Source organism: Molossus molossus, unplaced genomic scaffold (genome assembly GCF_014108415.1).
Source record: "Molossus molossus isolate mMolMol1 unplaced genomic scaffold, mMolMol1.p scaffold_m16_p_3, whole genome shotgun sequence".
Lineage (NCBI taxonomy): Eukaryota > Metazoa > Chordata > Mammalia > Chiroptera > Molossidae > Molossus > Molossus molossus.
The window spans coordinates 25,787,463-25,931,641 of record NW_023425366.1 but is presented as its reverse complement, the minus strand read 5'-3'; the positions used below and the strand labels follow the sequence as shown (position 1 = coordinate 25,931,641).

The window sequence follows — 144,179 nt, the reverse complement described above, 5'->3', positions numbered from 1 at the left end:
AATAACAGTCTGGCCAGAGTACGGGCATAGAAATAAGGATGCTCCAGAGACACGGGGGCCTTCAGCAGCATCTGCTTCACCTACCATTTCGTCTTTCTTAACCCTGCATTTCCTCTAAATATGTCTTTTGTCTTTATTGAAGTCCCTAATCCCTTGACTCATTCATTTTCTGCTAAATGATCAGGCTCCTGGGAACCACAATTCCTTCCATATGGAGCCTGGGTCCCATGGCCAATTTGAACTTCATTCTCTCAAGCCTCTCAACTTCATTGTCTCCTTGTTGTTGGTTGTTTATTTCTCTCTTTTCTTTTTCTTTGTAAACCACAATTTGGTATTTCCTAACTAAGTTCAGACTTTGATAGCTAGAAAGAATTGCCCACCCAGGCAAACTGGTGCCACTACAAATTAATGGAAGTCTGTCTTCCCAGTTCATTATATTTTTTCACTTGTTCTAGGTCAGTTCTCTCTTTAATAACTCACAGCTGCTTAACTATCCCCCTCGTTCCTCAAGGCACCTTCTCAGTTTGTATCCCTTTTATTCTCAGTCGATGACTCAAGACAAAGGTTTTGGCAGCATTGTTTACATTCGCTGTCTCCATTTTTTCCCCCCATTCACTCCTCAACCTGCCCCAGTGTGACTTCTGGTTTTATTACCTCTTGAAAACAGGTTTTTCTTCATGTCAACTGAATGGGCATTTCTACTCTCATCTTCTTAGCAACATTCTTGAATATTTCCTCTTTCTGGAACTTCCTCATCTCTCATTTTCTGTGCCACGAAACTATCTTAGTTTTTCTCTTTCTTATATTTCTGGCCATTTTCTCTTTCTATGCATAGTCTCACCATCTTCTATCCATCCACTGAATGTTTGAGCTCCTCAAGGGTCTATCTTAAGCCTTGTCTTTTTCTCTATATTCTTTTCATAAACAACCTTACTCTAGTGATGCCTGCTCTTTGCATATACAGTTTAGACTTCTCCTTCGAGATCCAGGCTCATGTGTCCAGCATTCTACTTGATACTTACCCTTGACTGTCTCAAAGACATATTAAAATTGATATATGTAGAAGAAAACTCATGAGCCTTCCCCAAACCCAGCCCACTTCCAGTGTACTTCATTTTAGCAATCCACCCAAATGGGTGTACTGGAAATCTAGGAGTCAACCTCAATATTCTCTTCACCTTATTGTATTGAATTTCACTTCATAAATATCTTTTGAGATCATCTCTCTCAATTTTCACTCCCATCACCACCTTTTTTGAGCTATAGTAATTTCTTCCCAGGATTATAGAAATGGGTCTATCTTGTCTTCTCCTGGATCCTCTAATCCCTTCTCTGGGCTGCAGCTAAATTTAATTTTATGAAATACAAATGTTGTCATATGACCTCTACCCTCAGTCCTTCTTGGAATTCTTCAATGGCTTCCTAGTGCTTTGAGGATTAAAATCAGCCCTCCTGCCATGTCCTGCAAGGCTACCTGCTGATCCTACTGATGTCTCCAGCTTTATCTCTCATCATGCTCTACCTCACACTTTCTGCTTCATCCACACTGACTATTTTTCATCCTGGCTCAGGTTTTTGCACATGCTGACTGTTCTCCTGTCTCTTCTCCAGGTGATTTTAACCTGTAGCTTGGAGTCATGTCTCTTCATCATGTGTCATGTCCTACTTGAGTTACCTCAACAAGGAAGGCTTCAGTGACACCTTAGTAGATCAATTTCCCTCACTAAAAACTCTTATTGTACCATGTAAATATTATAGCATCTATCACAGTTGTAATTTTATATTTATTTATATGATTTTTTTTATTAATGCCTGCCACCCCACTGGATTTTAAGCTTCAAGAGGACAAGGATAATACCTATTGTAGTGCCAGGGTACTTGGTAGGTGCTCAGAAAATAGTTATTGAAAGAATGACAATTAATGAATGACTACTTTCTAATTTCCAAGAGACTATAGAGTTTTTAAATGTGAAAGCCCTCATTTTCCAACCTACATCTCAATGAACTTGGAGTCTCAGCAAGGTCTCTGTTCTAGATGACCCCCTCAACTGTGCTCTTAATCAACACCCTTCTCGACCTGGGTCCAGTCATTCTGTCTCTTTGTGGTTCAGTTGCTCCCTTTTGCCTTATTCCTATCTTGCATATATTAATATTTTCAAGTCCCATTAGAAAAAAATACCCTCCTTGACCCTGTATTTTGTCTATTTTTCTTTACAAAGTCCCCCAGATAATACGCCACACTAGCAATCTCTACTTCTCATTTTCATGTGCTGTCATCTTCTGTCATAAATTTGAAATGAAACTCAAATCTTTCTCTTCAACTTCAGACCCAAATTACCAACTGGGGACTTGATATATTTATCTGCATGTCTCAAGGGCTCTTCTGCTTGAACCTATATCAACCCTTTCAAGCTTGCTCTTCCCCTACTCCTTTAGCGCTGGTCAAAAGTACTATCCTCACCCTGGCCAGTCTGGCTCAGTGGTTAGAGTGTTGGCCCACAGACCAAAGAGTCAAGGGTTTGATTCTGCTCAAAGGCACGTACCTCCGTTGCAGTTCACTCCCCAGCCCTTGCCAGGGTCATGGGGGAGGCAACCAATCGATGGGTCTCTCTCACATCAATGTTTCTCTCTCTCTCTCTCTCTCCCCCTCACTCTCTATCTAAAGACAAATGGAAAAATGTCCTCAGGTGAGGATTAAAAAAAAAAAGGTACTATCCTTCACTCACTTAACAAAGTTAGGGTTCTGATAGTTATCTTAGACTTCTTCAACTTACTCGTGATCCCAATTAGTCAATATGTGTTACCTAATGTGTTTTTCAGCATTTCTGGAATCTCTGCATGAATTAATATTGATTCTTGTTTTTAGTGCTCAGATTATGATGAGAGGCTCCAAGTGGCTTCCCAGGTTAGCTGACCCATAGATACAGTGATCTTTCTGAAGCATACATCTGATTATATATAACCCATTCCTCTAGTTTTAAGACCACCCCCCTCCCCTTTACACACAGGCACTATACACTCTCAATGCATTGGCATAACGTACAAAGTCCTCACATGATTGTATCTTCAGCTTCGCCTCCAGCTGTTTTTCCCATTATTCCCTCTGCTCTAGATTTCCCCCAGTCCTTGCTAATCTTGTAATGCCTGGATGTTGCACTATTTTATGAATCTGTGCTTTTTCACATACTTCTCCCTACAACACCATGCCCAGACTTTTGGAAAAACTCATATTCCTGCCTCGAGGATCCGGCCAATGACTACGTGTTTTGTACAGCTTTCCCTGACCTTCTCAGAGAGAGCTGAGCACTCTATCTGCTGTGCCTCCAATGCGCCATGTGCTCATTCTGCTAGAACATGCGTTGGCAGAGCTGCTGCATAGGGTTGCTCAGATTGTACACTGTACAACTTTAGGGTCCTTGTTCACAAATTGGTGCACAATGAACACAGTCATACATCATAGCTCTGCTTTCGAGCTGTTTTTCCATTCCTTGTTCTTAAGGATTACAGGGAATAAAGAAGAAGGGATTAAAAAAAAGATTAAGAATGTAGTGTGTGGAATATAAATGCTCTGGATTGCTATGTTAACTCCAGAGGAATGAGGGACAGGACATGGGTGCATGCTGAGTCAGGAAGCTTATGCATGTAATGCAGGAGCTTAAGAGAGAAGTTTTGTTGTGCTTTGATGTACCATGCTTAAGTGGCAAATTGTGCAAGAGGTATGACAAAAAGGGCCTGGCTTGGGGTATCAGTGTTCATGCACAACACCAAAATAGGAAGAGCTGGAAGAACACAGAAAGACTATTTTAAAAAACTGAAACACAATTGGCTGCCGAAAGAGAAGTGGGGATTCTCCGTATCTTCGTGGAGTTGTCATGGAGTTGATGACTGGTGTTAATAGTAAGGATCTCTCAAATAAATCTCCCCCTTAGGTTTTGAGTATCCCTCCATGCACAGACTGGGGCAAGCACTGAGGAAGCTTGGGTGGCTCATTTGTTGATTCTTTTGCCCTTCCTTTCCCTCAGTAGATTGCGAACTTCATTAGGCCAGGCATTGAATATTTTTATTTTAAATTAGCAGTAACTTAGGTCATACCTGGAGCATAATGAGTACCTCTCATACCCATTCCAGCCAGAGGGAGAAAAGAAAAGGAAGGCTTATGGATTTCAACAATGACAGTAGTAATATTAATAGATAACAGGAATATAGTGTTTACTATGTGCCCAGCACTTTTCTAAGTGCTTTATATATATTAACTCATTTTATCCTTGTATTTAGCTATTACAATAACTTTCATTTCACAGATGAGGAGATGGAAGCTAAGAGATGTAAAGTAACCTGGCCAAGGCCACACAGCTGATAAGCAGTAGAGGGTCTTCTCTACCCCACCTATTGTGAGGCTGAGGACTTCAGATGAGGCTTCTGTGCAGTTTCATGCCTTGGGCCCCTCCAAATCTCAGTGCTTTTGTGTTATTTTCTCTTTCATCTTTTACCCTTGGAAACCCCTATTTGTGAATAGAGACAATCATCTCCGGGCTCTCGTGCACATTCTCTTTTCCCTGAGTAGTCCTGGTGGGGGCGTCAGTGGGCAGGGAGGCTGAAACTTTGGTTCTAGAGAGACATTCCACTCAGGTCTCCTGGGTTGCCTATCTTTGCCCTCAGGTTGGGAGAATTTAGGGAGATTTCCTCCCATTTTGCCCACTCATCTTTTTGATTTTGACACTGCTCCTGGGGATATGAGGTTTCTCTGGGTAACACTTTTCAATGATTTTTTTTTTTTTTATCCTCACCCGAGGATATTTTTCCATTTTTTGTACAGATATAGTGGGAGGGAGAGAGAGGAAGGGAGAGAGAGAGAGAGAAACATCGACGTGAAGGGACACATCGAGTGGCTGCCACCCGCACGACCAACCAGGGCCGGGGACAAACTGCAACCGAAGTACGTGCCCTTAGCGGGAACCGAACCCGGGTCTCTCCGGACCGCAGGCCGACGCTCTAACCGCTGAGCCAAACTGGCCAGGGCATACTTTTCAATGATTTAGTATGGGTTTTCCCTCCTCATTTGTGTAAGGAGAGTTGATACAATTTATTTTTCTCTAAATTTATTTTTCTTCATCGGCTTTTGTAAATTGGGCAATTTTATAATTTGGGTCCATTTTGTCATCTGACTCCAGAAGTCAAATAATTGTATTTGTTCCAGAAATATTCATAATTCAATTTTCCTTTTTACTTAGCTAAATTTCTTTAACCTGTAAAAAGACCAGAAATGCAGACTTATGAGACCTGTGAGTCTGAAGTTTTCTGGTGAAAGGCAAAAAAAGAATTCACACCTGGCTTGCATTTGACGAGGATTCCATATGCTTCGTTATGTTCTCGGGATTCCCAACAGGCTTTTAAACATATATAAGTTAGCATTTTTGTGTAGATAATATTAATAAATAAGAGCTTTGCCTTTTTATTCTTGCTCTAAGGGAGAAAGCAGGCATTGTGTGTAATAAGCACTGTATCAACATCCATGGCCAGATTCCAATTCATTCCTTGATTTAGATCTTAAAGACCATTTCGTTTTAAAAATTCCTTCCCACTCCCTGCCACCCCCAGCCCCCAGGTGCTTTCTAATTATGTAGTCGGTTGGCCTACGAGTCTGCCAGTGCTTGCCGGGGCTGTTCCCTTAGAGGATTTGTCCTCTTGAAGGCATTCAGGGGTCTTCGATTTCCTTTCTCCTAAAAATAGAACGGCGTGTGCTTATAGTAATCTAGCCTACACTTAATATGTTAAGGGGAAAAAGTCCATAGATTTGTGCCCTTAATTCTCTCTAAATTACATTTGGTTTGGTTTTTTAATGGCGCCGAAATAATGCATGGTAGTAAAACTTCAGTTTCAAAATTGGGATTTGGTACATGTCCAGTGGTGGAAATAGAAACCCCTTTTTAAAATTAAAAAAAAAAAAAAAAAAAAGAATGGAATAAAAGCATTTTTCTAGGATTAAGTCAAGCCTATTTGGAAGTAAGACTACGGGTTAGGTAAAATATAAGGTATTTCAGTCGATTGCTTCTATAAATCACTTGTATTTGTAAGGTCATGTGTCCTAATTTGTAGTTTGGAAAATATGGTCCCTGTGTTTGTTTTCTAGGACAGCCAGAACAAATGACCACAGGCTGGGTGACCTGAACTACAGAAATTGATTTTCTCCCAGTTCTGGAGGCTAGAACTCCAAGATCAAGGTGTTGACAGGTTTGGTTTCTTCAGAAGTCTCTCTCCTTGGCTTGTGGATGGATGGCCACCTTTTCACTGCATCTTTACCTGGTCTTTCCTCTGTGTGTGCACATGTCTGTGTCTTAATTTCCTTTTTTATAAGGACACCATCAGATTGGATTAGAACCTAACCACACAACATTATTTTACCTTAACTACTTCTTTAAAGACCCTATGTCTAAAATGGCCATGTTTTGAGGCACTTGCGGTTAGGACTTCAACATATGAGTTGGGGACATGGCACAATTCAGCCCATAACAGTCCCTATAGGACTGGTCATCTGGCCCCTGGTAGGTACTTGGGACCTGAATTTCTTCAGGATACTCATTACTACACTGAAGAATGATGGTGACTTCAAGGGGTTGACACATTAGATACCACCCAACAACACAGAATGTTTTACTCCCACCAAAAGTATAATATAAATATAATGATTTATTATATAATAAATAGAAAGACCCAGAGAGCCTTTAAATAAAAAAAAAAAATAGCTTATGCTCGCAATTGCAGAATCTTAGACCACCCACTATGATAAATGACATCTCAGTACTTATCAATTAAAGTTTATAAAGTGATGCACTGATCTTTTATCACCTATTACTTAAGCAGGCATTTTGCTCTGCTAGGAGAAAACGAATACCTCATCCTTCTGTCCTGGAAGAATTTGTGGTTTAGGATCTCAAATACTCCAGATACAATGGAGTCACATATTTGAGTAAACCACCTGGGCTACCCTCCATGCCCTTCTTAGATCTAGGTCAGATCTGCTCAAACCTCTTGTCCACCAGACAATAGGAAGTTCAATGCTGTTGCCAGAACTCCTGGACATTCCTTGTCACATTACCTCTGATTTCAGCTTCCAGCTCCTGCTGACTTTTTGTTCTCCACTCGATATCTTACAGCTGTTCCTCTATCTCTTCCTTGGCATCAACTCAAACATAGGACAAAATCCTTCCATTTTTTAAAAATTTGCTCCTTCCATTAAAATACAGCATGCACGATGCAGCTGTATGCAGTAGATTTCCACTGGCAATTCGATGACAAGGAAGGTTACACTGCAGAGCCATAGAGCGTTCACTTTAAAATGGAATTCTAGCTCTGGCCGGTTTGGTTCAGTGGTTAGAGTTTCGGCCTGAAGCCCAGAGAAACCCAGATTTGATTCCCGCTAGGGGCATGTGCCTCGGTTGCAGTTTGTCCCTGGCCCTGGTTGGTTGTGTGGGTGGCAGCCACTTGATGTGTCCCTTTCATGTGGATGTTTCTCTGTTTCTCTCTCTCTCTCCCCCCCTCCCTCCCTCCCTCTGTCTCCCCCCACTCTATCTGAATAAAAAATGGAAAAATGTCTTCGGGTGAGGATTAATAAATAAATAAATAAATAATAAAATAAAATAAAATAGGATTCTAGATCCTTAGTCTTCCAAGTCTAATTCCATTCCTCCACTCTTGCTGAGTTCTCTTCCGTTCTCTTTCTTCTTCTTCTCCTTTCCTGCCTCATTTTTCTGTTCTTCCCTACCTCACTCATTCCATCCATCTAATTCTCTTTCATGAAATAAGCAAAGCAGTTGAGCTGTGTTTCTGTAGTTTGCTTTAAAATTACACCCTCAGAGCCTCTCATTCTACCCTGACTGGCATTCAGTGTTCTCTCAGAGAGAGAGAGAGAAGCATGGATGTGAGGGAGAAACATCAATGGCAGACCAGGGATTGAGCCTACAACCTAGGTATGTACCCAGACTGGGAACCAAACCCAAGATCCTTTGGTGTATGGACAGTGCTCCAACCAACTGAGCCACCTGGCCAGGGCAATCATGAGTTTTCTTAATGGGATACTCATGAAAACAGATTGAATGTTAGCATTTAAGCAGTAGAGATTTGTACACATTCTGTGAAATTTTAGGAAAAGATGTAACTAGCCTTCGTCTACAAGTGTTTGAATCTTGTTACAGGAGGAGGTGACTCTTTAACTGGAGAAAGGTCTCAGGGGATGAAAGAAAGGAGGAAACTCCCCCTTCCGCCACCTCATTCTATTTGGAGGGAGTAGCCTAATGGTGAGGTGGATACTCTGCTGCTGAGCAAAGGTGCTAGAAGTTGAAGGCTGGCATATACTGTGAAGAGAGAGAGGCTGGGTCCACATTTCTAATAGCTTGTGGTAGGTCTGAAGGTTAAAGCTTTGATCAGGGTTTTTATTTGTTTCACCTAAGAATTGGCTTCTTCCCTAGTTTAAACCCCCCATTCTTATCTTCTTCTTCTTTTTTTTTGATCCTCACCTGGGGCCAGGGATCAAACCTGCAACCCAGATATGTGCCCTAGATTGGGAATTGAACCTGTGACCCTTTGGTCTGAGGGCTGATGCTCTGTTAGTAACCGCTGAGCCAAACCAGCCAGGGCTTAACCCCCCTCCATTCTTAAATGACAGTACCTCCAGTCACTCAGAGGACAGTAAGATGACATGAGAGAAATTTCTTTGGGTTCTTTACTTGTCTATCAAGAGGTCACACTTTCTTATAATATGACAAATCTCAGAAGCTTTCTTGGGTTATTGGTATTAAAGTATAAAATTTTATTTAAAAAAAACAAAAGCAAAATCATGACTCCCCTGAAAACGAACAACTGTTAAAGATATTTTTAACACAACAATTAAATGAGGGAACTAATAAGATATTACAACGGGTTCAAAGGAAAATTCAAACAACACACACATGTAGGCAGCCAGGAATGGCAAAATGAATCTTAGATGATAAACTCAAAACTGGTCACTGTCCACAGGCAATATTATCAGTTGTATCACACTGAACAAAACTCACTTGCAGTTCTGTGGACCAAAATCAGTTGCCTTATTTTCAGTTTCCTACAACTTACAGAGCTGTAAAATATCTCAAAGACAATGAAAAGGGCAAGCCCTTATAGAATTATATAACCTCAAAGGGTAGCTACATTGGATTATTTCTGTCTATCCATTCAAAGTCTTTCACAGTATGTACTCAGTGTGGTACACAAGCTGACGATGTGGGTTCACACTGGTGAAGTGTGAGGTGGGGTTTTCTGACTTGGCTCCACCTTGGGGTAGTTTTCTTAAAATTTTCTACCACAAAGTGATATATGTAAAATGATACCTTACCTGGGAGAGGGTCCATGCCAGTCTCTCCTCTCAAATCTCCTTCTGGGGAGCTTTCCCCAATCTATATTTTTGGTATTTTGGGTCCTTTACCTTGATGGTGATTTTTACTTAGGATTGTAGATATTTCTTCCCCAGACTGTACCAATCCAGCCAGTGACGTTCTCTGTCGTTACTTCAGGCAGGTCACAAAGGCAAATTTAGACCAACTATATGTTCTAGAAGAGTAACATAAATGACCTTTGATTTCATAATACTTAGACACACACTGACCCATCCATATCCACGGTCAGTTTCTCCATAGCAACACACAACTGGAGATAGAGTCTTTACAAAATGAGTAGAAAGCCCTCCAAATGAGCTGAGGATTCTCCTGCTGCTGCTTTTACACTAGCAGCCAAAAATGACAATGTAAGCTGTTCGAATTAAATGCTGCAATCCCTACATGGGGTGTGTGCACTCAGAAGATGCAGAAGGTAATCCAGTTGGGAGTGGGAAAATACATCATTATTAACATTTAATTTTTAAATTTACATGTAGTAAAATGGATTCTTTGTTGGTGTTCAGTTCTCTGGATTTTAATACATATATAAGTTTGTGTAACCATCACTATGATCAGGACACAGGCCAGTCTCATCACCCCAAAATATGAGGCAAGTAATTATGTCATCTTTTTAAATGAATTTTCATATTATGCACAATATATTAACATAGGAATACATGTTGATGATTTTGGAATAAGTAATCATATTTTAGAGGCGTGTGCTCAAAATTATTTTTTTACTAACAGAGGCATATGAACACAAGTGTTTGGAGACAACCTCTACAGACAGTAGCAATGAAAATTGTTAATTAGAAAAAATGACATAAGATGATTAAAAAAAAAAAGATAACTGAGCTGAACTGAATGGGCAGAGATTCTGGAGGTGGACCAAACAGGAAATCAATGTCACTACTCGAGCAATGAGTGCTGCAAGCGTAGGTTAGTGGCAGAGGGAAGGCTGGGTCGAGGCTGCTCTGACGTGGAGCGGGGAGGTGCTGGAGTGGGTGTGGGCAGGAAGGGGAGGGGGAACTGGGGCTGAATGTTGGGTTTGCTGCAGAGAGGCACTGTTGATGGTGATACCACCGCTGGAGAACTTGACTACAGAGGTGAAGCTGGTTTATAGTATTCAGATAATGAGTCCATGTTGGTTCTATCAAATTGAAGAGAAACTGATTGAAATGACATGGATAATGTGGAATGGGGAAGCTCTTGGCTGCACAGTGGGATCACCTTTTAAATTTATATAATTAATCTTTACAGCCAGTTGGAGCCAGTTAGAACATACATGGGCCCATTTCCTGTCATGCAATGGGGACTCACCTCATACTTGAGGAATTCAAAATGCTTTAAAAGGGACTCTTTTATTATTTTTTATTAATTTATTTCTTAATATTTATTTTTAAGATTGAGATATAATTGGTTTACAACATTGTATTGTTTTAGGTGTACAACATGACTTGATATAGGTACATAGTGCAAAATGATCACCACAGTAAGTTTAGTTAACATCCGTCACCATGTAATTGCAAATTTTTTTCTTATGATGAGAACTTTTAAGATATACTCTTTTAACAACTTTCAAATGTATAATAATTAGCTGTAGTCCATTGCATTTCCAGGACTTACTTCTTTTATAACTGGAAGTTTGTATCTTTCAACCACCTTTACTAAAAGGAACACTCCTTAACCCTCCTGGAAAGTTGTCATTCAGACTTCCTGGCAATTAAATCTCAGGGGTGTTCTCAACCAGAAAGCTAGTTGGCATCTGGCCGTTGAGAACCACCAGCAGTGCCCTGGCCAGAGTGGCTCAGCTGGTTGGGTGTTGTCCCCGGCACTGAAACGTTGCCAATTCGATTCCTGGTCAGGGCAGCCAATAGACAACCAATTGATATTAAACTCTCATGTTGATGTTTCTTTCTCTCTCCCTATCCCTTCCTCTCTCTCTCTAAAAATCATTAAAAATGTTAAAAGAAAAGAAAAAGAACCACCAGGAGCAGGCAGCACCTTTACTGTCTCAACTCTTTTGCTGCCAAAGGTCCAGCAGGAATGGAGCAGGGAGCTGGAGGGAAGGTGATAAAGGTGAGGCTGTGGGCGAGCAGGGTCTGTTTATTGGAGCAGGTACCTGTTGATACTTACAGCCAGATCTGAAGATATAATAGACAAAAAAAGGAAATCCAAAAGGGCCTTTTGTTTATTAAAATAAACCCAAAGAAAAGCTACAGACCATACATTGAGAACTTTAGACAAGGTTGTAACTATGAGCTGATAGCATCTCAGAAAGTTTGCTCTGCTGGCTGTTTTGAGTAGTGGTCTCACAAGTTTCAGGGGAGGCTTGTACCCCAGAAAGTATGCAAGAAAGTATTAGAAGAAAATTGGAGGCAGATGTGGCCTTTAATCTGAAAAGAAAAAGACACTAAACTTTACTGATATTTAATATGCTACTTCAGAGTAGGACATGTGTATAATTTATAAATAAACGCCTGCACAGAAATATTTTACTGATGGGGGCACAATTATAGTATTTTGCTTTGACTTTAAAATAAACACCAGGCCCTTTCAGATTTCCTTTTTTGTCCATGGTGGGGTGGGGGTGGGGGGAAGATGAGGCCGTTGGAAAGAGAGAGAGAGGCGGATGGCAATGGTATTTAGCATTTGGTGATTGATGGCTTGGGAGTGAAGCTTTGATCAAACTCTTGCCCCTCAGTGGATAATGTATTGCCTTTCTAGTACTTTCACAGAACGGCCATCATTTCTCCGTGGCATCAAAATCTAACTGGTCACTTATCAGTCATTTGCCTCTCACTATTTTGAAGCTGTATTCCTAGCAAGTTAGCAGATCCTAAATAAATGTGCAATGGGAATAGTACATTCAATGTTTTAATAACTGTAGTTCAAAACTGGAAGAGATGCATATTTTTGAATAAGAGAGTGTTCCATATAATGGTAGATGCGCTAAGCCTTTGCTTCAAGAATGAAATAAGACCCACCATGATATGCTGTGGAATTCGGGTTGTTAAGACAGGTTTTATGATTCTTTATTATAGGTTGGAAGTTACTAGGGTCAGTCATTTGTTGGTACCTGCTATTTGAAATTTATATGACAATTAGGGACACTATTAAATATTCACGTTTTACAAACTAGAAGAGTCCAAATGAATCTTAAGGCTTATTTTTTTCCTTATAAAAATAGGAGTCAAAATTGGCCATAAAAGTTATTTTCAAAGCATTTCCTTTCGGATACCTAAGGAATGCTGACTATTCAACAAACATTAGTTGCATAAAGAAGATTTTTGGTCCCATGATCTGGCTGAAGCTTTGCTCGAACAGCTGCTTATCTCATGAATGGAATTTCCTGTTAATATTCTTGCAGGCTAATTGTTCATCAAAAGTATAACAAACGTCAACAAATATCCCAAATGTGTTACATCCTAATATTTAAGAGAGAGCATAAATAGCTGAGATGTTTAACTTGGTTGTGCTTAAAAGGCCACAGTGCAGCCTTTAGCTTTTGCCACAAAGTACTCTTGACAGGATTAATGCTATTCAGAGAAACCATTTAGTTTGAATGCCCTTTACTTTTAATTCACAACAGCATATGGTTTAAGATAAGACAAGCTAAGAGAAGAAATACAATTGTAACTTCAAACATCATTATTATGAAGCACTTCATGTTAATGGATGTCATATAGTTTTCATCCCACCTACATATGGAAATAAATTTTCTTAGAAAAAATATGCTTCAAATGGACTTAAATTTCTTGGCAGCAACCACAAAGATAGCAACTTTTAAGTGTAAGTTACTTAGGGTGCAAGGCTCAGTAGTAGGAAGTAAACTTACCTGGGCACCAGGGTTCAGCTCAGAAGTGGACATTTTGTGTTTTTTTTTTTGTGTGTGTGTTTTTTTAAAGAGGCAAGAAGGACAATAACTTTTCAAAGGCATTTTCAGTTGTTGTTTCCCCTCCCCCTTTCTTTCTTTCTTTCTTTCTTTCTTTCTTTCTTTCTTTCTTTCTTTCTTTCTTTCTTTCTTTTTTTTGGTACATGCCCCTAGCGGGAACTGAACCCAGGACTCTCAGTCCACAAACCACTGAGCAAAACTGGCCAGGGCTTTTTCCGCCCCTTTTAATAAAATTAGCATTTTGCACCTCAGTGCAAATTGAGGCGGTTTTAGGAAGGTGCTGGAGGAGGAAGTTTGGCACACCATGCTGACCTTCTTCCTGCTGTGAACCATGTCCCGTTTTCTCTGCCTGAGCCCCAACAACCTTGGAGTGCCTAACAGCTGGAAATGAACTACAGGTCCTTCCCATGCTCTTCCAGCTGCTATCTATCTTTACTCCTCCTTCAGACGTGGCTGAGAATGGAGGCATGCTTCTAGTAACCAGAGAGATCTCCCGTCTCATCTTGTTGGCATCCTCTCCTGGGGCGGAGGGTTGTACCTTTGCAGGCACTGGGAGCCACTTTCGGGTTACAAGGAGGTAAGTTCAATTACTCCCAGCTCTGTTATCTTGGCTGTGTCTGCACATCTGTAGCTGTTAACTCTCTCGCCCGGACACTGGTGTTTAACTCCAAGAACCTCCACATCCAGCACCCACACATCACTACTACCTTCCTTGCACCCTCAGAAGAAGCCTTGGTGAGTGACTGATCACATAGAGTGGTATTATCTACAGGTTACTGTCTGTTTATACACAGTGTTTTTATAGTTCTGTATAGCTCAAGTTCCTGGATTAATAGCAAGTTCTTGTAAGAATGCCATATAATGATGTATATTCATGAATTTAACAAACATCTACTGAGCATCCCCTCCCGTGTGCTCTGCTGGAAGTGGGGCATACAGAGATGAGTAAGACTTTTTCTGCCCTGAGGCACGTACTTGAAATAAGATGACATAAGAAAGGTGTTGGCAACCCTGGCCAGTCTGGCTCAGCAGTTAGAGTGTTGGCCCGTGGTCCAGCGAGGCCTGGGTTTGGTTCCTGCTGAAGGCATGTGCCTTGGTTGCAGTTTGTCCGCGGCCCCAGTTGGGGTTGTGTGGGTGGCAACCACTGGATGGGTCTCTCTCACATTGATGTTTCTCTCTCTCTCTCTCCCTCCTATTAAAAAAAAAAAAAAGAAAGAAAAGAAAGATGTTGGCAAACCACCCAAGAGCCATATCTGTTGTTTGTGGTCCTGCTGATGAAGAATATGAAGAATTATCAAAATGAAAGAGTATGCAATACAGGTGTGTATGACTTACAAAGTCTAAAATCATTACTATCTGGCCTTTTACAGCAAAAGTTTGCTGACACTTGACACAAGGATTGTAATCCAAGGTAGAACATTTAAAATTCTATCAGGAATGGTCAAAAGGTGATTGGAGTCGAGAGGAAGGAAGTGCTATTCTTGATTAATGGGATCAGAAGGACTAAGGTGGAGGAAATGAGTCCTAAAGTAAAGGTGGTATTTCAGTGAAAGGACATGGGAGAGAAGCCCTTGTAGGGGAAAGAAAGAAGAGAGAGAACAACAACACAGTCATTACCTGTTCCCCGTAGCTGCTCTCTGGAATCTATCCCAGGGGAGCTTTTAAAATAAACTGGGGCCTAGATGCCAAAATCCTTAATAAAATACTAGCAAATCAGATCCAGCAATACATCAAAATTTTTTTTCATCATGACCAAGTGGGATTCAACGCAGGATACAAGGCTGGTACAATATTTGCAAATCAATAAATGTGATACACCACATAAATAAAATGAAAGATAAAAACCACATGATCATATCAATAGATGCTGAAAAAGCATTTGATAAAATCCAGCACTCATTTCTGATAAAAAATGCTCAGCAATGTGGGAATAGAGGGCTCATATCTCGACATAATAAAGGTCATATATGAAAGACCTATAGCCAACATCATACTCAATGGGCAAAAACTTCAAGCATTTCCCTTAAGAACAGGAACAAGACAAGGATGCCCACTTTTGCCACTCTTATTTAACATAGTACTGGAAGTCTTAGCCACAGCAATCAGATATGAAAAAATAAATAAAAGGGATCCAAATTGGAAAGGAGGAAGTGAAACTGTCATTATTTGCAGATGACATGATATTATACATAGAAAACCCTAAAGACTCCATCAAAAATCTACTAGACTTAATAAATGAATTTGGCAAAGTAGCAGGATACAAAATTAACATCAAGAAATCAATGGTATTCTTATACACCAATGATAAACTCACAGAAAGAGAAACTAAAAAAAACAATCTTATTTACCATCACAGCAAAAAAATTAAGATACCTAGGAATAAACTTAACCAAAGAAGTAAAGGACCTCTTCACAAAAAACTACAGGACGTTGAAAAAAGAAATAGAGGAAGACATAAAAAAGTGGAAGCACATATCTTGTCCATGGATTGGAAGAATTTACATCATTAAAATGTCCATATTACTCAAAGCAATCTATAAATTCAATGCAATCCCCATCAAAATACCAATGACATATTTCACAGAACTTGAAGAAATACTTCAAAAGTCAATATGGAACTAAAAAAGACCTCAAATAGCCACAGCAATCTTGAAAAAGAAGGACAAAGTAGGTGGGATCACAATACCAGATATCAGGTTATACTACAAAGCGACTGTAATCAAAACAACCTGGTACTGGCACAAGAACAGGCATATAGACCAGTGGAACAGAACAGAGAACACAGAAATGGACCCAAGACACTATGCTCAATTAATATTTGACAAAGGTAGCAAGAGCATACAATGGAGTAAAGACAGCCTCTTTAATAAATGGTGTTGGGAAAATTGGACAGCTACATGCAAAAAAATGAAACTAGACCATCAACTTATACCATACACAAGAATAAACTCAAAATGGATAAAAGACTTAAATGCGACTCGTGAATCCATAAAATCCTAGAAGAAAATGTAGGCAACAAAATTTCAGACATCATATGCAGCAGAATTTTCACTGATACGTCACCTAAGGCAACAGAAACAAAGGAAAAAATGAACACATGGGACTACATCAAACTAAAAAGCTTCTGCACAGCAAAAGAAACAACCATCAAAGTGGAAAGGCAACCCATTGTATGGGAGAGCATAATTGCCAGTGATACATCAGATAAGGGGTTAATTTCCAAAATATATAGAGTACTCATACAACTCAACAAAAGGAAGACAAAGAACCCCATTAAAAATGGGCAGAGGAACGAAATAGACACCTTTCCAAACAGGACATACAAATGGCTAGGAGACATATGAAGAAATGCTCAAAATCACTAATCATCAGAGAGATGCAAATTAAAACAACAATAAGGTATCACCTCACACCTGTCAGAATGGCCGCCATCAACAAATTATCAAACAAGTGTTGGCGAGGGTGTGGAGAAAAGGGGATTCTAGTACACTGCTGCTGGGAATGCAGACTGGTGCAGCCACTATGGAAAACAATATGCTGTTACCTCAAAAAATTAAAAATTGAATTGCCATTTGACACAGTGATCCCACTTCTAGGAATATACCCAAAGAAGCCTGAAACACCAATCAGAAAGAATATATGTACCCTCATGTTCATAGTAGCACTATTTACAATAGCTAAGATCTGAAAACAGCCCAAATGTCTATCAGCAGACAAATGGATAAAAAAGTAATGGTACATATACAGAATGGAGTACTATGCAGGTGTAAGAAAGAAAGATCTCTTATTCTTTGAAATGACATAGAGGGACCTGGAGAGTATTATCCTAAGTGAAACAAGCCAAGCAGAGAAAGACAAATATCACATGATCTCACTTATTTGTGGAATATAATGAACATAAAGTCTGAGCAGGGTAGACCCAGAGATGTGGAAGTAGGGTACAGACTGACAACTCTCAGAAGAGGGAGGAGAGGGGAGGGAAGAGATAAACCACAGAACTTATATGCATGTAAGCATAACCAATAAACATGGACAACAAAGCTGGGGACAGGGTGGGGGGGGATGGGGAGGAGGGTGTCAATGGGGAAAAAAGGAGAAACATCTGTAACAAAAATAAATTAAAAAAATACACACACACACACACACACACACACACACACACACACACACCGGGGCCAGACTGTCAAATTGGGAACAAATACACCTGACTGTATATAATGTTGGAAGCATACCCACCCAGAGAAATAAGTATTTCAAGTGGTGTTTTTGTTGTTATTGTCCATCATCACCCAAGGATATTTTTTTCATTGATTTTTTTTTAGAGAGAGTGGAAGGGAGGGAGGGGGTGGGGGAGAGAGAGAAATATTGATCAGTTGCCCCTCACATGTGCCCCAACCAGGGCCACAGATTGAAGCTTTAACCCAGGTATGTGCCCTTGACCAGGAATCGAACCTGTGGCCCATCGGTTTGCAGGCCAACACTCTGACCATGGAGCCTCATCGGCCAGGGCCCACGTGAGTTTTGAACCCAGTACTCTGCCTGGACATCCCTCACGAGTAATTTTGTAAGGATAAAGAGGATTGCAAAGAAATTGTAAACGTCCTTCAGCAGCTTCATTCATAGTAGTAATACTGGCACAGTGATTTTGACACTATCTTATTTGTATGATGAGATAACAAAAATTAATAAATATGTTTATTTTATTAGGATTCAAGTTATAGTGGAAAGGAAAGAGATATACATTAAAAGGTCAAGGGAAAGATATAAATTAAAAAGTCAAAGAAGTTAAGAAGGCTAAATTGTAATTGGAAATATTGATATGAGTTCATGATTTCTATGCACATATATATCTTAGTTCTTGATTTGAAGTATGTGTCTGTGTGTATTTCCACTGGAAGAACCTAAAAGTGATAATACCTCAGTAACCAGGAGATGCCTAATGCCTAGACTTAGTTTCTAAATATCAGTTGAAGGAATCTGTCCTCTTGGAGAATGGCTTAGTCTAGGCCTAGTTCAGGGAAGGTCAAGGTGAGAATGGGAATCTTATTTTGTCAGACAGAAAAGAAGTGTCAAAAGCTAATGAAGTCACATCAAAGTTCATAGGATCTATTTGACAGCATTCTCATTAGGCAAATTTAGGACACTTTGAGAATTAAAAAGATAAATGTTATTGATTATAAGATATGGCATAAATAAAAACTTAGAAGTCTATAAATATTTTTAAAAGGGCGCCCTGGCCGGTTTGGCTCAGCGGTTAGAGCGTCGGCCTGCGGTACAGAGAGACCCGGGTTCGGTTCCCGCTAAGGGCGCGTACCTCGGTTGCAGTTTGTCCCCAGCCCTGGTTGGTCGTGTGGGTGGCAACCACTCGATGTGTCCCTTCACGTCGATGTTTCTCTCTCTCTCGCTCTTCCTCTTTCTCCCTCCCGCTCTGTAAAAAAAAAAAAAAAAATTTTTTTTAAAAGGGCAAGAAAACAGAAGAAGAAAAAAGAAAACCTTGCTTGCCCACCCTGAGGTCGCTACTATGAAAACTCTTTAATCTGAAAATTGGTAATTAAGCAAGAAGAATTAGCATTTACTCGGTCTTAATAATAAGAGCTATAATTCATCTCAAGTTGATAAGAAAATGTTCTTTTTCCATGGGAGATTGCCAGTTTAAAACTATGAAGGATGACAGAATTTTATTTCATTTTTTAAATCCTCACCTGAGGATATTTTTCCATTTATCTTCAGATAGAGTGGGAGGGAGGGAGGAAGGAAGACAGAGAGAGAGAAACAACGATGTGAGAGACACACATCAATTGGCTGCCTCCCATACTACCCTGACCAGGGCCAGGACCAAATTGCAACCAAGGTATGTCTCTTTGGTCCATGGGTGGACATTCTAACTGCTGATTCAAACCGGCCTGGAGAGATGATAGAATTTTAAAAATGATCAATTAACTCTCATGCAGTGAAAGTGAGAATGTATGATGGTAGAAGCACTGTGAAAAAAAAGATTTTAGCTTTTTTTTTTTTACATATTCTCACTAAACAACCAGAAATCACCTTAAGTATTTTACCCAAGTAAAATGGAAGCTTATGTTAACATGAAAAATTCAATGAGAATGTTTTCATCATCATTACCCCAAATTGTGAATAACCTAAATGTCCCTCAACTTGGGAGTGAATAAGCAAATTAACACTCTCCTACAAAGAACTTCTATTCAGCAACAGAAAGGAAAGAACTACTGATACATCAACACATGGATGGACCTCAAACACATTTTGCTAATTGAAAGAAGCCAGATTCAAAAGGTTACCCAAGATCTGGCCAGTTTGGCTCAGCGGTTGGAGTGTCAGTCTGCAGACCAGAGAGTCCTGGGTTTGGTTCCCGCTAGGGGCACGTACGCCCCCAAAATAAATAAAATAAAATAAAATTTTTTTAAAAAGGTTACCCAATGTATGATTTCATGTATGTGACATTCTGGAAAAGGCAAATAAATCTAAAGGGACAATAAAAAGATTTGGAGGGCTATTGGGGAGAGGGAGTGGAACAGTTCTGTTTCTCAGTGGTTCTAATGGTTGCACAAATGTACACATACATTTGCCCTGGCCAGTTTGGCTCAGCAGTTAGAGCGTCGGCCTGCGGTCCGGAGAGACCCGGGTTCGGTTCCTGCTAAGGGCGCGTACTTTGGTTGCAGTTTGTCCCCGGCCCTGGTTGGTTGTGCGGGTGGCAGCCACTCGATGTGTCCCTTCACGTCGATGTTTCTCTCTCTCTCTCTCCCTCCCACTCTATCTGTACAAAAAATGGAAAAATATCCTCGGGTGAGGATAAAAAAAAAAAAAAAGAAAAAAAAAATGTACACATACATTTGTCAAGAACTGCTAAACTGCACACAAAAAAAGAGAGAACTTTTACTGTATGTGAATTATGCCTTAATAAAAAGTAAAAAAAAATAATCACTATTTTTGTAACTCCCAATCAAAGAATTCTTTCAGGCAAAGGTTATTAATGGATGCTAAAACTACTGGGTAGAATGTTGTTGGTGCCAGATACCACCTCACAAGTTCCTTGCTAGTTGCAAATAGAAAAATGTATTTTAGATTTCTGGTCAAGATGGCAGCGTAGGTAAACACGGTATCAGGTCCTCCCACAATGACATCAAAGTTACTACTAAACTACAGAACAACCATCATTCAAAACCACCTGAAATCAAGCTGAATGGAAGTCCTACAACTACGGAATTAAAGCAGCAGCCACATCCAGACTGGTAGGAGGGGCAGAGGCACGGCCACACCCACATGTGGCGGATAAAAATCAGGAGGGACTCCTCGGCTGGGAAGGTCCTTCCTGAGGACTGAGGGGTCCCCATACCACACCAGGTTCCCAGCTCAGGGTTCCAGTGCCAGGAAGAGAAGTCCCCATAACTGCTGGCTGGAAAACCAGCGGGAACTGAGACTCAGGGAGGCTGAGGCAGCTGGAGCCCCAGGCAGCTCCTCGTAAAGGGCCCGCACATAGACTTACTCGGACTCACACCCTCCAGGCTCCAGCATGGGGGAGGAAGCTTGAAAGCCACCAGAGACATACAGGGGAAGAACTGAATTGTTTGGCATTGGAGTGAGGGCTGGAGAGGCAGCTTTCTCCTGGACAGATGTGCTATCAGAGGCCTTTGTTCCTTCGGTGAGCCCTTCCCTGGGGTGGCAGACAGCCACCATATCTGGGACTCCAGCAACCTGGCCCACACTGTTTGCCCTGCCCTGGTGATTCCCTGAGGCCCACCCAAGCTGTTGCCAGTTACTTTACCATAGGATTGGTCTGTCTTGGATCCTGCTTCAGGTTTTCTTAAATTCTTTCTAACAAGCAGCATCTGGTCTCAGCTAGCGCCATACCTCTCATTAAGAAATACATAGAAAAAAACCCACACGGAGGCAGTCAAAATGAGGAGACAAAGAAACAGGTCCCAAATGAAAGAACAGAACAAAACTCCAGGAAAAGAACTAAGTAAAATGGAGATAAGCAATCTAACAGATGCAGAGTTTAAAACACTGCTTATAAGGATGCTCAGTGAACTTAGTGAGAACCTCAGTGAACTTAGTGAGGGCCTCAAGAGCATAAAAAGGACCAATCGGAAATGAAGGAGGCACTAACTGAAATAAAGAATAATTTATACAGACTCATTAGTAGAGTAGGTAAAACCAAAAAGCAAACCATCGATTTGGAATATAAAGAAGCAAAAAACACCCAATCAGAACAGCAAAAAAGAAAAATAAATCAAAAAAATTGAGGATAGGGTAAGGAGCCTCTGGGACAACTTCAAGCGTGCCAACATTCGCATCTTGGGGGTGCCAGAAGGAGAAGAGAGAGAACAAGAAATCCAAAACCTATTTGAAACAATAATGGCAGAAAACTTCCCTAACTTGGTGAAGAAAACAGACATACAAGTCCAGGAAGCACAGAGAGGCCCAAACAAGATGAACCCCAAGAGGCCCACACCAAGACACATCATCATCAAAATGCAAGAGGTTCTAGACAAAGAATCTTAAAAGCAGCAAAAGAAAAGCAGTTTGTTACCTACAAGGAAGTTCCCATAAGACTGTCAGCTGATTTCTTAGAAGAAGCTTTGCAGGCCAGAAGGGAGTGGCAAGAAATATTCAGAGTGATGAAAAGCAAGAACCTACAACCAAGATTACTCTATCCTGCAAAGCTGTCATTTAGACTCGATGACCATATAAAGAGTTTCCCAGACAAGGAAAAGCTAAAGGAGTTCATCACCACCAAACCGTTATTATATGAAATGCTGAAGGGTCTTCTTGAAGAAAAATATAAAAATTATGAACAAACAAAATGGCAATGAATAAGTATCTATCGACAATTGAATCTACAAACAAAATGATCAAGCAGAACAGAAACATTCTCATAGATACAGAGAACATTTGTTGGTTGCCAGAGGGGAGGGGGATTGGGGGAATGGGTGAAAAAGGTGAAGGGATTAAGAAGTACAAATTGGTGCTAGACTGACAAACCTCAAAGGGAAGGGGTGTTTGGAGGTGGGAAGAAATAAACCAAAGAACTTATATGCATAACCAATGGACACAGACAACAGTGTGGGGAAAGGCAGGAGGGGGGGCGGGTCTGGGAAGGAGAGGGTCAATGGGGGAAAAATGAGGAACATCTGTAATAAATTCAACAATAAAGATAAGTTAAAAAAAAGTAAGTATAATTTAGCAAATGAATGAATATACAAATAAATAGGAGAACAATAAACTAAAAAATCTTTACAATAAAATGTAATTAATATATGAAATTTGATTGGATGTGTATTTTTTAAAAATGAGCAGAAAAGGAGATTTTTGAGAAGATTGGGGAAATTTCAATATGGACTGGATAGTAGAGAATTACTGTGATTTTCTAAGGCAAGACATGGTATTGTGTTTATGTAAGACAATGCCCTTATTTTTAGATACTTCTATGGTTAAGTAGTTGGAGGTCAAATGTAATATCTGCAAATTATTTTCCAATAGCTCAGTCCTATATATCTATGGCTATCTATCTGTTTATCTGTCATATTGCAAAATATAATTGTGATGGGTCCACACATTTCCAGATATTATTCTCTCAACTCTTCTTGATGTTTAACATTTATACCAAAAAGATGCAGAAAAATTAATATCAGATCCTACTCTAAACTAAATAAATCAGAATGTCTTGGGGAAAGGATCTAAACTACAGCATTTTTAAAAAGCTCTCCAGTATCTCTGGTCAGGTAGCCTCATTGGTTAGAGTGTTGTCCTGATACACCAAGGCTGCAGGTTCAGTCCCCAGTCTGAACACATACAGGGATCAAACAATGAATGCATAGGTAAGTGGAACAACAAATCAATCTCTCTCTCTCTTTTAAGGAAAAAAAATAAAAATAAAAGCTCTCCAGATGATTAAAACAAAACATAAAATGACCACTTTACTGGGCTTCTGGAGTCTGTTGCTCAGGAATTCAGAGTGAAAAGAGAAGATGACTTATTTCTATTCAACAATGTCTGGGGCTTCAGCCGGAGTGTCCTGGGGTCATCTAAATGAATCCTCACACACAGGCCTGGTGACTGAGCTTCGCCGTTGGCTGGAATCTTAGCTACATGTCAGTCAGCACACCTCCATGTGGGCTCTCCATTTGGTCTCTCTGCGTAACCTCCAGGTATTTTTTTATTTTTATTTTTTATCCTCACCCGAGGACATTTTTCCATTTTTTGTTCGGATAGAGCGGGAGGGAGAGAGAGAGAGAGAGAAACATCAATGTGAAGGGACACATCGAGTGGCTGCCACCTGCAAGACCAATCAGGGCCGGGGACAAACTGCAACCGAGGTACGTGCCCTTAGCGGGAACCGAACCCGGGTCTCTCTGTACCGCAGGCCGACGCTCCAACCGCTGAGCCAAACCGGCCAGGGCAACCTCCAGGTATTTTTAATGTAAAGTCAGCATTTACACAAACTTGAACAATCACAAGATTTATTGTAAGCATTTATTGAAATCCAGATTCCCCGAACCTTTCCTGGGACTGGGATAGGGACTACTAATATTTCTAGTTAAAAGGTACCCAAGTGTGTCTAATGGAAGGGGGTTTGGAAAGCACTGACCTAGGGCATCCGCCTGTTCTTTTAAGACCTCAGATCTGTTTAGACACCAAGTACCAGACTCCACAGATGAGGGAAAATGTCAGATTCTATTGTCTTATTTCTGAAACTTTTTCCAAGTTTCTCCCTTTGATTTCCAGATTATCTCGCTGTCTCCAGCTGTGTCTTTCTCTTGGCTATGATTATGGTTCTCCCATGGCTACGTGGCTTTTGTTGTTTTAGTTGAACCAATTGTCTCATATGACTAAGCTGTTGGAACTTCCTTCAAGACATGATTATGTGGGTCTAGAAATTGGATAAATTTGAGATACACTGAGACAGAGAAAAACGAGGCTGGGTCATACCAGCTCTTAGATCCCAGGCTGAGGAGTTTGGCCTAAATTATATGCAACAGTATTCCACAGAGGTTCTTGATCATGAGTACAAAAGGATCAGGGATGTATATTAGGAACATAAGCCAGGGGCAGTGAGAATTTTGAGACAAGGAGAACATGTTAGGGTGAGAAGAAAAGTTATGGGGCATTTATCAAGATGATGGCTGTCTCCATGTTAAGGAGAAAATGGGACACGTTTTCAAAACCCTTATAGAACATTAACATATTCTTTGGCATCACTGTTGGTTTATAACATGGAATAAGCATTTTACCTTTTTTTTTTTTTTTTTTTGCAGTCATCTTCAGATAGAGCTGGAGGGAGAGAGGAGGGAAGAGAGAGAGAGAGAAACATCGACATGAGAGAGACACATCAACTGGTCGCCACCCACACAACTCTAACCAGGGCCAGGGACAAACTGCAACTGAGGTACGTGCCCTTAGTGGGAACCGAACCCAGGTCTTTCTGGTCCTCAGGCTGACGCCCTAAGTGCTAAGCCAAACTAGCCAGGGCAAGCATTTTACCTTTTATGAAAGATGCTACTGCTGACTTGTAAACTACACTTTGAATTGGTTCTAGTCATAATGTATTTGAGATCAGAAGAAGTCATGCTCTCCTACTAGTCTGTACCCCTCTTGATGAAGAGAACTGAAGCTGAGTAAGCTCTGGAATTGTGGACCTTTATCGAGCTAACTGAGCCACTACAATCATCTAAAACCATGGAAGACCTTCTAGAACCAAATCAGAACCAGAGAAAGGGAGTCTCTTCTGAGGAGGTGCCCACTGGTATCTTTTAAGTGTTTACTCATATATTGGGGTTTCTCATGTGTTTGTTTTTGCTAAAATGCTGCCTAAACTTAATGGAGGTATACTTCCTGCTAGTTATTTAGGAATAAGGAGTTACTTCTAGATGAATCTAGAATAGGTCATCAAACTATAGCCCACAGCTGAATAGGGTCCAATGCCTGTTTTTGTAAACAAAGTTTTGCTGGGTCATAGTTGCACTCGTTCTTACATACCTGTGTGGCTGCTTTCAAACTACAATGGCAACATTGAGCAGCTGCAACAGAGTCTGTATGACCTGCAAAGCCTGAAGTATTTACTTACTATCTTGTCCTGTAGAGAGAAAGTTCACTGACCCCTGATGCAGGAGAATGACTTTCTCATCAGCTGGTAATGCGGTCCTGCCCATTCAGGATGTTGGCGGGAAGACCATGAGAAGAATGAAAACGTCTTCATCCATTTCCTTTTAAGTCAGGATAGTCTAGCTGGGAGGAACAAATTCGAATTCCCTTTTCTGTGTATGTTCTTTGAAGCTTTATTTGAGGGGACTCTCACTACATTTATATTTGGCAGAGCTATAGTCAGGTTTCATCTGTGGTTTGTGGTGTAGCAATTAAACTCCTGGGCTCTGGAGCCAGACTGCCCGCATTCACATCCCAATGACACCACCTATTCCCTCCACAGCCTTGAACAAGGCATTTGACTGCTCCATGCTTCCATCTTAACTATAATAATAAAACCTGCTGTCAAAGGTTGTTGGGAGAAATGATTGAGTTTATGCATGGGGTGACTAGGACAGTAGCAGACTACATACAACACTCTGTAAACATTAGCTCTTATTAGTATTGATCTGATATAGTCATCTACAGGCAACGTTTCTCTTGCCAATGATGGCTTGTGTTCGAGCAAGAATCTGTTGTCCATTTCAGGGCTCTCTGAAATTTTTTTTCTAAGTGGTCCTCAAAGTGTAGCCCCTGGACCAGCAGATTCAGCATTACATGGGAACTTATTAGAAATGTAAATTCTTAGGTCCCATCTCAGGTTTACTGAATCGAAGAATTTGAGGATGGGGACTAGTCAATGATGTGTTGGTGAAGATTTAACAACTGACTCTCTAGAGTTTGCTGATTCCCTAGGTTTAAATCTCCCACTATGACTGATACCAAGCTACCTATGTGCTATTCTTGAATGTGGAGTTGTGAAGAGATGCACACGGTCAGCTCCCCCAGCTGAAAGGTGGACCCTGCTAAGCACATTGCTGGCTCAGAGATTTGGGTTTTAACTGGCTTCCTGGATGATTCTGATGCTCACTGGAATTTGAGAACCATTGCTCACTGATCTCCAAAGAGCTTTGTCATCCAGAGTTCTGGGGAGAAAGTATGGCAAAGTGCCTGGCTTTGGCAGTAAAATCCCCGGGCATGAATCCCACTCTGCCATTTCCTGACCTTAGGCAAACGCCTGACATATAGTTCAGCATAAATGCACACTAGTCATTATTATGACTCCAGCTGCATTCCTGCCACAGTCAACTGACACCTTCTCAAACTGGGAGGAGCTTGGAGGACTTTTACTGTTCCCCAAGCCCCCTGGGTAAGCCAGTGATGATCCTGGTTCAGGGTTTTGCAGGTAGATTGGTAGGACTTTCAAGAGGGCTATGTTATGTTATGTTATGTTATGTTATGTTATGTTATGTTATGTTATGTTATGTTATGTTATGCCACATGATTATTTATATGAAGTGGAAATTTTTTTTTTTATTATCCCATTTTACATGACAATCATAACAACAGCGAACTCCAGTGTGGTGGTTTGCAGAGCCTTGTTGTAACATCAGTTTGGGAACCAGGATGTCAGCAGGCTGGAGGTTCATTTTTGTCCTTTATTAACTGAAGCTACTCAGATGGGGGTCTAAAAATATGCTTCCTGATAATTCCAGTTTCCAGCACAGTCAAATACCTGGTGTCCTGTGTGTAAAAGAACCTAGGGGCAGAGAAGCCAGCATGGTCAACTTGAAGTCTGACGAGACTGCCTTAACTTCTGTGAGTCTCCCCGACTACCACGTTCACACCCACTGTTCTGACCTCACCAGCGTCTATGATGGTCCTTCTCTCTTGCTCGTTACCAACCCACCGGCCACCTCCAGTTCTTCCTTGGGGAACAGAGCGCACTTTTGTTCAGGCACCTGAAGGGAATGTGCTCAGGGAAGGTGAGTCCCTTGTGCGTGAACTCAAGCTGCAGTAAGGTCCAACAGAACTTTCTGTGAGGATGGAACCGGTCTATGTCTGCACCAACTGTTATGAAGACCACAACTCCATGTGGCTACTGAGCACTTGAAATGTGGCTTGTGTGACTGAGTGACTGAATTTCTCATTTTAATTAAACTTTTTCATTTATTTACTTTTTATCCTTAACTGAGGATATGTTTACTGATTTCAGAGAGAGAGAGATGGAAGTGAGAGAGAAACATCAATCAGTTACCTCCCCTATGCACCTCGACTGGGGATTGAATCCACAACCTAGGTATATGCCGTGCCCAGGAAGCGAACCTGAAACCTTTTGGTGTATGGGACGATGCTCCAACCAACTGAGCCAGCTGGCCAGGGCGAATTTTAAACTTGAAATCACTTTACGTGGCTAGTGGCTACCGTGTTACTAGCACACAGACTCTAGCGTCTAAACCATGAGAATCCTAGTGCTCTTTGCGGAGTATCGCCGGACACCACCTGTGGCTCCATTCTGACCTACGGGCTCCAGTGTGAAGGGAGAGGGGCACCTGGGATGACTTTTCTCCTGGAAAAGGAGAGAGATGCACAAGGGGTTTATGTCAGTCTCATCCTCTGCCCTGACCCCCTCGCGCACTTTCTTTCCTGCCTTGCACGTGCAGTGTGAAACCTGGTGCCTTGGGAACTCTCGTGACAACGAGAGGATGCTATTAATAAATAAAGATAAGAACTGACACTTATGTAGTGCTTATTACATGCTCGGCCCTGGTTATGCAGTCCACATATACTCACTAAGTCAATGTTCATAAGAACCTGCTGCTGTTTGGCAGAGGAGAGAACCGAGACTCAGAGAAGTTAAGTAATGCCACTGCCCCACCGCCGAGAAGCACCAAAGCTGGGACTTGAAGCCAGGGAAACTAATGACAGAGGCTGGGCCCCCGTCACTGCACCATACTGTCTTTCTAGAACCAAGAGAATTGAAGAGGCCTGGAACTACCTATCTCTAGACTTCTTACGTGAAATGAACACACATCCTTATATTGAAGGCCACTTTAGGTTGAGATTCCTGTGACTTGCGGCCTCAAACATCTGACCTGCTGTGATATCTCTGAGTGGATCTCTTTCATCTGGAGCGTGTACTGTGCTAGTCCACTGGGTCACTCCTTCATCAAGAGCTGATTCACAGCACGCGTGGATTAGAAAACCACCCCGTCATCAGAGGGAGAACGACCGAAAGCCTGGTAGTGCTGATGTTGTCATACTTAGAGATACCACGGGGGAGGCCACCTGTGCTCGGCCTGTAGCTTACAGCAAAGCCCAGCCTTCCAGCATCTGCCCGTTGTCTCTGATTCTGATGAAGTGTGTCCAGAGGTATTACGGAATGAGCAGCTCAAAGAGATAGGGAGACTTGGAGAGCATCTGTGAAAGACTGCAGAGCACATTCTTAGTTTATTCATTGCACTGTCATCATGTAGTCAACGTCTGGGTTTCCACAGTCTCCCGAGTTCTTGTTTTGTGACTAAGAGTTCAGGCTGACTTGAAGTTGTATTTGACTGATAAGTGGGGTGTTTGTCTTTCCAGACCTATGAATATTTGATGATACATGAATGTTCAATCCCTTCAGTGAGAAGTAAACATGGACTTAAGGGGATAATACTGAAAACTTCCAGTCCATGAAAGCACACAACACACTGAGCTGCGACAACTCGGGCTCCTACTTGTGGGTGTTGCAGGAAATCCCCTTCCGTCCAGACCGGCCTCCGTCCCTCCTTGCTGCTGGGTGGCCCTTTCTCTCCGTCCCCAGCCTTCTTCACTGCACTTCCCCTGCCCAACCCTGGTATTTCTTTGATATTTCTTTTTTACCATGTCCTAAGGTTAAGTAGAGCAAGGGCTGCAATGGCAGAATGAATGGGGTGATCCGAGAGGGGGCCATCCCTCGCCACACTCTTCATTTATTCCTTCACTCATTCAGCAAAGAATTACTGAGCACCAGCTACTGAAAGCACTAGAGACACAACGGAGGAAAAACTGCTCCTGGGAGGACAAAGAACCTGCCATCGCATTCTGTGAGTGTTTTGTTTCTTTATTTTTTTCTCGGTATTTGATGTACCAAAGACCCAATACTATCTATATGTCAAACTTGTGAGAGAAATAGGTGAGGTATCATGCTCCCATTCCACATGGGAGAACATGAAGACTAAAGTCAAGTAAGGAGGTCATAGGATGTGGGTAAGTAGCAGACCCCAGCCCCGAACCCACACATTCTGACTCACTTATTTTTCCCTAAGATACCTCACTCGTGGCCTGGCCTGGGCAGGGCCAACCACCGCAGGTGTTCACACGGCTCAGAAGCAGACCCTTGAAAGTTCTTTCACCACGAGCCCCTGGTTGTAGGGAGGGGAGGGGCCCCTGGCAGCCGCCTGCATGGCCCCGCTGGCTAGTCTTTGAAGTCAAAGATCTTGAGATCAAAGGAAATATTTTGTTGAACTCAGTCATTTGTCCTTGATCTGCTAGAAACCTTAATTTAATTAGCAATATGAACTCTGTGAAGACTGCACGTTCCCAGCTTGGTTTAGTGTATACCATTTCTTTTATTTCGAAGTGACTTGGAACAACTAAGAAACAAAATATGTAAACTATTTCACTTAAGACAGGGACTATGCAATACTTTTATTGCATGAGTATTTTCCAGTAGTACTGACCCAGATTTGTATAATTTTTGTCCTCCAGTGACTAATAAGTCAGAGAGGGAAATATTTTGGACTGAATTATCTAGTTGTGTTCCAGAAGGGCAGACTTCCCAGATTCCTTCGTGTTTGGAATCACAGCGTTTCAGAAAGGAGTGTTCTAGCATGAGCATGTAGGAACCTAGTCCTTACCTGGGACATAGGTATTCTCCCTGGTTTAGAGAAGAAACGCGGTGACGTTCCCACGGCTGCGCAGCTGAGCCGTGTGGAGCTGCGTTCTGACGGGCAGACGCTGAGCCCTCCCGCGTGCTCCTGGTTTACCACAGACTGGGAGCCGCCTTCAGCCCTTCAGAAATCAGCTGGCCCACCTCCTCCTCTTACCTCAGGGCTGAAGAAATGAGGTCCCTACACTCTAGGTACTTGTCCATTCCTGATGGGGTGCAGACAAAACTTGGGCCACTAACTCTCCCAAGGGTGGCCTTGTCCCTTGTATTTGTGCAGATGGTCAAGAGCAAGAGAAGGTGTCCCAGGGGGATGCAGGTCACCTCTGGGTCCTTGTGGAAACTTCTGTTCTAGGATGTTTGATTGATGGCGAGGGGCTTTCCAGGGTGCTCATGCTCCAAGAGACTGGGTCTACTTATTTTCATTTGTGTATGGTGTGTGTGTGTGTGTGTGTGTGTGTGTGTGTGTGTGAGAGAGAGAGAGAGAGAGAGAGAGAGAGAGAGAGAGAAAGCTATGATCCCCCTCCTCCATGGGACTGCATTTATTTTAGACGTTACTGCTTTGAGCATTTTGTTCCAGGGAGAAACCCACATGGAAGGGGAAACGCCTCAGCCAAGATTTCAGGCCCTGATCTATTTCATGCCAAACCTCTTGTTTGCGGTGATGTACCTGGTCAGTACTTTGGGGCAGTCCTTTAGTTCACCACATCCCACAACAGGAGGTTTCAGACAACTCTGGTAATAAATAACATGGCCAGATCGTGAGCTAGAATTGGTACCTGCTGCTCATATTTTTTCCTCTCACTTTCACCTGCGGACAGAGAACAGAAGATCTTGGGGAGTGACTGGGATGGCTACTATTGATGACGTAAATTCTCTTTTTCTCAATAAGGCTATGCTCTCTAAAAACATATAAACAAACAAACAACCACAAAAACCCTGAAAAAGAAGAAAGGGATGAAGAAAGGAAACCACAAGCTACGTTTGAGAAACTCCCAACAGACAGGCCGTCTCCTCCTGACTAGAGGGGCCAGTCCTTCTGGAACAGTTGCCATTGATGTCCCGTGGATTATTTTTCTTTAAAGTCTGAAACGTGCCTGGTCCCCACCCCCAATCCTGCCACCCCCAGTGTTTCTTTAGCTGGGAAATTTCTTAAGCTTCTTACTGGAATTGGCTGCATGTGGTTAAAATCCCCAGCAAGTAAAATGTGAGCTTGGCATAAAGAATCAGTTTTGTTTTAGAGTCATATTCAGAATAATAAGTTCTAATGAAATAAACTCCTTTTGAAGGAGGCTCCTAATTCTTATCACCTGAAATCAAATTGAGATTTGGAATCTAGGAAGAATTTGCAAAAAAGATACTATGCAATTAATATTGAGAATTATTTCAATCTGGGTTCCAATGTAGGAGGAAGTGTGGAGGGCTGGGGAGCGGGCTCCAAGTTTTGTGCAACATTTTAACGTGTATTTCTTTCTTTCTTTTTTTTTTTTTTTAAAGGAACATTGTCTATTGAACACAGTGGCCAAAATGAGTTGGTGATCGTTGACGCTGGGTGTGTATGTTGAAACTTTCCACAATAAAACAAGGACAAGGAAACTGAAGCCCAGACAAATGGTCATGGCTCTGGAATCGGGCTGCTCTCTGCTCGCAAGGGCTGTTGGGCTAAACGGAAGCAGGAATGACATTTAGTTCAAACTCATTTTCCAGGGAGACTTTTTGGGGGGTGGGGGTGGGGAGGGTTTCCTGGAACCTTAAAACCACACTCAAAAACTGTTTCAACACGCTCTGGGCTGGTAGGGGTCAGAGACGACAAGAGTACAAGACAGTAGAGGGAGCTTCTGACATACAGTTAGTTAGTGGCTGGTTGAGATAGTTTCCGAATAGAAATCTGACTGAAAGATTAGAAAAATAGGCTGAAACTGGTGACCTGAGATCAGCCACACGTCTGCCACGTATTTCAAGTTTACCTGGGGGCCGAAATACGGGGCTTCAGTGTTAGGCTCTTAATCACGTATAATCACTTGAGCCTTGCTCTGTTGGGTAACTCCCTGCCCTCCCCTTCCAGGCAAGCAGAAGGGACATACTTAGAGCAAACGGTTTTCTGTTCAGACTTCTCAGTGCAGAAAGGAATGTCTATTAGGCGGATTACTTACCTTCCCGCTGTCACGTCGGGGTCAGCGTCCTGGCCCCGCTAATGCGCCTGTGAGGACTGGCAGCTTTCAGCCGTCAGCAGGGTGAAGCTGAACCCCACATCCTTCGCCACATCGGTGGCCCCAGAGTCCCCTTCCACCTGGGTGGCAACCCACTGACCACAGGCCCCAGTGTCCTGAAGGCTCAGAGGACAGGACACAAGCCGACACTTGCGGGGCTCCTGGAGGCTGGCGAGTCCCCTCCTGCCTGGCATTCTGTCATCTCCAGGGATCACTCGAGTGCTGGCCCCTCTGGTAATGTTTCCTTCTGTACCCATGCACCTGCTGCTCCGTGGGTCTCTTCTGCCCCCGTGGCCACCCTTTCAACTGGGCTGTCTGGGGTCCTTGTTCCATGGTGGGCAATCCCCCTGTGTCCTCAGTCTTTGAAGGTTCTAACGCTACTGGCTCTCTCCAGAGGATCCTAGTTTTCTACTTTTCCATTCATCAACAGGGTTGGGGATTCAGCATTCTACCCCTGTTTCATGTTTGCTTGCAAACTATTGCTCTTCTTTCTTTTGGAAAACATCCCCTCTCTGTTGAGTTTTTGACCTTTTGTGATTCCTCTCCCCATCCCTTCCTCCTTGCTGTCCCCCGTGGAATCTGCTGGTGGCTGCTTCCTCCCACCTCTCCAATGCAATTAAGACGTGAGTGTATGTGTACAAACATGTGTGTGTGTGTGTGTGTGTGTGCACATATACAGTGTCAAGACCCTGGCTACGATATCTGATGGCCTAGATTCTGATTTCTGCTTTGTACTTACTAGTTTGTGTGACATTGACCAAGTTGCTGAATGTTTTTAGTGTTGTTAGCTCTTCTATAAAATGTGAATAATAGTACTTCCTACAGTGGAGGGCTGTTGTAAAGGTGTTACGAGAAGACTCATATAAAGTGATTGGCACACTTGTGGCACAACTCAGTAGTTGTTAACTATATCATGTTTGGCCTGTGTGCTTTCCTTCCCAACTCCCACCATCATTTGGGGAAACTTCACAACCTGGTCCCCACCAGAGATCCTTGCCTTCTTTAACTCGAGACTTGTGTCTCCCCTACATGCCTGTCCTACTTTCTAATGATGACTTCCTGTCTCCATGCCCTAACCCCACCTTCCTCCCTGCACTGCCTCTTTCTTCTTCGCCATCATACTTTGGTCTTTTTGTCGCACTAGCCTGGGACCCCTCAACCTTGGTCAGATGGCTTATTTTCACTGACATCTACAAAGGCTGTGATATGTTTTTCTATGATTCTATTTTCATTATTCTTGCATTATAAGGATCAATGTGAGGCTGAACAACCCCTATTGCCCACCACAGGCCGGATCACATGTGCAGAATCCCATCATCGCTCTCTCAGCTGGACACGGGGGCTTAGGCCAGTTACGGATTTGATCCCAGGGGCAAATGGCTTGGCATGGGGGTGACATGACACTTCTCATGTGGCAGTGATTCAGAACTGTGCCACCAGGAGACCACAGGCGGTCTCTGTCATCTGAAGTTGGTGTGTATGCTCTGATGAGGAAGGGGACACGCCCCGTGAGCTGTGGGACAAACTCAGCTGTTTCCATGATTTTCCTTGGAAATCACTTTTCTTGTTGGTACTTTTAGAAATTCCAGTCTGTCTCAATCTTGCTGAGTCACAGCAGGAACAGAGATTTCGTCTTGCATGAGCCAGACCTTTAAGATGACACCGCTCTTTGGAGGCGAGGTGGTGACTGTGGGGGGAATCAGCCCGGGGGCTCTCTGAGGCAGTATGATGGACAGGATGGCACCGAGAGTCAGCAAACTCATGATCGTCCTGTCCCAGGACGTTTGGAGCCAGCAAAGGTGGGGAGAAGGTTTAGCTCAGCTTGTGCCTGATCGTTCCTATCACCCCCAAAGGTGGAGCGACTCTCAGAATGGAATGGGCAGGAAGGGAGGAAAAATTCTTGTGGAGGTTGGGAAATGAGAGCATGGCAATGTGTTTGTATCATTTCCTTTGAAGTTTTATAAATTCCCAAAGTATCAGAGACATTTCTATCCAAAATGTAGAAAGGGTACTCAATTGGCAACTCTTGATTGACCATAGTTTTGGAGGATTTGTTCACTCTTCTGTTATAGGTAGATAATTAAGGATAAAATATAATTGCGTGGTGTTTAAAAGGCACATTATATGAGAAATGGGGAGATTTATCTCCCAATTCTGGTCATCTATTGAAAGGCTGTATGACTTGGGCAATATGATTAACTTGGCTCTGTATTTCCTGAGGTTTAAAATAGCTTCTCTATTAAAAACAAAAACAAAAGCAAAATTTTTCCTTTAGCATGTCATGAAGAATAGGGAACATTTATGTTTAATACTTTGAGCAACTCAAGGGAGCAAAGTGCTTTAAAACTGCTAATTAGAATGTAAAACTTTGGGGTATTTGAGGAGACTTGGAAAAATGACCACATTTCTAGAAATCACTAAGAACTGTGCATTTAAAGACAAATAAAAATAATATTTTATATTTTGACCATTGAAATATTGGTATTGGGTAGATAGAGAAAAAGGCAGAGAATGGAAAAAACTCTTTGAAACCTCACGCTTAGTCAGCTAAGTATTTCTTCATCGCCATTCCCAGAATTGCTATTCTGAATTTGGTCATAATAATGAGTTTCCTGGAGATGCAGTAACAAACTACCACAAACTGGGTGGCTTAAAACAATAGAAATTGGTTTTCTCACCATTTTAGATGCTGGAATTCTGAAACCCAAGTGTGAGCAGGGCTGGTTTCTCCAAGGGAGCATCCAGACCCCTTTTCTTCCCAGCTGCTGTTGGCTGTCGACAATCCCTGATGCTCCTTGGCTTGTAGGTGCATGACCCCAAATTCTGCCTGTGTGGTCACACTGCATTCTCTGCATCTTGGTGTCAAGACTTCCTCTTCTTATAAGGACAACAGTTATATTGGATTAGGGCCTACCCTGATGACCTCATCTTGATTACATCTGGGAAGACCTTTCCAAATAAGGTCACATTCACATATAAGGAGGTTAGAACTTCAATATACTTTGTGGGGGATGTAATTCAACCCACAACACTGACCAACTTAAAAAAATGCTGTACTTTGCTGTGGAGACCCAGGCTCTGGCAACTTCTCTGTGTGGGCGAGGCTGCTTGGTGAATGTCTCCCAGGGCAGGCAGGGGTGATAGGGACCTGAACTGCGCTGTGTGCTCAGCTTCTTCCCTGGGTCCCACCATGCCCCCTCCTACCTCTGTCGTTCTTCAGCTCTCAGCCCAAGAAGTGTAGTTTTCGTGCAACAAATGCTTGCTTTTAAGAAACAAAGTTACTTTAATGCAAAAGTCAAATTAAAAAAAATGAATCAGAACATGTGTTTCTAGCTGCGCGCCCTGTACTCCATTCTTCCTCCTCTGCATTTGGGCACAATGAAGGCCTCCTGTCGACCTTCTGTGGCACAGGGCCCCTGGCTGCCTGGAGATTAGGCCTCACTAAGCCAGAGTCAGCTGGTGATATCAGATGCATTATGAAATTCAAGGCCCTTCCCTCCTAAATCTTATTTGAAAGCTTCTGTGAGTCACCTAAGTTTTCTTGTCTATGACTACCAGCAGGGTTTGGGAGGAGGGTGAGAAAAAGTAAGGTGGGAGGGATGACATTTTCAGCAGTGTGACATTTACAAGACCCGGGTGTTATCTCTGGCCTGACTTGTTTGGTTCACAATCTCAAGTGGATTCAGATTTCCTGAACACATGTATATTGACCTTAGTATAAGGCCAATTCTGGTTGCCAAGAGTCAGCTACTTTTTAGCTTCTGTTGCCAGAAAATGGATTTTTTTCCCTTCAGCAAAAAGTGAAAATAGTGGCCTCTCATTTTGTGAAAACAATTCACTTGCGACAATATAAATGAAATGACCAGTTTACCCATGTTTGAGTCAAGGTTGTGCTTTGACTGCAATGCCCCCTGGTGGATATTTTGATGCTATGCAAAGTTTTTGTATTGCACCAGTTTTCAGACATCTAAGAAAGTATTTTAACAAGCTCATTGTTTTCTAAAGTGGGTCCATATTTTGCTTCCTGTTTTTCTCCCAGCTAAAGTTCACTTCAACACATGACCACATCGTGTGTGTGTGTATACATAACTGATTGTTCACATGAACTTTTCCACACATGCTCTCTTCCTCATTTTAGGGAAGAGGGGAGAGAAGGCTGATGTACTAAAGTGGGCACAGAAGAAAGTGACCCTAGGGCCTGTGGAACTGTGGTTGGTAACATGCTACATGTATCTAGAACACTAAAATGCTGAACACACGACTATAGTGAAGCTTTAAAACGAAGATTGTTGTGATTTAAAGCATTGTAAAGCCAGATAGGGATATGAACTCGGTCAGCGAGAATGTGACATCTATTTGGTGCCAGAGGGCTTGTGACAAGTGGGTGGGGAGGGAACAGCAGGTCCCCAGATAAAGGCCACTTTCTTACTGCTTTGCATAAGGATGTCCTGCCTGTGACTTTATCCCCAACCTATTCACGTGAGACCAGGCCCTCTGGCTGCCCTGCCTGCTCTCTCTCCTTCTGGTCCATACTGGGGTGGAGGTGAAGGTCCTGGCCTCACTTCTTTGTTCTGTAGCTTCCAGGAGACTGCAGGGCGGTCAAGTCCAGGGATTCCTGTAAAGATTGTCTTGTCCAGAGGGAGAGACACACAGATGGGGTGAGGGGGCTTAAGGCTTCTCTAAAGTAATTATAAAGCAGTTTTTGTGACTCCCAGATTTTTAGATCTTACAAACAAGCCAAAAGAAAAATAAGTTTTTAATGGGGAATTAAACATTAATAATGAAAGCAAATTTCCACGTAATGGCATTGAAAATATAGTCATTAATAATAATTAACCCTGGCCGGTTTTGCTCAGCAGTTAGAGCATCAGCCCGCAGACCATTGAGTCGTGGGTTCGATTCTGGTTAAGGGCACATACCTCGGTTGCGGTTCATCCCCAACCCTGGTTGGGTCGTGCGGGAGGCAGCCAGTCGATGTGGCTCTATCACGTTGATGTTTCTCTCTGTCTCTCCTTCCCTCCCACTCTATCTGATGATAAATAGAAAAATATCCTCAGGGTAAGGAATAAAAAATAAATAAATAAAAAATAAAACAACTACCATCACTTATCACCCTCAGTTCATAAAAGAAAAAACAATTTAATACAAAAGATAATTAAAACACATTTCTTCCCAGGAAAGATGTGTCTTGTGTCCACATAGACAAACTCACACAGAGGGAGACCCCAGTTGTCCTTTCTTTTCGTTTCTCCATGGACCAGGGACACGTTTGTGCTGCGTGGCACCTGTGACTGACTCGGGGCCGTGTGAGAACTCTGCCATTCCCTGCACGACTTGGAGATCACCTCCTCTGTGTTATTCCTTCGAAATTAGGACAGCCCCCACCCACCGTGGCGTCAGGAGAGGTGAACTCCGAGAGAGGGTCTGCCTTCCAGGGTTACGGAAATGTTGCCCACTGGCCTCTTTTTGCTCTGGAGGGCACGGGAGAATGTCAGACCTCAGAGACACTTGGGGACACACAGAACCTGAGAAATGGGAGCATCTGGCGAGTCCTCCAGTTAGTGCAGACCTGTGTGCGAATCATGGCTGGCAGACGGGCCAGTGCTCCTGTCCTGGGCCTCGGAGGATGGGTTCCCGAGCATCCTGGGACACTGTGTTCCAAGGCTCGGGCATGCTCACTCTCAAAAAGGACGTTCACAGAACTGTAGAGCCAGAATGGGCCTAAAATCCCAGAGCTGAATTTCCCATAATACCAAGCCACTAATTCACCTGAAGGAGGCAAAGGACAATCAGAGATTCACTAACATTGTCTTTGAAGAGTGTGGCTCACAGCCCAACACTGTGCCCCGGAACACAGAAGCACCTCTCAGATGGGGGTGGCTGGCTGGGGGCCTCAGACTCAGATCTCACACCTTCCTCCAACCTCTGAGCTGCTCCCCTCACCTACCAGTAACCCCGTGAGCTGAAGAAAAGCCGACACCAGAGTGCTTTGTTGAAAGCCTTCACCTGTTGGACTGGGATCTATTATTTTATCTTGTGAGCTTTCTCTTAGCAATCTCAAACTTTCCATCCTTTCTTTAAAGGCCTTATTTTACACATATTTGTGTGATTTCTTTTCACATGTACTTTCCTTTTCACAAGTGTTGTTCCAAATGGGCCACATTATCCCAATGTCCAATCGATACTGACATTTACCCAATTAATGCAGTTCCCTATTCTGTGCATTTTGAGATTCTGTACATTGCATACTCTTCCTCATATTTTTCTTTGCTATGTGTCTTTCAATTTGTCTTGTTTTGTCTTCCTGATCTTTGAATTAGCTGTACATTTCAACTCAGCAAAACTCAGTTAGTTGGTTTTTGAGGGTGGCTCTGTAGTGAGTGGAATGATGGCCCCCACAAAAGCCACGTCCACACCCTACTCCCCAGAACAGGTGAAGGTAAATGTTCTCTTATTTGGAAAACAGGGACTTTGGAGATATATGAAGTCACAGGTGTTGAGACGCGGAGCTTGTCCTGGATTATCCCAGGACGCTAACTCCAATGACAGATGCCCTTATAAAAGACACACATGGGCGAGACACACAGAGAAGGCGATGTGACGATGGAGGCAGAGACTGGAGGGATGTGGCCACAGGCCCGGAAATGCGACAGCCACCCGGGGTTGGAACAGGCGGGAGGAATTCTCCCCTAGAGCGTCCAGCGAGAAGGCCCTGCCAATACCTTGGTTCTGAACTTCCAGCCTCCAAAACTGAGAGAGAATAACTTGGTTGTTTCAAGTTACCAATTTGTGGTCATTTGTTAAGGTAGCCACAGAAAAACGAATATAGTCTCCAATATCCTAAGATCATATCTGAAACATTTCCACACCGGGCTATTCAGTCATTATTCCCACATTTGATAGTATTTGTCAACATCTTACTGTGCCTTTTAGGTCACTGATCTCAGTCATTTTGTGTTTTTCAATCGCAATTTATTTGTCAATCTGTGGTCTGTGTCTAGAATCAAAGAGTTCTGTTTATCTACTAATCAACTGAAAATAAATGGGCTTTTTTCTAAATCACAAATTTGGGAGCAAAGGGCTGTAAAACGTGTGGAACTGAATGGGTTGGCATCTCAAAAGGAAATATGGACCGTGTGACAGTGTTTCTGAGCAGTCACACTAGTGACACCATCAGAGTAGTTAGCGTGCGGTTTGGAGCTAGACTCTCGGGTTGGAACCTAGCTTTACCAATTAATTGTGGGCAAGTTATTTATCTTCCCTGGGCCTCAATTCCCTCCTCTGTGAAATGGGTCTAATAATTATACTGACTCATAAGCTATGTAGGTGGGGATTAAGGAACTAAGGTGTGTCAAGTTCTTAGAACAGCACCAGGAGCACGTTAAGTGCTACAGAAGTGTTAACTATTGTTTATATGTTTACACCTTAAACATACAATTAGTGTGAAAGTACTTTAAAAATAGGGAGGGACTAAATAAGGAGGTTGTAATAATTTAATAAGAGCATCAAGAAAGTGCTCCTGGGTACATAACCCTGTGCGACCCTGACATAGGCTTGCAGGCAGAATTACATATACCCGCGTAGGGGTGAACAAGGAACAGTATACTCACAGAGCTACCACTGATCATTCTGCTTCATGCCATTGGCAGCCGTACGTAGCAGACAATGTAATGACAAGCGCCCCGTTACATCAGCCGCTCCGTCACTTTCTGGACCCTTTGTAGTAGTTCTTAAATTTATACCATCATTTCTATTCACAGGCTAATAGATTAATCTCATCTAGCTCATTATTGCTTCATGCCTGCACTGTTGTAAATACTCATGGAGTCCAACCCCTTGGACGAATGACGTCTTTTCCCTCCAGCAGAATTCTGAGCAGTGTTCTGTAGTTCCCAAACCTTACGAAACTCCCGTCTTCTGCAGCAGTGGCCTCGAAGCTCTTTTGATCCTACACCATTAAAGGAAAACAAATTAACATGTTATAGAAGAAAGACCCAAATGCTGCTAGACTAAACATATGCACATGATTAAATACACGACTATGGAAACAATGTAAAAGAAGAGTTTGAGCTGAAAGAGAAATTACTGTTAGATGTCTTGTTAGTCCTGCTGCTCAGTCCTGTCGTTAGCTGCTGCCTAACGGCTTGTTTTGCACCCAGGGAGCCTTCGCAAACCCCTGGGAAAATGCATCTTCCTGGTCACTTCAAACTGTGTCCAGCTTATTGTCAGTGGTGATTTGATTACTGTTGCTTTGACCTCAGGCAAAGTTATAGCCTCCTCTAGGATTTTCATTTCTATTCCTGATTCCATTTGTATGTTTCCTTTCTGGAAGGTTCTAGAATCTTTTCTTTATCTTTGGGGTTCTGATATTTTGACATAATGTGACCTTGTCATTTGTTGTGCTAGGCATTTAGTGTGCCTTGTGATCCTCAGTTCCGGACAAAATGTTCTAACAGCTCTTGGATACTCTTCCTTTCTGCTCTCTTTCTGGAATTCCAGAAACAGTGGTTCTCTTGTTTCAGATCTCAGTCTCCCCCCTCCCCTTGACATTTTTGTTTTACTTTCTAGGATTTATTCCATAGTATATTCTAACCCTCTATTGAAATTTGTATCTTGCTATTTTTAATTCCCAAGTTATCTCTCTTTCATGTTTACCTTCTTTTTCTTATTTTATGAATAAATTCTCTAATAGCTCCGAGAACGCGTACGTGTACACACACACACACACACACACACACACACCCCACCACCGGTCCTGTACCACCTGTTTCCTCTGGAGTCCTTCCTACCAGTCTCCTTTAATTTGTGTTGCAAGTTTTCTTAGATACCTGAGGATCCATGGTTGCCCTTTCATAATTAAGACTTAAATACTTGAAACCAGTTCACGAGCTCTCTGTGTGTGGGCAGAGCTCTGTGTGTGGACAAGTGGGCTTCACAGCAAGTGCCCAACTAAAATTTTGGCTAGGGAACCAACTGGCCTCTTCCTTAGGGACCCATTTCTCCAGAGAAGCCTCCAATCTCTTGTTGGGGGGTATCTTCCCAGCTAAGGCCTTCTGGCATCAGGTCCTCGGAAATGGAATGGGTGGTCTACCGTCATTAAGCGGACTTTCAGTTAATTCTCTTATTTTCGCGCCTGTGCCTCACCCTCTCCGTGCTCCTCAGTAACAAGTAGACTGGCGCCCCCTGGAATCAGTTTCTCTAAGGCACCTTTCCAGCCAAGGGTGGGGCCGAGAGCATGGCCTCTAGTGAGGGGCTGGGAGGAAATCTGGGGAAACACTGATTCTGCATAGAAACCTTCCACCAACCCTGTGCACTGCCCCCTGCCTCGGATATCTCCTACCTCTAAGTCCTGGACCTCTGAAGGTTCTGCAGGGCAAATTGGCTTTCAAACCCTCCTGGGAAAGAATTACAGTTTAGAACCATTTTCTTTTTCATTAAAAGGACCAAGCAAAGAAGTATTGTTGCGAATTATCTGATAGGGTGGAATTTCTGATGCTTGATCTGGGTTGAAAGAAGCAGCAGGCACTGCAGGTCAGAGTCTACATCACCGAGGAAGTTGGCTAGTAACTGGCAAATATTCACAACTGTATTAAGAACACTGAGTTGTCATCAGTTGGAAAGGAAATTTGTATTCTTTGGGACATTGGGACGCATTCTTGCAGAAACAGCAGGGGAAGTAAAAAGAATTCTATTTTGGTACCAAAGAGGCTTGGTACTCTGCCTGAGGACGGGAGGGGAGTGTGCACTTTCTTTCCTTTGATGCCCGTAACTCGCTATCATAAGTAGGAAATTATTTAATGGAATTCGATATTAGAATCTCTTAGGTTAAGTCATTTATTTTTATTGGTTGTATTTAACAGTTAAGGAAATGTGAGCCTTTTGAATAACAGAGGCATCAGGGAAATCAGTACTAATTGTTCAATAAATATTCTTGAATATGTGTGTCCCAATGATGGCACTTAATCATCCATCCTTTTCAGAGCTTTCCACGTAGAAGATATCTTAGCCTCTTTATTGAACTCTAAATCTCATTTTAAACCTTGTAATGCAAATTAGATAAAGCCTAAATGTGTTTTTTCATGAATATGGCAGATAAAATGAATGATTGAATAATGATCAAGGACATTAATAACTTGACACTTTTTATTGCTTAATATATACCACCCATAGGGCTATGTATTTTATAGATATTAATCCACTTATTTTTACAACTACCACATAAGATATTGTGTCAGTCAACCTCGACTAAGTAAGTTATGCTGCAATAAAAAATAGCCCTGGATCTCAGAGACTAATCACAACACTTTTTTCTCACCCACATGACATGTCTGTCACGGACAGCACAACCAAGGACCCAGAAGGTGGACAGCACCTGGGTGGAAACTGGTAGTCTCAGGCGAAGGGATAGAAGACATAGTGAACCATGAGGTGGTTCTTAAAACATCTGTTCAGAAGGGATGCACATCACTTCTCCCTTCGATTCAATGGGCAAAGCAAGTCCCATGGTAGCTCCTGTCCTTATTGAGCCAGGGAGGTTTTTATCTTATTTCATGGAAGGTCATCTCAAATTATGCAGCCAGCCTGGTATCAGTGGTTGGGGGAGTATGATCCTCTAACAGGGAGGGCAGTAAATATTTTGAATAATACAATCTACCATAAACAAAGCAAAACCAGCATAACAAAACGAAAACACAGTGTCAAGGGCTTAAGCATGCAAGATGTTAGAATAAAATGTTGAATGACACTTTTTTTTTATCTTCACCCAAGGACATTTTTTCATTTTTTGTTCAGATAGAATGGGAGCAAGAGAGAGGAAGAGAGAGAGAGAGAAACATCAATGTGAAAGGGACATATCGAGTGGTTGCCACTTGCATGACCCAACCAGGGCTGGGGACAAACTGCAACCGAGGTACATGGTTTTAGCAGGAACTGAACCTGGGTCTCTCTGGACTGTAGGTCGACGTTCTAACCACTGAGCCAAACTGGCCAAGGCAAATGCCACTTTTTTTTTTAAGAGAAAGAATTAATGTTCACCTGCATGCTAATATCTAGGTTGTAGTTGAAAAATAAAAGAAAACATTAAGATATTATCTTATGAGGAATAACACTGGGAGATTCCCTTATAAAAGGGCCCTTCTAATTTTGTTTATACGAATGAAATTCAGGGTCAGGTGGTCTCAAAGAGGATCCTGTTTCACTTTGGGGATTCTCTAGTGTTTTATATTTATCATGTGGCTCTGAAACTCTCCAAATGTGAGAAATAGCTTAGAGGCAGTAAGTGTGATTGTTTCAAGGGGAGATAATTTTAAGAGAAAATAATTTCATATCATTAGAAGCACATCTTAAACTTATGGGTACCTATGTAATCTTTGCATTTTATTTTCTAACTCGTGGTTGTGTAAAGTCTTGACTGTCACAAGATAAGTACATACGCATCCCAATGCTTTAATTAATTTATGTTCTAGTTTATTAGACTCTTCATTAAAAAGTCACTTCTCTGGATTAGCATTTATTGCTCTACAGAAATTAGCCAACCAGGTGACACTATTAATTTGAGCGAGCCTGCCACCTAGTGGTTATTTGGAAAATAAGACTTGGCAAAACTAGTTGCTCTGCAGTACCTTTTTTTTTTTCAATAAATCTTTTTTGAGCCCCTAATGTGTACCAAACACCGTTCTAGCTTACACCAGTGAATAAAATGGACATGAATCCCCCAACCTCCTGGAGCTTGTTTTATAGAATAAGGATTTGTGTATATAAGTTAAAGTTTGGAAATGTGGTCCACATTTATAACCCATTAACCTAATATCCCACCTACATGCATGCCCATCTTCCCTGTATGTTACACATGAGGGAAATATCCATGCTCTATGAAGGTCAGCTCCTCTCTTCTAGCCTGTGGATCAAAACACTGTTTCAAGGGCTCAAGGACTTTGCATCTGTAATGATACCCCCTCTTTTAAAAAAATGTTTTTATTGATTTTTATAGAGAGAGAGGAAAGGAGCGATAGAAACATCCATTGGCTGCCTCCTGCATGCCCCCTACTGGGGGTCAAGCCCGAAGTCCTGACCAGCAACCAAACCAGTGACCTCCTGGTGCACAGGATGACACTCAATCCACTTAATCCACACCAGCTGGGCTGATCCCCTCTTTCTCCTACATTCTCAAAGGCTCCCTCTCCCTTGCCCATCCCCTTCAACATAAATGCTTGCTCCAACGGCTTTTATTTAAAAAAATTCCTTAATCCCAAATTCTTTCTAGCTAATGCTGCATTTCTTTGTTTCCATCACAATAAAACTTCTCAAAATTTTGTTTTTATCCCTTGTGCTCGCAAGAACCTCATCTACCTTATTGATTGCTGAATCCCTAGCACTCAGAAATTAGTTTCTGGCATTTAGCAGATGGTAGATGGATTTGTTTAGTGTGTATATAAATTCATATTGCAATAATGGTGACACCCACCCCACCCTGGTCTGGTATTTGGAAAATAAAGGTAGAAAGGGTATTACATTGATGAGACTCATGCTTAGCATTTGGGAAGATTCTTTAACCTATGGATTCCCAATTTGTAAAAGGAGGATTGGACCACACTGAAGATGACAATTACATATCACGTAGGCTATCTTGGGGTGAGATCTAATTGGCAGTGGTATTTTGGGTATAATATTATGAAGAATTTTTTGGCCACAAAGAAATGCTGTGATTAAATGATGTTGATTGATTAGTGATGTCCACCCTAGACGCAGGAAGTGGTGTTGGCTGTGCATTCCTGGGTCACGTGGTTTCCTCTGCTCTAAATGTCAGTGATGTAAAAAGGCAGAGTCTCAAAATATTGTTTCACTTGCATTTTAGATTTGAACTAGACTTACTCTCTGAACAGTCCTCAACATTTAATAATCGAGTAAGAATTAAACTCAGATTCAAAATTTTAAACGACAGTCTCCAGGAATGAGTCTAAGATAAGTGGTAACGGATCTGCATCTACGTATTTACCCAGAGTTCATCTGGTATCTTGTATCATGAAGTAAAAGTATTTTATTGTATACTATTTAAAACTGTTCCTTACAGCCCTGGCTGGTTTGGCTCAGCGGTTAGAGCATCAGCCTATGGTCCGGAGAGACCTGGGTTCAGTTCCCGCAAAGGGCACATACCTCAGTTGCAGTTTGTCCCCAGCCCTGGTTGGGTCATGTGGGAGGCAGCCACTTGATGTGTCCCTTTCATGTTGATGTTTCTCTCTCTCTCTCCCTTCCACTCTGTCTGAACAAAAAATGAAAAAATGTCCTCAGGTGGGGATAAAAAAAATAAAAATTAAAACTGTTCGTTTCAGAAAAATATCCTGCACCATATCTGGTATTTATTATACTTAATATTTTATTTTCCTCTAATGTGTGTTATTGTTCCTTCTCTTCTGGTTGGCTGACTTCGCTTGCTTCCCCCCCCCCCCCATTTGCTTCTCCACAGGGAGATAATTCCAGACCAGACTGACACATATTTCAAGTAAGATTTCAGTTATGGGGATAACAAGTGTGAAATTATGAGTTTAAAATAAAATAAACCTCAGAAGAAATCATGCACTTCATTTGAAGGAAATTGGGATTAAATGTGAATTTTCATCATGTTTTATGTCAGACAGTCATAAATGTTTTGAATGAATAAAAAAATCTGAATGAATTTGAATATTTGAAAGAAGGTGTAGAGTTTATCTTAGTTAAAAAAAAAGATAGCAATTGGTGATGTTAGCAGGAGGAAATTGTTAATGATCTAGACCAGCTGTGGGCAGAGGGCAGCTCCCTGTCAAAGCTGACCTGTTTTTATAAATAAAACTTTATTGGAACACAGCCACATCTGTTGGTTTTCACATCGTTTATGTCTGTTTTCTTCAGATAATGGCAGAGTTCCCGAGTGCCCAGCAGAAATCACATGGCTTGCAAAACCTAAACTAGTCATTATTGGGCCCTTTCTAAGTTATAAGCTTCTCATTAGATTGTATGTTTCTGAAGGCAGACGCTCTATGCTTAACCTTAGTTTATAATTTCTTTTTTAATAAAGGATCACTACCTTTGAGATGATCGGGTAATAACTTTAAGAAATAGAGTATGAAAATAGATGTGTGCAGCGGGTGGTATTTTTAAACTTTCTACCTATTGTTACATGTGTCCTTTAAGCCATCCCTATTTTTCCTCAACTTTTGGAGAAAGGTCTGTGTCCTCTGCTTCTCTCCCTGACCTGGGTTCTTCCGTGTGCCGCCAACCTGGATCGTTGAAGGGAGCTGTGCATTGCAGGGCATCAGCCCCCCCCCCCCCATGTTCCCCAGGAGTCCCTCATGCTCCTTTGCGTCCACCCAGTGGCTGATGGCTGCACAACTGCCCTGCAAACCTTCCTGGCTCAGGTGCCTCCACCACCCTCAGTGCTTCCAGCCTCCGGGCCTTCCCGTTGGCAACCTGCAGCCCTTGAGCGGATTTTTAGCAGCGGCCAACAAGGTGTGGGGTGTCCGTTGCCAGACTCCCATGGCACCCTTTTAGGCAGAAATGAGGGGGGAACTCTTTATTTGGGCCAAAACACAACTTAAGTTTAAAAGAGGAAAACCTTAAGATACAATTACTTCTATTTTTCTGACAACACAATATTCGAGAGGTCAACTTTTGCACTGCAGGGTTTGTTTAAGGTTCACACCAAAATGCCTGGCATTCAGTAAGAGAAGCCAAAGGAGAGGATGAAGAACTCCGTGACGACCGTCCCTCAGTCCCAGAGGAGTCTGGAGTCCCCTGGCTGAAAACCTCTGCTTGAGACTCCCGGGGAAAGGCAGCAGCAGAGCCTGGGAGAGGGGTTGATGTATACTGTGGATACAACTTGCTCACCTGATGGACATTCTGCCCCACCCAAGGAGAGGCTTCTTCTTCCCTGCACCCTCCGCCCATGGAAAAGCGTTCACACGCTCCCACACAAAGTTGCCTGTCTGGACCACATTGTCTTCACCTTTTCATAGCAATGCTTTAGCAGAACTATAATAGGATGGTTTCTGCAGTTTGCAGGTTGATAAAAATAAATGGCCTCATGCGAAAATTTCTGTATCTGCAGTAAAAAGTTGTCCTTTATGAAATTTGGTATCCTTTACATAAAGGAACATAGCAACACATTCCTCTTCAAGTTGATTGCTGCGAAGATTTGCCCCTCCCAATCCACTGAAAATGTTTGCTTTTATTAAGGAAATTAATAGCCTATAATATTTTAATCTTTTCTTTTGGTTGCCATGAAGCTTAGAGCTACATTCTTTGTTTTATTTTATTTTATTTTATTTTATTATAGCTGTCTGTGCCCTCCCATAATCCCTGATAGAGTGCTTAACTCTTATTTGATCTCTTCCTTAGTGGTCCTACTGGAGGTGCTATATAATCAGGTTCTTTAGGACACATTTTCTGAAGGTGTTTTATGAATTGACTAAGGGCTTTAAATACATTTTCTTATAGAAACCGAAGAACAACCCAGTGAGGTTGGAATTTTCCCATTTTCCAGATAAAAAGAGACTACAGCTAAAAAACAGGGAGGACTGTGTTCAAAATAAAAAAGCTAGAAAGTGGAGGCAAAGTTAAGATTTGAAGCCATGACTAGCTATAAAACCGAGCCTGTCAACTCAACCACTGAGATGTACCCTCTCCCCTAATCATGTTCCAGGAGATGTCAGCCAATGGCAAAGAGAACTGGTCTGTAAGAATGGAATCAGTTTCCCCAGACGAAACCCAAACAATGAAGCAACATTGGAAAAACAAAGTCAATTCTTATTGGTAATTAAATATATGCAACTTAAAACCATTTGCACCTAAAAATAATCTGTAACATGTACTGGTGTTGGGGCTGGGGAAATGAATTCTCTTAAATTGTTCTGGTTACACAGAATTTTAAAATCTCAGTGGAGGACAAAACCCATAAGAATCAGCATAGTGATGATTGATGGATCCCATTGCTAGAAACTGAAAGAGAGGAAATATTTTAAAAGATGGGAACTATGTGTTTAAAGCTGTCACAGCAGCATGATTAGAAGTAAAAAAAAAAAAAAAAACCCCAGAAAGGAAGATAATTGGCCTTTAATAGAAGGTAAAATGCCTAAGTGATTTTGCTTCAACAATGCTGTCTATTAGATCATTCAGATAGACGAAAAAAGACAGAAAGTCATAAAAGCCAGAGTTATATAGAAAGCAGAACTTTGTGTTGATTACAGGTGCATCAATGCAAAAAATAAGTAAGAATATGGAGAGCACAGTAGTTGCTAACTATGGGCTCAAATCTACTTGCTCCTGCCATCACCTCAAAAGTTGGGGCTGTGAGGGGGGACCTTTTGCATTCGAAGTGGATGAGAGTGGGACACCCCAGAGACCTGGGCCGGCAGAAAAATGCAAGAAACAGAAGTGCAGAGTTCAAATACAGAGTGCAGGGAAAGCTGATGAGAAGGCAGCCTCTAAGTAGTGGTTTCTCAGCCCAGCACAGGTCTCCCAAACAATGCACAGAATTATATAGTGTTCCCCAAGTAGTGAATGTTCATTGCAAAAACACTCATTCAACACGGAACTGTATAGCATGGTTTTGGAAAACTGAGCAACCCTCACCCCACCTCTGAACGACACCATTTCTCAGCAAGAACAACGTGGTAACAGTTTGGGCAAAAGTCCTGCAAAGATTTCTCCATGTATTGATTTAGAGCATAATGGGACAAACACCTCCCATTCAGCAACTTGCTTTAGGCACCTAAGACATTATTTTTGACATCTTTCCTTGTGTTTGATTTTGATCAAGTAAAATATTCTAATTACCATGAAAATATTTTTTTGTTTGCTTGTTCCAAGTCTTTCAGGAACAGTGACAAGAACCATGATTTTCTAGTTGTGTCAAATACTATGGCCTATCATTGTGACCGGCCACCTCATTCTCATAGATGGCATTGGGTTCCCCTGGGAACTACTGACACAATTGCTGTTTTTCTTTTTTTTTTTTTTTTTCAGATATCCTCAAATGTTTATATCAGCTTTTTCCTTAATACACTTTAAGGCTGGCTCTCTCATTTCTTACTAACTTACTTTTTTGGTTTGGAGAGAAGTCCTTCTTTCTGACATCGAGTTGAGCTTATCTGAGAGGTTCCTGGGCCTGGGATGCACCTGGGTTGTGGCATCTGCGAGTCTTTGGGAGTCTATCCACAGGGCAGAGTCAAGCAGATGTTGGAATTTGGACAGCATTTGCACCTGGGGAAGTTGGGAAAACGGCACCCCTAATTGATTCACAGCAAAAGTGTACCTCCTCGGCACTCTGTTTGGCAACCTGCTTGTGCACTTACCAGTTTATTTTGGGCACCATTCCCTGCATTGGAGTTGAATTGAAAACATTTCAATACCAGTAGGGGCTGGTCTGAGAGGAGAATCAGGTGGTAACAAGGAATGGGGCCAGACTGCGCTATCTAGTACTGGAACCTCTACAATCTCATTGATTCAGCAGCACAGCCACGTGAATAATTGTTCTACAACATTCTTTAGGCCACTGTAAAGTAACCTGTTCTTTGAAGACTTTAATGGGTGATTACAGGGGAAGGGCAGCCAATGAATGAAGGACTGGTTTCCTGACACGGAGGTCCCTCTGCCCTATCCCCTGCCCTGTGTCTGTAGAAACAGGTAGGCACCGCCAGGAAAGAACTCTTGCTGGTTAGTGAGGCAAACACCCTTCCATCACTGGTTTTGTGTATTTTCTCAATAGAAAATGCTGGAGAGTAAGAAAAGTACTTTGGGACAGAAAGCCCCGGAGGAAAAGTGCAGTCGATGGTAGGGAGAATGGAGTTGGGAATGAGGACCGTTCAGGTGGAGTGAAAGATTTTTATCCACCTTTCATCTGGCGCAAAAATGTTCCCAGTGTTCGTGCCAAGGCCGGGTTGCTCCTTGCATTTCAAGCTCAATGCTTCGTAGTAAACACATTTGCTCACGTTTCCCCGCTATCCCTTTACAGGACATAAAGAGGAATGTGAAAACAGGGAACCGAAGTTAATCTGTTTTCTTCCGGTTGCTCAGTGTGTAGTAACAGAGTGGAATTCGGAATCCCTGATGTTAATCTTTGGCTTTGCTCTCGAAGAGACTGCCTGGTTTTGTGTTCCCATCGAGGAAGGTGGCAGTGAAGGGCTCAGGGTGCCTGCCAGGGCCCTGCCCAGAGAACTCTGCTCCATTTTGGTACCCACAAACCTGCTGCCTGCCAAAGACACCCTGACCCACAACAGGAGGCGGTTCCCCTTGCAGCACTTAATAAAATCAGGTGCTTTCCCACATCATGCGTTTTAAAACTAGGGTTTCTCAAACTCATTTTGACATTCTGGGCTGGATAACTGTCGTGGGCTGTTCTGTATGCATTGTGCGATGTTCAGCAGCAACCTTGATCCTTACTCATCAGATGCCAGCGATCTTTTGCCCCTTTGCCCTGCCCCCCCAGATGCTTCCAGGTATTGCCAATGTCCTCTGGGGTGCAAAAGAACCCCTGCTTGGGAACCGCCTAGTGAAACCTAGCAAGTCCTTTCTCTTAGCTATGTGGTGGTGAGGTTGTAATAATGGGGGTGGGAGAAGGGAGAAAGATGAAATAAAGATTATACAGATTTCAATATTTTTCTGTGATTAAAAATCATAAATATATTTAGGGGAAAGAGATGTACATTTTCATATGTAATGCTGGCTGTCTGGCTTTGAGCTTGCAGTTTGTAGGTGGGATCTTGTGAACACATTAGAGCAATTCAGTCCTCCAGTCAACACTTAGCAGTAGAGCTAAATTTATCACATTCGCTCCATGGGTCTCTGAGGGTTCAGGGTAATTCAGTGGCTTTAAATAGGAGCTAGCCAAACGAAGTCAAGCAAAGGTGGCTGTGGCAACATTGGGGTGACAATGCTGTCACCATGTTTTTGCTTCATTCATACTGGTCCACATCTTTTATTTGAGACTTTAATCCTCTCTTTACCATTTAGGAGGAAAGGATGGTGAACTGAGGAGGACACCAGGCTCAGTGGGTGATATGGGGGGTATGAAAGGGGAGTTGTGGGTGAGTTTTGGAGGTGAGATGAGCTCTAAATAGTTATCATGGTCTCTCAATGGACACAACAGATAACTATTTGAAAAGGTGAACATACACCAAAGTTTTTGTAAACTGACTGGTAATTTAGGTGATGAAGAGTCCATTATATTGCAAGCAATTCCAAGGCAAATACTTTAGCGAAAATCAGTAGTCACTGAATAATGTATCCTTTTGATAAATATTTTTATAATGCAGGTTATGATTCACTGAAGCAAATTAAGTAAGTAATTGAAAATGACAATGAAATTCATTTTACAACCCAGAAAGTCCAGCTTTGTTTATTAAAAATATATTTATTTCATTTGGAGAGTAAACCAGTTTTTATTTTCAGGATGTAATGTTGAAAGGTAATTAAATTTGTTATAAATTGCACCTTCAAGATATGCTCCCAAGTCCATTAGTCCATAATCTAAACAGCTAGTGACATCCACAGTAGTTAATGTTAACAATTTTCTAGGCTCCAGAGCTCTAATGCTTAGTCATTAATTCCTTAAGTGTGCGTTTCAAAAGATGTTAGATGAACAACTAAAAATATTATGAAATTAGCCTTTATATAACAAGGTACTGAAATGTAACACTTTGACTACCATTTGATACATATTTATAAATTCTGAAAAACCTGCCAGTCTTTTTCTTTACTTTTTTTTTCTTTATTGATTTTAGAGATAGAGGAAGGGAGAGGGAGAGAGAGAGAAACATCAATGACAGAGAACATTGATTGGCTGCCTCCTGCATGCCCCCACTGCGGATTGGGGCCACAACCTGGGCATGTGCTCTGACTGGGAATCGAACCAGTGACCTCCTGGTGCATGGGATGATGCTCTACCACTGAGCCACACCAACCCAGTAAAAACCTTCCATTCTTTAGGTTAATAGCACCGCCAGCAAGTTTCATCATTATCCCTTTAAAGAAGAATGCCTTAAAAAATCTTTTAGCCCTGGTTGGCTAAAAGAGCATTGGAGCATTGGCCTGCGGACCAGAGAGTCCTGGGTTCGGTTCCTGCTAGGGGCAAGTACAAAAAAAAAAAAAAAAAAAATCTTTTAAGAGAACAACTAAATCTGATGGAAGACAAAACTGAGGAGACCCACAGTCTCAATGGTGTAAGCCTTTGCTTCTCATTTCTGGGAACCCATGATTTGTATTGCAACCACACTTTTGAAAGGTTTGTTTTCTCCATCAGGAAAATTTAGCCGGAAGCACTGAATGTACCAAACATTAATTTTTATGTTGTCTTTTTTTCTTTGAAAAATTGGAAAAAGAGGAAATAGAACATAACATCCAGGGGCTTACCATACAAACAGAATAAGACCATATACTTACTAATTTTAAGATGATTTACATGCCTGGAAGATAACAGGGCTAAAAATTGAATACTAAACGAAATAACTAACTACTCTGAGACCCTAAAAAATACACTCAATAAATGTCTTCAGTATAAAATTGCAAATGCTCATCTAATTTGACAGGATAAAAACTTAGAGAATTGTTCAAAATGGTTTACAATTTTATAGCCCAGTATTTTTTGACTTGGGTGATTTTTGCCTCCCAGGGGACATTTGGCAATGTCAGGAGACATTTTTGGTTGTCACAACTTGTGGAATGTATGTGGTAGTGGTGGCGATGGTGGTGGTGGTGGTGTGTGTGTGCTACTGTTAACTAGTGGATAGAAGCCAGCAATGGTGCTAAACATCCTACAGGGCATGGGACAGCCCCCACCAATAGAAAATTATCAGCGCAAAGAATGAGGTTGAGAAACCCTGCATCTAGCCTCAGAGATGGTGTGCTGGAATGAGGGACACATATTGAACTTATTAAATTATTGAATAAATATTTATATTCAAATAAGTAAAACGGTTTGGAGGCAACCCTAGTTGCAATTTGCTTTCCTGTTCTTGTACCATATTGATTTGCTATTCATTTAAATGGCAAAAAAAAAAGCCCTGGCTTGTGTGGCTCAGTCGGTGTATCTGCCTGCCTGCACCGAGAAGTTCTGCATCATGCTTCTCTCTTTCTCTCCTCCTCTCTCTAAAACCAATAAAAACAGATTTTTAAAAAAAATAGCAGAGAGAGAGAGAGAGAGAGAGAGAGAGAGGAGAGAAAAGCAAACCAACAAAATCCCTATTTTTTTCTTACCACCCTTTGGTTAAAATGTGAACATTTCTAGCTTGTATACCCTTGTCTAATTTAGTGCGACCACATGTGAACTGTAAAATACCTGTTCAGTTGGGTACACAAGTATTTCCACCCCACTTTATTTAAATGTAATTAAGTTTGGATAAGTTTTCTCCTGTTAAAAAATAGACTTACCTTTCCCCAGTTGAATTTGAATGCACTTGCCTTTGGCGTCTGTTCTCCTAAATATAGTTACATTTTTGTCGTCCCGATTTTGGAGGACAACCCTGTCCCTGAATCTAAGGGTCAGGGTTGTCCTCCTGGGACAGGAGGGCAGATCCATCCTGGAGGAAAACCTGCAACTCAATCGTTTTCTTTGCTGAATATAGGCGAGCAAGAAAGCAATCTAAACACAGCCAGAGGGCGCCAAAATGCCGCAAATAGAAGTTCCGAGGTTCACACGGGTTTTGCAGGAAGGTAAAATTGGCTTTTGTCTAAAGAAAGGGCTACCGTTGTAAGCGAAGTCCTGTTATGGTATCTTTTACATTTGCCTCTTGTCAGTGGATAAGCAAGGTGAGCATATCTCCCCACCCTGTTATTTTTATGTCCCAGTGTTCAACAAGGTGACAGTTCCCAAGACTCCCCCACTACACACACACAGCAGTTGGCCCGTTTTGACTCTTGCGCCTCTGTGCTGGTTGCCTCGGCTAACCCAGTCTTCCTGAGTGCTGGTTGCCTCCATTAAAACACACACACACACACACACACACACACACACACACACACACCCCCAATCCCAAGGGTTCCTTTCCTTTTCTTTTTCTCTGAAGTCCCGAGAGCATCCTCGCAGGGCTGTGCCGCCCACCCTGCCAGCTGGACCTTAAGCCGTGGCGCTTGTCCGAAGCCGCAGCCGTCGGGGCTCAACAGAACGCGCGCGGGAGCCGCCCACCCAGCGCGCCTTGTCCGCGGGGCGCCTCGCAGTAGTGCCAGCTACTGAGGGCTCCCCATCCACCCTGCGGACATCCGTCTTTAATGGCTGTGGGGAAGCCACCAAGTCACCCCCCAACCTCACTGCCTGCCGGGGTATAAGAATCTCAGCCAGATGTCGCGAGCTGACGGGATTGGGGTCCTGATTAGGGTAGCAGGTGGCAGGGGGCATCATTCATCACCTCGAGGCAGCTCCTTAAGTCTGAGCGAGAGCCGGAGCACTTCTAGTCAACCGTTCCGAGAGAGAGAGAGAGAGAGAGAGAGAGAGAGAGAGAGAGAGAGACCGAGACCTACCCATGGACAGCCACGCGCAGCGGGGGAGTGGAGGAACCCGGGCGGGAGGGTGCGGGGGGGGGTTGGCCCAGAATGGAGGGTGGTGGGAAATGGAAAACCCACGTAGAGGGCAGATCAAGAGAAGCAAGAGGGGTACAGGGATAGAAGGGGGGAAGGGGACCACCGGGATAAAGAAGGGAAGTGTGGGGACTAGGGTGAAGGGGAGAGGACTTCGGGAGCGTGCAGAGATGGAGGGGAGTTGAGGCGAGGTGGGCGGGGCACCGAGATGGAGGGGAAAGGGGGAGGGAGGCGGGCGGGGTAGCAGGAGAGAGAGGCTGGGCGGGCGGACGCGGCGGGGGAGGGCGCTAGGCAGGAAGGGGAGGGGGAGCGCGAGCGCAAGAAATGCAGAGGCTGCAGCAGCGGCGGCAGTAGCGGCAGCGGCGACGGCGGCGGCGGCAGCGCTCCAACTCGCTCCTCGCTCGGGACTCCGCCGTCGAGCGGTAGAGAGAACCTCCGCCAGCGGCCAGACACCCGGCCGGACGACGCCAGCGACCCGGGCCCCTCGGCGGCACCGCGTTCACACAGGGGCGGCGCAGACACCCAGAGCCGGTAAGGAGGCGCGTCCCTGTGGCCCCGTCGCCACCTCTAGCGCCGTCAACCCCGGGACCTCCGTTTCTCTACTGCACCGCACCCGGCTCCCCAAGTCCTTCGTCTTCAGCGGTAGCTGGGGTGGATGAGTGGTGGTGGTGCAGGGCGGGATTGGACGACGCCGGGCGTGGGGCCCCTCCACAAAGGCTCCGTCGCAGTTCAGAGATCTAGGGTGGAGGTGGTCCCCCGAGGTGAGAGGCTTCAGCCAGACGCCTGGTAGAAAGGATTGGGGGGAGGGGGCTGGCGAGTCTGATAAACGGATTTAGATCGGGGGTGGGTAGCGGGAGAGAAGCTGCTAGTTGAAAAAATTGCCGAATGCGAAACCCTTTAAGCTCACTGAGTCCCAAAGAGCGGGTTTTGCGGGGTTGAAGGGAGCATATCTGTCATCGGAACCTTCCACTGCCAGGAAGAAAGCGCTTGGTGCGAGGGGCGCAGCAGTAAAAGATGGAGGGTGGAGGTGGGGTGGGGCGGGAGTAAGGGGATGGAGAATATGGGGAATCTGATCTGATCAGAGAAAGGAGGTGGCTTTGGGATTTAGCAAATGGGTTTTCTTGATCAGTGGGACTCCTGAATCTTTGCTTGGTGTGGCCGAGGAATGCGAGGTCCACACGACAACGAGCCTTCAGAAGCACATTCAAGAAGATCAAAGCCCCAGACTCGGACGCGCCTTAATTTCTTTTCCACTAACCTGTGGGCCACCTCTTAGCATTTAATTTTTTGGAATCTTCGGTTCAGAGAATGCGCCGGGCGCCTTCCTTCGCAACCCGGGCCGGGAGGGTGTGAGCTTGAACCTGACCGTGCGCGGCCCCTAACGGCCCAGCCCCTCTGTGAACGAAGGTTTGGGATTTAGCAGGTTTTGCCCAAAACACTAACTCAGAAACCCAACGCCCAGTTCCTGTTCCTCCCTCTACCTACGAAAAATATAAATTGCAGAATATCTAGATCGAATCGCACACACAATGTGCGGCTACAAACCGCATTCTTTTCATGAATATTCATCGAACGCTTGGCTGGGCTCCTTATCTGCTTACCCAGAGATATTTCCGTCCTGAGACGAACTCCGTGCACAGCCCTTGCTTGTGTAATTTTCACCCTGCTGAAATTAGCACAGCGCACGTGGGTGCATTTTTAGTACCTTGAACAGGGCTGACACACCTCGCTCTCCCGCGAGGCCAGTAGCACATATGCGGCGGTTTAAAATCAAACACCAGCAGCGACATGGTCATCCTACCAAAGGGGTGTGGACCAACACCCTGTCACCCCCGTCTCCCGGGATTACAGCCTGGGGTAACAGATCCCCAGTGCTGCGGGCAAAATGAATGAATCGGGACTGTAATTACCTATTCCTTTGTCTTGGCCTCGCGCATGCGCGGGAGAGCAGGGTGTGGAGGGCCCCGGCAGCCGCGTCAGATCTCTCTCTCCATCACCCACCCACCCACTCCCTTACGAGGTGAAGGAACAAAGGCGGTTGCCCTAAATGTTGCGTGAACCCCCTGGGTGAAATGACAGTCTCCCTCCCTCCCCTTCCCGCTCCCCCTCCCCCGTGTGTATGTTTCTTGTTTATTAGGCTATCTCTCATCTTTTGCTTTCTTCGTGATTTCAGTTGACCAAAAATAAGATTAACTTTTATAATGAGAGCAAATTGTGGATTTAAAAAAACCCAACACTGTTATTTTCCTTTCTAGTACTGTCCATTGTTCTTTATCCTGTACATTGCACTGCAGTGAAGGTGACTTTCTTACTTTGCATCAATTAACTGACGAATTTTTTTTGCTGTTGGCCATTTGATCAAGGGACATTGGTCTCATTACTTGGGAAAAATTGAGACATCTCGGCTTTTATAGGAACAAGATGGCCTACAAAACCCAAAGCAGAGAAAATGGTTACCTTGTCAGGATCCTAACCCTTTCATTTTTCTTTTGCTTCCTACCTCATTGTTTCTTTAGGAATCCCAAAAGGCAAACCCCATGGAGATGGAAATCCACTAATGGGGGAGGAAGAAGGCAGTGGGCTGCTGGGGTGTATGTGATTAATTTCATTGCCCCTTCCTTCCTTCCTTCCTTCCTTCCTTCCTTCCTTCCTTCCTTCCTTCCTTCCTTCCTTCCTTCCTTCTCTCCTTCCTTCTCTCTCTCTCTCTCTCTCTCTCTCTCTCTCTCTCTCTCTCTCTCTCTCCAATATTTAACAGAAGCCATAATACATATACCTTTGGCTGCTTTTCTTTCCAATAATGTATTATCCAGGTTATGGCTTTTTAAATTTCTTCCTGGGTTACTTTGTTTTACCATCCAAAAGGAGACATTGTGTATATAAAATAAAGCTAAATATATTTTTGCAGTGGTACATATACTTATATGAATTTTATGCTTAAGTATTCTCAGTACACCCTGGTAGGACAACATGTGGCAGGAAAATGGAGATCACCTCTTTTGTTCCTTCGAATAAAACTTGAACTGTATATAAAAGGCTACTTTACTTGGCAGGATAGGTAGGCTAGCTGCCTGGTTATCTGCTCTATTCCTTAGTACTGAATAGTTTATTATAATTTAGGTGGCTATGTGTACTTTTTCTCTTTTTTTTCTTGTAGATTGTTTTTGAGGGAGAGGTGAATTGGAATATAGACCAAATTCAATAGCAAATACATACCAGTATACCACAAATTGAATGTCTTAGGTTTTTGAGTAAAATAATTTGTAAATAGAATTTTTAATAAAGATCAGTTGCCTTACTCTTTGAGCTAGCTCAATTTTTGCCAAGGCTCAGCAGGTGGAGAAAGGGAGCTAATTGGGCCTTTTGACAAAAATGCACCAACAGTTAACTATGTGGACAGTGACATTTTTGTCCTTACCTGGTGCTCATGCTTTCATTATGGCCTGTGGAAGAGAACTCTTTCTCCACCCAGATCACTCTAATTAAAATATCCAGTGGAAGAGCTCAGCTCAGGGCTTTAGCTCTCTGTTCTTGGAGGTGTCATTACTTGTGTGTATATGTGTGTGTGTTAATTCACATTAAGAACAATTTTAAACCATTTTCATCCCATGGTCAAAATAAGTAGAGTATGAAAAACTTACATTTGGGTGAGATTTGATCACTGTAATACAGATGTCTTTTTCATTGTAATTTTATAAAAAACTGCAAAACCCCCGAACCATTTTTAAAGCGATTAAGGTCATATGTATGTGTGTGTGTGTGTGTGTGTGTGTGTGTGTATACATATATATACACACATATATGTATATATGTACATATATATGTGTAAATCTTATTAATGATATGAAATTAAACTAGTTGATATAGAATATTATTTTATATTGCTTCATGTGTGTCTTTGGAAAATATTTTCTTTCTAAATATGTATGTAAAAGGAAGCGAGTCTGGTGAGTCTACTAAGAAGCTCATTTCCAATTTCTACCAGTGTATCCCTAAAACAAATGGGTTTCATTGAACATCTTAAATTAAGATGTTCATTTAGAGTCTTAAAAACTGGCCTGTGTGGCTCAGTGGATTGAGCATCATTCCATGGACTGAGAGGTCCAGGTTCCACTCCTGGTCAGGGTACATGCCCTGGTTGCAGACTTGATCCCCAGTAGGGGGCGTGCAGGAGGCAGCCGACCAATGTTTCTCTCTCACATCGATGTTTCTCTCTCTCCCTTCCTCTCTCTAAAAAAAAAAATCAATAAAGACATATTTTTAAAAAACTCACTTTAAGCCCAACTGAACTTTAAAAGCTGTAATAAACAATGCCTTTTAAATAAAATATTTACAAAATTGTTTTGTCTTATTTTTGTGATCTCTTATAAATTTTTGTTCTGAAAATGTCTAAAAAGACCTGTCAATTATTATTTGTTAAAAGCATTTGGTATCTGATTTGTTGAAAGATGTGCTTTGTTTTGTGTAGGCTTTTGTGTAGTTTTACCTACTCATTGTTACACCTTCTTTATCATAAGATCAACTTCTTAATGATCATCTTAGCTGGTAAACTGGAAATCAGGTAAAAACCTTGTTTATATAGACAAGGGGAAATGATGTGGGATCTATTTGATCAAGTTTTCTCAACTTACTGAATCTTTTTCATTTATTCTGTCTCTTAAGATAACCCAATGCAATATGAACTTTACTCTTTGGCTTAATCATGGTAGATAATATCAAGCAATGACTTTGAAGTTGTGAGTAGTCAGAATTTTTTAAAAGAGTACATTCTTAATGTATTTTTGGTGGGTTTTTTTTTTGGTTTTTTTTTTTTTTTTTTGAGGTTTCCTAGGGCATAGTGGAAAGCAAGTGGATTAAAAAACTCTCTAGGTACTGGCTGGGCCACTTTGGACAAATTACTTCAAACCTCTCTGGATTTTACTTTCTTCAGTTGTAAAACTGAGATAATAATTCCTATTTTCAGGCTATACTAAGGACCTCACATATATGTAAAAAGTACGTAAGTACAACAGCTGGCTCATAGGGGCCCCTCGACCTCTCAGTCTGCATTTGAACATGTTCAGTGTGATTGACATCACTAACTAATTTCTGTATTTTGAGCTGTGCTTTTGTTTTATGCTGACTAATCAAGACCTGAGGGCTCTGGGTGTATTCAGTCAGAAATGGATATCTCCTTCTGAAAATGGTAATATATCATAATCCCAAACTTCTGTCCTCATGGATGTACATATATGAACTTCTGAGACACTGCATGGGAGTGTGGCCAAAAGTGAACTGAATGAACCCAGGATGACCACTCCTCTTGAGTTCCCAATGGCTACTTATGTAACTCAAGAGATGGCATTTGAGTTCTTTTGAGAAAATGCACGGGTAGTCTTAAAACCACAGAAGTTTCCAGCCTACCAAAGGGAAGTTTCTGTTAAATGCCATTCCCTCCACAGCTATAAGACAGACATCTAGGTAAGTGTCACATGAGAAAATTTGTCCAGCGAACCTTATCAAGAGTGAAAGATAACCACAGAGCCAGATTCTTACCAGGATACAGTGAAGTTGTAACCTTGAGAAGAAACAAGTCCAAGAAGCACTGTGATGAAATAGCGTTCTCTTTCCCTCTGGAGGTCAGAAATGGGATAGAGTGGGATGCCCAGAGTCTTGTAGTGTCTTTTCCTTCTGCACCCTAAGGACTTAAATAATAATAAAAAATAATAATAAGGCTTTCCAAAGGCATTATTTTATTTTATTTTTTTAACAAACACAGAGAAAGAAGAGATTTCTTGACTCGTCAAGGCCATCAGTGAGGGGAGGTTGTGGTTGAGCAGGCTCCGAAGTCTAGGAATACATTCCAGAAAGCTTTAGAGACTGAGAAATAGAAACCATCTGCTAGCACCACAGGGGTACAGGCATAGGGAAACATTTCAAGATACCATGGGAAAATGGTGTTTGGGTGGGGAAGGCAAAGCATTTACACAGTATTTCCACCTTATCACTTAAATGTTTTTGGAACTTAGTTGAATTGATTTTGTCGTGGTTATTCGTTTTAGGTGAGGGAGGAAGGGCTGGATTCACTGGTTTGTTTTTTGGACTTCTCTCTGAAATGTATTTTTCAGCTATTGTTTGTACATTGTGAAGGGAGTATGATACTTAGAAAGCATGGTTTGGAGGTCCAGGTGTGGTGGAGTTGGACTCTGGAGCCAGATTCACTGGGTTAAGAATCTTGTCTCAGTACAGTTCAGATTGACAAACCTCAGAGTACGGGGGGCGGGAGGGATGGATGAGAGGAAGCAAAGAACTTATATGCATGTATGCATAACCAGTGGACATGGACATCAGTGCTGGGGGTGGGGTTGGGGAGGAGAGTGTCTAGGGGGAAAAAAGGAGAAACATCTGTAGCAAAAATAAATTCATAAAAATTGGGGGGAGAAAAAAAAATCTTGTCTCAGCCATTTTCTGTTTTGGCCAATTGCTTAGCTTCTCTGTGCTTCAGTTCCCGTCTGTAAAATGGGGGTTACAATACAGAGTGATAAGGCTTAAGTGAAATCCTCAAACACTTAGGATAGTGCCTCACACATATTCAATGCACCTTAATTTAGCACACTCCCCATAAAGCCGGGAGAAGCCCAGCTTTCTTTACTTTGTCCTCCACGTCTGTCGCTATTCATATGCTTGTTTCAGAGGTCTTATCGCCAGACAGGCCATGATGGTGCCTTGAAGAGGCTAGTTGGTAGGACATTAAAGTCTGTCTTTCAGAATAAGCCTGGCCACATATTCGAGTCCTATGATACCTTGAATATGTGGCCAGGATGCTTGTCCCAGTTTCAAAAGTCTAAAAAGTGAGTAGGTTAATGCAACCCTAGCCCCCACACTGAATTGGCATTAAAATGAAGGAAAAAAAAGTGAAAGGTCTTGGACTTAAGAGAGCTTCAGAGAAAGGCTCACTGTATGCTGTGAGGGACAGACTTAATTCAATCAAATTCCTGAAAGGATTTGGCTTTGTTGTGTCAAGGTGCATTAATTGGCATTTGAAAGGAGTGGCTTAGTCATTAGCGCTCAGACTGATATAAACCTATTTATATATTTAAAAGCCTGGGACACATGGTATATATACCCTTCCACTTTCCCACAGCCCCACCACCCCCATTCCAGGAGTAAAACTAAAGCTTGTATTATGCAGGAATGTAAAGGTGTTGTCACCTGTTCACAAAAACCTTTGGAAGTCAGTATCTGCATGGAGACTTTGGTCCCTGTGGCCTCTTAAAAACAACAAAAAAAGGTTTCTTTGGAATTTCAGATATTTGGGATTGGTCCATCCTCCTCCAATCAGTTCCAACCTTTTAATTCAGGGATCTGCCCCAGTAGTTTGTTTTTGGCCTTCTGGACACTGGCTTTTGCTGTTGAGCCAAGGTAAAGTCATTCTTTTTAATAGTTTCCTTAAGCGTGTTTTGAATCTATGGATTTGGGACGGAAATTATATTTTGCTTTAATTATCTGTCAGGTGTTCACAGTAGAAAAGTTTTGGATACGGTGGTTGTATCTTTTAAAAAACTTCTTCCATCAAAGGATTTTTTGTTGTTTTTTTTTAATTTGGGGAAGGGATGAAATTGGACATTTGTTGGCCATCATATGCTCTCACTGATTTTTATCCCTTCACATTGTAAGATGCATTTTACCTGTGAATAAAAACTAGAGGGTGTCAAGGTAAGAAATTTTTAATTCTGCAGAGAGTTTATATGAGTTTATTTGAGCCAAACTGACAACGATTGCTGTGAAGCAAAGTCTCAATGGATTGAGAAAATGCTCCAGAGAATGGTAGTTTTGCACCTTATTTTGTACCTTGCAGTCAAAGTAGGAGGTGTAAGGGGTGGTTACATGCAATCCATTGGTGATCGATCAGGTGGGAGAAAGCAAAGCTGGGAAATCTCTGGGACTAGATAAAAAGTAAAATGAATAGACACGTACTTCTTTTATGTTTTGGGGTATAGGATAGTTAGCAGTTCACAATTAACACGATGACAATAACAATGAAGGGTTTTGTGGTCTCTGGTGCAGTGAGGGGTCTGGAAAAAAGGAAATTACCCTGACATTCCAAAGGTATGTTATCCTAGATGCAAAAAGACAGTATACAGGCTCAGGTAAGGTCAAGATTGACTTTTATACCAGCCTAGGACAAGACTACCTGCCATGACTCACTTTTAGTTAGAAAGTTTTAAATTCAGACCATCCCATGTGGTTACTTTAGACCTCTGAGTTTGTAAGGCTGCCATGTGGGACTACCCTGAGTTTGTCAGGGTTAGTATGTGGCCCTTTTAAAATTAAATAATGTACATAGGATTCTAGAGCTAATAGTGGTAGACTTCAAATCTATGTCTAATGGTTCAGTTCCTCTCCACAATGCTACACTGTATTTCCATAGTCTTGGCCATTTTACCGTATATAATATGAACAATCTTCTAATGTACTGACATCTTCAAGATTATTTAGAAAGAGTCCTGTTAAGTTCTTCAATGAATAATTATGTATTATAGAAAAGAAGTTGTGTTGAATAAATGTTCAATCAGTAAATATATTAAGTGACCTATAGATTAGAAGTGCTTCTTGTCATAGTGAACATGGGCTAATATCCGTAAGTCATGACCTTTCCAAGTATGATGATGATGCTCTTAACAAGGACTGTGGATGAATGTGGGGCATTTGGGTGCTCCCTTCACCTTTTTCATTACACTTCACAGGTAGAGGTAATCACTCAGATATCTTACCTGCAATTCTAACTTGGAGGTACTAATCAGATACTGGTCAACCCTCTTCCAGCTATGTAGTAGAGTTGCCTGATTAGAAATAAACCAAATCCTAAGTTTGTTAACTGGTTTTCATTCTGCCTTCATGTGTGCAGTACTCATTTGGTTTAAATACTATCCTAACTACAACATAAGTCCTTTGTAAATACTCATGTCATCGTATGAAAAGGTTTGAAAGCTCATGACTAAACCACTTATTTTGGGACTTAAAAGGATCTTAGAAAAGTTAGTGGCTTACTCAAGGTCCTGTGAGCTGATGGAAACTCAGGTTGTTTCCCAAAAAAGCCTCATTCCTGCTACACCCCCCTCCCCCCGCCTTCTGCCCTTCTGTCTAACGAAGTCAAACGCCCACTGTCTGCAACTTAAAAAAGTATTCCTACCACTTTTTTGAAAATCCCAATCTGAGTTTATGTGTCTGTCCCTGCTGCCCTCTCTCCCGTCTCCTACAGAAAGAACTTCTGCTTTTTGATACATGACCTGCACCTTGTCTCCAGCTCCTACCTGCTACTGCTTTGTCTTTGCGCCATCTTTCCCCTTAACCTATAGATTAGAAGTGCCTCTTTTTGCTTCTTACATTATAGGCACATGACTTCTTTCATATGCCAAAGAATGTGTCATGTATTAAAATAACTTTGCTCATAAAACTAAATTTTAGTGGCATATCTTTTATTTTCCTCCTAAATTTAACAATGGTACAAGGTTGGGGAGGTGTGGATGGAGCGTACGTGTTTACAAGGAAGCTAGTTGGTTTTAGACTAATTTAGGGGCTACAGAGCAAGTGGAATCATCAAGCATTGAGCTCTGCAAATGCTTCGGGAACTCTTGGGAAACCCAGCATGCTGTGTGGTGGGACACGGTGGGTGGACTTGAGCTTTTATGCTGATTATTAGTGTTATCTGGCTTTTTGGTTTGAGAGCTGCATAATACACGAGGTTTAATATTTTTTTCTTTAGAATTACCAGTTATAGTATTTGGGCTGATTTAGAGGATTTAAAGGGCTCTAAGTTTCTGAAGTAGTTGTTAGAACACGGAACTGAGAGTTCATGTTCTTAAAATATTTTGCAAAGCTTAATATTTAGATGCTTGAAACTGGTTTTAGCAATGTTAACTGTTTGCATTTGTATTTGGTGAAACTGCTGGTTTTAGAAAAGACACAATTTTAAGTATGTTTTTATTGATTTTTATTTGTAGAGAGAGAGGAAGGGAGAGAGAAACATTGATGTGAGAGAGAAACATCTATCTGCTGCCTCCTGCACGCCCCTTACTGGGGATTGAACCCGAAACCAGGTCACGTGCCCTGACTGGGACTCAAACCGGGACCTCTCAGTCCTTGGGACAATGCTCAATGCACTGGACCATACTGGTCAGGCTAGATAATACAAACTTTAATTTTACATTTTTAAATGATCATTAGACTTTTCAATAAGTGGAGAATAAGCTTTAATGAATTTATGTTTTCTCCAGGGCAACCAGCAAAAAGTGACTTCACAGTTTTAATGATGTTTTAAATCATTACAGTTTTGCAGGTTCAGAAAAGGATATATTACTAAAATAAGCCTGAATTAAAATCTCTTTTTTAAGTCTCTGAAGAAGTAGATGTTAGAGAATAGTTTTTCCTGGTTGTGCTTTCTACATTACAAATTTCCTGAACTGCTTGGCAAAGTGATTTTGAAAAAACCCACATCATTTACCCGCTGACAGCCATTCAAAACACCATTACCACCCAGGTTAATGTAATAGCCAAGTTAAATAGTAACAAGATCTAATTGTGGAAATAGTATATTAAAAGGGAAAATAATAGCAACCATTTAGTAACTGTGAGAACACTCCTGTTTCTTCAGGATATGTAGAAGAAGTTCTCCCTAGAATTGTTGGGTCTTTGCAGAACACTGTCTTAAGCTTCTCTGAACTTGTCTTGGAAATGTAGGGGCTGTAGGAATATTTGCTGTCTTTGACCTTTACAAATGTTCTCAGCTGTTTCAATAGAGGATAAAGAGCTCCTATATTTGCCTTTGGCATATTTAAGATGATTGTGGAAAAGGAAAGTCTAGAGAAACCAGTGATTTACAGGTGAGGGAGATTTAAGGCGATTTTTCTCCCTTTACCCTGCATTTCATCAAGAAGGTAGGGTGAGGTTATGTGACCACTGGGATATTTACTAAATACATTGTTATGGTTAAACAAAGTGTTCTGGAATCCTCTGTGAATGACTCATTTTCCTAAGGAAAAAAGAAATTCTCAGTTAACAATTGGTGGTGACAAATAGTTTCTGGGTCTTCTTGTGATAACCCGACCTTGGTGGATACCACGCTGTTGGCAGGAGGTGCATTGTGGCGAGAGTATTTCCTCGTTAGCCCTGGTGATCTTTTGTTGAAACAAGCTTTGAGTTCTCAAGGCTCACCCAACTGGACTTTAGAAACCGGGTTCCAGAAATTTCAGTGTTTGGCTTTCAGACAAATAGCAACAAGTGTTTGTCCCAATGTTCTCGAAAAGGGTGTTCAGACAAGATTGATAATGGCTTCCCAGGTATGTGTTTCTTCACGTGACTTGCATCTGGATATTCCTCTTCTCTCGAATCCGGCCCAGTGGTTGATTAATGAAAAGTCTCCTTGAAGGTTTCATTGGTATAAGAGACCAAAATTAATAGCTCACTTTATTCACTTCTGCCCTTTCTATTCAAACTGGTTTTGTTTCCACCATCCAGAGAACTTAGCTTTGATTTCAGCTGTCCTCAAGTTTCCTGGGTGGGTGGTTGTCTTAGGAGACAGCATCTGGCCACAATGCAGAGAGAAGTAATTACACAATGGAGTTATAACATGCCATTTCACTGAGGTAAGAGTCGTCGTTTTAAATGCAATACACTCACCATAGGAAAAGCATTGCGGTAATATTTCCAAGATATTATTTAATGTACTACTAACTCTGAATGTAGAGAATGTAATAGAAAAGTGAATTTAACAAAATAAATGAATTTTCAGCAGTTTTCACATTGCTCCCTTACATCCAAATAACCATGTTAATTAGCCCTCCCTCCTTAAAAAATACCACTTTTTTGCACTTTAAATTTTAATGCTGTCAATAGGAGTATTTCTTTCTTTCTTTCTTTCTTTCTTTCTTTCTTTCTTTCTTTCTTTCTTTCTTTCTTTCTTTCTTTCTTTCTTTCTTTTTTTTTTTTTTAACGTATCCTTGCTTCCAGCAAATATTAGACTGTTTTAGGGGAGCAGTGGTGGTCAGAGGGAGCAGTTGACAAATCAGGACAAAGGCACTCATGCTAACCCCTTTCACTTGCCTGCTTTCGACCAAGAGATACGACTTGCGGGTCTCATTCTTGTATTGATCCCCATTGTCTAGACAGACTACCAAAGGAGGATCCTTTGTCATTTTTGTAGTGAAAGCCAAGAATTTCAGACAAAAGGCAGAGAAGTCCGGGATGATGTCATACTGTTAGAAATGTTAGCGCTGTTGCTCAGGGGAGTGAACAACACTCAAGCCAGTTTTGAGATGAACATGATTCCTGTTAGAAGAGGGTGTGAACAGGGGGAGATATATTTAAAAACACACAACACCCAAAGTCTTCGGGTATTTGACAGTTGTTTCGTTAGCAGCACGCAGCCTGGCAAACCAGCAGGCCTTGACACGTTGGCAATTGTTTGCATAGTTTACCTGGTAGAGAAACTATCTAACTGCTAGAACCAATGCTTTGGAGCACTAATGTGCACCGTGGTCAGTGTGAGGTTTAATTGGCTGGGACACATTTCCATTTAAATTGGATTCTGATAACACATTTAACTACTTCCCTACTTAATTAAACAGTTCCGTCTAGAGAGAGGGAGGGGCAGCTGTGAGCAGCAGAATTTCTTATTAGATACGGGGTTTTCAAAAACCTCCTGGAAAGGAGGAAATGGTCGTGCTTGCGGGAAGTTCGGCACGGTGATTCTGCTACCCTGTGTGTGGATGGAGAGGGGAACACCATTCCTTTCTGTTTCCAGGAGTGTCTGTATTCCCCTTGTGGGAGCAGAGTTTCTGTTAAATACGATACAGGAAGCAAAACTCCATTGTTCTAGATCAGCAGCCAATGTTACCACTAGTTTCTGAGCCCCAGGGCTCCCTCTGGCCCCCTCCTAGTGTTCCCAGGGGTGGAAAAAAGCCCCCAGAGGAGGAAGCGGGTGGATAGGAGGGGTGGGGATACATATGCAGTAACAGGTGGTGGGAGACTGGCGCTCTGCTCCCCTTAGTCTGTCCGTGCTGCCATAGCAAAGGCCACAGCCTGGGTGGCCTCCACGACAGAAATGGATTTTCTCACAGTCATGGAGGCGAGAGGGCCAACATCAAGGTGTTGACTAGTGTGGTTTCTTCCCGGTTCTCTGTCCTTGGCTTGCAGATGGCCGGTTCTCTGTCCTTGGCTTGCAGATGGCCGACTGCTCGCTCTGTTCTCACCTTGCATCTGTGTGCGTGCCTCCCGGGGTCCAGGACACCATGGCTGTTGGCTGAAAGGTTCCCCCAATGGCCTCATTTTAACTGAATCATGCCTTTCAAGCCCACACCTCCAAATACAGCACATACTGAGGTACTGGAGTTTAGGGCTTCGACCAATGAATTTGGGGGTGATACCATCATCACAACTTATGTTTTCTACCAAGGAAGGTGTTTTACAGTGAAGAACAATTTTAAGCTTCTGTGCAAAGTGCTGGTTCACGTGGTCCTGTCCTCAAGGAGGGAGTGGGGACAATCAGCAACACCTGAACCCCAGTTTAATGCTCACAAATCCAGGTGGGGCAAGCACGCGTGTTCTCTTCTGACACATTCAATGCAGAGGTTAATTTTGCAAAGATTCACATTGCTAGGAAAGCTAGAGCCCGGCGTGGGATTCAAAGCCATGCTCTGTGGCTCCATTTTCCCCAGGGGTGGCAGAGGATATGTGCAGGTGCCACTTCCTGTTGTACTCATGATGGACGTGGGGACGTGGAAGAGGCCTCAGGATCTTCTCAGCACCGTGCTTTAGGCAGCCGCCGCGTCAGCAGGCTTTGACATTCAGTGAAAGCTATTTTTCTTTCTAGCACTATACTGTGTATTATCATGCTATTTATTTTTACTCTGCCTGAAAGCTTTTCCATTAGGTTTTTTATATACCCAAATTTTACAAGAGAGTGCATAAAGGAAGAGAAAAGGATTTACTTAGTGCATCTAGTGTAATGAACTAGCTAGCCTCGAGTAAATTGGAGTTATTCTGAGAAAGCCCCTTTATCTTTTAATTTTTTAAAATTTATCTTTATCGCCCTGGCCGGTTTGGCTCAGCGATTAGAGTGTCGGCCTGTGGTCCAGAGAGACCCGGGTTCGGTTCCCGCTAAGGGCATGTACTTGGTTGCAGTTTGTCCCTGGCCCTGGTTGGGTCGTGCGGGTGGCAGCCACTACATACGCCCCTTTCATGTCGATGTTTCTTTCCCTCTCTCTCTTCCTCTTTCTCACTCCTGCTGTAGCTGATCAAAAAGTGGAAAAATATCCTCGGGTGAAGATAAAAAAATAAATTAATTAATAAAAAAAAATTGAAATTTATATTTATTGTTGAAAGCAGTACAGATGCCCCTCCTTTCCCCCCTCATTGACACCCCCCTCCCCGCTAGCTCAGACAGCCCACTTTAGAATCCCCCACCAATAATGCCATGGGAAAGGGCCCTCCTTATTCTAGATGGAAGAATTGACCAGCTATGTAGGCCTGTTTAAAATCCTGTTCTGGCATCCATGCTTATTGGTAGGGATTTGCCATGCAGAACGTTATTAGGGGAAAATAACTGAAGACATTAGAAGATTGAGGCTTTAACAAAAGCACATGTGGGAAGATTGGGTGGCGTTCTGCTAGGTTTCTACATAGTGGGACACTAAGTACTAGGAAGGAAGGTGTGTCAGGAATCACATGGAGTTTTTGATAACAAAAACGTCAAGGCTAATGAATTTTGGGGCCTTTCCAGACAATAAAACACGTAGTGATACTTACAGCATTCTCAAGAAATGTGGATGTGGGTATGTCCACACTTAATGCTTTTGAGAGGCTCTTTATAAAAAATAAATTTATAACTTTTCAGGGTGCCCTTTCAAGTGATACAACTATTGCTTTCTGTTTCAAATTTCAGGTCTTGTCACATTAACTATGGCAAAAAAATATTACCTCATTAATCCACCATCTAATTGAATATAACAATTCAACTTTACTATACCAGATAAACCACTGGCCCTAAATAATTGAAAGTTGGTACTGCTCAATATCTTTCATAAAAATTTTCACTAGTAAATTATTTTCTGCATGAAATATGTGATGCGAGTTACTGTAGAATATTTTATTTTAACACTTTAATTTACGCAGCCTTTGTTTTCAAGCTAATGTCCTAGTCTTCTTTCAAAGCTCACTGTCTCCGTCAATAGCACCTTCTTCCATTCATTCCAGAAAGCAGGGCTCTTCCTGGTAACAAAGCTCCATCAACTCTACCCTGTAATTGTCTTGCACATATGTCCATTTCCTTTGCTGGGGAGGAAAATTTTTCTTCTACCTTTCAAGGTTCTTCTGGCTCATCCAATAATCAAGTGGAGACTAATTAAAATTAAAGTTTAATAACAGGTATATCACCTTCAGTGAAAGACAAAAGATGATGTTGAGGGGAGAGAGTCAGTTATGGGAGGTTATCAGGAAAACACCAGTAACAAGGGCAAAATTGTTACTCAGATTTAAGTCTATGCTTCTCCATTGATAACAGTTTCTAGGGATTTAGATACCTTGCTGATACAGTGAGGAAAACACACTCACAAATGGAGATTTCCACAATTGTAAAGGTCTATTTACAAAGGATAACTTCTATTTGATTTTTACATCTTCTCCCATGTCTGCTGTTTCTTAAAATTAACCATCCTAAAATAACCTATCTCGAAGAGGCACATTTTGGGGTGATGACCTGTGTGCTCCCCTTTACCCATAACTCTAAGCCATAAATCTAGTCAAAGCCTCTCTCTCTGTCTTTGATTACTGCCCAATAATCTTCTAAATCTAGGCCTGAGATTCCTGTACCTCGGACTATATCATGATTTTCTGTTACCTTTAGAGAAAATGTTAAAATCCTTCAGTGATCTGCAAGGTCTTGCATGTTCACCTCGTTTCCCTCTTCCACCCCCTTCATGCTCACTCTCACCCACCCTCTGTTCTCCAGCCACTCCGCTTACCTTTCAGTTCTCCCAATGCTCCCTGTTCTCTCCTGCTGTCTCTTCTGCCTGGAATATCCTTTTTTAAAATCCTCACCCGAGGACATTTTTGCATTTATCTTCAGATACAGCAGGAAGGAGAGAGGGAGGAAGAGAGAGAGAGAGAGAGAGAGAGAGAGAAATACGATGTGAGAGAGACACATGGACTGATTGCCACCCACATGACCCCAACCGGGGCCAGGGACAAACTGCAACTGAGGTACGTGCCCTTAGTGGGAACCGAACCCGGGTGTCTCTGGTCCATGGGCTGACACTCTAACTGCTGAGTCAAACCAGCCAGGGCAGCCTGGAATATTCTTTTTCCCACTGTCCAAATATTCCTCAGCCTGAATGCCACTTTCTCAGAGATGCCTTCCCTAACTGTCTCCACACCTCTTGTAGCACTTGCCATTTTTTTGCCCCAGCATTTATCAAAACTGATGTGATTATTTAATGTCTCTAGATAAAAAGACCCAGAAGGCAGGGTTGTTGACCCATAACTGCTCCATAACAGTTCTGAAACATACCAAGCACTTCACATTTGTTCAGTGTCAAAGGTGCCTACAGTACTTTATATTCACGGAGGGCACATGTCTTTTGAAAGTCACCTCTGGCAGTTGAGATGACTTCCATTTATGGACGGTAAATTTCACCTCATCAGTTGTGCTTACTATGAAGATGGATATCTGATGAACTCCAATTAGTGTAATTATTCTGTTTCCAGGCAGTAACCTTAGTAGTAATTGTTCTAAATCCCTGAGACATTATGAGTAATTAGTACTAATGGCTCATGCATCCAAGCTTCCTCCCAAGGTAGTCTCAAAGGGGGAATGGAATTGTATATTATTTGTGGGAAACAAATAGTACTCCATTGTGGAATCTCTCTGGAAGTAAACCACAAGGAGTGAAAGCTGGGCTCCTTGTCCGCATCCCGTCTTCCAAGTCATTGAACGTCAAGAGCCTGCTCCAAACCAATGCATTTTTGTAACAGCCTTTGTGAAGCCTTGTGACGTCGGGAGTATTTGGCCTCCATATGAGCACGTGGTTTAAAATCTTAAATTACACGTTAGTCAGTTGTAAACCTAACCAGATAAATAGGAATCTAGTCCTGGTTCTGCGCTGTGACCACTTGCTCTACATTGGAGTTCCTTCAGGCCAGGACCTTGCTTCATTCATCTGTGGATGTCTGTTTCCAGCACAGAACCCGTGCTCCAGTTTGGGGCTGAAGGTACAGAGTGACATGTTTTACAGTGGCCCCTGATATCGTGCTATACAAATAAGGCATGTGTCAGAGTGTTGTCCTTGCTTTATTTTTATATCCAGGAACCAAGTTGTCATGAACCTTTTGCAAACATCACAGTGTTTTTGGGGGGTAGGGGTGGGAGGAACACAAGGCAACATTTGTGATTTACTACCCCCCAGTTCTTATGTTTTCATGGACTTTTAAAAAATATATGTTTTTATTGATTTTTTTTAGAGAGAGAGAAAGGGAGGGAGAGAGAGAAACATCAATGTAAGAAAGAATCGATCAGCTGCCTCCTGTGTGCTCCCACCTGGGGATTGAGTCTGCAACCCAGGCATGTGCCCTGACTGGAAATCAAACCAGGACCTCTCAGTCCATGGGACGGCGCTCAATCCACCGAGCCACTCCGGCTGGGCTTCATGTACTTCTTGATAGTCAGTATGCACTTTTCCTTGTCTCACCCCTTACTATTGTTGGTCTTCACAGGCCAGTGTCTAGTTTTCTAAAGTAAATTCTTATTGATGGGATTCTTATTAAATTAAAAAAATGTAGTTTTTATAATAATATGAAATTGATTTCTAAAGTGACCTGCAGTTAAATAATAATGCAGGGTTCCAGTCAGCAAGTCTAAGCTGGCAATACAGTTGACTCATTCAAAAACGTTTCTAGATGTTGATACTTTATTTGTAAAATTTTTATTTTAGTAGGCTGTTTTACATATATATATATTTTTTTATCCTCACCCAAGGACATTTTTCCATTTTTTGTACAGATAGAGTGGGAGGGAGAGAGAGGAAGAGAGAGAGAGAGAAACATCGATGTATCGAGTGGCTGCCACCCGCACGACCAACCAGGGCCGGGGACAAACTGCAACCGAGGTACATGCCCTTAGTGGGAACCAAACCCGGGTCTCTCCAGACCGCAGGCCGATGCTCTAACCGCTGAGCCAAACCGGCCAGGGCTGTTTTACATATTAAGACTAGTTATAGTTGAGGTGATTGCAGGGTCTTTATCGTCTACATCTGTGAGCTGTGTTGGGGTACAAGACATTCTCATGCCATTTGTAACAAAAAAACTTGCTACTTTTATTGTTAAATCAATACTTGGTCCTAAAATGGTGTCATTTTAAATAAACTCAGTTTAGCCCTGGCTGGTTTTGCTCAGTGGTTAGAGAGTTGGCCTGCAGACCAAAGGGTCTTAGGTCTGATTCCCAGACAAAGGCATGTACCTGGGTTGCAGGTTCCATTTCCGTCCCCACTTGGGGTTATGTGGGAGGCAACCAGTTGATGTATCTCTCTCACATTGATGTTTCTCTCTCTCCCTCCCCTCTTCCACTCTGTCTAAAAATCAATAGAAAAATATTCCTTGGTGAGGATTAACTAACTACATGAGTGAATAAATAAATAAATGAACTCATTTTATAAAACAGCCTGTGGCATTGTTTGCAGCTTTGACATTGCATCTCCTTCTTCCCCTGATGTCCATCCCCCAGCATACAGGATGGCCCTTCCATAGGGATCTAAAGGAGCTGGCCATCAGGACAGGTGAGGGGCATCTACTCCACAGGGTCAAGTCAGTTTGATTTCAGGTGAGTGGTAGCATAGAAAGGGCTGTAATAGCTCTTTGCAGTTAATTACTTTATGTAGTACTATTTAGCCTCCCTAACTTGCCTTACAGACTGCTGATCTCCACATGCCAAACTTCATATTTTGTTTTGAAGCCTTGGCTCAGGTTGTAGATTGTGTCCTTGGAATATGTAATTAGCTGGAATGACATGGTATTGATGGTTGAGCAGCAATTTATGACACAAATGAATAACTGGATGACTGATACACTTTTTGATGTGTATTTCCAAGAAGTTTACTGGAGGATATTTTCCTTTATTATTATTTTTAAACCCTCTGATGTGACTTGTTAGGGTGAAGTTATCATTTTGGTTTCGAAATTGGAGAATAGAATCAGAAAAGTTGCTGTGGCAGCATTAAGGAAGATAATTGGTGTAGATATTTAGATTCCAGCATTATTTCTCCTCTACAAATTCATTATTGAGTTGGATGCTCATGATGTATACTTTCATTTGAACTCATAAGTAAAAATTATTTATTGAAGTTATATATAAAAATTATTTTATGTAGTTAAAAGCCACAAGTCTTGCTTTTGTGATGAATTCACTATGTAAAGCTCAGTGACTTTTTAAGCATATTTCTAAGACTAAACTTTTAAAAGCAGTTCAAATGAGCAAACAATGTGGGGTTTTTCTACCCTGTTAAATGCAATGTAGGGAAATATAAACTTCTTTAAAATATTGCACAATTTATGTTTGTTTATTGAACGAGCTGGGAGAGGGATACCAAGACCTGTTTCCTTCCTTTTAAGGAGCTTATAGTCAGTGAAGGCAAACAAGTACACTAGTAATTACCGCGAGACAAGTATGAGTCTGTAGATAACATGGGATAGAAGTATTAACAGCAAATAGTCATTATATTAACTACTTGGATTAGTCATTACCTCTGTCCTTTCTCTATTCTGCCGTCAGATACAACTCTTTGACTTGACTAAGCCATGTGAGATATTCCAAGTTCAATCTGCTATTTTTAAAGAGTTTTATGTACCTGTCACTTTTGAGAATATGGAATTTAGGATTGATTTTATTTAATTCAAAGATCTTAATCACGAGATAGAAATTTGCATATCATAAATTTTATCAAAAACAAAGTACTTTTTGGGTTTATGCATTGAAGGAAAAGCCTTCCAAGAAGAGTTAGTTCTTAAAACACAGTAAGACTTTGCTTCGGATCTTGAGCAGCATTCTTGTAGCACCTGAGGGACTCCTGGGGCAACTGGTCGCAGCCGCTGCTCCCTCCTGCCAGTCCTCATGAGTTCATTCGGGCTGACTCCGCCTGAAGACCAGGGAAGGACTGCTGTTTCTCTTATCTTCAGGATGCCACGAACAGCTCACCGTGGTTTGCGGGATCCTTCAAATCTTTATTTTAAGGAAATTATTCCTTGATCTAAGGAATAAACCATGCTTGTCCTAAGTTCCAGAGAGATGTCTAGGAACACAAGTTGAGGGTACGTGGAAATGACTCTGAAATTGCATGGGATATTTAACAAAGGAGGGTATCTCTATACAAAGAAAACATTTACTCTTGATAAACCCTGCTTTGGAAAATGTTAATTCTAGAGTTTTTTTGTGGATTGGGTAAGTTTGCAGTGCTAAAGTTGATAGATCATTTTTCTATTACTCTTTTGTCATAGGAATTATATTTTCCTACATATCTAGTCCTTTCTGCCATTAAATTGTGGTTTCTCTTGACTCCTGAATTGCAGATAGCTTCCAGAGATAGCTGGGACTCTTGAAAACACACACACACACACACACACACACACACACACACACACTTTGGAGTCTCAACAAACTTGAGGCAAGGTTGGTAACCAATCTCTTATCCTTCCTCTACCCTTCTCTTTCTAGTCTGATTTGTACTATCTGTCATGTTTAATGTCTGGTTGACAATTGATTACTTCTCAACCCCACAGGGAAATGCTTTGGACATAGGAACCCTGTCTGCTTGACTGTTGGCTAGAACTTTAGGCAGGAAGTGGCTCGGAGTAATTGTTCACTGTGAATCAAAGATTAATCTTAGAGATTATTCTACCTTGGTGGAGAAAATCAGAAATGATTTTTTTTTATTGCAATGTAGTTAAACCAGTATATATATTTGTGAGGATCTTGAGCAAACCATTCAGAAACAAGTTTCCTGCTTGATCAATGGGAATTACAGTGTTTGCTCTCTGTTGATGTTCTCTCCTAAATAGTTAAATGGCTACTGGATATATCTGGAGGGTGTGTCCTCAGACTTTAGTTTTCATTCGTTTCTTATTAAAACAGAAATATTTTTATAATAGGAATTAAAGATTTCTATCAAGTTCACATAGACCCTAATATCTAGAAGTTGAGTAGTTCAAATGTGATGAGTAATGCACACTTTTAATTAGATCCATATCTTAAGAAAAAATTCTCAATAGGCAGTCCTGATGTAGAAATACAGCACAACTCTGTGTATCAATGGAGCTGCTTGTGCTTCTGTGTAATTCCCCTGAAATTTTCAAAAGCTGGAATTTTTTCTGTACATATTGAAAGCTTGCTAATGGAATCTTCCAGCCCAGGCTTTGGTAAACAACCAGGAATTCTTCATGGAGGTGTTGTAAGGAGTACGGATGTCAGGAAGGCTGTCTCACGGGGACACCAGGAACTCTCCTTGAGCTCATCTGGAATGCTTTTGGGATTAAAACACAGACTAAACGTCTGTTCTTAACATTAGTGACTTGGATGGTTTTCATTTTGAAGAAGGATGATTGCCTCAGACTGTGGTAGAATGGACTTGCAGGGGTTATAGGTGTGGAAGTCTGGAAATGAGGGGTGTAAATGAGGATTCTGTCACCCGGCCCTTATGAGGTATTCCCTAATGTTGCTTTCTAAAGTCAGACTATGTATAGTGTCACCAAAGTAGTACAAAGTAGTGTGTATGGAGGTGGCTTCATTATGTAAATGCTTATTTGGAGGATTCTTGTCTTTTCCTGTCCTCAGTCACATTCTCTTTGGATGAGTATAAGCAGTTTGACACTTCCACTGACTCTTTGGTTTGTGACTTGAAATATTTTTGAGTTATACCCATCCTATTGCCCAGGTGCCTTTCTGTTTCTTCTCTATCTAAATTGCTCTCTTTTTCAGAACCGCGCTGGACTTGTTCCTTACAGTCATTCCAGGTTCACCTGGATCTCCCCATCATCTTAGCCTTCTTTTCCAGGAAAGGTGGTCACTATTTTCAACCCACTCAATTTTCATAGCTGGCTAGCTGAGTTTTTATTGAAACCAAAATAAAACTTCAAAGAAACTGAAGAGGCTTGAGCCTCCCTGCTCTCCCTTTCAACTAACACCTACCGATGTTTATCTTGGAAATAATTTGATGTTTATTTGATGAAACATGTAGTTAAGTATTAATGGAGACTCATGTCAAGCCTTAGAACCATGTGCAGAAACCCTTAATCGTCTGTTGAGCATTTGAAACTCTATGGTCATGGTTTCTATAGAACCCATGGAAGCTTGGAGTAAAAATGCTTGCCTGGCCCCCAAATAGTCTCAACAGAATGCACTGAAGTATAGCCACAACCATTCCATGCATCTGAACTTGACCCATCTTCTCTTCTTCATCTGCTGCCCCTATTCTTCCTGCGTCACACAGTCTTCAGTTTGTCATCCTACTGTCCAGCACCATGAACTGTTTATAATTGCTGATCAATATCTGAAGCATGGGATGCTATGACTATTTCAACACCACTCATCATGGATAGTATTTAAATACTGATATGGCAATGACTTTTCAAAGAATATGTGGAAATTTCTTTTTGAGTGTAAACTATGAATCATTTGCTTTCTATTCAAATGTAATTATCCTTAGTACGCTTTTAAGTATCATTCCACCTAAATGAGGACTGCCCAGCACTCCTGTAAGTGCCTAGAAAAGGAGTATTGATTTAGATGTTTGCTCCTTTTAGCCCTGTAAGAAACCACTTTAGCTGGCTCATTCAATACAGTGTATAAATGAGTTGGGGAGTAAAGCTACACAGCTCCTTATCCCGCCCCGAATAATCAATTAAACTTGACCGAATGATACACACTACCTTCAACTCTTTCTGAAAGAAGGTGTGAGATAGAAGAAAAGTCTCCTCATTCACTTTTTTTTTCTTTGTAAACCATTTTTGAAGTCACCAAACTCAGGGTCCAAGTAAAATAGGTTAAAGTCAGTACAGTAGTTATGCCCCCCCCCCCCATTCTCAGAGGATATGTTCCAAGATGCCCAGTGAATACTTCAGAGAGTACCAAACCCTGTATGTACTGTTTCATCCTATACAGATATACCTCTTCATGTTAAGGAGGTGCTTTGTGACTTCTCTTTGGCATAGCCAAAGTGCCAGCATCTCTACTCTGTGCTTTGGGGCTATCAGTAAGTAAAATAAGGGTTACTTGAACACAAGCACTGCAATACTCAGAGGTTGATCTCATAACCTGGAGGACTACTAAGTGACTAATGGGGGGGGGGGGGACAATGGTCAAAGGGATGCTTCATGTCTTGGCTGGGACTGAGCTGGACAGTGAGAGATTTAATTCTGCTACTCAGAATGGTGTACAGTTATGAATTGTTTATTTCTGAAAATGTTTACTTAATAGTATGGGATCATATGATTGACTGTGAGTATGTGAAACTGTGGATAAGTGGGGGGGGGACCACTGTACATACAACAGAAGGCTGTATATTTGATGATAACTGACCCTGCATTACCCAGGATCTGGGCCTTAGTGTCCCGCAGGATGTGTTGAGAGAGAGCCCAGGTTATCGACCTTAGTTGCAGCTTCAGTGGTCTTCTTTCCAGGGCCTTGCAGAGTCAGGCTGATCCTAGTTGGTACCTACTTAGGAATTCAGATGTGTGGCATATTTGCATCTGATAATGTCCTCTAATGATTGAAAACACAAACTGCAAGTAGTGAATCAAAACTCTTCTAGTCTGGATTTCTCCCAAATCTGTGAATTTGTATTTATTCACAATCCTCTTTACTGGAAACCACTGTGGTGGTAGTTGGTCTTTGGAAATGCCACCCCAGTGGCAGTGGTGTGGTGGTGTTTGCTTTTGCTTTTTCAGTCTGTCCTTCTGTAGTTGGAACTGTTAAGAGACATGTATTTTCAAAGATTCTATGAAATAAAAAGCCTGGATTGTTGTGATTTTGATTCTAAGTTGATAACATAAAACCATCATTACAGGGAAGGCAAAACTATGCAAAGATTTATTTTTAAAATGACATTTCACAGCATTTTGTAATCTCTTTTAATTATAAATTGCAAAAAACCCCACTTTTCAGTTTACCAAACACAGGCTTACCGTGTGCTAAGCAGGCAGTGTTCCTAAGCTTTACAAAGATTAGCGTGTTGAGGTACAGCAACCTGATGAGGTACTGCTCTTACCCCATTGTGCAAATGAGGAAGCGTTGGCTCAGAGAAATAAGCAACAGGTCACGTAACCAGTGTGACTCAGCCCTTCTTGGTCCACATGCCATGCTCTTAACTTGTTTGAATTGTTCCCAGTCAATAAAAAAAAACTTCATTTATCGCTTCCAATGTAGGTAATTTTCATCCCTTTCTTTAAATAAGGGCCATGTAGCTGCAGTTGTTGGAAATTAATGAGATTCTGAAGCTTACATCAGTGCGCATAGGGTCACTATTCCTGTGAGCCATTGAGAGCCCCCGAGATTCCCCAGGGTTCCAGATGCCTTCTTCTCTGGTCCCTTTGACTGCACTGGGTGGGTGTCAGGCTTGTGGGTCAGTTCACCAAAACAAAACAAAGGCTCCAGACCCACTGACCGACCAGGAGCTGATGATTTGGGGACAGGCAAGGCCGCAGAACTACTAGTTCATGGACACAGCGTGCAAACTTGGGGTTTTCTGAGACTCAAACTTAAGCTTCGTAAAAATATTAAATCATGGGACTTTTGACTGCGTTATTGAATCACACTGTGATTCCCCCACAAAATTTGAGGTGCACTGCATTTGAATGAAGAAATCATCTCTCTCACTCACTCCCACTCTGCTTCCTTGAGTGACCACAGGACGGACATGGCAGGAGGGCTCTATGGTCCCACACTGCCCCCTAGGAGTGAGAAGGCCATCTCTGATGTACCGCTAACAGTTTTTGAACTTACTATCAACCACAGTGTGTTTGTAGTTTCTTTTTTTTTCTTTTAAATTTTATTGATTACTCAGTTAATAGAAAAGCAAGAAGAGGGAGACACTTCAGTGTACATCCATATCTACAATGTATGGGGGTGAAATGACTCTGTGACGTTATCTCTATCTTTTGTTTAAAGAACATTTTCTTTTCTTTCTTTCTTTCTTTTAAAAATGTTTTTTTTTTTTTTTTTTTTAATTTATTTTTTTATCCTCACCCGAGGACATTTTTCCATTTTTTGTTCAGGTAGAGAGGGAGGGAGAGAGAGGAACAGAGAGAGAGAGAAACATCGACGTGAAAGGAACACATCGAGTGGCTGCCACCCGCTCAACCGACCATGGCCGGGGACAAACTGCAACCGAGGTACGCGCCCTTAGCAGGAACCGAACCCGGGCCTCTCAGGACCGCAGACCGACGCTCTAACCGCTGAGCCAAACCGGCCAGGGCTTAAAAATGTTTTTATTGATTTTTATAGAAAGAAAGGAAGGGAGAGAGATAGAAACATTGATGTGAGAGAGAAACATTGATCCGTTGCCTCCTGCACATCCCCTACTGGGGATCAAGCCCACAACCCAGAAATGTGCCCTGAGAATCTAGACGGGACCTCTCAGTCCATGGGATGATGCTCAGTCCACTGAGCCACACAGGCCGGGCTCTTTCTCTTTTTTAATAGACCTTTTAAAAGTAGTTTGGGTATATTGCAAAACTGAGCAGAAGACAGATTTCCCATACATCCTCTGCCCCCACACATGCTCTGCTTTCCAAACCATCAACATCCCCGCCAGAGGGGGACATTTGTTGCAATCCATGAACCTACATTGTCGCATCATAATCACTCCAAGTTCATAGTTTACATTAGGATTCACTCTTGGTGTTGTACATTCTATGGGTTGGGACAAATTTATAAAGACATGTTCACAATTATAGTGTGATAACTTTGCCTCGAACATTCATAAATACTCAAGTCAGGACTTCTCATTTATTTTAAGGGAGGTTAAGGGATTGTAAGTGTATTTCTGGTGTCTATGACTATCAATAAGATGTTTAAGATTCTTTAAACAGCAAAAAAATGATTAACATTATTTATAATAGTACATATTTGCTCAGCCTGTTAATATCCTGTGGACTAGAACTTTAGGAAAAAACAACTCAGTTAAAAAAAAATGGCAAGCATTTTTTTTCCTTCTAAAAGAAATATTCCTGGAGGGGGAGCATATCTTTAAATACGTGAAGCCACGCTTATAAAATGATGTTTTTATAAAACTTCCCATCCCCATACATGTGTGCCTCTCTTAATATTGGAGTATGAGAGAGTGGGTCAAATGTGTGAAGGGAGAGAGAACATTCTCGAACACCTGTAGCATTCTGCCTCTGTCCTTCCACAAGATAGGTGGTAAAGAACATGGCTCCTGACTTCGAGTGTACAGCTAAGTTATGTTATGGTGATGTTTCCATTGGGTTTAGAAAAATATAACTGTTACCGTGTGTTCATTCAGCTGTGGAAGAGACCAGTCGAATACCAGACTTCCCAATAGATGTGTGTGCCGTATACTTTCAGGCTTTTGAAACTGATCCGAAGCTGTAATTCTTAACAAGAATGCCGCTTCAAACAGTACCAGTGGTTGGGACTCCACTTTGATGTGGCCTATATAAAGTTCCTGGGCAAGCACTAAGCCTGCCTTTGATGGACTAACCCCTCCGTCAGACTTAAGAAATTGGATCTCCTGTAGTATAAGACAGTGGCAGGAATGAAGTGTATGAGTTTGGCACTTCAGATGTCAGATTTCACTTAAAAGAGTTGCTGGGCTTTGTACTATGGGAATCGGGGGATAAATGTATTGCAGAGGATTTGGAAAACATATAGCACTTTGTGGCCTCTTTGGCGGTGCCCCACTGTTTTCTGGAAAAGGGGCATTAGTGAGCAGAGAAATCTCTGCATCTGGGCCACCGTGAAGCTGTTGCAGGCATTGCTGGTCAGTAGCCCCAGGGTCATGAGACTTCCTCTGACTTGCTCTGGGTTGCTTATGATGATTTCAGTTCAAACACTCAAATAGGCCAGATGTGGGATAGTGACCAGAGGGCTTCACACTAGTCAATATTCTAGCAAATGTATTTCATATGGTTGCTTGTAGTCATTTTCTCAGAATGCTCCCACCTCTCTGGCACACACTTACATTTAGCCACTGTTTATAAACTGTTGCAGTGTAAGGACCAAGTTCACGTTCAGTGTCTGTTACCTGGAGAAAGTGACCAATAAGTGTCTGTGTCAGAGCAGCCTCTGCTCTCACCTGAATCTACTGATTTGATGTGAAAACAGTTGTGTCATACTTTAAGCTAAAAGCTTTTTTTTTTCATCATAAATTGTTGCTGTGTATGCTGGATAAGGATTTTTCAACTGAAAATTATTTTTGAATGTTGGTGCTTATGTGGCTTTAATGTTGTAGTTGACTCGGTTGCATACATTTAAATGGGAGGTCACTTCAGCAGAACCAATAAAAAGAATATCTGCTTCAGCTGTAGTTGGCATTACTCTGGGGTATGGTGGCATTTGGTAATCATCACCATAAGGATGATTCGATGTTTATTCTACAATTGAACATTCTCATTGCATAAACTTGAGGATTAATAAAACCAAGTTCAGCTGCTGACCAAGTTCAAACACAGAAGTGTTCTTTCAGACTCGGAAGAGGGAGGCAATGTGTCCACATTCGGGTGTGACTAGTTTCCAGCCCATAGTTTAGCTTGGGTCCTAAACCAGGCACGTTTCTGGGTGCTGGGTGATTCTTAACACTGAAATCCCAAAGATAATTTGCTTAACTATAAATCTATAGGTGTTGAGTTGTAGAAGCTCGTTGGCCTAACTACTACCGTAGACACTTGTCTTGGTCCATTCATGCTGTTACAACAAAATACCGTAAAGTAGGTGACTTCAACAGTAAGTATTAATTTCACTGAGCTTTGGAGGCAGGGAAGACCTGGATCCAGACCCAGTAGCTTGGGAGTCTCGTGAGGCCTCTGTTTCTTGTTTTAGGAGGACTGAGGATTGCTGTACTCTCAGTGGTGGCAAGAAGGGCAGGGAGCTCTTTGGGGCCTGTTTTATTTGAGCACTAATCCCATTCATCAAGGCTCTGCCCTCCTGACCTAACACTTTGCAAAGGCCCTGTCTCCAAATACCATCACATTGGGGGATTGGGTTTCAACATATAAATTTGGGGGGTGGGGTACAAACATTCAGTCAATAGCACCACTTAAACACTTGTTAATTAAAATCCAGAGGTTTTCTTTCTGTGTTTTGGAGGCACTGTTTTGTTTCAGGTTTATCCCAAATGGTTAGACTTTCCAGGGTCCTTGTGAGTTCAGGCACCCTTGCCCCAGGCTGGTCAGGCCTGTGTCAGGGATCGTTCCTGTTGCTGACCTTGCATCCCTTCACCTCTGCATGGGTGGGTGAGACCTGGGTGGAGTCTTTGCCAAACCTTGTTTTTAATACAGAAAAAACTTTGATCCAGGGTGAGAAGCCACTTGCTCCTCTTATGCTTACCTGGAGCACCCAGTCCCAGTTGTCTCCTAGTCGGGACTTTCCAGGGGGAACTCCTGCCGAGCCAAAGTCTAGAGGATGTGATTATCTGACTCAGAGTTTGAAAATCCAAAGTCAGTTGCTACTTCCATAGACCTTTCATCTTCCATCAATGTGGAGGCGGTTCCCATCATGCATTTTCCTACTTAAAATCACTTGCCACACATAACCTCTTTGCCTTTGTTCAAACTTTTAAAATTTCAGGTTAGACTCTATTGTGTTCTCTATGAATGGCTCCTTTTACATACACTAACATTTTTGTATCTTTGCTTGCTCTGCGCTTCCTACCTCACTAATTTTTCTTCATCCCACAGCTTGATCAAAGTATTTTTTCTTAACCATCTTAAGGCTTCTCATTCAAATGTGTTTTTAGGGTCCCTTTTTGTTTTTAATTGCTAAGACTCTTGCTTAGAGCTGTTTTGTCCACCTCTACTAAAATAACCTCTTTTAATTCGACTATATTCTACTTGACTATAAAAAGTCACTTGGTTCTTTCTAAAAATTTTGCACTTTATAGAAAGTGTGTTATTTGATTAACTTGTCTATTCTTCTGTGAAATTAGCTGCATTGACTTTATAGTAAGCATTAAAAAATCAACTTAATTCCTTGTTGCTATTTATTTTTTACAGCATCAGTAATATTTTACGTGGAAAATTCATTGAGCAGGTTTGGTATTTTTGAGGAGCATCATACCCTGAACACTAATAATTGAGAAATGTACGTTTGAGAGATGGTCATGGGGCTGGGGAAGTCATAAGAATAGCTTAGTGCCAAATGTGTTGAGATATTTTAACCTGAATTTTTGGTGCTTAAGGAGTGGTTTTGAGAAATTTACTCTCGCCCTGACCAGTTTCGCTCAGCGGTTAGAGCATTGGCCCGCGGACCAGAGAGGACCAGGTTCGGTTCCTGCTAAGGGCACGTACCTCGGTTGCAGTTTGTTCCCGGCCCCATTTGGGGTTGTGTGGGTGGCAACCAGTTGATGTCTCTCTCTCTTTCCCCCTCTCTCCCTCCTGCTCTATCTGAAGATAAATGCAAAAATGAAAAAGTCCTTGGGTGAGAAATTTGCTCTCTGTTAGAATTAGATGTTGCAGCAGGAGTAGAACAGAAAGTTCAATAAATGGCTTAAATTAGAGAGACGCTTAATTCTCTTTTACATAAAATTCCAGAAATGGGCTCCAGGGCTGATGTGGCAGTTCAGTGGTGTTATCAACACACTAGGCTCCCATCTTTCAGCCCTTCCGTTCTCAGTATTGACTTATGTTTTTCTGACTCAAAATGGCTGCTGGAGCTCCAGGCCATCTTTCTGCAGAAGCACATATTTGCCAGCCCCGAGCTATGGAATTTTGAACAGATTTTAAGTGGAAGAAGGACATAAGCAATTGGATGAGAGAGTGGTGGTGGTGGCGGCGGTCATGCAGGCTGCTCTACAAAGACCCCCATATTTCTGCCTAGGCGATGGGGTGGGTGGTGGTTGTGGTCTCTTGGATGGGAACACAGGAACAGGAATAGGTTTAGGAAGGTCAGAAAGATAGCAATGAGCACACTTGGGAAAATCTTGAATTTGAAATATTCAAGGGATGTCCATGTTGGTCAGTGGTATCACACAGAAGTCTGGAACTTAGGAAATGACTGTCAGTATTTCCTAAGCTGTAGACATTAGACAAAGGAATGTTCGGCATCCCCAGAGACTATTAAAACTGTGCAAGTGAGTGTGTCTCCCAAGAAAAGCAAATGACTGAATTGAAGTGGACCTAACGGTGATACCCCGTGAACCTTTGAAGGAAGCAAGTCATGGACAGAAGAATGAGCTCAGGTTGGGCTTGAAAATGAGAGAGACAGGTCTGGGGATTGTTTAAGGGAAACAGCAGCTGTTTTCTTTAGCTCCCTTTCACCAGTGGACTGTTGTTGATATTATGGAAGTGTCACAAAGATAAGCATTTTAACGTCACAGAAGATCAGGCACCATAGAATCTGAAAGGTGCCACAAGCCCACACCCTTGGCTCAAGAGGAGCATTGAAGTCTTTAGCATCTTACTCAATTGTTATACATTCTTTCTCATGGAAAGTTATTATTGTCCCCCTCCCCCCCCCTTTTTTTTGTGAAAAACAAAACAACAACAACAAAAAAACAGGCTCAGAGGTTAGGCAACTCATTCTTTTCTGTGCAGCAGAAAGGGATGAAACCCTGGCTTAGAACCCAAGCAACTTTTTATTTTGGTTCTGGTCTGGATTTTGTGCTATGGCATCATGTCTCCCGAACAGGTTAGAGTTTTGATGTGGTAAGTGCTGTGTTGAGACTATAATCTAAGTCTCTGTGCTCTCAGGCAGTCAGAATGCACAGAATAAGTAAGAATTAAAACAAACAAACAAGCAAGAAACTGTCTGGTTCCCAATCTTTTTTCTTTTTTGGTACGTGCCCCTAGTGGGAACTGAACCCTGAACTTTCTGGTCCGCAGGACAACCCTCCAACTGCTGAGCCAAACCAGCCAGGGCTGGTTCCCAATCTTAAAACGTTTCCATGTGATATTCTTTGTTACTGATAATATTATTGCAGACCAAAAAGAGCCTGATTAACCTTTGCAGAATCATTTAGATTTTAATCACAATCTTGTCTGACAGTAGGAACTGAGGGAGTCATGGTTAAGTATGTTCATTTAAGATTCTAGACGGGGTCAACAAACATTTTCTTGAAAGACCAGCTAGAAACTCTGTTAGGCTTTGCCAGCCAGACAATTTCTGTCATAACTACTCAACTCTGCAGCGAGAAAGCAGCTGCATTATGTAAATGAAGGGCCTGGCTGTGTTCCAGTTAAACTTCATTTTCAAAAACTGGTGGCCCAGTTTGCTGACCCCCTGCTCCAGAAGAAAGCTAAATTCTAGAATTTCTGCTTTTAATACTGCAAGAAAAGCATCTGACAAAATTGTGAAAATAGTCTATTTTTCTTTTTCATTTCCAGAACTAAAAACATAGCTAAGTTTGTTTTTTAACATTGACTTATTTGCATAATAATTTTTTATAAGTGTAATGACACTTTTGGGAGAACTGTTGCAAAGTATGAAATTTGATTCCCCATTTCTATTTTGTTTTCTCCTGTGTAGTCTGGATGGGGTTATCAAGGTTCTCCCAGATGTCTCAGAATAACCATACCTGTCAAATCAACCCTAGATCATAGAGAGCCTTGATTTCCAAACTGAGCTGTGGGTTTGCTTTGATCACCATGAATGTGCACCCTGACATCTGTGGGGTTTACAGCCTGGAATCTGTGGCTGAGAGAAAGCTTGGATGCTTGCATTGTTAGAGAAGTTTAATGCAGTTTACTCACCAACGATAAGACCTAGCACATTCAGGAGGCTTTATGGAGCATAAAAACCCTTCAACATTAGTGACTGTCTGGTGTTTATTATTTGTGTTATGTAGATACATATAGCAATCTTAGAAAAGCATGCTAGGTGTAATCTACATGTTGCTAGTTTCTTGATATGTTCAAATTACAAACCTGCATTTGTACCATAGTTGGGTTTTTGGTAATATGAACTATACTGGATTTTGGGGGGAAATACCTTTTTTCTCATAAAAGAACAAACTAGGAGGACTTGAGCATCTTGTGTGCAAGTAAGTGCTGATGATGACAAATGAGCACAATTAATTCGTAGAAGAATCACAAGCAGGTTCTGTCTTCTTTTTAGCAGTTAGTTCTCATTTGTGTGGAAAAAAGAATTTTTCCTAAATGAATAGTAATTCCTTCTTTGTGTTCATTCAGAAGCGCCTTTCCCTCCCGGGAGGCTGCAGGCCTTGCGGTAACACAGGATGCACCTTTAGCACGCGGACCTCTCACTGCCGTTGAGGAGTGTTTATGTGTTTGACCTTTAGCTCCCCTCATGACTTACAGGAAATAAAATACTTCTGCTCATGCAAAAGGTCTTTTGAAGTTAGAGTGACTGGGGAACTGAGAAGACTTGGCTGGGTTTGGGGAATTCTATGTGTCTATTATAATCACCTTCGACAGTCAAGTTTCACCAATTCCCAAATAAAAAGAGACAGTTTTGCCTGATTAAGAGGATGGTTCCGATTTTAGGATGGTCTACTTTCAAAGCTACGTTATAGACGGAATAAGACTATGCACAAGGAGAGCGAGGCCAGTTTGATACAACGTTCAGTTTGCCGTGAGTCTTCAGGATGTAATGGCAATTTGGGGTAACTAGATTTATTTCTCAGATTTTGATTCTATGTGGTTTGCAGATCCCATGTTCACAAACTGTGAACAGTGTGATTTAGAACAAAGAATGTTTACCATACACCATGCTTGGTAGTGCTCCCAAAGACATTTTAGGCTTAAATGAAAAGATTCAATATAAAAATGGAAAGAATAAATCTTAAGGCACTGTCTATGTAGGATGTCCTCATTTTGTTAGATAACACCGTGACACCAAAGGAAGTAACATGTTTGGCACTGATCTTTATCTTAAAACATGCTTCCTCTTTTATAGGTGGTCTTTGGTAATTTCAGTTTACACTCTGCTTCTTTTTAACCTTTCAGCTGACTGAGGTATAGCTTTGATTTTTTTTTTTCATGTTGCATGATTTGTTCTAACTAGCCAGATACCCACCTATTGATTTGAACATATTGTTGCAAACACGTAAATAGTTTGAGACATGCAAATTTTTCTGTATTGGTATTTATTATATTAGTGTTATAGACACATGGAATTTTTGAGATGAAATAACCCAATTCCTTTCTTTTATAAAACAACCTTGTAGGTCCAGAGATGTGAGGAACAAGTGTATAGTCATAAGAGCTAGCGGATGCTGTTCTTAAAAAGATGCTCCTTCCCTTGGGTTCAGCTTAATCTGTAGTAGGACTCATGGTAATGACACAGTAAAATAATTTACCCACTTGATACTATAATAAGTTTACTAGGATTTTCCCCATTAAAAGAGATTCGTGAGTCATTTAGTATTGTCTTCCACGCTTTCATTCTATTCTCTCCTTACATCTGAGAGTCACGGAATCCTGTGGTACCTTTGCCAGTCTGAGGCTGCTGTGTGTTTTGAAATCTCTTGCCCCACACTGATGCCTAGTGTCAACCGGGAAATGTTGTAATTTGTACCAGGGTAGGAAGTTGTGGGAGTGCAAGGTTGGTGGCGGGAAGGAGGCTGGAACCCTCAGAATTTCTACTGAAGCTGAATGTTGCAGCTTAGATAAGTCAGATAAACTGTCGCACTGAATACATCTTTCACTTGTACCTTCTGTATTACATGGGCGATGTCCTTGCCTTCTCTGTTCTCACTGAGACAGTGCACCTCTCATCAGATGTATCTGTCACAACTCCACGATTACGTAAGACTCACGCTGTCACTGACGTGTTCCATTTAGCAATGTCCTACAGATCAGAGCACGTTTGCAGACTGAACTGTGGGCACACACATGGTTGAGGGCACAGGATAGGACCCTTGGTCAGCTAAGCAGAGGGATTTTGTACCCAATCGTGCGAATCTTGAGGTGTCTATTATTGACATCTGAGGTTGCACTTGTTCCGTATTTGTCTGGTGTTCTCATGAAATCCACCCATGCCATTCAGCACCCTACTTTTAGCAACTCCACCCTTGGTCCTCACCTCAGAAAGTGCATAAAACATTTGAGGAGCATCCAACGAGAGCCCAAAAAGCCTCATTAGGAAAGATTTGGGCCCCTGCCTATGTTTTTTTCTGCTCTAACTCTTGCAAAATAAATTGACTTTCTGTTGTAGTGTACTTAATAAAATTATTTAAGCCATGCTGTCAGAATCCAGCCTACAGTCTAGCATTGTTATTGCTTTGAACATTTTTAAAGAAGTAGGTATAAGTTTTCTACACTTTAGACCTGAAAGGTCTGGGGGTAAGTCAGAGTCCACCTTGTTTTGCATTGGGTGCTCTGGTCTAACAGTGCCTGGTCATTTGTGTCTTTTCTAAAATAAATGCGTAAGTGAATTTGAGTGCTCAATACAATCTAGTTAAAGACATACATTATTACTGCACATTTTTGTGAAGACTAAAAATTATAGACCAAAGGAATACAATTCTAGCCATTTATATAAGAAATGAAATAACCAAGCCCTGGGGAGTTAAAAGTGGCTTGTTTAACATAAGCCCCTAATAGAGGCTATCGTGAGACTCAAGCTCAAGTTTAACAAATATTGTTTAAAGATTCAAGTTCACAAGAGCATGAACAATGAATAGCGTTAGTTCCTTTTCTGAGGAGAATGATTCAGGTGAGTTGTACCCTGAGATGGATGCTGTTGGGGCATTAAATAGGTACCCTGTTTTAAGTTCCACACGTTGGGATGGTATTTAGCACTTGGTCACCAGGCTCAGTACTAAGGTGATATTGATGTGGCTTGGAATGCAATGCCACATTCCCTGGTGGCTGGTTCCCTGATTCCAAGAAAAGTGCTCATGGATGTGGGCAATGGGGTTTTCTTGACTGGCTTTTTCTAAGCCTATAGGAAAAAATAGAGAAGTGGCTGACTTCTCGCCTGCATTTTATGCTAAAATTGAGGAAGGATATTTGGTAATTCTTTACTTTGTGCTTGTATATACTATTTAATAGCTGTAGATGAAATATAAAATACTCTCAGGGAAAAGGTCTATTGATATTTCCATTTTGAAACTATCATTGAACTCCAAACAGGTAAAATGGGCAAAACAGAGTCTAGTGCATGGCCCTTCCCCACACCTCACAATTTCCCTAAAGCAAACACAATGGAAATATAGTTTGGAAAATACTCTCTTCCCTAAAAGGTTGCTTTAAAGGCGAGTTCTCCCTTTTGATATTTTTTATCTTTTTTTTTTTTTTTTTTTTTGTATATGCTGGGCTCATTTAGCATTTGGTGTTCCTGATTATCATTCATTTTTTCCCAAAATGAGCCATATGTTCATACCAGTGTAAGAACTTGCCCATTTAGTGACATTTGCTTCTCTTTAAAATCTACTGATTATATAATGGGTATTATAATCTTTAATCTAATCTAGGATGTGGATATTTGGGGAAAGTATCGTTTTGATTATAATTGAATCAATTTCTATTTGTTTGCCTGTTTTGAATATAGTAATTTGTTCCACCTATGTGTTTACTTAATCTTGAAATTCAGATTTACTTTATTATATTAAGAGGACTGAGAAATGGTTTTAGGTAAAGAAAGGTCAAGGAAAATGTACTAGATGCTATGTCATGAGCTGAATTCCTGCAAATACTTTATTTAATGCTATTCTCAACCTCTTTCTCCTCTTTTTTCTTTTTTAGGTGAAGTTGAGTTTGCCGAGGCTAAGCTCCCTGCCCAAGTTCACATAGCTGAACCTGGCTTGCTGGCCCCGGTGCCCATAGGCTTTCTCCCGCAGAGTATATTGGATCAGGGCTCAACACTCATTGGCAAACCATCAAAGTTCCATTTGAACTAAAAGAGAAAAACCTGTTTTCTGAAACGGGAACTCTAATTACATAAAATGGATGCTTCTGAAAACAGTATTGTCGCATGGGGCGGGCTGTAAACCTTGACCAACAGTATGCAAAAAGGGAGTTTAGAGAGGTACTAGCCCTGCACTGTGTTCCCCCCACCAGCGCTGGGAACAAGGTCGTCCAAGGCCTGGTGTAGGTGTGTGGGCCTCTCTGCAGCTGATAGAGCTGCTCTTGGGTCAGGAGCCTTGCTCTTCTGGGCACGGCTGCTTGTGTGGTGCCCCTTCCTTGGCTAAACAGTGGCACTAGTGAGAGGGCTGGGTGAGGGGGTGGGGGTGGGGTGGAGAGGCAGTGGGGGCGGCTGGCTACAGGGGAGTGTCTGGGGGGAAGAATAACCCTGATAGCTCTAAAGTATCTGTCATTCTGGTGGCAGAGAGAACTCAGAGACAGCTCACTAGTTGGTGAGATTTCACGGGGGTTCTGTTCACCGTCACCTCGGGTTCCACACAGCTGGGGCCTCTTCATGCCTGTTTTCAGCTTTGTCATCACTGGTAACCACATTGGCTTTCACTTTTTCACACCGTAGTTGTTACAGATAATGTGAAAACATCAACTGACTGAACATCAACACTGCAAACTCCAGGTGTCTGTATTTCTCAGAGTGGCTCCTGAGCCCATGGCCTCAGCTTTACCTGGTCAGCTTGTTAAAAAATAGATTCTTGGGACCCACTCTAGACTCACTAATTAGTCTCTGGAAGGGGACCCTACTGTGCTCTGTAAACAAGCTCTTCAGATGATTCCTATATACATGCATTTCACTGCTACTGCTTAACACGTATCAAAATATTGATAATTTAGAGATTATGGCTGATTTTTACGTCAGGTCACACCATGAATAAGGTGCAAATTGGTACTGAATTCTTGTTGCTTTAGTTAGGATTCATTCCTATTCATTCATTAAAAATATATGTATTGAGCCCTGGTTGGTGTGACTCAATTGGTTGGAGTGTCGTCTGGTACACAGAAAGTTGAGGGTTCAGTTCCTAGTCAGGGCATATGCCTAGGTTGTGGGTTCAGTCCCCGGTTGGAGTGCTTGTGAGAAGTAACCTATTGATGTTTCTCTCACTTCAATGTTTCTCTCTCTAAAATCAATAAAAACATATCCTTGGGTGAGAATTAAAAAAAAAAAAAAAGATATGTATTGAGTTTTTACTGTATGGGGTCTGGAGGGAAAAGGCAGTCTTTCTCCTCTAGGGATCCCAAGGTTAGGAAGGAATACCCCTCGGTTATGTTTCTTTTTTGTTTTTGTTATTATTATTATTTTTATTTTTTTTGTTACAGATGTTTCTCCTTTTCCCCCATTGATACCCTCCACCCCCTCCCTCCCCACCCTGTCCCCAGCCTTGTTGTCCATGTCCATTGGTTATGCACAGTTACGTTTCAAAATCTCACAGCCCCCTGGGACTCAAACCTTTGATGTTTCCTTACTTTGCTGGATGCCTCACTAAGTAGCCAGGAGGCTTAAATCTGAAGAAGGCAAAAATGTGGTGGGGACTATGAATGCTGGGGGTGGAATATTTGGTTGAGAAATTTTGAGAGATATTTGGATTTGTAAGGAGGGGCTGAATTGCAAAGAGCATTAAATGTTACACTGTGTTGTTGAAATTCACCATTGCAGTAACTAATCTCTTCAAGACAGACAGGGCACTGTAAATTTAATACATTCTTTGTTTTTTTCAGATTCATCTACAGTTTTAATCTTAGGTGTGCGTACCAAAATGCGTACATTCTTATTAAATAATTAACACATATTCACAATTAACAGGGGCAAACTTTGTACAAAAGTTCTGCTACTACTATAATTTTTAAAAAGCATTTATCTCACCAGCAAGAGAGAAGAGAGCTTGGCCTTTTTTTTAAATCTTCACCTGAGAACATTTTTTTGTTTGTTTTTCTTTTTTGTTCAGATAGAGTGGGAGGGAGAGAGAGGAAGAGAGAGAGAGAGAGAGAGAGAGAGAAACATTGATGTGAAAGGGACACATCGATTGGTTGCCACCCGCACAACCAAACCAGGGCTGGGGACAAACTGCATCCGAGGTACGTGCCCTTAGGGGGAACTGAACCCGGGTCTCTCTGGACCACAGGCTGATGCTCTAACCGCTGAGCCAAACTGGCCAGAGCGAGCTTGGCCTTTTTAAAGACAGATAGTTTGAATAGAGGATATAAGATATAGTCACAATTAGAGGAGCAAGCAATAGTTGTTTTCTTGTGGATGTTTTAAAATTTAATTTTTTATATATTTTTTATTGTTCGTTCTTGTTTTTCTTTAGACAGTATAGTCATTTCTTCTCAAATGATTATTTTTGGGAAGTGGGTTTTCTATTGATGGTCTAAAAAGAATCACCTTGATCATTTTAGCTGAGGCAGAAATGGATATTTAATAATTCTTGCATCTCATTAATGCAGCCTTCCAAGATGTTGATTAAACAGAGAGATCGTTTTCCAAGTCCAAAAATGTCAAAACTTTATAAGATACTCAGATTTTATAACAAATAATAAGTAGTTTTGTGCATTCATTTTCTATAATAACCCAAAACATATGCCATTTAAAACCCAGACTTCATATCGGCATCCAATGAACTTTCTAAATTCAGCAAATGTTTACTGAGCCCTAATTTGTGCTAAGCGTAACACCAAGGAAAAAATTGCAAAAATGTATATATTTTTAAATCAAGGACATGTATAAAGACTTTTAGAATAATTTTCCTTGAAAATGATTAAACAATGAAATAGCTTTAGGACTGGAAAATATTATATTTGTTATTGATGCCCCAAAATGATACTTTACATTGTCAATATGTGACAATTTTAGGTGGTCATAAAAAGTGTGAATTAGCCCTTTATGATCAGAGATAGAAATGGCTCAAAATAAAATTGTAGTTATTCCCGGTATAGGTGGGCCTCCTCCCTTCTCCTTGGCTAGTTTGTCTTGGTCGGGTGGACTACACCTTTCAAATCTGATATGGCTTTAAGCCTATGATGGTTTGTCTAGTCCATTAATAAGCAGCAAAAATATGTAAACCGCTAGAAGTTTTTTTCCCTGTGCTTTATTTTAATTCTGTCTTCAGAGTTCTAAATTCGTTGTGGTGACAAGACATGTTAGCTTCCTGGGTCTTTGGAAGAGAGAGGGGAAGGTTTAGAGGTGATCTCAGCAGCTTGCATTTCCTGAACTGGTTGTGGTTCACTTACTAGCTTTATTGACTAAAAGAGCAGATAATTCACATAAAGTCATACGTTAGAATGAAAGGACTACCCGTTAAGTACAAGTAAATATTGATGTGAATGCGCCGAAGACACTCAAAGCATATTAGACTATTGATGAGAATGAATAATACATGTTTTGTGATAGTGCTAGCTTCGTGTGGCAGGGTATTTTAAACGGGGAAAAACCCCCTCTGCATAAGGCTTGCATTCAGTCTACCTTTATATTCAAAGGCAAGCTTAACTATCTGCCGTATTTAGAACAGCAGCATCAATTCAGACTTTTATGGTTAATACTTGCAGAATCACCCTGGCCAGTGTGGCTCAGTGGAATGAGCATCTTCCCATGCACCAAGAGGTCACCTGTTCAATTCCTGCTCAGGGCACATGCCCTGGTTGCATGCTCGATCCCCAGTAAGGGGTGTGTAGGAGGCAGTGGGTGGGTATTGTTCTCTCACATCTGTGTTTCTTCTACCTTTCCCTCTCCCTTCTCTTTCTAAAAATCAATAAAAACATATTTTTAAAAAGACTTGCAGAATCAATCAGGAGATATACTTTGAAAAATTAGTTTCTACAACAGGCACATAATAATTTAAAAGAAAAATATCTTGTCAATATGACTGTAGTGATGTCTGCCTTCTCATCTTTACGTGATGGGTCCTATGCCATGAAATTTGCTATCATGATGATCCCTGGAACTTGGCCATATCTCATTCAGTGGAATGAAAATTCAGTTATAATTTAGCATGCTTATTTCTACTGCTAAGTAAAGCTGAGTTTACATAACTTGTTTATAGTCCTGGTTGTATTGACTCTTACAAGTTTATAATTTGGAAATTGCAGGTTTCAGATTCTGCAGTGTTTATCAAGAACCCATTGTGCACTAATAACTATAAAACAAAATCTTTGTCTGAGATCATCAGATATATGTTGAATAAATCTGAAGAAAGGCTTTGGTCAGTGTTCAGATGAGGCTAGATTTATTTTACTGCCAAAACTCCCAATACAACACAGCAGACTATAAGAGGATTAAGCAATAAAGATACAGATAAACAACCAGAGATGGATGGCTTATCCAAGACAAGACCAGATTGCATAACAAGGAAAGTAACAAACAGAATAAAGGAGTTCTTAAGACTTAAGGTTCTTTTTCTATTTACATCGAGAATCCATGGCTAGATACCTGTGCATTCCCTTGTCTCTTAGTCCCTTTATAATGCAATGAGCCTATTTGCTTCACTTTTGCACACCAGCTTATTTCACAATAAGACCTTTCCAGGTTTAGTGGTCACTATGTTAATTCTCTAACATTTTAGTTTATGAAATGTCTGTTCTTTTCCTCTCAGTACTGAGTGTTGTAATATGAAAGAAACTGAGAAGATAAACAACTGGTCAAATAAAGACCCAAAGTACTGAGAGATAAAGGACTATTTCACAGACACATGCTCTAACATTTACTATAGTGAGATTTTTTTGAGTCTTTGGTCTGGAATCATTCAAATTTGACCATCCATACTCACTTGAAAGAGAGTGATGCTGATGTGGAGTCTGGGAATTTGCCCCGCTCCTCCCCCCGCCCCCCCCCCCCATCTGTATAGTAAGTGTCCCTCTTACCAAGCTTCATTTTGATGTACTTTCTGAGTCTTCAAGAACCTTGACTTTTGCCTTGACTTTGCCTACATTCTTTTATGTCCACCATTGTGGGTGTCCTTTCTGGCTTTCCATATGCTCTTTGAGCCCTTCCAAAGAGAGGCATATGCTTCATTCTTTCAACCGAGTCACTGCAGGGTCAATAGTGGACAACTCATCACCAGAACAAATTACACAGTTTCTGTTCTTATCTTTCTTAACCTTTTTTGCAGAAGCATAGAAGTCTTCTATCTGCTTTCTAAAATTCCCTCTGTTCTTTTGATTGCTGAGACACATTTTCCCCCCTTTAACTCTTTGAAGAGCTGTTTTTCTGCTTTCTGCACCTAAACACATTCTATTAGGCAAACTTTATGGCTGGGCCTTCCAGCGGTGCTCCCTCCTTGGCGGTGTGCTCACTATCTCCTAGATGTAAACAGGATTCTCTTCTCATCTTGACGAGACCCTTCCGGTTGGTTCACTCTGATGGAAACACTTTCCACTTCCCCAACTTCACCTGCAGATAGAGAGCCATCTTTTAAGGCACTTTACCATGATGGTTAACAAACTTCGCTCAAGAGCCAGAGTGCCTTAGTTCACCCCACATCTCCAGACTACTAGTTGAATGATCTTGGATAAGTTTTTTACCTCCAACATTTTTTAGTTTCCTCGTGGTAAAGTGGAGATAGTGACAATTCCTTCCTCGTAGGACTGATGAGACTGAAGACAGCCCTAGGCAGAGTACGTACTGTGTGTGTAAATATTTATTCCAGCTCAAATTCCACCTTCTCTATAAAACTTTTCCTGGATCTCCTGAATCCAACTAAAGGCCATCTCTTCTGGGAAAACTCTATGGTTTTTCACTCTGTTATGACACTTAACTGACTCTCATTTTAATTATCTCTGTATGTCTTATCCCTCCTGCTAGATTGGAGTAGGCTTATGCTCACTTATGTCCCCTATCATTGCTTACACTTATTACCCACTTCAAAATTTCTTTTCCCACTAAGATCAATTTTTCTAGAATCATTTGTGAACATCTGAAGTTCTTGAGGCCATTCTGTATATTGAATTTTGACAAAAGATCCCCAAAGACGCTTTGACAGTGCTTATGTAGAGCTAGCCTGGACTTTCATGAAGGAAAAAGATGGAGGGGTCACTTGTGATTAATTTTCTATTGTATTGTAGGGGCTTTTTGACTTTCTAAGTCATTTTAATGAAACTTTTTTTGAAAAAATTGGGTTGTAGAAGTGTGAGTCTGTGTGCCCTCTTTTCCAAATATTTCTTATACATCCTTATAGTACATTTTTTACAATGCTGAGTGAATATTTTTATTGTGACAAGGGAAAAAATTGTCTGGAAAATGTTTTCTCTGCAATTTTACTCATGGCGTGTAATAGGTATGCCTCAAAAACTTAGACATAGATTGACAATTCTCTCCCCAAAGGACATTCTCATCTCCTAAATGGCAGTGATATTATAATTGCTGAATAGAAGCTTTGACTGAATCAGATGCTGAGAACAACTTAAAAACTTGACAGCAAATCAGGGTGACTGAGCACATCCTGGTAGGAACACTAAAAATGCACACAGGCTACATTACCTTTATTTCATTTTCCTCTTTTAGATTTTTTTTAGAATAAAAGTCTTGACCATGTAAAAGAAAAAAGCCAGCCATTTGTTGAAAAGAGAAATTGTTGGACAAACCAAATGTTTTGATTTTCCCTCTGTCCTTGTTGAAAAGAATCTGTATAAATTCTTTCCTTAAGGTAAAAATAAAAGGTTGTTCTTTTTCCCTTTGTCTCAACCTGTGCTTTAGCTAGGTTTGATCAGTAACTTGGATTCTTTAGGTCCGAGTAATTATAAACCCAGCTCGTTTGGTGATGAGTTTGTCTGCAGATGCAACCCAGGAGTCAGTTCTCACTTTCTTTGTGATCTTAAAAATAATATCAATATAGATTGCCATATATAAACACATTGAACCTTTGCAGCCCCGAATTCACAGTGACAATTGCTTACTCTAGGGTACAGGTCATATGCTGCAGCCACATGCCTAACTGTGAAGAAGCACTGATTCATTCTCAGCACCCTGTGAGGCCGGTGTCTTTTCTTCTGATTGTGAGATGGAAACAATCAAAGAGAGACTATTTCTTGTCTTGATTACATCCCGAAGCAACAATCAAACCAGAAATAACACTCCCGTCTCTGGCACACACACAGCATATTCATGTTGGGTGTGCTGTAAACTTTAGTGGCCATCTTCATCATTGCCTGTTCGATGTCATCCTTAAGAACGATATTCTCTTGGTTCTGGATGAAGTGGTTAATTAATCTGGGTTTGTATCTTCAAAGTGGAAATTGGGCACTGGATGGGACCTTGGTGTAATTCAAACTGTCCTACATAGGAAATATCTAGATATTATTAGTGAGAGACAGAAGACTAAAAATAGCACATGAAGCCATTCATAAACATAGTAACTTTGGGGTCATATGGAGAAATTCTGTACTAGTCATTTTCTTGTTTTGTTTTATAGACCAATGAATGCATGCCAATAATTTTGTTGTTGCACAATCTTATTGTTACTCATTGACAGTAACAAAAATGTAAAAATACACTTGTGAGAAATGGAAAGGGGAGGCGTCATGGAGTATGTAGTAATTATAGGCAGAATACAGTGTGTATAAGCCCCCATGATTTTGGGATAATTAATGCCTGGAAACTGTGTTATTATGCAAGGTCGCATTTTTCGGAAGAGAGACAATATGATAACTGGGGTTTGCATTTTTTATAACCAACAAAGTGCTATCAAAACAAAGGTTCAGCCCTGGCCGGTTTGGCTCAGCGGTTAGAGCGTTGGCCTGCGGTCTGGAGAGACCCGGGTTCGGTTCCCGCTAAGGGCACGTACTTCGGTTGCAGTTTGTTCCTGGCCCTGGTTGGTCGTGCAGGTGGCAGCCACTCGATGTGTCCCTTCATGTCGATGTTTCTCTCTCTCTCTCTCTCTTCCTCTCTCTCCCTCCCACTCTATCTGTACAAAAAATGGAAAAATATCCTTGGGTGAGGATTAAAAAAAAACAACAACAAAAACAAAGGTTCAACATTTATAAGTGGTGATCACCAACGTATCAAAACATCTAAAATTCAGTATGTGCGCTATTAATTACCAATAATTTTGCTTGCTAGCAAGGTACAGAAGGGGTCTTTCAAGCTACTTGGATGACCCGGGTCTGTGGGATGCCTGACGGCATGCTATTTCTTAGCCCTGCCTCAAAGGACTGAAATCTTTTTTTTTTTTAATTTATTTTTATTTATTTATTTTTATTAATTAATTAATTTATTTTTGTTACAGATGTTTCTCCTCCCCCCCCCACTGATTCCCCCCTCTTCCTCCCTCCCTGCCCTGTCCCCAGCTTTGTTGGAAGGACTGAAATCTTGAAGTTGGTGATGACACTGCTATTGCTTCTCCTACTCAAACTCCTTTCAGTCCAACATTCCCCTCTTCTCCCTCACCCACACTCTGTTCAGTAAGTGTTATATTTCAGGGACTAAAGAAAGGCAACAGGAAATGATAGCTTCCTGAAAACTTACATTGCATTGGAATGCCATAAAAAGAACTTCCCTTATGGCTAAAATATGGATTAGACGCTACCTCCGTGTGTAGGGCTGTGCCTTCCTATGTCTTAAAACACTGGCAGTTTTCTTGACTGCAACCAAAGACAGTGGGGCTGAGCATGTGTTTTCACTTGGTAGCAATCATAGGATCTGAGAAACTGTCCCTGGAGGAGGCAGAACTGTCTGTCCTCTAAAGAGACTACTTAGGACCAATTCAGCTCAATGGCTCCACTTACCATAGCAACTGGCGTCTGCCAAATTGGGCTCCCTCTTAGCACTAGAGAAAGGGCAACTATTCTGATGTGCTTCTTGATTCATAATACAATTACTTTGGCTGCGGTGCAGAATGGGGTAGAGGCATCAATCTTATACTGCTGGATACTGGCATTCTTGTGTGCCTTTGACGATGTTGAGCAGGCTTATGGGATGGAATATTTGTCTTAAGTGTTTTTTAAGTTAAAAATGCAAAAACAGCCCTGGCCAGTTTGGCTCAGCGGTTAGAGCGTCGGCCTGCAGTCCAGAGAGACCCAGGTCCAGTTCCTGTTAAGGGCACGTATCTCGGTTGCCGTTTGTTCCTATCCCTGGTTGGTTCGTGTCCCTGGTTGGGTCGTGCGGGTGGCAGCCACTCGATGTGTCCCTTTCACATCGATGTTTCTTTCTCTCTCTCTCTTCCTCTCTCTCCCTCCCACTCTTTCTGAACAAAAAATGGAAAAATGTTCTCGGGTGAGGATAAAAAAAAATTGCAAAAATAGAGATTATTTCTAGTGGAGAAGTAGATTTTCAGAATTAGCAGTGTAGGGAGGGGGAAGAAAGACTGTAATTCAAAATGAGAAGCTCTCTCTCTCTCTCTCCCCTCTTTATGTACGGGTAACAAATTTTTGTTCTTACTGTGTTTAAAAGTCACCATGACCCTGTGCTGATATTCCCAAAGCAAAGCTGTTGGCATTTATAACCCATAACTGGCCTGAAACTCTTTTCCAACTTATAAACTCCTGGAAACATTTTCTAAAATGTTGCATCCCAATTGCTCTGTAAAAATGGTGATATGTCCTAGTTTGGTTATTGTATCCACACACAGCTCAGTGCATCAGCATTGGTCCGACTTTCCTTGCTGGGCCACTCAGTGGCTAGTGAATGACCAAAATGTGGAGAAACACAGAGGTGGTTGTTTCCCTGCAGCTCAAATTTAGGTTTAAGTGATTTCCAGGGTGGATTACTAGTTGCTGTAACTTTTTTTTTTTTTAACAACTTTTTTCTTTTTTAACTTGGAAGTTCCAACTTCCAACTTTCTACACCAACTGATTTCTTTCACAATTAGATGCAATGAAAATGAGAAAAATAATTAAAATGTGCCCATTGCTCTCTCTAATTGTTTAAGGGTCATGATACAAAGCTCCACTGGCCAATAGGGTAATGAAACGTTTAGGGACAGAGAGTACCTGAGTTTCATCATTATCTTGTCAATATCTTGAGTTCTGAGTCACCACAGATCTGTACCAACCCTGTGACCCGGGGCAGGTAACATTCCTGAGATGAGAGCGCTGCCCACTTGCCAGCTTCTTAGTGGCCCTGCCTTTGACCTCCAAGACGGTACCTTCCTACCTCACCTCATTGGGTTGGACTCAGGTGTTTGCCTGTATTGCTCCAGGAAGTTAGTTAGAATTTCCATATGGGAAAAGGAGGATGCTAATGGTATACTTACTATCTCATGGTACTGTTGAGAAGATTGAATCCAATAACTTAGTACTGTGTTTAGGATTAGGATTGTGCCTAATACCCAGGAGACAGTTAATAGATTTTAAACTGTAATTTTACCCTCAGGTGTAGGCAAGGTTTTCACCCATATTGTCTTGGGAAATAATCAGCTACCTTGCCTTTCCAGGGTTCTAGTGGATTCTATAAGTCTCCCTGTGATACCTCACTATAACCTACATAAGAAAACGAGCAAAAGTAGGAGTATTGGTTAATTTTGTGTTTGAAAAACAAACAGGAATGGAGATGCACTTTCTTACTTACCACTGGACTATGTACATTCATTTCCTCCCCAGAAACAAATCACAGCTGGGCTTAAAACGAAGAATAGAAAGTGGCCCTGTTTCAGAAAACCAGCTTTAGTAACATAGATTTTAGGTTTGTAAACCAACGTGACTTTCAGTCTCTGGGGATAACTATGTAGAATTTCATGCTGTGTGTGTCAGAACATAGAGCCCCTATGTTATATTCACAACACATATTTGGTCTTCCGTTCTGTAATCTCCAAGTTGGTGTGTGGGTTTCTATTGTAGAAATGGGAGTCTACCCTAAAGGCAGGCCTGTCAGGTTTTCTATCTCTTAGGTCTCTTGACAGATAAGAGCTGAAATTATTTTGACATAACATCATTTATGCATATTGGCTAACTAAGAATTTAATAGAAGATTTCTAACTATAATTTAAAATACTGATCTAGTTTATCTCATTCTATTTAGATCTATTGCCTTTGTGATTGCTTGTAGGGTTATGGTATATTTAGTTATAGTTTTACCACATCTGATCGCTCCCACTTCTGAGGAAGAAATAACCAAAGATGAAGTAAACTAGAGCCCAGCTGCCGGATATCTGAAGTGCTCATGACCTTTTTAGAAAAAAGATATGTAAGAGAAATCCTTTGATAACATAAGAAAGGTCTTTCTTAAGAATAGAAACATTAGCTCTGGCCAGTTTGGCTTAGTGGTTAGAGTGTCGGCCTGCGGTCCAGAGAGGCCTGGGTTCGGTTCCCGCTGAGGGCATGTACCCCGGCCCTGGTTGCAGTTTGTCCCTGGTCGTGGTTGGGTCATGTGGGTGGCAGCCACTCGATGTGTCCCTTTCATGTCGATGTTTTCTGACTCTCTCCCTCCCACTCTATCTGAACAAAAAAAACAAAAAATGGAAAATGTCCTCGGATGAGGATAAAAAAATAAAATAAAAGAATAGAAACTTTATTGATTTTCACCTCCTTCAGCTGGTAAAGCCCCTCCAGACAGGAAGTTAGCTTACAGAGTAGGAGACAAGGTTTGACTTTGGTCAGATTCTTTAGTTAGTGTTCTCTTACCCAACACTCAGCTTTCAGAATAAATACAGATTACTTCACTGTTGTGACTTATGATTTCAAGAAGCATAATGAATAAGCAGCAAAATTTCTCTTTTAAATGGATGATATTTTTTAAAAAGACTCGTCAAAAAGTGCTTTATAATTCTGTCAGGAGTAGAGCTGACCTGAACCCAGTCAGATGGTCTCACCTGTTCACTGGGGCCCAGGTCAAGATTCTCTCTCTCTCTCAGATTTATTAGTGGGAATGAAAGAGAATATTGGAGTGTTATTTCTGCAATACTTCATCAAGGACAAGCAACCAATTTTCCTCTAAAGAGCAATATTTCAGTGGGTTCCCGCTGATACATGATACCATAAAAATGCATTTGAAGAAGAAAAAATGCAGTGCCTGTTTAGCTCTGGCCGCGGTTTTGGACTGAATTTATTATTTATAAATTTAAATTATTTATCTGGATTAGTGTTGTGCTACCAGAGGAGAAAAATTCAAATACAAAAGCATATTCTTATGCCCAATCAAAATGTCATCTAGGAAGTTGAAGACGTAACTTTGAGTGAACAAGGCTATTAATGACTATTGAACTCGTATATCTAGTTTGAATCATAATTAGAAAATTGGTAGTGAATAACACTTTTTTTTTCTTTATTGATTTTAGAGAGAGAGGAAGGGAGAGGGAGAGAGAGATAGAAACATTGATGAGAGGGAATCGATTGTCCGCCTCCTGCATGCCCCCCACTGGGGATCTGGCCCAAAACCTGGGCATGTGCCCTGACCAGGAATCCAACCAGCCGATCTCTTGGTGCATGGGTCTACGCTCAACCACTGAGCCACACTGGCTGGGTGAAAGACTTTTATATCACTATTGGAACTATGTCTTTTAAGCCAAAAACACCTTGAAAAGCAATGAATATATATCTGACACAAGTAGCAACCGAAATGTAACCAGAGACACTGTGCTTTTCATTTTTGGGGGGATCGTTTCCCTTTTTTAGCTGGTCCTACTTAATGAGCTAGGCCAAATTCTGCTTGACTTAGGTCTTTGAAGATGTGTGTGCTTACCCAAACATACGCATGAATAATGGAGTTTGAAAGAAGTTTGTAGTTTAAGATTATTTTCTTGAAATTTGTGATCTCTGCTTTATTACAGCTGTGCCATTTCTCTGGAAAGCATTTTATTTTTTATTTATTTTTGTTAAGCCTCACCCAAGGATATATTTCTAATGATGTTTAGACAGAGTGGAAGGGAGGGAGTGGGGAGAGACAGAGAGAGAAACATCGATGTGAGAGAGACACACCAGTCGGTTGCCTCCCACATTATCCTGACCGGGGCCAGGGATTGAAACTACCAACAAGGCATGTGCCCTTGACCGGGAATTGAACCCGAGACCCTTTGGTCTGAGGGCCGATGCTCTAACTGCTGAGCCAAACTGCTAGGATTAGGAAGCAGTTTAAAAAGGAAGTCTCTCACTAACTGTGCCATGATTTACAATGGTGGCTAGTGCCACTTTGTACCTGTGTTGCATCTTGGGTGTTTGCATTGGACGTTGGAGGGCAGATAAGAAACATACTGCTCCACTTCTCTTCATTATGGACAGGCTTAGTCTTTAATCACCGATTCTTTGATCTCAGCTTCTTTCCTCAACTTGCTGTAATTAGACAGTGTATAACAGAACTTTTTTTTTTTTTTTTTAATGATTCAGTGTTTTATTTATAACTGGCAAAACACATGTAAAAATTTACCATGCGGATCATTTGAAAGTATAGTTCAGTAGTGTTCTGAACTCTTTGTAAAGTACTTAAAAGCTTCTTCATCCATTCTGGCTGCTGTAACAAGTTACCATACACCGAGTGGCTTTGAAACAATAGAAATGTGTTTCTCACAATTCTGGAGGCTGGGAAGGCCAAGAACAGGTGTGGGCAGACTCAGTGTCTGCAGAGACCTGCTTCCTGATTCCACACGGCTGTCTGGCGGTGTCCTCACCTGGGAAGGGGCAGGGGAGCCCTGGTGGTGTCTTCTAAGAGAGCACTGTCCCCTGCGTGAGGGCTCCAGCTCCATGGCCTAATCACCTACCAAAGGCCCCACCTCCAAATACCATCACATTGGGGTTAGGGTTTCAACATATGAAGAGGGGGGCACAGACATTCAGTCTAGAGCCACAAGTAACTCCTTTTGTTCTGGTTTGTGTTGTGTTGTGTTACAGAACTCCAAGATGGGAGGCAAGCTGAGCAAGAAGAAGAAGGGGTACAATGTGAATGATGAGAAGGCCAAGGACAAAGACAAGAAGGCTGAAGGAGCAGGGACGGAAGAGGAGGGAACCCCGAAGGAGAACGAGACCCAGGCGGCTGCGGAGACCACAGAGGTGAAGGAGGGCAAGGAGGAGAAGCCAGAGAAGGATGCCCAGGATGCTGCCCACAAGCCCGAAGACAAGGAAGGCGAGAAAGACGCAGACGCTCCGAAGGCAGAGCCTGAGCAGACGGAGGGAGCCGCGGAGGGGAAGCCGGAGCCCCCGAAGGATGCGGAGCAGGTGGCCACCTCGGGCCCTGCTGCAGGTGATGCCCCCAAGGCTTCGGAGGCCGAGGCCCCTGCGGAACCCACGGCCGCCACCAAGGTGGATGACAAGAGCAAGGAGGGAGGGGAACCCACAAAGACTGAGGCTCCCGCAGCTCCTGCCTCGCAGGAAACGAAAAGTGACGGGGTCCCAGCTTCAGACTCAAAACCCAGCAGCACTGAGGCTGCCCCATCGTCCAAGGAGACCCCAGCAGCCACGGAAGCACCCAGTTCCACGCCCAAGGCCCAGGCCCCAGCAGCCCCAGCAGCCCCAGCAGCCCCAGCAGACGAGGTTAAGCCTGCCGAGGCCCCGGCAGCTAATTCCGATCAAACCGTAGCAGTGAAGGAATAACAAGGACAGCCTATGAAAAAAGAGATTACAGCTTAAAAACAACCTGTTTCTCTCTCTCTGTCTCTGTCTCTCTGTCTCTCTCCTATACTAACTTGTTTCAAATTGAAGTAATGATATGTATTGCCCAAGAAAAAAAAAAAGAAGAAGAAAAAAAAAGGAAAAGATGTCCCATCAAGGGAGGGAGGGGGGTGGGGAGAATCCAAATAGTATTTTTGTGGGGAAATATCTAATATACCTTCAGTCAACTTTACCAATCGGTCCTGGCTTTTCAAGGTCAATGTCTGAAAGTACAGTACACCTTTTGTACCTGAACTGCTATTACCTGCAATCCGCCACTAAGATCTGATATCTTGTCTTCTGCAAGGGGAGTTGGGAGTGATGCGTTTGATTCTGCCCACAGGGCCCGTTCCAAGGCAATCCGATCTTTATGAAAGCAGTATTTTCTGTGTTTTCTTTTTAATTTGCAGTCCTTCTTATTTTGATATTTTTTAATGTTTGTGGATGAATGCCAACTTTCAGACAGCCCACTTAGCCTGTCCACATGTATCTCCATGCCAATACTCCATTCTTCCTCCCCAGGTATTTTTGGGAGTAACAATCATTCTCTCATCTGACTTAGCCTCCCTAGATTTCTCATGACGAGTTAATGCATGTCCGTGGTTGGGTGCACCTGTAGTTCTGTTTATTGGTCAGTGGAAATGAAAAAATAAACATGTCTGCGTTCATTGCAGTTCCAGTTTCTCCTCCATTCTGTGTCACAGACACCAACACACCACTCATTGGAAAATGGAAAAAAATAATATTTAAAAAAAAAACAAAAAAAATGTACAATGGATGCATTGAAATTATATGTAATTGTATAAATGGTGCAACAGTAATAAAGTTAAACAATTAAAAAGAAGTAATAATGACTGTTGGTTTTGTTTTGCCACCCCCCCACCCCCCTAGATAATTAGCCTCAATGGAGAACAAAGCAATGGGTCTGGCATTTTCCAGGATATATTTGGGTAGAAATATAAGGTAGTATCCTCAAATTTTTGTGAGTATTATCTGTTTAAAAAATTTGTTGGATCAGTGCCAATAAATTATCTTGGAAGAGGCTAAGCTGAAAACTTACCATGCCGATGGGTATGCACTCTACAGAAATGTGGGTGTGGCCCTGGCCGGTTTGGCTCAGCGGTTAGAGCGTCGGCCTGCGGTCCGGAGAGACCCGGGTTCGGTTCCCGCTAAGGGCACGTACTTCGGTTGCAGTTTGTCCCCGGACCAACCGGCCCTGGTTGGTCGTGCGGGTGGCAGCCACTCGATGTGTCCCTTCACGTCGATGTTTCTCTCTCTCTCTCTCCCTCCCTCCCACTCTATCTGTACAAAAAATGGAAAAATATCCTCGGGTGAGGATTAAAAAAAAAAAAAAAAGAAATGTGGGTGTGGTTAATTTACTTCAAATAAAATATTTTGAATAAAACAATTGAAAGAATAGATCTGATCTGGAAGATTGGGAAGAAATGAATTATAAAATCTTACAGAAACATTGTGTTGAAACAAAGTGGTGAAACCACTGGCGCTCAGTTTATTTTATCCCTTTATTCATTATACTCACTGGTGATAGAGCCTGGGAAGGGGGCTCCGCGTTGTGATCAGGCGGAGAAGCAGCGGTGTGAAAGCAAGCACAGAGCTGACCTTTATGGTGTCCAGAGTCCTATCCAGGTCTTGCCACTCCTGGATGGCCAAGGCCCTACTAACCGCCAGGCTGCCCTGCTTTATCTGCACGAGGGCAAAAGCTCTATGATCGCAGGAAAGACCCTTGCAACTTCGGAAATATATTGACTTGTTTGTGTGTATATCGGGTGGCAATTTTATATTGTGATGAATATGTATGTCCCAACAGATGTGATGTCACCTCCATACCCCGATTTCTCCCCCAAACTCTCAGTTTGCTCAGGTTTCATATATCCCATAGATGGGGAAGGGGTAGGAGAATGAGTATAAGCCATGACTTATGGAGTGGCCAGGCATGCCCATCAGTTCTTGAACAGAAGAAAGGGAATTGTCCCTTGGATCTTGGTAGTAATTTTGGTCTTTTCCAATTGGATATTAGAAACCAAATCTCAAATATCAAACACTTAAACATGAACTTAACCCTAGCCATGATAAAGATTACTCATGGTTGAATCAGTTAAATGTCAAGTTTTGGGGAGAGTAGGATTAGGTAATAATTGCCCAGAGTGATAAATTCAATTTATCCTCTAACACAAGAAGTTTTCATACTTGAACATAGGGGATTTTCTATAGAATATGAGAAGAGCCAGTACACTGAAATTATCCCCAAAGGGACCTTAGCAATACAGTAGATGAGGATGAACCTGAAATTGTTCTTATGCATTACGTTACACATGATTAAAAAAGGGGGAACAAAAATTCTCTCCAATTACTTTCTGAGTGAACTGTAGTCTGTACCATACCTAAAACATTGCTAGTGGGTAATACTGGGGAAGAAGAAGTGAAACAATATTAGGCAGATATACCTGGTTGGATTCAATTCTTGTCTATGATCACCTTTAGGTACTTCTTGTTTCTATAGTGAAATAAATTTGAACTCTTAATGCTTGAAAGCACAGCATATGAGAAATATGTAAACACAAAGCCACCAAGCAACTGTTTTAGGTATGAAAAACAGCACAGGACTGTCCAGATTGTTAACAATGTGTCCCAGCATATATAAAAAATAGCTCGGGGGCGGGTTGTTAGTGGTGGTAGGGAGACAGCAGACTCAGTGAACCATGGAGGACATTTATACAGTGACTAACATTGAACAGCATACACTTCTTGCAAGTAAATGTGCTTGGTGGAAGTAATATATATCTACTGTCTTTTCATCTGCTTTTAATTAAAAATTCACTAGGCATTTTGGTGATTAGAACAATCAAATCAGCCTCCTGGATTAATATTTATTACTATAAATCACTGTCTAGGAGTAAATGAAACTAAGACATTTTTCTCAGTTTATTTACACTTAGAATTGTTGAGTCGGGTATAGGAGAATTAAAATCTAAGCTAGATATTTTTTTCTTTTTTCTAACTCTATTAGAATTGTGTTCATATAATTAAAAGTACAGAAATGTAGTCACTGAAATATTTAAATCAGAAGTTTAACCTAACCATGGCACATAACATTAATTTTATCATACCTAAGAAACACTTAAGATGCAGTTTGAAATTGTATATTCAACAGAAAATGTTATGCATGGGAGTGATTGGTTCAGCCAGGCAGGAAACAGTGTTGGGCATCCAGGTTAATTTTGGATTAACCTAGATTGCTCCTTCCTCGTGAGTGATCTAAAATGAAGGGAAGGCAATACATAGGCTCTGCTTAACAGACAAGTCAGCACTCTTTGGGAACTCACCACCTATTTGACCTACTAACTCATAGATGTTCAACATCTCCATAAAGAATAAAGGGGTTCCAGGGTCTAACACTTGTTGAGTGCCCATGAGCCTACTGCAAGGAGAAATTAACAGGAATCAAAATGTACTTGTTCAAGGTTGCCAGCTTTCTCTTTCCACCTTGAAGTTCCTGTCTAGTAGCTGACACTTTCTCTGCATGGTGGGGATGGACCCAAATCCCCAAGAGCTGGGATGCACCAGGCATCTCAGGATGGCCCTACCTGGCCTCAACCCTAAGAAAAGACCATCTTTAGTTGTCCCAGACCATTAAGGCAGAGGTCACACATGGCCACGATCCAGGAATGACATTCACCAGTTTTCGAAAGTCTCTTTCAGTGGGGTCCAGACCCAGGTCTAGTGCACAGTAGGGAATTGGTTGTCAACTCTAACGCTGGCAAGGTCTAGACATTCTTCAGCTGCCTACGTTGAGTAAATTATTAGGTGTCAGCAGCTACACAAAGTCAGTTTTCATAAAGCATCCTGATACCTTAAATTTCATTAAATGAAACTTCATGGTATATTGAAACTGTCTTCATCAAAACACATGCACTGTCGGATATGGCTCTGGTACACCCATTTTCTGTTGTTTCTTTATACATAGAGGGCACAGTAAATTTCAGTAGCTTCATTTAGGGGGGAAATCTATTTGTAAAATTTATTAATTTAGTGTTATCCAACATCTTGTCTCAAGATTGATGAGGTTAATCTCCATCCTTTTTATTTCTATTTTGCTTTCTGAGAGTAACAACACAGTTATTTTGAGCTTTGTTTTTAACTAATTTGCACAGTGTCAATAACTCCTTTATAAAAGGAGGCAAAATTTGCTTGATTTTTGGTCTGCCAAATACTTAATATTTTAAATATTTAGCTCAGAGGTTGCTTTTCAGACAGGATGTCTTTTTTTTTTCCTTTTATTTGCCCTCTGCTAATGGAAAAGAAAAATGGGCAATATAGGAAGTTTTTAATGAAGTTATATCTTTGATTTTTAAAAAAGCTATTTCTTATCATGAGACCATATGCTTCATGTCTTTTTAACAGTAGAAATTTTATTAGTGCACAAAATCTCAAACCTCAGGTTCCATACATTTCTCCAAGTTTTCTCAGTTTTAATTTTAAGAGAAGTTTACATTCTGAAGCTGTATACCTACTTTCACATACATATTTAAGCAAATTCCTAGAGCAAGTATCTTTTTGAAAAAGACCCATGATCTTAAAAAGAATATTCTGTTTAACTGTATACCATGAAATAGAAAAATTAAATAACAATATCATATTCCTCTATCTCCTGTACATTTGACCTCTGTATTTTCCAAAGGTACAGATGTCACCTTGGTTCCTCATTTTGTTTTGTTTGAAGGTGGCTTTGTGTTTCCTGAGTTTCCCTCTGAGACCAGGAAAACTCACCATTAATATCAGTCATTTATAAATTAATCAGCCATATATAAAATATTATTTCTTTTGTTTTAACTTCTTTAGATCACTGTGTTAAATGGTCAAATGACAGAATGATAGATCTATATGCATGGATTTAGAATCATTTAGAGAACATTTATATGTGCCTTTTTCACATATGCTTTTGCTTATATAGCCCAGGATTTAAGTAAGTGTAAAAGAGTCTCAACAAAAAACTGTTTGGGGGACTTCTCATCTTGAATATGATTTTCCATATATTTCCCTAATTCTGAAGCAGAGTTTCATATAATGAAAACCAAACAGTAATAGGCCACAGGCTTCTCTGAAGTTGTGGGTATAGAAATGTATATGAAAGCTTTTAAAAAAATATATTCTGATAATTTTTTAAAAATGATCTAAAAGATGGAATTCCACTCACTAGCCAGAAAGCCTTATTATTGGCAACCTCACTATCTTTTGGCTTTTCAAGCTTTGCATTTACAAGTAGAACATGTGTTTGAATAGGCACCAAAAATTCTTGCCTTCTATTTGAATAAGTGATTTCTTAATGGAAATTGGATTATATTTAAGAGCCAAAGAACCAGAAAGCCAGGCCCATGATATTGTTACTTAGAGGGAAAAGACACTTTTTTTTTAACCTTAAAGAAAATATACTAATTTGTATGATACTTTTGATAACAAAAGGAATGGGGAAAAAACAAACAAACAAACAAACAAACAGCCCTCCACCCCTTAAAAGGAAAATAACTCTCTTAATGGAAGGGAAAGACTACCTGTCAGCACATTACTGACAGAAAGAGCTCTGTTTTGAGATTTGCCATGAAAAGAAGGGGATGGCATGCCTGATTATAAGAGCCTTTTATGCAGGTTTGGGCAATTTGATCTGACAGGTGAACCCCATTAAGAAAACTGAGGAGCCGGTCCTAGGGCAGCAGTGAACAGTTTTCATCCTACTCAGCCTTGGCACAGACGGTTTAGAGCTGCCTCTGGGCCAGAACGCCCACTGCAGCTCACCAAGTCTGACTAGTATGCAAATCCGTTGCAGGGTGGTGTGTGTGTGTGTGTGTGTGTGTGTGTGTGTGTGTGTGTAGAGCAGACACTATATTTTGCAGAGACTATATTCAGCTGCCTTCACTTGCAACTCAAATTGCCTTGATAATTACAGCAAATTTGATCATTTCAGAATAAAACATACACTAGTAATATTACAAAACCAAAAATAATATAATTAGAGGACAAACTAATTAGAGTACCCCAGAAAAGAGCTGCTTATTTTTGACGTTAGTGGAAACTTTATTATAACGTTTTTATCTTTTATTTCCTCCCTTCCTTATTCTGTTTTCTCTACATTTTGTCTTTCCCAACCAGTCTTCCATTTATTTTGTCAGCTCATTAAATTTTAAAGTGATAATGTCCTTCCTTCCTTCCATCACCTTCACACTGAGGCAAAAACACTTATACTGAACCAGAACTATGAAAATTATATACAAGTTTAATGTGTAGTTCTCAAATACACTTTAAATATACTGTTCTTTCTGACTTTGCATAACTCTTATTATTTATCTGTTCAGAAAGAACAAATATATTTTACCTGGAATGTACCTGTACCTTGCTTATCTCTCTCCCCGCCCCCACGTCCCATTATCTATAAGAATAACAAGTGAATGGTAGGGTTACCCATTCATTCTGATGAGTCAGAAACAAAGAGAAACTTTCTTTTTCGACCCTCCATCATAACCTAATGTTTCTCAGCTTTTATTTATTATCACCCTCTGACCCCAGGGTTGAGAAAAATAACCAGAACTGAGGGGGAAGGTCAAGATTTTATACTTTGAAATATTCAATTTGAGGTGTTTTGGAGACATAGAAGTTGACCGACTGAGTAGCCACATGGATCTCAAAGGACAGAGCGGGACCGGAAATGGGTGTCGACATCCGCTGGAGGTAATTGACCCCGTGAGCCTGATTAATATCACCTATGCCGGCACCAAGGCGAGAACGCAATGCGAAGTGGGCCTGGACTGAGCCTTTTATTTGAAGATTAGATGAAGGATCCTGAGCCTGCAAAGATTGGGAAATTGTACACTAGCGAAGGAGGAAAGCTGGGAGAACGCTGGAAGACAGAAAAATAGGAACAGATGTCTCAGGAAAAGAGAATGGAAAAGAAATGACAAAAGTTGCTAAGTCAAATAAAATGACTTAAAAAATGGTAACCTGGGGCTCTGGCAACCTTAATAGGAGCTGCCGAATTAGAGGGTTAGAGGGTGAAACCAGACTACAGGAACCTCAGAAAGGAGTTGGAGGTGAGGAGACCAAGCCACGTTTTCTAGAAACACTTGAAAGTCTGGATTTGAATGGGAGAAGAGTAATAGGGCTGAGTCAAGAAAGAAACGGAATTTTTTGTTTGTTTATGTGGGAGAGCTTTGACCCAGTCTATCCATCAATGTAAAGGAATCAGTTGAGAAGGATCAGGTGAATACCAAGGAGATAAAAGAGAGCACTGGTTATTTGAGCGTTTTGACAGGCAGTTAGGATGCGGAGCACAGTACAAGGGTGACACTGTGGTTCTAGAGCGCACACGGCAGCGACCAGAGGGCAGGAGGAGATCAGCTGAGTCTGGGGCAAGAACGTAAAATGTGCCCGATACTATGTGCTACCTCAGCATCTAGTGAAAGGAGGAAGGGAGTCCTGAATGGCCTAACGGCATGTTTTCCTCCCCTCTGTGCTCCCTCTTCTCATGGGTCCACTGGTCCAGTTCCCTGCAGCCTACAGATCTACTGAACAAGCCCATCACATCCGCCTGTAGGAACCATCTCATCCTCTTGTTGCCACAAAGCTCACCTCCCACAGCCTCTGCTGTTCACTCCGTTTTCAAGAGCAACTGGCTGTGGCCCTGCAAGGAGCAGCGTCCCCCGCCCCTGGGCTATGAGTATGTGTGGCTAAGACACTGCTGTCGCTCTCATCTGTCCAGTGCTGGGTGTCCTGTGTTTGGCCATCCCCATAACACTAGGGTGGGAACCCCTCCCTTAGCAGTGGAGTAAAGAGGAGGCGATCAAAGGACTATCAACGGTCTGCCCCGCCACAACATCCCATCCTTCCAGAGCCCTTTACTGTGCAATAACTGGATTGGGAGACATCAATTTGAAGACACATTATATTAAACTGTGAACATGTGGCCATTTCCACATGTTTTCTGGGAGTGCAATTTTAGGCAGCGGACTTGGTGAACGGGAGAGATGCTTTGGGAAGTGAACATGCTCCAATCCAGTTGCAGAGATGGCTCGCCTGTGCCAGATGATAATTACTCAGCGCAGGGGCTGTGCACCAGAGGAGGGAAGCCGGACTGAACAGAAAATGTAAAGTCTTTGGACAGAAGCCAGATGTGTTTCCAGAAAGGCACCACCTGCCATATTTTAACATTTCAAAGTCCTTTAAAAAGCCACATCATCAGGTGAAAAGAAAGGACTGATTTCTCCGCTCTGAAAGCAGATGGTGTATGTAGTGGCTGATAGTAGAGGCCGGGGTTTTACGTGCTGGGTTTGAGGTGGAGTTCTGACTCTAACCACTGATAATCCTGAGTCCTTACCCTCGGCCTCATCTGTAAAATGGGGGTCCTTGTGGGCATGAATGGGTTAATAGTGCCAGGCACTTGGTAAATGCTGTTCACATTTTTGCTTTTTTCTCCTCTATGGTATAAAAATCTCAATTTTAAATGGATGCTTGACAGCATCCGGATATTTTTATAATGCTATTTTCTAATACCCCAACTTTCTGTAGATTTATGGCTAGTGTTTTAGTTTAAGTCTGACCTAAAATCTTACTTGTTCTTGATGGAATTGCCATGTTATTTGAAAGTCCTGTTTTTCTCTTTTCTGAATTAGTGCGAGGGGAAAGCAATGAGAACCTGGCATGAACATGCGGCACATGCTCAGCAAGCAAGCTGGTGGATGAACACGATAGGCATACTCTCTAACTTGCTCATCTGGATTTTTCCACACTATTGCCTAACTTATTTCTGCTTTCATATCTGCATTCAAGATGGTTAGGTTTTCAAAGTTCTGACTTCCAGAACAAGAGAGGTGTTACTCAATTATTGCCTTGAGGAATTATGCTTTGGTCATCAAAGGTTATACATTCACTGTTTTAACTAGGAAAAAAATCATAATTTAAGACAAAAGTTTATTTTGTGTGTGTTGGAAATATGGCTGGAGTTTTATGTTTTGTTTGTCTAGTTAATCAGACCTCTAAAAGGGTAACATTCCTAGAGAAGTGCTAATATGGTTTGGGAGGGGCTATTATTTATAGATAATGGACTCAGATTAGGGCATGGTTGATATGCCACGTTTATTAGAGATAGAAAGAGCAAAGAAAAATTAGACTGAGACATTGCAGATTTAGACTCAACCTTTACATTATTTAAAATATATATGTGGACAAACAGGTGGCAGTTGGCGGAGAGCATGTCTGCATATGTATGTTTGCATGTGAATGTAGGTGCATGCAGGTAAGTGGAAAACCAACAGACTGCAGGAATGGGCGACAATCAGGAAGCATCAGTGGTCCTATGAAAGGCTTGAATGACAGTCAGTGCAGCACAGGAAGAGGGACATCTCCTGGAAGGGCAGAGTATAAGAATTATTGCTATATTTATGATAATTTTTTAAAGAAAATTTATATTTTCCAGAAAACTAGAGTAGAACTAAGAATGGAAATAGGATGAGACCTTCCAAAGCTGTTTTTAGTATACATTTTCTAGCCATTGAGAAAAATATATTTGTTATCTTGGAACTCTCATAAACTGGGGGAAACATCCTTTATATGTAGACATTGTGAGTTAAAATCATTAACAGTTAAGAACTGAAGCACTCTGGTAGTCATACCCATGCACATTTCCAACAGTAAAACTTAACTATTTTATTTAAATAAATGCTTCCTTTTTCTTTTAAACCAATGAAATATTATAAGTATATTTTGTGAAGATCAAACAGTACAATTTTGAGACATTAATACATCCCTCTTATCTGGGTGTGGGTGTTGGGGTCAGGCTAATAAAAACTCATGTGCTGTAAACCCAGAAAAAAAAAACAAAGAAAATCACAAGCAGAAACCCAAGAAAATTCCAGTTACAAAGCCAACATTTTTCTGTTCAGTCTTACAACACTGAGTTGTCTGCAGCTATGTCTTCTTGCTGAGAAGTCCTCTTTTCCTGTTATTGCTTTATGGTACCTTCCTGGAGTAAACTGTTCCCTAGAGAAACATACTCTTTATGGATTCCTCCCATGTAGAAATTCTATGCAGAGGGCTTCTCACACTGGAGATAGAGCCCTGACTCGGGCCAAGAGCTGCTCTGAGAGCACTACTGAATGATTGTCACAGTCCTGTACCTAGCTGGGCTGGAGGGTGGGGCAGAAGACGCATGGGATTTCAGGGAGTCATCGCAGAGATGATACAACCTTTCCTCCCTTGGTTGACCTTGGGTTGATACTGTGCAGGTTTAAATGTATCACAGTTATCTAACACTTAACAATGTATCTTGGAGATTATGCCATACATTAAGCATGTTGAGTTGTCTCATGCTTTTAAGGAATACCTGGCATAATTTATTTAATCATTCCCCTCTTGAGGAAATAATCACATTGCTACAGCAAATGTCCTTGTACTCATGCCATTTCATCCATGTGTCAATAAAGCTTTCTCAGAAATTTTAAGTCGGTATAGCCTGTCTTGCCTTATTTGTGAGGGTTCAATGAGCATCAGATCTGTAACCACTCCTCCCTCCCTCCCTCCTTCCCTCCCTCCCTTCCTTCCCTTCTCCCTCCCTCCTTCTCCTTCCTTCCTTCCTTCCTTCCTTCCTTCCTTCCTTCCTTCCTTCCTTCCTTCCTTCCTTCCTTCCTTCCTCCTCCAGTGTTCTTTCTACTACATAACAATTTTTGGAAAATTCTATCATTTAGCTTCCAGAAACATAGTAGCATACCTCCAAAGGAGCTCCCCTACTTCTCCCTATCTTCCTGGGCTCCCTGGTATGGGTTGGGCCTATGCTCTTTCTTGTAGCCCTTACCCTTTCTCAGTAGGTTCAGAGGAAGCAGGCTTCCTTGAGGTCAGATACATTAACCTGAGAATGACTGAAGGGGTGGGTTGGTATCTGAAAACATTGCTCTGGGCAACATCTTCCCAGAAATCCCAGCCTCATGGTGAAAACTTCCTAGCAGATCCACTTGCAGTTAGGACAATGTGATTATTTTTATTTCAAGGGAAAACACTGGAATTCCATTGAGAAACCTCAATACCATTGAGAAACCAACATGGGACATCATGTCTCTGAGTTTGCACATCATGGGGACAGAACTCGAAAAAAACTTTTGGCCCTAAATGAAAGCCGCCAAAATCTCCCAGGCCCTCTCCCTTTCACTTATGCTCATTGGGGAAGAGTCTTCAGCAAAGGATTCAGTGGGACCGTGGCTGTTCCTGTGCAAAATTACAGCCAGGAGGTGATTGCTTTTAGCACTGGGCTCCCAGCCCACCTCACTCATTCATTTCATGATTAATCCCTTAAAGATTCAGTTTAACAATAACAGAACAGTTCTAGAAACGATTATGGAACGAGAAGCTGTGCTAGCTGGTGTAGTTATATAAATAAGAGTTTTCTTCCTGAGACAGTTTATAGTTTGGACAATCAGACAGACAGTGAAACAGGTTTGAGATAAATGAAAATGGCTCTTTTTACAAAATAATTGGTCTTTCTCCCCCCCAGAAAAATCTATTCAATATTTGTAAATAAAGGATTAAAATATTTCTGATAGTCTGGGCAGTCCTGGCAACTACGTGTTCCTTGAGTTTTCAAGTCCTAGGAAGGGGGATTTATTGAATGTATTTGCTCAGCAACTGACATGTCACCTAGGCATTCCCGTGTGTATTCAGCATCACACCGTTAATTACCAGGTACCAGAAGTACAAGTCCTTGCTCTGAAAGACCTGCTGGAAGGGGAAGAAGGGGGTATCACAGACTCAGTGTCTCAGAGGCCTCCTATTTGTCTGCAGGGTAGTGTTTACTGAGTCAATGGCAACAAGGTTTCAAAGTTTGAAAATATTTTTTTATAGAGAGAAATTTTGCTTATAATGATATTTGTTTGGTTTGGACTTTGGCCTAAGCTGTGGCGATTTCTCAGTTGGGTCACTGAGCTCTGAGATAGTGAAGGTTTCTCTTTGCTGTGTTTCTGTTTTAACGTTTGGGGAATTTTATAAGAGTTTACTTTGTGTGCAATCGAATGCACTGAGAAGGTGGGTAGCCACAGGTGACTAAAAGCAGCTAGACTTTGTTCTGTAAGTCGAGGATCCCTAAGCACAAATATCTGAACAAAGGTCTTGCTGACTATGGAAAAAACTGTTTTATTTGCTTAAGGAATACAAGTCTTTCTTTTTCCCATTTTTTTTTTTTATCCTCACTCAAGGACTTTTTTTTTGCATTTATCTCAGAGTGGGAAGGAGAGAGGGAGGAAGAGAGAGAGAAAAACATCAATGTGAGAGAGACACATCGAGTTGTTGCCACCCACACAACTCCAACTGGGGCTGGGGAGATACTGCAACCGAGGTACGTGCCCTTAGTGGGAACCGAACCCAGGCCTCTCTGGACCATGGGCCGACGCTCTCACCACTGAGCCAAACTGGCCTGGGCAGGAAGACATGTCTTTCTTACATTGGCGCTTAACATTAAATTGGCATTGGCTTGGAACTACCAATTGCAGAGTTAGTTTAGTTGTCACAGTTCTCTCAACAACATGATTAATATAGTAATACATGAAGAAAACTTTAGCTGAAGTAAAAAGGCATATTGACATTAGAAATATAAATATGGTCTTAATTCAGCAATTTCTTGTACAACTCATAACCACTTTGACGAAATTGACCAGATTAAGTCAACACAAACATAAGATAAATCTTACAACCTTTGGTGAGGTACTTAGGGTCAGATAAAATAACCTTAATATAATGGGGAAGTAGAACAATGCCAGGAATGTGCTCTTGGAGGTCACAGAGCAAGTCACGGAAAGACTAAGGATATCTTCAATTCTCCCAAATTCTAGGTCAGTGCATCTCCAACACTTCAAACGATCATCGAGGATCAAATATTTGGCTGTAGACAAAAATGAAATTTTGATTGTCACAATGCATTGGAATGGTGTTGACTTTGGGTGGCAAACAAGCTGGGATCAGACCTGATTAACATTGCTTCAGGCCGTGATGTCAGCAGCTGCCTGTTAAATAAATAAATTAGAGATTCATTTAATGCCAAGTACACAATCAGAATCCAGCAATCTCTTTCCATTTGCTTTTCACAACAAGGTTTGTATAACTTCAGGGCAAAACCCAGAATAAGGCCACTGGCAAATCTGGGGACTAGTGAATATTTTATAGCGTGGCAGATAAAAGACATGAATGCTGGGAGCAATTCCAACCAATTTCTCCAACCACTGGGAAGTGCATGAGGGGGTGAAGAGTTGCAGGGCAGGCTGTGAAGCGCCTGACTCTCCACAAGGATCTGGTCTCCTGCTCACTCCGCCCTCCAGACTGGACCAAAGCCCGGTAAAATTTGTATTCAACTGTGTGCCGTTTAGCATGGTGTTCTTTGAATTGTTATTCTTGATAACAACAACTAGCATTTGCTCAGTGCTTCTTATGTGCCAGGCACTCATTTAGGGGCTTACATAAATTTTTTTTTTTTTTTTATCACTGTAGGGTCATTTGAAACATTTTTCAAAGTTTCAAGTATGACTTGTGAACAGATTTAGAAGTGGTTTAAAAAAAGAGATTAGGAAGAGTAAGTTTGAAAATGGGTCCTCAACTTCCAGTCAAGATGGCAGTGTAGGTAAACGCAGTATCGCATCCTCCCACAACCACATCAAAGTTACTACTAAACTACAGAACAACCATCATTCAAAGCTGCCTGAAATCAAGCTGAATGGAAGTCCTACAACTATGGAATCAAAGAAGAAGCCACATCAAGACTGGTAGGAGGGGAGGAGGGGCGACAGGCTGGTCCCACACCCACATATGGCAGATAAAACTCAGGAGGATACATAGGCTGGGAAGGTCCTCCCTGAAGACTGAGGGGTCCCTGTTCCATACCAGGCGCCCAGCTCAGGGTTCCAGTGCCAGGAAGAGAAGTTCCCATAACTTCTGGCTATTAAACTGAGGCTGAGGGAGGCTGAGGTGGCTGCAGCCCCAGGCAGCTCCTCTTAAAGGGCCTGTGCACAGACTTACTCAGACTTGCACCCTCCAGGCTCCAACTTGGGGGAGGCAGCTTGAAAGGCACCAGAGACATACAGGAAAGAACTGAGTTGTTTGGCATTGGAGTGAGGGCTGGAGAGGTAGCTTTCTCCTGGACAGATGTGCTGTCAGAGGCCTTTGTTCCTTTGGTGAGCCCTACCCTAGGGCAGCAGACAGCCTGGCTCACACTGTTTGCCCCACCCTGGTGATTCCCTGAGGCCCCGCCCCACCCAACTTTCAGCCCCACCCAAGCTGTTGCCAGTTGCTTCACCATAGGATTGGCCTGTCTTGGATCCTGCTTCAGGTTTTCTTAAATTCTTTCTAAGAAGCAGCATCTGGTATTAGCTAGCCCCATACCTCTCATTAAGTAATACATAGAAGCAGGCACAGGGAAGCGGCCAGAATGAGGAGACAAAGAAACAGGTCCCAGGGGAAAGAACAGAAAAAAACTCCAGGAAAAGAATTAAGCAAAATGGAGATAAGCAACCTAACAGATGCTGAATTCAAAACACTGCTTAAGAGGATGCTCAATGAACTTAGTGAGAACCTCAGTGAACTTAGTGAGGGCCTCAAAAGCATAAAAAAGGACCAGTCGGAAATGAAGGATGCACAGTCAGAAATTAAGAAGGCACTAACTGAAATAAAGAATAATTTACACAGATTCAATAGTAGAGTAGGTAAAGCCAAAAAGCAAATCATCGATTTGGAATATAAGGAAGCAAAAAACACCCAATCAGAACAGAAAAAAGAAAAAAGAATCCAAAAAAATGAGGTTAGTGTAAGGAGCCTCTGGGACAACTTCAAGCATGCCAACATTCTCATCTTGAGGGTGCAAGAAGGAGAAGAGAGAGAACAAGAAATGCAAAACCTATTTGAAACAATAATGGCAGAAAACTTCCCTAACTTGGTGAAGAAAACAGACATACAAGTCCAGGAAGCACAGAGAGTCCCAAACAAGACGAACCCCAAGAGGCCCACACCAAGACACATCATCATCAAAATGCAAAAGGTTCAAGACAAAGAAAGAATCTTAAAAGCAGCAAGAGAAAAGCAGCTAGTTACCTACAAGGGCGTTCCCATAAGACTGTTAGCTGACTTCTCAAAAGAAACTTTGTAGGTCAGAAGGGAGTGGCAAGAAATATTCAGTGATGAAAAGCAAGAACCTACAACCAAGGTTACTCTATCCTGCAAAGCTGTCATTTAGAATAGATGGCCATATAAAGAGTTTCCCAGACAAGGAAAAGATAAAGGAGTTCATTACCACCAAACCATTATTATATGAAATGCTGAAGGGTCTTGAAGAAAAAGATAAAAAATATGAACAAACAAAATGGCAATGAATACATATCTATTGACAATTGAATCTACAAACAAAATAAACAGGCAGAACAAAACATTCTCATAGATACAGAGAACATTTTGTTGGTTGCCGGATGGGAAGGGGGTTGAAGAAATGAGTGAAAACGGTGAAGGGATTAAGAAGTACAAATTGGTTGTTAGACTGACAAACCTTAAAGGGAAGGAGTTTGGGGGTGGGGAGAAATAAACCAAAGAACCTATATGTATATATGCATAACCAATGGACACAGGCAACAGTGTGGGAAAAGGCAGGAAGGGGTCGAGAGTGAGGAGGTGGGGGTCAATGGGGGAAAAATGAGAAACATCTGTAATACATTCAACAATAAAGATAAGTTAAAAAAAATAAAATACAGAAAAGTAAAAAACAACAACAAAAAAGAGAACAGGTTCTGAAACAGTTGTATAGATATTCATAAGAACATTTATTCACAATAGCCAAAAGATGAAAACAGGCCAATGTTGATCAATGGATAAATTACTAAACTGTGGTTTATACAAACAATAGAATATTATTCAGCCATAAAAAGAATGAAGTACTGATACTTGCCACAATGTAGATGAACTTGTCCACTACAGAAGGTTTCACATATTGTATTATTTCATTTATATGACATATTCAGAGTAGATAAATTCATAGAAATAAAAGGTGAGTCAGTGGTTATCAGGTGGCGATGTGGTGGGAATGAAGAGTAACTTTCATGGGGTATGGGCTTTTCTTTTGGGATGGTAACAATTTTTTAGAAATAGAAGTGGTTGTTGTACAACATTGTGAATGTACAGAATATCACTCAATTGTACATGTTAACAGTTAATTCTATGTTGTGTCAATTTCATCTCAGTAACAATAATTTCAAAAGACTAAACCTAGAATAAAGCCAAAGGAATCTAATTTTCTATACCCCTTACACTCACATCTGTCTATTCCCAATTCATAGCACTTCTGACAGACCCAATGGAAATAAACTGAGCATTTTGGTTGGCTTCACTTACTTTGAGTCTTGGTTCAAAGGTCAAGATCACTTTATCAGAAAGGTCTTTCTGGCTCATCTGTAACAGTGCCTTCATTATTTTTGTCCCCCTTACCCTTTGTTTGTCTATATAGAATTTTTCATCCACTGACGTATATTTGTTAACTTTTCTGCTTCTCCCAACTGAATGGCATTTCTACAAGAGCAGGAATTGTATTATTTTTATTCACTGTTGCACCTCAAACAAAGCCTGACATAGGAAAATAAAGTAGGAATAACATGTATTTGAAGTAGAAATAATATGTATTTAGTGAATAAACACATGAACTAACATTAGTATTGAGTCTTGATTTTCCTCAACATGGGTTCCACAAAAGCACAGAATTCATGGAGGAGGGGTAGGTGTGATTTACCTTTTACTTCCAACATCCAGGATGAGGCCCAGAATGGAGATGATGCTCATCGGATTGCTTTGGAACTAAAAGCAATTCAGTAGGCAAGAAGAGGCCTGGGTAAATAAAAAGTGAAATGACAGTGTAGAAGCATAATACGATATTGTAGTGGAGGAAAGAATCATCTGAGAGTCATTACATTTCATTTCTAATTATGGCTCTTTTCCTCATCTCAGGAGAGAATTTCAATCTCTCTAGGCCTCAATTTTCTTGTCAGTAAATTTAGAAGGTGGGACCAGATGGCCCATCTGACCCATTCTTTTTTATTTTTTTTTTTTTTATCCAAGGACATTTTTCCATTTTTTGTTCAGATAGAGCACGAGGGAGAGAGAGGAAGAGAGAGAGAGAGAAACATCGATGTGAAGGGACACATCGAGTGGCTGCCACCCGCACGACCAACCAGGGCCCAGGACAAACTGCAACTGAGGTACGTGCCCTTAGTGGGAACCGAACCCGGGTCTCTCTGTACCGCAGGCCGACGCTCCAACCGCTGAGCCAAACTGGCCATCTGACCCATTCTAAACTCTCATTATTATGCACATGTGTGTATGGCAGAGAAAACAAGTGCTATGCATTCAAATAAATAAAAAATTGCCCTAACTGGGACAGTTATCACTTCAGCTACTCTCCCCCTACCCTGATCACATGACAGGTCTAGAAAAGAAAGCTGAGGGAAACCTCTTCCAACAGTGAAATTGTGTTGCTTAGTATACTTCTGTGAAAGGTAGGCGAGAATGAGTGCTAAGACACATTCTAAGCCTTTTGAGACAATAATCATTATTTGCAAAAGTGGTGAGTTCATGAAGCTTGACCTACTGATGTAAACTTTGCAAGAACATTAAATGCTGCGTTAAAAAAAATTCTCAAGGTCGTTGGGATTTCAAATGGATCTGTACGCCTATTCAGCAGCAGTAAAAGATGTCATTGCAATGGTTTGTCCAACTTGAGTTCTAAAGTTCCCCAAAGATTTCTCTTGTTTATAACAATGTGCAAGGCATTCGCAAACTCTAAATAAATACAAATGTGGAACTGAAGTCCAAGCAAAAATTCTGTTGTCCTCTGCCTCAAGTGCTTAAATGGAACAGCGACAGAAATATTATGCAAATAAAAAAATCAGGGTTCGGCTGGCTCCTTGAAGACACTGGCTGGCTTCAGGACACTTAACATGTTTGCAGAAATCTTTGAAATTTGACTGTAGGGACGTGCCAGTTCCCTCTTACTTTCAGTTTTAGTACAGGAGCAGAGAAGGGGGTTACCACAGATAAAAAGCAAAACATAATTCGCAAAAGAAAAACCTCAACTGGGCAGCACTGTAGAAAGGCAGGATAAAAATTCATTTAATGATTTTTCTTCCTCAGAGCACTATGAAAAAGAAATAATCTTGCCAAACTAAAGTAATGTAAATTCAATTCAACAAACATTTATTGAGTACATACTGTGGGGCACATATTGTTTTGCAGTGAAAACAAAAATGGGGTTGAATTTATTTTAAGTCTAAATATCATTGTATAAATGTAATCAGCATTTGGCCAATTTCTTCTTCTTTGTTTTTTTCTCCCTTTTGGAAACATTTTGCCTTATTTTCATATAGAATGCAATTTTTTTCATCTCTCCACGTTCTTTGAAATATGCATCATTGTTTTTCCCCATACTTTAACTTTTTCTTACAATTTGCTTCAGGCTATTTATAATTATATCTATTATATATAATTAATATGTAAATATATATAATTATATCTATTATGTATAATAGATATTTTAGATACATAATTTTTTCCCTCTTTCCCAGGACTAGATTTTACTTCCCCCTCCATTTTTCACATCCCCCACCTACGTGGAATCTTGCTAAATATCTCATACAGTCCTTCAATTTGATCAAATAAGCAGAGTGAGAGTATGGACTGGGTTATAATTCTTGCAACTATTGTTTAATTGTGCAAATTAGTTTAAATTCTCTAGGCCTCAATGTCATTTTCTATAAAATTTACAGGCAGTAAGATAAGAAAAAGTAAGCTCTTAGATCCACAGCTGGAACCCCTGGCTGAGTTGTAACTCCCACACATCAGGAAAGACAATGGCAATACAGCACAGATGGCTGATGGGTGAAAGTCTATTAACTTGACCTTATATTAGCATTAATTGAATGTTTGTTTAGTTGCATGAACATGTGAAATGTATCTCAAGGGTTGTAAGAGAGGTCATAGATTAATTATAAATCTGAGATAAAATGTTTAACTGGGCGGCATTTTGCATATTATCCAGTAATAAAGGTGTTCAAGATGCCTACTTACTAGGTTGAATACTCCCTAAGAATAAACTGACAAAGTGGACTAATCCAGAGACTTTACCACATCTGTTTAGAGATTGACAGAGGGAATACTTTCTACTAGAGAGTGAATTAGAGACCAAGCTTTTCCCATCATCTACGTGACTTCTGAAACAAAACTGCCACATCACTGGAAAATTCCGAATGACACCAAACAGAAATCAAGACAGTTTAGGAAATAAGAAACTGCCAGAAAACCCCCAACAATCCCTGTAAATCCCAGAACATAATCGTCTTCAGTGAAGTCACTTTTGTTCTAATCATGTTTCTTTGAGAAGCTTGTAAGTGGAAAGATAAGAGAGTTCCTACTGAACAGCTCTTGCAGTTGAATTGAGGTGAAGGATCAGGAGCTGAGCGGTGACAAGCGACACTTGAGGTTGACATTGCCCTGTGAGAGCAGTGCACATACTGGTGTGAAACAATCAGGACTGGGGTGGTGCCTTGGAAAAGGTGTCAGGTTACCCCTCAGTGAAAGCAGCTCCCGAGAACATTACATCAGCTCATGTGGAAAGCCAGCCTACTGCGCCCGTCCATGGTGGCATCCACTCTCTTACTAGATGAAATATTTTTAGCTCTAAAGAATTCTGTAGTTCTAAGGACTGAAAGGACCTGGAGAGAAATTAACTCTTTCAGGTTAATCTCTTTCTAATTCATCTTTTATGATTTACTCTCAGCTAAATACGTGTTACCCAGATGGAGGGAAAGAGTTAATACACTTGACCTGAAATTTTACTACTCTTAAGATTGGTAACAGGTGACCCATCCCATGGTGTGTTTGACTAAAAGCTCATGTGCATCTGTGCAAAGCACCATGGATATGCTATTTCATGCTCTGTGTCAAAGTGAACCAATTCTGAAGGAAGTATTATTCATTTTTGTTTACTCAGAGCAAGCTGTTTTTTTAAATCCTCACCTCAGGATATTTTTCTATTTATCTTCAGATAGAGTGGGAGGGAGAGAGAAGAGAAAAGGAGAGCGAGAGAAACATTGATATGAGAGGGATACACCGACTGGTTGACTCCTGCAAAAAAACTCTGACCGGGGCCTGGGAAGAACTGCACCGAGGTTCGTGCCCTTGGCTGGAATCGAACCCGAAACTCATTGGTCCATGGGCCGACACTCTACTGCTGAGCCAAACTGGTCAAGGAAATGAAAATTGCTTTCAATGAAATATTTTTTTGGACTAAGGACACCGCTCTACCTGGACCAAACAATATGACACACTGAAAAGTATAAGTATTTTCCCCCCATATCCAAGCATGCCAATACAGGGCCATGCCATATGTAAGGAGCCAACAGCCAAAAATCTCTTCAAAATAAATTGGTGTCAATTGTACATTAGAACTTTGAGCGGTGTTTGTTTTTTCAAGAGTTCCCATAACTCTTTGTGGAAGCTGATGGGTTAATAACTGAGTAAATAAAACTCTTATCAGTGCATAAACCACATCTACTACCAACCAGAATGACCAGGAATCCAAGGAAGGGAAAGACCAAGGAATGGCGGAGTTTGCTATTACTTTTCTTAGCCAGTTCTTCCTTACAGGTAATTTAGGATCTTAATGTCACCAGGGGTGAAAAAATGTGTGAAAAATTTAATGTATTTTTATAAATAAAACATAAGTTAGAAATAAGGCAGAGTGCCTTTTGGGAAAGTTAATATACCTGATATGGTTTGGTTATGTTTTAAATGCAACACTGGGGTGTAAAAGCAACTTTGCTCAATGGAAGGTTGGACGACGCAGAGGACACTGGGGATGTGGGTGTGTCCTGGGGAAGGTGCACAGAGTGGGGGAAAGATGAAGGATAGGACAACCCAGAATCACAGTTCTCTGAGAGTTTTGTAATATTTTAAAGACTCCGAAGAGATTGCTTGGCAATACTTTTGAATTGGGGGAGGAGTCAACTTAAGGAAATATGATATGTGGCAAAGTATCATTTAGTTTTATTTACATGGTTATACTAGAATAGATTAAGTTATGCATGATCCCAAAAAACAGTAATTTCATTCACAATCACTTTATTGAACTAGGTGAGGCCCCAGGAAATCTCACTCTTAATTTCCTTCCTTTTTTTTTTTTTTGCAAATATTTCTGAAACAACTAGAGTGTGGAAAATGCTATGTGCAGGAAAGTATGTCAAGTTTATCATTTGTGTAAGTCACTGTTAAGAGCTGACATTTCTCAAAAAGCTTGGATTTTAAACTAAACCTGTTTAAAAAAATTTTAAGTTGTTAAATTATGTTTCCAAACATTTACCATACAAAAATAATAAAATGAATGAATATTTTGGCTGAATTCACAAAATAATTTTGTGTTTTTGGTGCTTCCTCAAAACATGGTTGGCGCATCCATAGTGTGGGGAAAGAAGAAATTTTCTCTATCTCTCTAGGTTTTCTGGCTAGTCTATAATCAAATAGACACAAGACAGATTAACAAAAGATAATGACCAAATTTAATTATTTATAAATGTATAAGAACCCTCCACACATGAGAGGTTCAGAGACAAAAAGGGAAAATCAGGTACATATGACATTCTGAGTTAAGGATGAGGTCAGACACCTTGAGGCTTTGGGAAGGAGGAAGGTCATTGGCAGTATGACCAGAAGAGCAGATGTTCAGTAATTAGCAGCTTGTCCTGCCCTACAGATAGATCATAAAAAGCAATTTCTGGTGATAAACTCTTATTGGCCCCTAATTTAATTTCTTTTTGCTGCTGTTGTTGTTTTTGTTGTTAATACTCACCTGAGGATATTTTTTCCATTGATTTTTAAAAATATTTTTATCCTCACCTGAGGACATTGTTTTTTTCATTCATCTTCAGATAGCGCAGGAGGGAGAAAGGAAGAAAGAGAGAGAGAAACATCTATGTGAGAGAGACACATCGAGTGGTCGCCACCCACACGACCCTCGCCGGGACCAGGGACAAATAGCAACCGAAGTAACATGCCCTTAGCAGGAACCGAACCTGAGACTCTCTGGTCTGTGGGCCGATGCTCTAACCACTGAACCAAACCAGCCAGGGCTCCATTGATTTTTAGATAGAGTAGAAGGAAGGGAGGGAGGAAGAGAGAGAAACATTGATGTGAAACATATCCGCATGACGGAGCCCTTCCCTGGGAATTGAACCTGCAGCCCTTTGTTCTGTGGGCTAATACAAAAACCACTGAGCCAAACCAGCCAGGGCCCTAATTTAAATTCTTTAAGGGAAAAAAAAAAGTTTCTTGTGAATCTTCAGGTTCTCCTTTGCCTTTAGCTAAAAATAACTCACATGCCAAAGTGGCGCCTCTTGGGGAGGCCTGTTCTGAACGCTTTCAGCAGCCATCTACAAGCTGGGAAGAGGGTTCTCAGCCACAGCCCAACCATGCTGGCATGCTGATCTTGGACTTCCAGCCTCCAGAACTGGGAGAAGATAAATCTCTGCTATTTAAGCCCTCCAGTCTATGGTATTTTGTTATGGTGGCCCAAGGAGACTAAGACTGTGGTGGTCATGAGTGAAATGCTTGAAATGAGGATTTTGGGATGGGTTGAAATTCAGGACCGTGACAAGGTCCTTTAAATTCTATAACAGGAAGTAGTTGAATAAGAGGGTTGCCCAGCCTCTTATTGATGCCAAATTGTGAGGCTTGAAACTAAACTTGCAGCTCCAAGATTATACAGTTTACAGAATGGCATGTCCTCAATTTCTTTTTGTGATCTCTGAGATGCACTGTATCAAAGTGTCAGACTGTCTTCATATATTTTCTTCATTTAAATCTTAATGGTTTGGCACCACTCATTTACAAATATATGTTTATAAAAATGCCAGGTACAGTTCTCCATACATATTGTCTTAGTGTGTTCATTTTGCTATAACAACATACTGTAGACTGGGTGGCTTCTAAGTAGCAGAAATGTATTTCCTACAGTTCTGGAGGCTGGAAACCCAGGATCAGGGTGACAGCATGGCTGGGATCTGGTGATGGAGTGACCGACTTCTTGCCATATCATCATATGGTGGAAAGAGGGTTGGAGAACTCTCTGGTGTCTCTTTCATAAAGGCATTAATCCAGTTCATTGTGGCTCCACCTCATAACCTAATCACCCCAAAGGCCCCAATTCCTAATGCTATCACAGTGAGGATTAGATTTCAACACATGAATTTGGGGGAGACACAAACATTCCGTCCATGACACATACTTATCTGTGTACCTTGCCCTGATAGAACTTACATTCTATAGATATAAGAGCTTGTGGAGAGGAGGTTGGGGGAAGACAGATAATAAATAATAAAACAATAAGCAGGTCAATTATATAGTGTTTCAGAGGGGACAAGTGCTGAGAAATCAGGGAGGAGGGCTGGGGTGGATGCGGGGAACAGGGGCAGTGTTCATACACAGTGTTAATAGATGATTGGGGTAATAGGCCTTGTATAGAAGGTGTCATTTCAGCAAAGATTTGAAGGAAGTGAAGGAGTTTGTCCTGTAGATAACTGAATGTAGAACTTCCCAGAGATGATATTGATTATTGACACTCAATTATGTTCATCATTTTCTGCCTCCTAATTTGTGTACAAAATTTACATAGCCCTTACCCAAGTGACATCAAAGCAGTTATTGCTGACCTACCCTGGCCAGTGTGGGGACTTCTTTTCACCGTTTCTCTGTCTTGTTCACCTTGTGTCTAAACTGTGGTTCTTCATGTGTGGTCTCCGCAGCTTGAGCATCACCTAAACGTGTATAAATGCATACAGTCAGGCTCGCTCCAGGTTTTGGGGATCAGAAACTATGGAATGGGGCCCAAGGATCAGTGTTTTAATCATCCTCCAAGTGACTTTGATGCTGCTCAAATTTAAAATCAATGTTCTGAATCAGAAGCCTGAAAACTAAGTCCCATGGACCAAGTCTGGCCTGTTGCCTGACATTGTATAGCTGATGAGCAGACAATGGTTTACATATTTATTAAAGGTTGAAAAGTAGATAGTATTTGGTGACATGTAAACATTACATAACATTTAAGTGACAGCGTCTGTCCATAAATGCAGCTTCATCCTGACACGGGCAGGCCCCTTCACTTACAGATCACCCGTGCCTGCTTTCACACTGCTAAGGCGGAGCTGGGTAGTTGCCACAGAAACCAAATGCCCATTGAGCTTGCAAATCTACTATCTGACCCTTTCCAGCAAGATTCACTTACTCCTGCTCTAAACCTTTTTTCCTTTATCCTCTTCCTCCACCTCCACCACCTTCTCTTTTCCCCAGGTCTGAGGCTAGCTTGTGTCATTTCATGTCACTGATGGCCTCCTATCCAATAGTGGAACTCAGAGTCAAAGAGATTGTTAGCTTTTTAAAAAAATACATATATTTTATTGATTTTTTAGAGAGAGAAGAAGGGAGAGGGAGAGAGAGAAACATGGTAAATCAAACAGGCAATCCTTGGTGTACACAGATAATTCCCAACCAACTGAGCCACACTGGCCAGGGTTTTTCCCTTTTGTTTTAGGGTATTGTTATGTAAGGAAGCAAAGCCACCTCAGTTTCCATATGCAAACTAGATTTACAGATCTCTGCTCTGAGGAACATTACTTCTATCATTTGCATTCCTATTGTTGTTACAGGGTTGAGAATATATATTTTCTTAACATTTGATTATAGATCTGGTTTTAGTGGAAAAGGCTGTGGGGAAAAGACAGGTTGGCTGCTGTTAGTTGGGTGGAGGATGCTTTGGTGTACACGTGGTGGATGATTGCAAACTGGAAATGCATAGCTGTGGTTTAGGAACGTGGCAGTTGTCATTCTCAGTGAGATTATACATGTGTCAAGTTCGGACTCTCACTTCCTGAGAAGAGTCCTCTCTTAATATTTCATGAGTTCAAGACACACATGCACACTATAAGCTGACTCAAGGAAAAGGCATACCATTGTGCTACCTCTGGCGAACAACAGGATTCTGTTCTTTCCCTCTGCCCAGAAACCACTAGCTTCCTTCTGAGGCAGTGCGCTAGTTTCTTAATGCTGGCCTAATAATCATTACAACTGTGATTTATATTAAAACGAATCTTTTACATCATTTAATAATGTGCTGAAGAAGCATCCAGTTGTACACAGACTACTTAAGGGAACTATTTTTAACATAAAGAGGAATATTTTATTTTGGTTTTAACTAGAATTTAATGTGTGAGAGTCTGAAAATGACACAATTTTTCTTCACTTTTTCCTGGGGAGATGTCAATGAATTCTCAATTCCTTCCAAGGATCTAGTGTTAGTGTAGTTGTGTAGTTTGCTTCATCACCTCACTGTGACTCTGATAGGGCCAGCTGGGCTTTGAGTCAGTGTAGAGGAGGGAACAAAGTGTGTGTGTGTGTGTGTGTGTGTGTGTGTGCTCGAGTGACTTCTTATAAGGAGGGGAAGGCTAGCTAAGTTCTAGACTCAGCACTCAAGAGTGTGGGAGAAGCATCATGGACATCCCAAATGGCAACAAACACGAAAGGTCTACATTTTAACAAAAAGCAAGGTTAATTATTAGTAAAAGTTTCATCTTAGATAACTAGTTGTTTCCCAGAAAGAGAATCTTTAAAAAGTGCCCACTGAGAGGGTAGGAAACTGCATTTTTCTTCCATGCTGCCTGGGCAGAGAAGAACAGGGCAGCAGTGGGTGAAAAGGAGGGAAAGCATGGGGAATTTTGGAAGGAGAAAAGAGTCCAAGATTGAGAAGCAGGTGTTTGTTCAATTTATATAGATTACTTTTTCTTGCAACTTCTGTAATGAAAAATTTCAAGGTACAGAAGAGTTGGAAGAATGGTTCAATGGACACTCATCTATCCACCCAGATAAATTCAACAAATTGTTAACATTTCCCTATATTTCCTTTATCCATCCCTTCATTCATCCATCCATCCATCTGTCTGTTGTCCCTCTGTCTCTCCATCTACCCCATTCCATGCATCCATGCATCCATGCATCCATCCATCCATTCATTTATTGATTGGCCTATCTTTCTATTCGTTTCTTAGAGTCTTTTGAAAATAAGTTGCAGATATCATAAACCTTGACTCATAAATACTTTAGCATGCATCTTTTCAAAAACAGGACATTCCACTATATAATGATGATATACACACTTGCATATCAAGAGATTCTTTTTTTTTTTTTTTTGTAATCATAAACATTAAACAAGCATTAACTTCATCTGACCATGTAGAAAATGTTCAATTTTCTTGCAGCAATGGAGGTTGTACATTGTCCAAAAAAAGATGCTTTGCCTATTCCAAACCAGGGAGATCAAATAATGACCTGATTAATAACCAAAAGATATGGTTTCTTCTGTTGATCTTCAAAGCGGGAAAATGTTTCTTTAGACCAACAAAGAGGCAATTTCATAAAGGAAATGAAAGATGGAGGTGACTTTTATTGTGATCTTTAGGATAGATTCTATAGAAAGCCAAAAGTCTGACAACTGTGACTACTCATATGAAGGAAGCCTACGTCAACAATTTGACTGAGTGACTATCACCATTAAACCAACCCAAAAATACAATGATGTTGGAAAATGGAAGAATAAATCTAGTAGAAAATTTTGTCTTAAAATTTTGAATTATATTACCAGGTAATGTAGGAAACATTGTCTTTATTTATGTTAATTAATAAAATCCAAATTTTTGAGTTTATATGTATGCAAAAAAATAAAATATTAGGACAAACTTCCAAGTAAATTTCCTCCAGAGTGATTCCATAGTGGAAATAGGAATACATAGATGGACAATTATCATTTTTCATTTTCTTCAAGATGTTGGGATTATTGTGTCTATGTTGGTCACTTGGCTATAGCCTCCATGCACATACAGCCATGTAGATAACAGGATACAGAAAATAACATAACCTTGTTCCTCTCAGAGTGGCCGAAGACAATTGTAAACCATAGCACACTCAAGTTCAAGTCACTGGATAAAGGGTCTATGGAACTTTTACTTCTTACTTAAGTTCTCCTTAAAAAATTCCTCATATTTGAGGATGGAGAGGAATTTTCCTTTCCACAGTAAGATGATTTTATTTACTACTTAAAAAAAAAAAATCGATGACATGTCCTTCCATACTTTCCTCTGCCTCTTTAAGAGTGCTACTGAGAAGCAATGAAACAGGACAGAAAAGGCAGATACCTTTTAACCTTAAGAAGATAGAGCAGCTCCTGGTCTTGAACCTGCTCCAAAGTGCCCTGGGCCACACACTAGCCCAGAGAAGCTCAATAGGACATTAGCTTGTAGATGATCTTTGTGCGCTTCAGTTGAACTTGCCCTCTGGCTGCTGTTGGAGAGTTCTTGGCACCAAGATTCATAAACTCCTACATCACTGTCAACCATCTAGAATTCTCACTTTCTGCTGTTCTCGTCCTTCTGTGCTCATTGCCACCACCTTAGTCCAGGTCCTGAGCTCCAGCCTGTAGTGGGCTGCGCACTGTTGGAATTCTAATCACCCCTAAGAGTACCACCTCTCATCTCTCCACACAGCTGTCCACCCTGTGTGTGGTACTCAGTTAATTTCTCCAAAAGCCACTCAGTTCAGACTGTTCTGTGCTCAAATACATTCAGTGGTCTCCATGATGGCTACATAGAAAAAGCCCAAACTCCATAATTTTGTATTCATGCTCTTCGGCATTTGTCTCTAAATTCCTCATCCAACTTTATCTGTATTTCACAACTCACTAATGAGATCTCTCTGCTTTGTTTATATTCATTTATTGTTTGTAACTTGCAGCAAATATCACATTGTAAACATCAAAGCCAACAGAAATCATTATTTTTGCAGTGTGAAACCTCAAGGGAAAAGGTTAGGGATAAACAGCAATGGATGTAGCAAATTGATGTAAAGATGTAAAGCTGTAGCAAATTTATGTAAAGATTTAATAGCTATTATAACTCTCCATAAACCTGACATAATCTTTCTTAGAATTAACTCTTTGGTCACAATGGTGGTTAGACAGAGTGATGTGACTAAATCCATCCCATCTGGAAGTGAACATTCACATTGGGTAGAAAGCTTCCTCTTATGAACCTGCCCTCCAAGTTCTTTGTCCTGTTCTTTTGAATTCTCCTCTTGGACATTCAGTATTAACAATGTCTACCGTTCTATGTTCCCGAGTATTTGCCATCCTCTGAACAGCTGGGCTTATTTAGATGGATGCTCCATTGTTCATCAGGCAAACACAGCATTTCTTTGGACAGGATTTTCATATTGAATATTCTGAGGATTTATTATGCATGGGTGGTCTTGTCCATAGCAGAATCCTCACTCAGTTTTGACAGCTTCCCACATTCACGTTTATTACTCTGGAATTCATTCTGTTTGCTAATTCTAACCCACAGATTCCTTTATTTTTAAAAATCTTGTGATCAAATTAATAATTTTATATTAAAATATTATCTATGCATTTCAAGTCTCCTTTTTGTTTTGGGGTATATTTTATGCTTTATATAATACACAAATACATTATTTTATTATTTGTAAATAAATAAGTGCATTATATATCAAAGATGAACATTTGTATTTTTAATGAGAGGAGTGCATGAAAATATAATATTAAAAGTTTGAAGACCATTTTTTTAAACCATTGATTTGACATTTACCATGCTTTATAATATGTGATTATCTTGTTTTAAACAACTTTACTGAGGTATAATTTATATTCTATAAAATTCACTTATTTTAAGTATACAATTAAATAATTTTAAATGAATTTCCAGAGTTTTGTGACCATCAGCATAATTCCATTTTAGAACATTTCTATTATCCCCCAAACCTGCTGTATGTCCATGAGCAGTCACTCCCTGTTCCTACCCCAGCCCCAGGCAACTAACTCATGATCTTTTTACTGCACAGACTTGCCTTTTCTAGACTTTGCATAAAAATGGAATCGTACAATATGTGGTCTTTTGTGACTGGCTCCTTTGACTTAGCATGTGTTTGGAAGGTCATCCATGTTGTAGTGTATACTGATATGTCACTTATCGTGCAGAACAAGATTCCAATGTATGGACATTTCACTGATTGCTTATCTATTTACCAGTGAATGACTATTGGGATTTGTTCCACTCTTACGAATAAACTGCTATGGACATAGGTTTTTATTTCTTTTGGATAATTTCCTCAGAGGAAATTGTTGGGTCATATGGTAACTTTATATGTAACTTTTTAAGCAGCAGCCAAACTGTTTCGCAAAGTGGCTACACTTTGCTACATCCCACAGCAACGTGAGAGGGTTCCAGCATCTCCACATTCTCCTCATCAATACTTGTTATTGCCTTTCTGAGTATCATTCTAGAGGGTGTGAAGTGGTATTTCATTGTGGTTTTTATTTGCTTTTCCCTAATGACAAAGATGGTGACCCTCTTTTCAATGTATAACTACATTGGCAAAAAGGTCTATTTAGATCTCTTGCTGATTATCTTTTTATACTTTCTCCACAAAAGGTGAACCCTCCATGGGGATAGGACTAATATTTTATACTTTTTGAATCCAAAATGTCTGCCTTACACTCAATAAGGTCATTCATATAATGATGGCTCAAATGCTCAAATGGATGATGATGATTTTATAGATTGAATGTAAAAAAGGTTTAATGTTTTGTCTCATAGGTTCACAAACTCAATTGTCCACAGTCACCGTGCTGGTACCATAAAGGTTTAAATTGTGTCGATGTCAGGAAAATAAAGAACAGAAGAGAGAACAAGTTCTACTTTAAAAGACATCTAAGTTTATTAAAAACAATCATTGTTCAGGCCAAGGAATTAATTTACCACTCGGTTTAACCTGCAGGACTGTCAGATTGAAACCCCTGATAAATATACAGTAGACCCTTCACCACTGAGCCTAATTCAGGAGAAGTCAGGGTGTCTTACTACTCAGGGTGTGTTTCCCTATCGCTCGGATGCTATGAGGATCTTCTACGAGACATTCCACAGCCTTCTGACAGTCTTTATTTAAGCTTTCCAGAGCCCATGATGCTGCAGACAGAGGTAGTTTTATGAATGCAGCCCTGCTGATGATGCTGGCACACATAAAACCTTCCAAAGACCCTCATTACTCTTTGGATCAACTTGGAGTGCTTCAACGAGAAGAACTGACCTCTTTTGCTTGTGCCAAGGCCCAGCTCACATCGTCATCACTAGTTCTCTGCAGTTTCACCTTCCTGTAAGTCCTCCTACCCCAGCTTCCACCTTCAGCCGCTATCTTTCTCAACAGCTCCTCCTATAAGCTCCCGTAGGCCCCCATATTACTCTCGTCAGAGTACATTTCACATTTGGTTGTAATGTCCTCTTTCCTTGCTCAATTTCTCTGCTATCTGAGGGCAAGGACTATGTGGAGTGCATTCACTGGTGTATTCTCAGTGAGCAGAGCTTTTGGTTGCATAGAAGAATCCCAAAATACTGCATGCTATGACAAATAAGTTGATGTAGAAGGCACTTTACAACATTATTTTCAGGAATGACAGTATGGTGGCGTCTAAGCTTGAGTAGAAAGAATGTAATAAAATCTCCATCTGCACACAAAGTTGATATCTGATTTTTACTCATATTCTCCAAGCTTGGAAACGTTTAGCATTTTTTCTAACATCTGGGTTTACTGAAGATATTCAATGAGGAATATCTGGATCCTGGAGAAGAGAAACATTCTGTTTTATTGCTATGCCCTTTAGTTACCCAATTTCTTCATTCCCCCAGGGAATATTAAAGACTTACCTAACTCACCAGTGTCTAGATATGCAAAGAGATGATCACCAAATCAGTTCCTAGATCTAAGTCTTGCCTGAGGAAACTCAGGGTCGGGTGGTGGAGATTTCTATGAGCCAAAAATATGACTTCATATCCCTTTTAAGGGCTTAGGTCATCTACAAACTTGTAGGGTCACATATATTGGCTTAACTTTCACTTGGAAAAGGAAGTTATGCTTAGGGCTGAAGTTTTTTAAATGAATTTTTAAAATTTGACTTTGGATGACATCTGACATCTGAATACTATCTTGATGACCTCGTCTTGGTTTCCAAGCTCTGAGTGCCTCAGGAAATGAGAACTGATGAGTGAAATACTCGGTACACATTTCTTCCCTCTTCCTTGGGCAGGATCAAACCTCTTTTATGGAGCTTGCTGGGTAAATTTTCCAAATTCTAGGATGAGTAAAATCCTCTTGTGATGCCACTCTTTCAAATCATCTCCTGTGGGGCTGATGCCACAAAGGGCATGATGAATTGAAGAGGTTCTTGCCTTAAGCGTTAAGATTCCTCAATCTTTTTATTTTATTTTATTTTTTAATCTTCACCGGAGGACACTTTTGCATTTATCTTCAGATAGAGTGGGAGGGAGAAAGGGAGGAAAAAAGAGAGAGAAACATTGATGTGAGAGAGATACATCGACTGGTTACCACCCACACAACCCCAACCGGGGCGGGGACAAACTGCAACCAAGGTACGTGCCCTTACCGGGAACTGAACCTGGGACTCTCTGGTCTGCGGGCCGATACTCTAACTGCTGTGCCAAACTGGCCAGGGCAAGATTTGCTCAATCTTTGTAGCCCTTGAGAAGAAGAAGAAAAAAAAGAGTAAAAAGAGTTCTGATTTCTCAATATTACTAATAAGCATGAAATTAATTTAACAATATTTTAACACTTTATTTATTTGGCATAGTTGGGGGAATGAGAGGCTTCCTATCAGATAGAGTCTTAAGGGAACTTAACGTGTTGTGTTAAAACATATATTGAATTGTCTTTACAACTATGGAACATACTTCTGTACCTTATTAAGCATTTTATAAAAACCACAATGGAATATCATACTGATAGGCCCATCCTGAGATACCCCAGACAGGGCATTGCGATTTAATGCTTTTCTCTGCCCAGAACTTCTGCTCTGTCTAGGTGTAGTAGATCCTTCACTAACCATGGCCTCAGGTGCTGCTTATATTTTCTCCCTAAATACTGGGGTCTATTTTTAAGAAGAGTTTTTCTGTCTCATTCATGCTGGCATAGTTGTGACCTCTCACTTCTTTGGGCTAAAATTAGACCTCTTTCAGCAATCCACTCTCCATACCCACTTTAGAATCTGCAGCCTCGATCTTACGTGGGCTAGGCAAATAGATCACTAGGCTTGTTCCATCATAGAAGGAGTGGTTCGTCACAGGGACACTCTCCTAGGGGGCAAATAGAGAAAATTTAGTAATTGAGATGTGTTACATCTGATTTAGCTGGTTTTTAAAATTCTGTGCTTTTTTTCTGTTATAGATAATGGAAGATATTAGATAGGTAACCTCTATAGAAGTGGTGTGTGTTCTTTTGTTATATCTGAATGCTCAGAGTAAAGAATATAAATCTAGAATCAATCCCTACTTGTTATTTTTTTTTTTCTAGCTGTGAGGATTATCATAAAAAAAAGAACGCATGTGAGAGAGAGAGAGAGTGAGAGAATGAACATGGGTTCTTCACAGGCTTAGAAATCTAATTTTTTTTAAATCAAGTTTTTCAGAAATCTAAAATTTAGTTTACCCAGAGGTATCAGACTATAAAATAAATCACACTAACTGTATTAATTTTTATTGTTGCTGCAACAAATTACTAAAATTTTGTGGCTTAAAAACACGTGTTTGTTATCTTACAGTCTGGAGGTCACATGTCTAGGAGCAGTCTCACTGTGTCACAGTTGAGGTGTTTACAGGGCTGGCTCCTTCTGGAAGCTCTAGGGGGTTGTCTGTTTCCTTGCCTTTTGCAGCTGTCAGTGGCCCCCTGGATTCCTTGGTCATGGCCCCTTCCTCCATCCACAAAGCCAGCCTTTTAGCATCTTTAGTCCTCTGACCATCTGACCTCTTCCTCCATCAGCCTGTCTCCTTATCTGAGGTTGGCCTCCTAGCTCACTCTTGCAAGGACTATTGTGGTTACATTGAATTGACCCAAATAGTCCAGGATTATCTTCTTTTAATTTCAAGATCTTTAATTTAACCACATCTGCAAAATCTCTTTTGCCATGTAAGGGAACATATTCCCAGGTTCTGAGATTAGGACATTGACATCTTTGGCAAGGGGAGGGGGGAGCATCACTGAGCCTACCACACTAAGTAATGGAGAGTTGTAATATATAATTTTAAGATATATGGTAGGATAACTGGAATTACCTTTATAGTTAGGACACTCTTTTCTACTAGGGCATTTGTCATGTGAGGATACGAAATAATAAGAGCTTGCTTGGTAAACATAAAGTAGTCCTGATGGATATTGCCAAGAAAGTATAGCAGCTTGACAAATTCTCTTCTGTACGCTACACAAATTTCTGCTAGGCTCGGTATATTGGCTGTTAGAAATGTTTTTTGAAATAGCTCTTGAGTTTGATACCCTGAAATCTCAGTCTCCTTGGTTCTTGCCTCACTAGATCCCATGGATTCTATGACTTGCTGTTATAATAATGTTTCCTAGTGTACAAATATTGTTATACACCTGTGTTAAAATTCACTTTAGTCTACACCCTAGAGGCAGTTGGAGTGCCTTAACCAGAATCCCTATTCTAGAGTGAATAGTTGACAGTTGAAGCATCATAACATGGAGCCAACTCTTCCTATCCTTACTTACTACTTCAAATCTATGGAAATTTATGTTAAAAGATTCATTAATTAGCAACAGATAATAATTTGTCACTGGTGCAATGAGTGGTTTTATTTTTTATTTAAAAAAATATATATTTTTTAATCCTCACCCGAGGACATTTTTGCATTTATCTTCAGATAGAACAGGAGGGAAAGAGGGGGAGAGAGAGAGAGAGAGAGAGAGAGAGAGAGAGAGAGATGTGAGAGAGACACATAGAGTGATTGCCACCCACACGACCCAACCAGGGCCGGGGACAAACTGCAACCAAGGTATGTGCCCTTAGTGGGAACCGAACCTGGGACCCTCCGGTCCACAGGCCAATGCTCTAACTGCTGAGCCAAACCGGCCAGGGCAATGAGTGGTTTTAAAGGTAAGTGAAACATTGGCTGGATCCCAGTGTCTTCAGCGAATAAGACATAGGCCCTAGGAAGCCCAGTGGGCGGCCACTGTCAGTGGAGAGTTCAAGTTCTAGAAGCATCTTAGTCCTGCGATATTCTGCTTTCTGGAGGATGCTGATATCTCATCAGGACCTGGATGGTTTTATTTGCAAAATATCCTTTCATTGGCCTGCCAGTGAAACTTTCATGTAAAGTTCTCTAATCAGAGTGCCTGAGGACAGGGAGGGGACTTTTCTGAGCTATGAGAATAGGTTTCATGACTATTTAGCGTCTACTTACTAGTAAATATTCCTACATTTATCAGACATTGGACTAAGACTTGTTTGATCTACTACCTGGGATTGATTTTGGGGGAAGGGGCATGTAGTTCTGTGTCCGGAAGGATGGGTTAGTAGATCCTTGGTTTCTAACCCTAGCAAGCATCAGTATCACCCAGAGAGCTGGCTAAAACACAGGTGATGGGGCCTTAACCCCTGGGTTTCTTAGTCAGTAGGTCCTGGGTAGAGGTTGAGAATTTGCATTTCTCACAGGGTCCCAGGTGATCTGCTGCTGTAGGTTGAGGACTACTCTTTGAGGTCCACTGGGTTAGGTTTTGCTATGGCTTCATACAACAAAGGGCTATTTCTGTTCACATTACATGTTCACATGGGTTGGTTTGAGGCTCTGCTGTGCATCATGGCCGATCTCACTTTGAGACCCAGGTTCATGGAGCATGACTGCTTTCTGCATATATCTGAAAGAGCCCTGGCAGGTGTCACACTGGCGATTAAACAACAATTCACAATGCATAGCTTAGAGCTGAGCTGGTCACGTGACTCACCCACCACGTGAGATCAGGAAGCACAACACTACCTTGTGTCCCTGAGGAGGGTAGCAGAGTGTTTGTAAAATAACAGTAATGATTACCACAGTACTGTCCAACTTTAGCTGCAAGAACTGGAGGTAGCTGAGCAGTCAAATTGATTTACGTCAGTTCACAGTGCTGGGACACGATACGGCGATGCTGTCATGGCTCAATTTTCCGTGCGTATCGTTTAGTCTTCTCAAATGGAATTGGAAATCATACTAACGTTGTTGGTACCATACTTACAAAGTCTCTCCAATATGGTTCCTCTTAGTTTTGTGGTTGATCCATTACTCCCCTTCTACCCCCTTTGAAAAATTCGTAGATTCTGTTGTAGACATGATGTTTTCTGACTTTCCCCTTCGGAGGCCTGCTGCTCTGATGTGTTGACTACAATCACATAAGAACAAAGTTTGAGAATCCCTCTTCCCTCACCTTCCTTCCTTCCTTCCTTCCTTCCTTCCTTCCTTCCTTCCTTCCTTCCATCCTCTTTTCCTTCCTTCCACAACTTTGCAATCATTTTAATAATTATAAAACTGCAACAACGTAATATATAATTTGAGCATAAGCTGAAATCTTGACTCTAAAATGCTTTCTCAAGACCCCTCTGTAAATGGTCACTTCAACAAATATTCTTGTTAATCTGTGCTTTCACTGGTTTTTCTTTTAAGCCAGCCTGAGAGAGTCGTTACACCTTCACTGAAGGACAACTGGCAGGGACTGCTTGTTGTGCATTCTTCAGTTTCAATCACTTCAATTCATCAGGGAAATAAAACTGTCAGCACAACATCTCTGGGCACAGAGGACATGGGTAGAAAACATGATTTAAAGGATTGCCCAAGGCAAAAGCCACTGTGTAAGCTTTAATTAACTGGGACAGTCAGGGGCAGGTGCTATATAAGGGAACACTATCGTTATTAATGTTAATTTTTTTATGTGAATATATAGGAAAATTCCTGAATGTATTGTTTCATAATTAATCTTTGTATAAATTATGAATGTCCTAGTTTTCCCTAAAGCAGGACTGAGAGATCAATTCATTTTAAGTAGTTTACTTTTTAGAGGCCTTTCTTATAACCATACATTCATGGCTACAATTGAGTTTTACTTTTGTATGTGGCTTTCTAAAGCCTAGAGTGGCTCTGCTTTTAAGATGAAAATGATTAGTAGTTATTACTGTGCTCTTTAGAGCAGTTTACGCTCTTTGGGTGCATTTTTAGGCTGGAGTCTGAAGCAAGGTGAATAAACTAGTGATCGCTTTGGAGTTTCTCATTTTTAAATCACTTACTATAGAAAATACACAGATATTTGTCAATCAAATAAATGTTAGCTTTTAAAAAAAAGTTAAGGTTATCCTGGAAATTGGATTCACTAAGTCAAAGTGTTATGCCTTGTGCAAAATATTATGTATAATATTTTATTCTCTTAAAAGTTGAAGTCGTTTGCCTACCTATTATTGACATTGATATTTTTATTGTCTCCCACCACAAATCTTTAAATGGGAACAGGTAGGGCCAAGCTATTTGTGTTTGCCCCATGGCTTAGAAACAAGGCTGATAAAACCATTTACAGTTGAACCAGATTTTCAGGTTGGGCAGAATTGCTGGGAATTCATCAGAAGCCCAGGGCAATGCTGAGCTCAACCCTGGGGGTGGGGTGGGGGAGGGGATGGGAGAGTTCAGTGGTGCAGGGAAGCACATTTCCTTTAGAGAACATACCTCCTTTTGTAAAATGAGAATAATAAAATTATCTATCTCACAGAATACTGAGAAGATTACATGATATGCAAACCATAGCAAGAAAGGTAAGCACCCAGCAGACTGTAAACACTTAGTAAATGTTAGCTTTTATTTTCATGTCTCTCTTTTCTACCATTTCATCCCTAAATAAACAAATAATCAAACGACAAGTGACATTGTTATCCTCCCAGTGGTAAGACATTGTTGGGCTCACAAAGAAATGTAAGACAGTCTTCTCTCAAAGGATTCCAAACAATTGACAAGACAAATTGCAAATAAGTGACGACTTAGAAAATATAAGAGAGAAATGAATTCTCATTCACTGACAAATAAGTATTGTAGAGCATGTGTATCAAGGGAATTCAGGAGGGGGAGGGACAGGAGGGAAGTGGTCTGGAAGGCTTCACAGGGAGCCGTCATTTGGATGGGCACAGAAGGTATTGATGGAGGTGAAGGACAAGGGTTATTAGAGTAGCTTATTATCATCAGGTAGGGGGAACGATTAGACGAAAAGCATGGAGGCAAGGAAGTGAGAGGTGTGTTTGAGGAATCGTAAACAACAGTTTGTCTGAAGGAAAACACTCAACTGGTGAATATTTAGTGTAAGGCTCATTTTAGGGTAGAAATTTGTTAGCATACATACATTTTGTTAAAACCATATTGTCAATTAAAAAATATGACCACTAACATTTTACTATTGTCATATGGTCGTTAATATGATCTACTCATTAATATAATAATCTGGGGAGCTTATTAACTTGATATTCTTCTGGACTTCACTCTTTCAAATTCTTAGTCAATAAATTTGACATGGGGACTTGAAATCTGCATTTTTAAACAAGCCTTTTAAAAGGCATCGAAGGTGATTTTGACGTGATTGGATGTGGACACCGATGACCTTGACACAAAGAACTATATGTTATAGTGTTATAACTCAGTGCCATTGACCTAAACTCCCAGAGGCCTTCACGACAACCAAAGGGGTTGTCAGTTTACTCTTTTACTGAAGAACATTCTTCACTAACTAATCCCTAAGTAATCACTAACCCTGGGGTAATAACTAACCCTTGAGTAATCCTGGGCGGCACCAGGGATAATCTATTGAAAACATCTTGACCTTTGAGATGTCTGGGAAACTGAGTAACAGGTAATTAACTAACTGCTAAATTCCACTTCTGTAACATGCTTGCTTACACGTAGCAACCCCCTTACAAAATCCTATAAAAAGGAGCCATTTTAGCTCTCCGGGGCCGCAGTTACTCCTGTGTGGGACATACTGCAGGTGCCTGCGGACTTAGCTCAATAAATTCCTTTTGTTAAACCCCATCTCGGCGTCTGAGTTTGGTCGATCTCCTGGGTTACAACAATAGTTTTGGGAGAAGGCAAAACATTTGGGGAAAAGTCAATAACACAACATGTAACCAAGCATCAGATTCTGTGGTTCACATTCTAAATGCTAGAGACTTAAAGACCAGTGTGGGCTTGGTCAAATGTCATGGGTGACAAGAGGCTTAAAGCGAGTCACAGACAATGAATAGAATTTGAAGAAGTCAAGAAATAGGAAACAGGTGATAGGCCTGGAAAACACAAGAGGGAGAGTGGTGATATACTAATGGGAGTGAAGTGACTGTGCTGTGCAGATACGGCATTGGGGGTTTTGGAGAGTGTCAAATGCTAGAGAGGTAGAAAATACAAATTCCTGAAAAAAATTTCAAAGAATAGCCTTGAAGGTCCACAGACTCTACCCTACTAGTAAATGACACACTGATCTTAAGTTATAACTTTCTGCTATAGTTTCTGGTAGGCACAGAGTCACACAGGTTTAATACATAGTTTAATGGGGCCCAGAGCAAACTATTCTCACTGTAGGAGGAAGCATTCTCCTACACTGTCGTCGCTCATGCCCTTCTAAGGCCATTTTGAGCCACTGAGATATGAGTT

At 41.2% G+C, this 144,179-nt stretch overlaps 1 protein-coding gene across 2 annotated transcripts; it reads left to right on the top strand.

The window, feature by feature from the left end:
• The first annotated feature begins 32,436 nt into the window (after positions 1-32,436).
• On the top strand, positions 32,437-106,342 carry BASP1 (brain abundant membrane attached signal protein 1). Of its 2 annotated transcripts, none has more exons than XM_036278643.1 (2): positions 32,437-32,634; positions 104,746-106,342. In XM_036278643.1, exon 2 carries the CDS (start codon positions 104,755-104,757, stop codon positions 105,442-105,444), a length of 690 nt encoding a protein of 229 aa, XP_036134536.1. In that variant the 5' UTR covers positions 32,437-32,634; positions 104,746-104,754; the 3' UTR covers positions 105,445-106,342. The 2 variants fall into 2 exon arrangements, with proteins under 2 accessions (XP_036134536.1, XP_036134535.1); XM_036278642.1 differs by lacking the exon at positions 32,437-32,634 and adding an exon at positions 55,301-55,470.
• The last annotated feature ends 37,837 nt before the right edge of the window (positions 106,343-144,179 follow it).

What these genes read in the sequence shown, in the direction of transcription:
- BASP1 (XM_036278643.1), top strand. Translation starts at nt 104,755, where the DNA reads ATGGGAGGCAAGCTGAGCAAGAAGAAGAAGGGGTACAATGTGAATGAT.